Raw genomic sequence first — 144,179 nt, 5'->3', positions numbered from 1 at the left:
GGCAGCCGCGCCCACCCCACCCCCCGCCGTGTGGAAGGACGGAACACCGGGGGCAGAAGGGGGAGATGGGGGCACCGGAGGGCGGCCGACACCCCCGAACCCCAGGCCCAGCGGGGGAAGGCCCCGGTCGTCACCCCAGCGTTCTTTGTGAAAATTAACCCCTGTTACTGAGTCCGCCAGCTCGCGGACTGGCGAACTCTACCCCTAAACCGTGAATGTGACCCCACCCAGTGTATATACAAGTGTGTGTGTGTGGTGCATTAAAATTAGGAGCAGGTGAACCGGAGCCGATGGAAATGATATTCCCACGCTCCGATCCACCCGCCACCCAAGCATGTTGCTGAGTGTATGTGCTCCTTACTCGCGAGTGTATTTTGATTTTTCCACGACAATTTTCTTCATCATGGGCCCAAAAAAAGACAACAGTGCCAGTGGCAGCAAAGAAAAACATGCAGTTCTACGAACCACAATGGAATTAGGAAAGAAGATTATCGCGCAGTTGTAACTACCGTGACTACTTTTGCAAATACTGGCACAAGGACCCCCCTTAGTTAAACAACGCACGCAAGGACCGCTTAGTCGTCTAACAATATGCCCAATGTAAAATACACAAACTCGGCACTGAACTAAAGCAAGCATTAACATAGCATTTATCATCCACTGATGCCATCACACCACAGTAAAAAAGGTAAGGTATTTTTTATTGTTTAAATACTGTACAAGGTGTATATAAAATAAATTAAAATGGGATTTTTTTGTTTTTGGAGCTTGGGAATGGATTAATTGCATATACATTATTTCCTCTATATATATATATATATATATTAGAGTTCTTGGTAATTAATTCAAATGAGTGTGATGACGTATGAGTTTGATGAACCCAGCCGATGTAAAAACAACCCCCCCAAATTTGAACAACCAGTCGGCCTTAGTCAGTGCATATGAAGTACCAAAACTGCCAAAATTCTAAATAAATAAATTACTAAATTAATACACAAATGACTAACAGTGAAAATAAAAATGTATCTAAAAAATAGAATTCAAAAATTAAATCCCCAAAAATAAACATAAATGAAATAAAAATAACTATAACTATATATATATATATATATATATATATATATATATATATAAACACAATTCCCTGGAATGTAAAGATTCAAACCGTTTTGGCATCATGATTTAATTCTGGAATTCACTGTTGGTTTCTTCTGTTATGGAGGACACCAGGGGGCAGTATAATACTGACATACTACAGTATATTTGATTATAAAATGTGGAAAAAGGCAGCGTGGTGGCTGACTGGTTAGTAACGTCTACCTCCCAGTGCAGTCAAGTCGGGGCTTCGGCCTTCCTGGATGGAGTTTGCATGTTCTCCCCGTGCTTGCGTGGGTTTTCTCCAGGTACTCCGGTTTCCTCCCACATTCCAAAGACATGCATGGCAGGTTAATCGAACACTCCAAATTGTCCATAGATGTGATCGTGAGTGTGGATGGATGTTCATCTCTGTGTGCCCTGTGATTGGCTGGCAACCAGTTCAGGGTGTACCCCGCCTACTGCCCGAAGCCAGCTGGGATAGGCTCCAGCACCCCCCCACGAGCCTTGTGAGGAAAAGCGGTTAAGCAAATGGATGGATGGATGGATGTGGAAGAAGCCCATTGCAACTAAGCTGTATTAATATTTGTTTTCCCCAGAGGATAAAGAATATACCTTGAGTGTCCATATACTGTCTTACTTCTCTCAGGTCATTGTCTGCATGTGTTAGGGCACTGGGTTGTTGTATGAAGGTTAAACAACTGTGATATCAATGGTAGTTTCCTTTGCCTGTCTATATGTTATAGGACTAGCAGACTTTCGTAAATTAAAGTGCTTAACTGTTTGGTTAAATACACAGCTTGTAATTTGTAATGCCCTTTGTTTTATGTTTACTTTTACAATTAACTTCAGGTGGGATTGGCAATAAACATCTTAAAGCGAGCACTTGGCATCTTTTTCTGTAGAGTCGTTCATTGTCCGCTGCTTGTTGTGAAGTTCACTGCTACCACAAAGCACTACTAACTCAAATTATACTCTATTATTAATATAATTAATTTAATTATAATTATTCTAACTCAAGACAAAAAAAAAATGGCCAGGTGACAACTTTCATTTTGAAAACCCAGTAAGTCAAGGTACCATGTTTAATACGGACCATCTATTGAACATAGACACATGTAAATATAAACCCTCACTTCATATACATAACATGGCACAACTTAAACAGTCCCTCATCATTCAAGGCAATTACTCAGAGGTGTGTCTAACGAAAATCCCACAGTATTTACTACACTTGTTGTTGGGCATAGACAAACTAGGCGGTCGCCTAGGGCGCCATCTATTGGAGGGGGCGCCAAATTGCAGGGGGGAACAAATAATAATATTTTTCCCCCTCAGGATTTACAAAATAAAATATGCTATACAGCATATATATTTTATATAATAATTATTTTTGGGGTTTGTTTCGGTGTGGTTTATTGAACACATAAAAATACAATACAAAATAAAAGTGAAAGAAAGAAAATCAAAATAATTATTACGTCAAGTCAGAATTGACATGTTCAAAGGGAGTAGGAAGAAGTACAAGAACATATCGAATCCTTCCCCGACTTATATCACGTACAATAAGTTATTATATTTAACAATAAACCATTAAAATAGAAAATAAAGCAAATGAAGAAAAAAAACGAATAATAGAAAATAAACAGAACATGCACTTTTCTTAAATGCACAGATATTGGTGTAAGTTATAAACCATTATCCATTGCTTAGACTAAAAAAATAAAAGATCAAATAAAGCCCTAAATATACAATTAATCTAATCACAATATGATAAATTTCCCAAAATGTATTCTTGCACATAAAGCATAACTTCTATACAACAAAAACTTTTACAATGAAAAGGTCCAAGCCCTCAGGTACTGCATTAAGAAAGGAAGAGGCTAGAATCGACACTTTCGCCTCGGGCACCAAATCACCTATCAATGTTTTTCCCTGCTTGCTACGCTATTGGTTGCATATTATTTGATCACGAGTACCACAGTTCACCATAAAAGTAAGAAGTGTAGGTAGATTAACGCCATGGCAGGCTCACACATTCACACATGCAGCGCTCCATTAATTTTTAATTTGTGTCGTGACGACGCCGACCTGGTACACTCGTACAAACGCGAAATGACTGCAAATGAACCAGGGGACTTATTGGCATATTTGACATGTGGTTATCATTCCTTAAAAATATTCAGTGATTCTTTCCTAGGCATGGCTCTAAAAACCCATTTGCTAAATCCTTCATGCTATATATGCATTTCAAAGGGAGCCTCATTCAAGATACAATCGGAATTACTTAGTGGGGTGCTCTGGCTCCAATGCCTCCGTCTTGCTCAAATTATCATGTAATGTGACAGGTGACATTTTCTAACATTTCTCTATCTGGTGCAGGATTGAACTCCAAGATAATAGAGAGCAAGTGGTAAATGCAATTTACTTTTGACTACCCTCTTAGACCATTAATGTGTTGGTGAGTCAAATGATGCGTTGAAAACGTGACATACTGTAGAATGAATCCACACAGCTGTATGGAAGGTATTCACAATATAAAAGAAAGAAAGAAAGAAAGACAGTATTTGCATTTAAAAACAAGCACATCTCTTAGTGATCGGCATTATAAAAAAATAGTTGATGAATTGATCGCTGACAATTGAGGACAATTTCGTTAATTAATTGCATATTGAAGGATTTGAGGCTATGGAGCAAAATAATTGGCTACAAACAGAATTGCTATTGATTGCATCTCAACTAGTTTGTATCTGTAGCCTGCGTCAACTACAGCCTGCATCCATGCAGACCTCCACAACCACACGGCTCGTAAGGGGCTGTCCTTCAATCAGCTTTTTTTTTTTGTTACAAATCATTTAAAGGAGATCTATTATGCACATGTCTAGGTGTCGTAATAAAATAAAATGCATAAGCTTTGGTGAAAATACCCAAAGGACCAACAACTTCAGCACACTTTTCATCCTGTTTTTATAGCCGTCTTGAAAGCAGTCACTTTTGCTGGCCTGTGACGTTTACATGCAGGCCATAACCCTTTTAAAACATTCGGTTTTGTAAGGTCATGTAAACACGTGCAAAAACCTGAATATGCTCTTATTCGGGTTTTTAAAAACCCGAATAAGAGTCCCGGGTTACTCCTTTCATAACCGGAATTCTTGCTCAAACGCGTTCGGAATATCTCGATCGATCGGGGCAATGTTTTTCGCTGTGTGCATGCTCGCTATTTTCGTCTTTGTCTTCTTTTCTTCTTCTTCTTGGCTTATTTGATTCGCAAGGCATCTTGGTCTATGTAGTCCCGACTTGTATGCGCAACTCCGTCCTACTTGCTAAAAGAGCCTCCCTAGAATACATTGATTTCTCCACTGCGTTTTCACATTATTTTGTGTCTCTACGGCGAAAACGCCACAGTTTGTGCCTATATATACATACAGTAAATACAAGTATATAAGTCCGTGCAACCCACCGGAAATACTCAAGCCGTTGTCAACAAACACGACGCTTGCAGCAAAGAACCACATTTCTGGAGCAAGGAGGAAACCGGACTACTTTATTCAGCGTCGTGAGTGACATAAATATTGAACGTATAGTAAGATAAAAGCTGAAATGGCGTTATTTATATATATATATTTTTTGTGATTGCCATAGGTGGGCATGTCAATGAATTTGGAGCATCGTCCGTCATGCGCCATCGTCAGTCCATCAATATTTCAAGGCAAACCAAAGTGTGATCATCAATCTGTCCACATTATTTTAACCACACTTCCGTGGAATTTACAACAGGAGGACAAAAACATCTAGGCCTGTAGTTACCCAAGCTCTATATCAGGGCCAGCTATCAGTATTGGGACAGAAGAAGTTAGCATACCTGATTTTGATTTAACATTAATATGTGAATATTTTTTCCATGGTCCTCTTTCTATTGTATTTTTTAACAAACACAAGCAATAAATGATCTGTATTACAATAAAATGTCTGATTTACCATACAATATTTAGGGTTTATATATTACACATATGCTAAAATGCAGGCAAATGAATCATGAATTCATGAAAAAGTCAGTTTAACTCCTTCAATTAGCGTTTTTAACTCGCTAAACACAGCTCTTCACATATAACATGAAGTTAACGCCAGCACATACAGAAAGTCCGTGTACGACTAATTAAGCTGACAAGAGAAAGAAAGGTAAAGGTGACAGATGCGTAACATGAGAGTACAAAGAGAGAGGAAGCAGATTTGAGAGTAAGAGCAGGCGAGCTTATGAAAAGTGGCGCTGAACTGCCAAGACACCCTCATTACCACATCATCTCCGAGAGGACGGTAAAAAAAAAAGAGAGACTGAGCTAGAGGGGATCCATTTGCATTGACGAGACGTCGGTGCAGCTCAAGGCCAGTTCTTTAAACCAGGCTTGGGAGGCAGATAAGAGAAGTAAAGCTGTGAGAATAAAACGGGACTCCAGAGTATGGGATGAGAGACAAGAGGGGCAAGTAACGGTGAGACGCAAAAGAAAAGAGGCCAAGAGGTCTCGGAAACAATGGTCATTAGCAGGCAGAACACAAGGCCCAAGAAAGACTTACAAGCACACAAAGAGCTCTCAGTAGGCCGAGCACATCGCCTTGAGAGAGCCTCGTAATTAATATTTCATGGCCCTTCTTGCTGCAGGTGAATGGAAATTAAGACAAAATAGAGGCATGTTGAGGATATATAAAAGCAGCTAAAGGGAGATAAATAAGAAGAGTCTGCATCACAGTTACCTCATATAACCACCACCAACTCGCAACAAAATACTCAGCACACCTGCTTTTTACACCTGCAAATGTGAACGTACACATTTGCGGAGATGATATCAACTCTTCTGGAATGACTTCCGTAATGAACATCGTCCAGTTGCGAATATTTGCAAATCCCATCATGGACAAAAGAGCATTCCTTTAAAAAAAAAAACTGCTGTGAGGTGGGGAACACTTTTTTTTTTAAATCAGAACTTGCCTGTGTCTTCTTGGAGAAGAACTATGAAATGTTATGTATTTGTCATTCTAAAATGTTAACACGATGAAAAACTGTGCATTTGTTTCATGTGTGTGGCATTTTCTCATTTGGCATTATCTTCAGTGTATGTAGAAGAGCAACAGTCGTAAGCTTTGCTTCACTTTCTGTTAATATCAGTCGTGGGTGTATTGATTGAAGCTTGATTATCAAAGCTTTGTCATACGCTAAGTATAGTCTTAAAATATACTAGCATTGATGGTAATGTTGGTCTGACCATTTTCTAAATCCTTCCTTGACAAGGAATTACATTTACATCCTCGTGTATGTGAGACGAGGGAGGAATCCTGACTCAGGTCTTCCGGAAAAGACAAGGGGCTTCTCCTTTGTTCTTCCTTCCTTCAAGCTGGATGCCAGCAGACCGAGCATCTTTACATTTTTTTTCCTTTCTTTACATTTTTTGTGGCGGGAATCCTTAGAACATCACTTATTCCTACTCTCCCTTCTTTTTGTCAAGAACTTTGTGTCTTACTTTTCGTTCTTTTTCTTGGTTGCGTGACCCAACACGCTCCTTCATGGCTACGGCCACCGCCAGCGCACAATGAATAACGGCCTTCTACTACCTGTCAGGCTGTAAAGCTGAAGGCCCGACGACAGTTGTGGCCCAAGTTTTCTCCAAGAGATTTGGCACACGTACCTTCAGAGTTCGACAGCAGACCAGCTCAAACTCCGTGAGATTGCAAAATGCAATCTCGAAGGGCCACAAGGATGATAAGATGATTATATGAATCAATATTTCAAGCCGAACCGTCAATCCGTCTTTCATCGATTGCTCAGCGAAATGAGCGTCCATCAATATTTCCGCCATTGGAAGTGTGCAACCGTCAATCGTCATTTATGGATTGCCAAATTTATTGATGGATTGACGATTACATTGATGGACGAAAAAACCCTTCCGCCAATGCTTAGTTCGTCAATTTTTTCGAAGTTTACCGTCAATCGTCAACAAAATGGCCGTCCGTCATTGATGGACCTTCCGTCAATATTGATGGAATGCCCACCTCTGTTTGCAACGTTTTGCAGTCTTGTACAAAACCTGACAAAATACCAGCAGCACATGTGCAGATCTTCGCAAGCCTGCGCCGCTCAGTGAGGTACTACCTTTAAATGTGGTAAATTTGTGTCTGAAGATTATTGTACACCCCTAAAGACCGAAGAAGTTGGCAACTATCGGGTGAACTTAAAGAGTAATAAATGCCAGATCACCAACAGATGAGTTTATAACCTTGCAAATAAATAAATGATGTTTTTCATATTGTTTGTTGCTAATCCACAAATGCCCCTTTTCTCCATAGCATTCGAGAAACGCAGTAGAAGTAAAATGAATGGCAATGGATCTCTCCTGAGCCTTTTTCATCAAGCATCGTTTGAGAATCCCTCCATGGCAGGAGGAATAGCACGCACAGAAGGAGGGGAAACTTAGATTACCATAGCATTAATAAAACAAACGGTAATCAGGAACAAGAACAAAAACAAAAGGCTGCATCCGTGTTTCCCCTCAGGAAGAGTGTGTGCGTCTGCAAGTCAAACACACGCACACCCACGCACAGTGGAATCCATCCAAGCTTGTAATGGTATTGTTCCTCAGAAAGGTTAAGTCATCCCAGTTCAGTCTGGTGTGGTAGGGAGGAAGCACAAAACAGAGGGGGAGGTAAAAGACAAATGAGAGGAACTACAGGGCGTAAACTTTTGTTAGGAAGATCTCAGAAAAGCTGCTGAAAAATCGCAATGGAAGGTCATAGGATTTCCACAAGGTTGACAGATTTGGACTAAATCAGGTCCCAATTTAAGCAAGCCATTCCCTTCATCCTTCTCATTAAATACACTAGCAAACACACTCGTGTATGCAATCAGTCCATATACAAACAAGACGATGTGTGGCATTTACTTCACTAACTTGGCTGGCTGGTATTTGCATTTATCACGCAGGGGATTGTTGGAAGGCGAGGCAGATGGTGCATCTAATTGTGTGAGCTGGCTTCCATTTCTCTGCTATGTCTGACTGACTTTGGATTGAATGCTGGCACATGTGACAGTCATATGTGGGTTTTGTTCAACGAGACAGGAATGCGACTGGGAGGAAAAGCGATTGCGAGAACATCCTTAGCTTGAGTCACCGTTAGGCCACCATTCGTGTCTTTGTCTACTGCTTTGGAATGGAAATGATGTGCAAATGGGGGCTTTGCGAAGGCAGTTCAACCAAATGGTCCCCCAGCAATCAGCGTCGAACTTCCAATTTTCTTCTCCACTCCTGCACTGCCTAGGTGTGTCTGCGTGAGAAGTGCATCAGTCACATGTGGCTCTGGATACAAAAGCCTGATACGGTGCAAGTAAATAAATAAATAAAATACAAATAACTGGGAAGTAGGCTGCAAATAAAAGAGCAGAAAACTGGCTTTTTCTTGCATGTTCCCACTTGGAACACAAAAGTGGACAGATTAGGGGGGGTGGGGGTGGGGGAGAAAAATGTTTTTGTCGGTGCGGTGACGGCGGAGGCGAGAGATCTCAGGCAGGGGGTGATACTTGGAATAAAGGGGAAATTAATTCCGAAAGGAATGAGGGAGTGAGCTGTCAGAAGTGCCGATAACAGCCTGAGGTTAGATAAATATAGCTTTGGTGTGGAGTGCTTACTTACGGTGGGCACCGTGGACCGCAAGCATATGTGGATGCGTGGTAAACAGTTCTCACACACTCACCCAGATACACACACATACATTTGAATGAGCGTTTTCAGATGAGCAAGCCGTTGCAGTTATCTATATCCATTTTTTTTTTTTTTTTGAGGATCTCCCACCTCTTCCCTTATTTCACACACACGTTGCATCTAGTGATAGGGAAGAGCAATGTAAAAGACAGATCGAACATACGATTTACTTCAGGAACGCTTCCTGTTGCTCTGGAGCTCCCAAGGTCTCCGCAGGAACCTACCTGTCTGCGATGTGGCATGACCGAGTCAGTTGCAAAAGCCTTTAGTCCAAGTATAACAGCAAAAATAAGCATAGCTCGTCAAATAGTCGTCACAACAATGACTGCTTGTTTTTATTTGCAGCGACATCATGATATCAAAGGTTCACACCGCTGACCTCTCACCTTGGGAGGACGGACAGTTCTTCACCCCATTTCTCTCAGTGTTTCTTCACAGGTTTCACTGAGCCCCACATGACAGGTGAGGAGATGCCATCTCGTTTTCCAACCATTGGCCCCGCTGCATGGCGCTGTGTAATGTTGCGTCCCTAATGCCTCCAACCTGTCAAGTTCGCTAATGATGTTGAATCGCCACAGTGGGGCGTCTGCTGCTCACTCTGGGGACGGTGGAGTTGGTGGTGATGATGGGGGCATTTAAGCAGAAATAATGATATGGTAATGACTGCTCGGGCACGGCACCACCATTAACGGGGTTCCACTGGTCAAAGAGAACATATCATCAACGGTGAGTTCTCGCACAGATTCTGTCTCCTTTAAGTAACCCGCAAAAACAATATGGATACAGTGGACAATGTAAAGTATATCAGAATTATATGAGCTGAACTAAAATCTCCTCAACTAAGCCCATGTGATGTTCCTAAAAGGGATTATTGCCTTTTTGGTTAGATTTTTTGATGAATGTATGTCTTGATTTTGGCATTGCTTGATAAAGCTTTAACATGTTTATCCGTTAGCCCCTACTAACTTATTCACTCCCTGCCCTTTTCACTGAAGCAACCCCCTTCGCTTTCGGCTGTTTTACTGGACTTTGACTTATTTTGCAAGGCCCACAGAATATTGTGTTCTATTGCTATAAAAACATGGAACCTACCAAAAGAAAGATTATAGTATTTTCTTTCATCAGGAAAAAAAAAAGTATATTTCTATCTGTTTCTGTTTTGCTGCTGCCACCTGCTGGGCGTTTTTGTAATAACTAATATTGCTTCAAGCATTCTCTTCAGTTCAGAAGCTGCATCAAATCCTTCTGTATCCTCCAGCAGAAAAAAATTATAGATACATCTTTGGGAGCATGGTAATATTTAAAATATAACATATTCATACCAAAAACATACCAAAAGAAAGATTAGAGTCTCTTCTTTCATCAGGAAAAAAAAGTACATGTGGAACTGTTCCCGTTTAGCAGCATATAGCATTAGAATATAGCTAAGTTTCTTCCTTATTCACAAATCTGTTTAAAACTATGGAGAAAACAGCTTTTTTGCAACATGGCCCTGGTTGGTCTCTTAATCTCTGCTGCCACCTGTAATAACTACCATTGCTTAAACCGTTCTTTACAGTTCAGAGGCTGCATCAAAGCCTTCTGCATGCTCTAGCATAAAAAAAAACATGGATTAAAAAAAACAAAGCAAATTAGTTAATGCATCTTATTTGTCTGCCTCTTGTGTTTGTCAAACTGTTTGGTTTGTCTATTCCCTCAAACTCTGCAGCCTTCAGAAATTGCCGTCCCAATTGATAGTGTTACTTTTTCTGTTCTCTCGTCTTGTCTTCTGGTTTCAGGCCATTACCGTCCCTGCTTCCACACTCACATCGTTCCAATTTTATTCCTCTTTTATGAGGAACCATTTGGAAGGCTGGGCAGCCAAAGAAGAACTCTGGCAGCTTTGAAGCATCAAATGGTCTGAGTGCAGAAAGCAATCTATATTCCAAAATCCTACAGCTCAAAGTTGGGACTTTCATGCTAGGTGAATGGAAGGCACCTATTAACTTCAAGGCAGTATAACTGCCATCAAGTTTTTTTTTTCTTTAAACCCACTATTCCCTTTCAAGAAGACAGAAGAAAATATAATGGGCTTTGAAGAAACAGTTTTTATGTAATTCTATGGGTTAAATGGTTTCAAAAATTCTCCACTGTTAATGAGAAAGACATTACTACATACAGGAGGGTGACTTTATATGATTGAAATATTTACGACCCAAAGTTACGTGTACAAAATCTTACATCGTTTTCACTTTGATTTCTCTTATGGGGCACTCCCCCATAACTAGCTCCATGTTTTATGGAGAAACATACATTTATTGTTTGGAGGTTACAGTTTCTAGTTAAATGGGTTGGGATTCCTTTCATACGCTCAGAATCTTTATGCGTTTTTAAAAGTGGCAATTACCCTTTAAAGGTCAAACAGCCAATCAGGACACTGGCACTTTTAATGGCAACTCTATGACACATGTTAATAACCTGTCTGTGGAATGCCTGTGAGATAGAACTTAATGTTGCATGCATGAAATGTTTTTAAATTTGGTGACTCTTAGTTTTTGACAAATGAGCTAGGAATCAAATAGGTTTGTGACAACCACTCTTAGCCAAAGAATGTTCAGTTTGGCTGCTTTTCCCCAAAAAAACTGTCCCTACAATCCTTGGAAGAATAACACCTTCTCTCACCTCCTCTTTACCAGGGTGGCGGAAAAGCACAATGTATAACGGCACAAAAGTGCCCATCAGACTGGTAAACACAAAAGCGCTAGCCTCAAGTCATGTACACAAGAAGGCCATCTCGCTTGAGCAAACATGGAAGGCACACAGTCATTCCAGTGCCAATCACTAGCTAGGCCTGTTAGATTCAAGAAATGACAGCTCTGTAATCAGCAGGTAATGATGGGATCCCCAGAGAAGAGTATAGGAAAGTTCACAAGGCCCTTGAAAGCATCTTGGGGGGTTGCGGGGGGGATCTCAAGTGAGAGCCAGGTGCCAGCTGAATCCCACCCTGCATCCTTTCGCCTCATCTGACGCACTCACACCACCTGGTCCATACCATTTAGCCACAGTGGGGTCTCTGCTTCTCCATTTCACTCATCCTCCACCATGTGGAGGCGCCACAGTTCATCAGGCCCTTTTGCACTTGCGTGTGATGAAGACCTGTCAACGCTGAACTTGGCACTCTGATTGAAGCGAGAGCCCACGCTGAGCGCACTCACAGACCAATATAGATATGCAAAGCCGCCATGTACAATTATGGGCAGGAAATATCAAATGTGGCAATCATAGAATGTGAAGAGACGCTGCAGCTGCCTCACCGCACTCGGATGGAAGAAAAACAAAAAAACTAACTCATGTTAATTGTAGGATTCTTCAATGTATGCAGATGAATCATACCCATTTTGCAAACATAATGTGACTTTACCAAAAATAGTGTGTCAACAACAAGGTTCATTTCATGAATTAAATGATTCAATTAGAGCCTTTGTAAAATGTTGCGTCCTATTATAAACTTTTGAGGTCTGATCGCTATGAGCAGTTATCCATCCAAATAAGGCTAATAACCAACAAGTAAAAATAAGTGTGCAGCATTGAATCCTAATGGACACAGTATAATACAGAAAATGATCTTCGAAAATTATCTGTAGGACCACCACACTTTAGATGTGTTCTGATCATTTAAAGTGGAGGTCAATCCAAAACATTTCTTTACAATATAATTTGTTGTATGCGCCCCCATTAGTCTCAACACAGCATTCTGAGTAATATTGCCTTTGAGGATTTTTTTTTTTTGTGCACTAACACATATGAAACGAACCCACGCCAACCTGCACCAAAGGCAAGTGACGGTAACCCAGGAGGGCAGCCATTTTGCCACTCGCTATCGACTGAAAATGACATCACAGTTGCTCAGGGCTCAAGTAACATTTTCTTTACAATTATATGTCCTATGCAGCGACACGACTCGCCTGTGTCCTGAAGCTGAGCTGTGATTGGTCGGTTACCTGAGCACTGCGATGTCATTTTCAGTCGATACCAAGTGGCAAAATGGCTGACCCCTGTGATGGATTTTGTTTTCCACAAAAAGAATAATAAGCAGGATGACATGTTTAGACTAGTGGTACTGCATAGAACATATTATTGTAAAGAAAAACATTTGGATTGACTTCCTTTCTAATGATAGACATTGCATTCATGTCTTTTGATGGATGAGAGAATCACTCTGAATGTTCTGAACTCCTTTGTTGATACTAATAGTCAACTGTGACATTAAAACACTGGGAGAAGTTGGCTAAAAGGTGATACACTGTAACTGGCAACATAATATTTAGCACGATTGGCTTCACAGATCTTCTTTCTTGTCACAGGTTGCTCCAGTTGTCTGTTTCTTAGCAGCAATTTTTCCCATCCATGTTGCACACAGAACAACATTTTGCAGTCTAAATTTCAAATTTTATTGGGGAGAGGTCAATTTGTTGCTTAGTGACCCAAACCCATTCCCAATTACAGACAAAACGGTGCCTCTTTACTACTTCCTCTAAATTTGCCGACATGTTGTCACCATAGGCCAGGGGCCACCAAAATGATGCCCAATTGACCCCTTGTGATTTTCTAGGAATGTGGTAGAAGGGATCATGAAAATGTCAACCCTGGAAACAAAGTGTTGCATATTGATATTTATCTGTTTCCGAACTGGTGAGAAATCAACATGATCAATGCCTCAGTAGTCAAAAAGGTTGGTGATCCCTGGCGTAGGCTAATTGCTATGGAAGCCTTTTAATATTATAATAATACATATAATAAACGTATAAAATAATAATAAAGAATAAAATCAAAATGTGACCCATTTTTTGGGGGTCAAAGTCTATGTTATGGATATCATCCTGTAATAGTTTCAACAAACTTTGCTAAATTTTTGATGCATATCAAAGTATTTTTGTTGTTGTTACCTTATAGATATAGTTGCTGAACGCACAAAGCACCATTTGTGCATGTGCTTGCACGCGTGTGACATTGATTGTGGCTATACAGGAGGCGGGCAGGCAGCCGTGTGGTGGTGCCCAAGGGGCGGGGCGGTGCTGGGTGAGCAATACTTCACCTGGACCAGACATCTTGCCGCACACATGCACAAATACACACAGCCTGGCCATTAAGATTTACTCCAGTCATACAAGCCATTGATCCGAGCAGGAGCAGAGCGGACTGACCGGGGAAGAGGAAAATAAAACAACAGAGACAGACAGAGAGTCGTTGACGTAAAGATTCACCTTGAAGCAAACAGCATAAATATGACGTGCTGAAGGAGAAAGTCACCTACAGCTCTGTCAAACTCATTGTGCTAAACCAAATCACAATAGTGGTTGTTAAGCCTTGATTCTGTTGCTGCCAACATTCTTTAAAAGGCTTTTTTGGTTTATTGTAAAATCTGTGAAGATTACATTACCGGTATCAATAAGCAAAATGCGCATTTTGTTTGCGCATGCGTGAAAATCAAGTAAAAAAAACAACTTGCTACCTAACGTCATTTGAATGGCGCCGAATAGAGTGCCGAAAGTGTTTGCGTCACTGCACACCTTTAAGCTTGCAAGCATTGTTTAAACGACTTTCAGCCTTAAGTGGCAAAAACGACAGATGCACTTGGTGCCATTCTTAACTCTTTGACCGCCAAAAACGTTTAATAACGTTTAGTAAAATCCAAATGAGCGCCGCCAAAGACGTTAAAAGACGTTCACTATGTTTTTTTTTAAACGGGTGGAGGAAAGCCTTGGCAAGCTGTGCTGAAAGTATCAAGCAGGTCGAGTTAGTATAATGACTATTTTTGGGCACTAGATGGCAGCGATGACTCTCTTTGGACAGGATCGGGTAGGCGTCAGTAGAAGACGTGAGGCGGAGCTAGAGTGTTGAGGGGAGAATGGCTGAGGAGGCGAAAATGGCGACCGGTTGCAAGCAGCTCACGCTTGAGCATTTTTTCCAAAGACGAAAAGCATCGACCAATGCTAAAGAGCACATTGGTGATGACGATAGTGACTCCGAGGTTGACGCCGAAGTTGGAAGTGTTGATGCGGCGGCTTCGATCACGTCGTAAAGCCTCACCGGCTAGCGATGCTAACGGCGGAAAACGTGGTGCACAACCGAGCACTTCTGCACAGGCGGACGTTCAATCGGACGAGGAAGAGTACCCCGAGTCCAATGCATATTCATCGGAGGAGTGGGTACAGTCTGATCACGGAGAAGACTTTGGTTCTGGACTATGAATGGAGTGGATAAGATGGATCAGAACATCTCTTACCACCCGGTATAGGAACTGAAGGACATGAGGAAGCCAGACGTAACACCAGGTCACCGCATCATGATCCTGAGAGTAGACTTGATGACAACTTGGCCAAACACACACTGCAGTATATACCTGCTACTCCCCGGAAAAAAAGGCCGGCAAGAAAGTGCACGCGAAGGGGCAATCGCAGTGAAACTATTTAAAGCACTTAAATAGGCTTAACTGTCGTGTCCTAGCAGAGGCTAGTCAGTAACGACATGCTATTCATGTTTAAAATAGATTCAATAATAAACATTAACTTTCCAACGGTGGAAATGGTCCAAATCAGCGCTTCCCCCGTTTGACTCCATTAGTTTTCAATGACAAGTTGGTAGCAGGCTACCAGCCGGCCTACCCATAATTCACCGCGCTGCCGAGAGGCGCACTTCGCTTATAGTGTGAAGTTACACTAAGCAGGTTACACAGTGAAACTAACCAAATGGACGGGTGCTACTAGCAATGAGCCCTTTGGATGAGAGCGGAAGGATGATGAACATCAAGTCTGAACACTTAAAGATGCTCAGAAATGTTCACGTTAGTGGATTTGTCTTTTATTTAAATAAACTCTTTCCCCAGGCTTTCCAGTCACATTGAATCAATGCTTCTACTTTCGGTTCACCTTTTCAACAATGTTAATTTTGGAATTTAGGAGTGAAGAGCTGCTCCGTCTCAACAGGAGAAATACTGTGAGGACAAAAATCATTTTTGTGGTAAAGGTCACAAGCCCAGCAGCAAGTCAGTGGAGACAGTTAATCTAACTCATCTTTTCACACACCATTTAGTATTCCAGCCAAATGCACAGAGGATTAATTAATAATCCATAAACGTGCTATGGAAGTAACTGAGATACTGGTAATATATAGGATGCATGTGCATTCATTTCGGCATGCAAATAAGAAGGACCCGATTTCACGGAATTGTAAAATTTCAAGAATTTTCTAAATCGGAACATTTCCTTGGAAATTCATGACAGCTTAAGGGAATTAACGAGAATACATCAACAGCTACACTTGCAGGAATTCATGGGAATAACTTGAAAAATATGCGGAAAGTTTACCATAATAAATATGACATGCCTTTGCAACGCTACACTAGGATTTTATCAGCAATATGCTACATGCTATCGCTCTTGCTAATGACTGGTGATCCCAATGAAAAATAAATAAATAAGGGATGTTCTCATTAAAGCTCTGTTTTGAGAGATCAGCTTTCATGCTGTCTGTTTTAATGTATTTCAAATAAAAAATAATGCAGTCTATTAATCTGTTGATATTTATGAAGTGATCTAACTGAAGCACTCACACCACATCACTGAAGCAAGCCCAGGAATTACTTTTTATTTTTATTTTTTTTGGGCCGACACCATTTCTACCTCCGTTCAACTGAACATTAGAACCTCATATGACACAGGAAACTTAGTTTCTAGAAAACTCTTCCCAGCCCGACTTCAGTGTCAGGGGATTGTTTCAATGTCAGAATGATATCATGTTGCTAGAGGTGTCTCTTTCATAGAGCGCTTCCTAGTCAGGGAAACTGTAACTATAAGGTGCCAAAAAGTACATATTTGCATTTTAGGGCATAATACTCATTTCATGAAACCTCAAGGGGAACCTGGTTGTAAAGTGTGTGTGAAGAAAAAGTGAAGAGTGTTCTTTCCTGCCCCGTGGATTGCTTTGGCAAGCTCACACGGTGACAAAAAAACACTCACTGCAATGATAATTACAAGGAACAGAAGCATTGATAGTTATTTATGGAATGTGGCTCCCATTAAAAGTCACATTGATTAGATATAAATGCATCAAGTCTAAATGGTGTACTCAATCTTTTCTTTCTTTTTTCAAAGGCTTATTCCAATTCATAAAGGAGCATAATTCACAGAAAGAGTGCCAGGCAAGAGCATTATATTACAAAGTTGGGCAGTGTTGCCAACATGGCGACTTTCTGGCAACTTTACAAAGCTTCTTGATGACTTTTTTTTAGGTCAAAAGCAAGTGAATCCTCGAGTTACGGTGCACTCGACCTACGGCGTTGCAACTTTACGGCGGACACGCCCAGTCTGCCATTTTGGCCCCGTCAGACATTTTGCATATGCCTATCTTCACCCACATACAAAATAAAAATTAATATAAAAAAAAAAGAGAGCAAAGATGATGACATGTCAAATCGGTAAAATTACCCAATGAACAATACTGAGCTCTCCCGAAAAAAAGAAAAAGAAAAAAAACCTGCCACAATATATCGTCGTCATGTCGTGATATTAAAAGCGGCACATCTGTTTAAAAAAAAAAATCGGATTGATTTCCATCTGGTGGCTACTTTTTAGGTGCAGTTTAATTTTCACAAGGCATGTTTTGGCCCTTCTATGTTTAAAATCCACGCTAATGGTCAGATGAAGACAAACTTAATGCTTGTGAAGAGAGTCAATATGTGTAGGAACTCAATGTCTGCCTGTATATATATATATATAAATATATAAATAAATATATATATATATATATATATATATATATATATATATATATATATATATATTTTTTTAAACACAGTATTTATAATATTTTTTATATTTTTCATTGCTGTAATGTACAACGCAAAATATTGTGTGTGTGTTTTTCTTAGCATGAGCAAAAAATGTTTACAATATTGTGACCTTTTTTTGTATCGCCACCCTCCCCACAATATCGTGATAATTATCGTATTGTGACTGTCATATCGTGATAATATGGTATGGTGATGTTTGGATATCGTTATATCCCTATTAATGACAAAGCTCGTATTTTACAGCATGTGAAGGGTTGTGCAGCTATGAGGGATAGAGTCATCATGAAGCAACATTCAGCGATACTTGCAGAAATGGAAAGGTTACTTACATTATGGAACGAGAATCAGAATCAACGTGGGCTCAATCTCAGCCTCATGCTCATTCAGGAAAAGGCACGTCGTATTTTCCAAACTTTGAAAGAGCAGAAAGTCAAGGACGCTGAAAAGAAGGAATTCATCGCTAGCAAGGGCTGGTTTATGAGGTTCAAATCGCGTGCCAATCTTCACAACCTCCGGGTCCAGGGCGAAGATGCGTCCGCAGATGAGGCGGTTGCGAAAGTTTTTTCGGGTGATCTTGCCAAAATAATCCATGAGGGTGGGTATCTAATAGGGGTGTTAGAAAAAAATCGATTCGGCAATATATCGCGATATTACAGCATGCAATTGTCGAATCGATTCAATATGTGGCCGAATCGATTTTTAAACATAATTTTTTTTATGGGAATATTCAACAAAACGTCTTACTTAGGGTTAGGGTTCACACATTAAGCATGGAAGAATGTTATATTCATGGAACATTAAGCCCTAATATTTTATTTCAAAGACTGCCTAATTGGACCTACATCTCTAAAGAGGAGAAGACTGCCCCGTGCCATTTGTCCCTACGTTGGAGCGGTGCTTTGCGGACAAGGACATCCCGTTCAAGATCTCACTTTTGCTCGACAATGCTCCTGGCCATGATTTCCACCTCGATGTAAAGGTGGTTTACCTTCCACCGAACAGGACATCCCTGCTGCAGTCCATGGAGTTGGACGAGCACGACATGACGGAACTTCTGGATTCACAAGGAGAAGAGCTATCGTCGGAGGACCTGGCGCAAGAAGGACTTAGCTAATGGATTTTCACTTCTAGAACAAGCCATGACATGATTTGAGGCAGATAATCCAAACATGGAACAATTTTCGAAAGTTTCAAAGGACGTGATGTGATCTGGGAGGAGAAAAAGAAGACCAAGGTGGAGAGACGGGTAGAAACAGCCTCCCCCCGTTGCCCTTTTTGCTAACGATTCCCTTATCGGTTTTGTGTGGGACGATGACGTCACCACGCGCGCGACATTTCCGTGCGCGTCGAGCAACAAACATGGCGCCACGCGAGAAAAGTTGGTGACATTTTACAAGAAAAGCCAACAACAATATTTGCTAATATGTATATTTGGTCTAAGGGAGGAAACACTAATGCAAGTGTCCTCTCCTATCAACACTGCAGGTAGAAACTATATTAGCGTTTGCCTTTATCTGAAACGTTCCGTTAGCAACTGCTAATGTTAAAGCCCGTATCTCACTAAACGAAGGTAAACGCCGCGGCCCGCGAGTATTGTGTTGTTTTTTTCCATCAGGGTTCATTCAAGGTTGCAAAACGTGCAAAGACATACAGAACGAACCATGACTTAAAAGCAACTCTCGCTACCTCCACAAACTCTGCTCATAGGCAGCTCACGGGAGTCACACACCAGTCTACTGGCTGCCTCTGTTTTGACTATAGCAACAAGGACGAGTTTTCGAGTGCTCACTAGTTCATATGACTGTTGAAATGTTACTAGAGTGGACATTATGGTCACAAAATAATCTAGGTAGTATTTTGTAAATTTCAGCAGAAGATTGTAGTTATGTTTATTTTTAAATCTTTTTTTTTTCTGGGGACCCCATGACACACCATTGAGGAGTCCTCAAATGTGGACCACTTAAAACTTCACTGTTGGGTTTGTAAGGCCATGTTTCTTTTAAACATGTCTCTTGTTTACAGATCCAACTGAAACATAAAAAAGTGGACGCTTATCTATTTATTCTCCTTTTTACAAAAAAAAAACTCAATAAGAGAGTCGATAAAGAATCAAATCGTTAAGCAGAATCGAAAATGGAATCGGAATTGCAAAAATGTTATCAATTCCCATCCCAAACGCTATAGCCGTTTTAGTTTAGTAAAATATATATATATATATATATGGGTGGTGTGCCTCGAGATTTTGTCAAAGAAAATAGTGTGCCGTGGCTCAAAAAAAGCTGAGAAACACTGCGGTAGGCTATAACCCCTATAGTTTATTATATTGTTATTTTGATGTGTGGGTCCTGTATACTCCTGCATAGTCCCATTCCTAATGAACACCTTAGCACAAATGCAAACATAAATAAAAAATTGCCCATTTATGCAAAAATAAAAAAACCCGCACATCAATATTCTTCTAATCACTTCTAATTCCACTGTACACCAATTCAATGTGTGTCCATGTTGGCGGAAAATACTCCACAAGTGCTGCTTTGTTGCTTTTGTTCGTTCCCCAGGAAGACTTAACGAGCAAGCCCGCTCCTCTCCAATTGTTCTCGCCAAACGCCACACAGCATGATGAACTTCAAAGAACTTGGCGATCGACAGTTATGCACGCGCGGCGGTACAAAACGTCGCGCCTCTCGGGAAACTGCCCGCATGTTGAAACCAACGGTAAACACAAGGAGCCGACGCAGCCTGTGACGATCCTACTAATGAATCAATATGCCGGGCAAGCACCGGCTTTGCAATAAAGCTCGGGGAAAGCTTTTTAATGCGACACTCTTGAAGCATATCCAAAATAAATAAAACCACATTTTCTTCCCGCAAAGGTAAAATATGGGAGAGAATGAAGGAGAGTTAATTACGCAAATTGAAGCTCTCAGGTTGTTGGTGATACTTTTCCAAGATTGACACATACGCAATAACAATCTCATACGGGAACTGAAAGCGAGAAAACAACGTGCACTGATGCAACCACGAGGACATTTCAAGGCCGCGAGGTGCCAGTGAACCCGGGCGAGGAGAGACAAATGGGCCAACAATAGATGCAGATGAGATGCAAGTAAAACATGACATCAGAGGAGGTGACGCAGCTCCATGAGCAGACGTGCTACATTTTATTTCCTTTGTCAGATACTCAATAAAGACATATTGACGTACAGTAGCTTAAAAGCAAATGATCATTTTCACTCATTTTCATGATCAAATTGGAAATTGCGTAACTTATCCCGGTTTACTTCGCTCATTATGCAGATGTGATGATTTCTAATGGAGTGTGCGAACAAGAGTGCAGCCTTCTAATTCCCCTCCATAATCAGGTTCTGTTTCACGACAATACGTGACAAATGTGGAAAAATACATTGGAAGCTAAAGAACACAAAAATAAGGAATAAAGACAAATACAAAATAAAAAAATCTATATTTTTGTAGAGGTGGGCACGTCAATGAATTGAGCACCCATCAGTCAATATTTCAAGCCGAACCACATTGTAATCGGCATTTCATCATTCCTCAGGGAAATGGCAGTCCGTCAATGTTTACGTCGTTAGTTATGAAGTCTCAAGTGCAACGATACATATGGCAGTGGATCAGAAAGACACATCATAATTCCAACACAGAGGCTCCAACATGAAATCACACCTGACGCTTGCAACCTTTGATAGTCTCAAACAAAAAAGGTCACATTGCCCATTGGGGGAAAAAAAAGAAAAAAAGAGACTGTCAGTTACTTCTAAGGGAGATGAAATGATGATGTGTGTGTGTGTCAGTGCATGCCAAAAGACATCTCTCAGAATTGTGTGCGCTCTTGTATTTTCATGAGAAATATTGAGATTAAAATGTGTCTGAAAATAATCATGTCACATATTTTACCCTCACTTGAAGGACACCATTTTTTTTTCAAGGTACCGGTACTAAATCACTAGGTGACTGCTAGATGAATTTGAGTCACGTGGTGAGTTCAACATGCATGGACGGACCTTTTGTCTTTCAAATGGTTTTATTGTATGCCGTGACTCATCTAACCTTAGAAGCAGCGCATTTCAGAATCTGTGGACTGCTATTTGTTTTATGGATTGTTGTTCATCAGCTAGTTGTAAGTTGCATTTTTTTTTAAATATTTTTTTATTTGAGTTTTTACTGCACAATACTTATTGTGACCTTTTTCTATTGTCGCACCCAACAAATACCCCATGTTTAAAAAAAACAACAACCTTATATTATTATTTTAAATTAATACTAAAACTAAAACTAAAAAAGTCTAAAACAAAGCATTTTCAAAAAAGACTAACAAAAACAACGAACTAACAGCAACAAACTAACTCTAAAAACGAATTAAACCTAATGAATTTGAAAAACAAACAGAACAAAAAAAATACAAATAAATAAATGTAAGTTACATTTCAAAAAATATTTTTTTTTTAATAGAGGTGTTACTGCACGATACTTATTGTGACTTTTTTTCTTGTCACACCCAACATATACTGTTTTAAAAAAAGTTAATACTAAAACAAATTTTTACAAATCAAGCTAGAACAAAGCATTTTTGAAATTTAATCAAACAAAAACAACAACTTAACTAAAAAACTAATTAAACCTAATGAATTTGAAAGACAAACAGAACAAAAAAAAATACAAATAAATAAATAAATAAATGTAAGTTACATTTAAATAATAATAATTTTAATAGGTGTTACTGCACGATACTTATTGTGACTTTTTTTTCTGGTCACACCCAACATATACTGTTTAAAAAAAAAGTTAATACTTTTTTACTTATTTTTTTTACATTAAGCTAAAACAAAGCATTTTCGAAAAAATGTTATCTAACAAAAACCACAAACTAACTCTAAAAAACTAATTAAACCTAAATGAATTTGAAAAACAAACTGTAATAAATAAATGATAATGAAAAATTAAAAATAATTGTAACCCTGGAGTCCAGCCATGGAATGAAGAAGCAGCACAGGCTTTTCTTTATCTGTCATTAACATTATTGAAATGACATGAATTTAGTTATTCGTCGCGGATTGGAATTTGTGAACTTGGCCAGAAGAACAGGATGAGGGAGGAAGGAAGAGAGGATTCGAGGTGAAGGCTTGTACATTATTCAGGCAGGTGCGCGCACACGCCTATTTCTTGGGCAAACAAAGGAGGAAGGAGCTATCTGAACAGAAGCATGGCGACAATGTGCGTTGATTGACAGCGGGAGGAGAGGGCTGATGGGAAGGATTCTGTCAGTGACAGATAACAGCTGTCTGCTTCACACATGACACACTCAGAGATAGAGACAGAACCCGAATGAGAGCGACAAAAAACAAAAACCCACTTTAAACGGGTATAAACTTTGCATAAACTTTCAAACAAAGTAGCCGACTGCTGCGCAGGAAAGAGAGACATACAAACGGCATCGTGTACAAACAAGCCCTGTGATCTGTGTGACATTGACACAAAATGCACACAAAGTTGTGAAGCATTCAGCCGAGCGGGGATAATGAATGCGAGTCAACCATGAATTATGGATCATCTTCTAATGGGCTGACTTACCTTGCTCATTACTAGCATGCTAATGTGATTGGGAAACACGAGATTATCAGCCTTAGTGAAGGATTGAAGCGCCCCAAAGGACAAGGGCTTGTCTTCCCCTCAAAGTCACGGGAACCATTGTTATGATGATTGATTGACATGATCAGTTGTTACAAGCAATGTTGAACCGTCGGTGCTTAAAATGGTAAGTATTTTTTTTTTTATATATATATATACTTGAAGTTCACACAGAAAGCCTCTGACTAACAGTCAAGAGGTTCTGGGTTACAATTTTAGCTCACACCCTTCTGTGTGTAGCTAGCATGTTCTCCTCACTGTTGCAGGTTAATTGAAGATTAATTAACAATAGGTGTGAATGTGAGCATGAATATGAATGGTTACGGTATGTGCATTGTGATCGGCTGGCAAGTGGCAACCAATCTAAGATGCTTCCCAGCTCTTGCCCAAAGTTAGCTTGGAGTTATCATGCTTCACTTAGCAATTCAAGCACAACGACACTCTGCTCATGTGTATTCTTCAGTGCGCCAAATACTGTATGTGGTTGTGGAGTGATTTTAAAGATTTACTTTGAAAATTTCTTGGAGAAAACAAAAAGACGCTATTAATACGATGTCCTGGGGTCTACGTACCTTGACATGACATGAAGGCACAGCGATGGACAGAGATCACCGCTATAAACAGTGAAAATGGTAGTTATGGGAATTTCTAAACCGCTCACGTACATCGCCGACTTATTTCAAACAGGGCAATTTCCGAATTCTCCAAAATTCTTGAAAAACTTTTCAATAACAGGTTAGATAAATTCATAAAAAAAACATGAAATACTTCATGATGGTCAGTATGGATTTAGAACAAAACGAGTCAACTGCACCAGTTTTAACAGAACTTACTGAAGACATTTCTGATTCCATAGATAAAACGAAACTTACAAGAGGACTGTTCGTTGATCTACAAAAAGCATTTGATACTATAAACCATGATATATTGATTAGTAAATTGGGGATACAGCCTTGAATTGGATCATAAGTTGTTTACAAGAAAGACAGCAGTTTGTAGAGTTGGGGAATTTAAATCCAAATGTTTGGACATGATATGTGGTGTCCCCCAGGGGTCAGTGTTGGGGCCAAAACTGTTTATATTGTATATTAATGATGTGTACAACGTGTCTCATTTATCGAAGCTTGTGTCATTTGCAGATGACACAATTATTTTAGTTTCTGGAGAGAAAAAATTTAAACAAGACAAAATTAAAAGGGAACTACACAAGATTGCAAATTGAAGGTGTAGATATAGAAAGAGTAAATGAGATTAAATTTCTGGGGGTAATTGTTGATAATAAAATCTGCTGGAAACTGAAAATATATTGGATCCAAACTTTCTAAAAGCATTTTTCCATTCTGACAAACGTCACACATTTTCTCAACCAGAAATCATGACACATTCTGTACTGCTCTCTAGTATTACCATATTTAAATTATTGTTCAGAAATTTGGCAAAACACTTACAAGACATCATTACAACCTCTATTTCAAAAGAGATATAAGAGCAATTCATAATGTAGGATATCTCCACCACACCAATACACTGTTTCTACAATCTAAAACTGTAAACAATTTTGATCTCGTGTAACTCAATACCAACTACAATTGGTGTATAAAGGTAGACATAATTTACTGCTGGGCAATATTGAAAATGTGTTTTCAGAGAGACGAGGAGGTTATGGTTTGAGGGGAATTCATAACTTAAAGACAAAGTATTGAAGAACTACACTGAAGAGTTTTTGTACCTTTGTATGCGGAGTGAAAATTTGGAACAGGCTGAGTACTGATTTACAACAATGTCCAAACATAGACCAGTTCAAAAGGAAATATATAATCAACATTTTTGAAAAGTATGGGGCAGAAGAAGTGCTTTTCGATGAAAAGTAACATCGGTTGATGTTATTATTATTATTGTATTATTAGTAGTATTGTTGCTATTGATAAGGAAAAAATATATATGTATATGTAAAAGTATGACAATATGTGCATAAGGCGCACTGTTCAATATGTTCACTATTAATAATTACTATAATAACCTTTGTTATTAATAATCAAGATTTATTAGTTGTATACAGTTGTATACTAGCAGTTTTTGTTTTGTTTACTATACATACCTACTATTTATTGCGTAACGGATGTTAAAAGGGGTAGGACCTGATAAGTTTATGCTTCTTCCGACAACTTTTCGAACATGTATGTGTAAATGTGTAGCTCTCATTGCTTTAATGTTTTGAATATTTTGTCTTTGCACATGTACTTTTGTAATATACATGCTCGAAATAAAATTGGGAAAAAAATGTGCCAGGTTGGTCCAAAGGAAAAAAAGTGAAATTTTACAATCTTCTGCTATAAAAAATGTTAGCTTAAAATAAAATACATGCGTCTCCTCCATCTCATTATACCGGGGATTTCCGTCATAACTATTTTACCTCAAAATCAGCTGGAAAAGGCATCAGGCCATTTGCTTACTCAGCAAATGAGTATCCAGTGTTAAATAGGGATACATTTGCACCAGGGCGCCAGCATCCTATCCCACAGTGAACGCCACATAAAAAAAAGTAGAGCTCCAGCTCACCCATGACCGGGAAACAAAATGGATGGAATTTCATACTGTATTTGGGGATGGCTTAACTGCACTGCCGCGAGAGTAGCAATTGTATTTATTCTAATTAGTTTGAAATGAAACACATTTTTTTAAACACTTCTATCAACCAGAAGTCTCCTTTCTGGAACAGAGATCCCAAAATGGATTTCCTACCACTATTTCTACAGCAATCTGCGTAAGCCTACATCTCCCATCTGATGTAATACGCAGGAGTGCATGTAAACACACTCTGGGGCATCGATCACAGCAATGGTCAAGGTGGAGACATCTCCTGCAATCCATCTCTCCGCTTATTGGCACCGAAAGACTTTGCCTTTGTGCTTTGCCCACAGATTTATGAGCGACTAAAGGCGCATGCAGGTGCTTATGTGTGCATGTCAATGAGTGCAGATGCATACATTAGCAGCATATGCACGCCTCGCAGTGAGGGCGATCGGACCGATGTGCATGCGCTTATTGACACCTCCCTTCCCTCGCACTTCACTCCCTCTATCCGCCCCAATCCATCACATTTCTTTAAAAGCCTGTTAGGAAAGCCAATGCCATTCATTATCACAAAAAGATTAGCTTTTTAGCTAGCGTGCGTGTTCGGGAGTGTGCAAGGGACAAATCAAAGATGCCTGTACCAGATAGCCACTTCGTTAACCTCAAGAAGAGGAGAGTGTGTTTGAATCTGTAAGATGCTATTCACTTTAATACGCTGTTACCAAGGGGGCCAAGAACAATGGAAACATGGGAATCCTTCAGTAGAGTACAATATGGATGCATCAATTGGGCAAATTTAAAGGAGACATATGCAAAGTTGACATTTCAATACTGTATGTTTTATTGCTTCAAATATTTGAGTCTCTGGAGTGCCTGCCTGAAATTAAACAACCAAGTAAATCTCTTATCCGCCCCACTGTTAAGAAACAGGGGGGGATAATTACTATAGAAACATCCCGCACCGATTGAGCTTAAGATCAGTTCAAGTTCCAGAGTAACAGAACCACTTTGGACAAGGCTAAAATGTAAGCTGAGCTGCAGTGTTGGCAAAGATTAGTGTTACCTAACAATGTTACATCTGTAACAACGCACTCACTAATATTGTTCTTCGGGTGGGGGTGGGGTTAGGGGGCTGATTGTGTTTAATTGTGTTTGTTGTCATCGAGCTACACCGTTATAAGTCCACTACCAGCTGTGCCGTAATCACTTTGCCACAACCATAAAGAAAAGGCACCTATCTTAATTAATCACTACATCTAGCTGCCTTTTTTGTGCTGCACTACATTCATCAGCGAAGGTAAAAATGACAAACCACTTTGCCATACACTCAAATGACTTACTTCGGTTCCGTCAGTGAATCATACTCACTGGCAGCGCAGCAGCTAAATGAACGCATCGCTTTGGAAAAGTGATTAAAAACACCACTCACATCAGAATTTGCATTCAGCAACATCATTTTATAATTTGCATACTTGGATTAAATCACAGGATTGTCAACAATAGCAGTACAACCAAAGTAGCTTTTTTTGCTAGCGCTACAGGTAATTGTAGCTAGTCGGTGGCTAATGCTAATAGTAGCTCGTCAAGTAAACGCAAACATTCGCGTTTATGTCAAATTTAGGCGTTAGACGAAACATAAGCGTGCTGCTACTCATGGCAAATTGAACGTTGCTCTTTGTGGGAGTGATGTTGAATCCACATTCGTGTTGTGAGTTGTTTGTGAAAGTTTGTCGTTGTTGACGACAGGTGGCGAACGGCAGTGTGGCGTTCACTGACGTTATGACGTTGAAAATGTTACACATGCTTTATTTAAAAATAAATAAAAAAAAGTTTCACCTGTCAGGTGCACCATGGTCATGGTCCACCAATTGGTGACATTTCTTTCTTTTCTTTTTTTAAACCTCTAAATCACATAATCCACAAATACTGTACAACTAGAAAAATGGGCCAGTCGAAGCTCTCAACTTTGTTATTAACTCATTCACTGCCATTGACAGCAATAGACGTCAAAAATTAATTTGAACTATTTCTATTAGGTTAAAAAAAAGAATCAATTTTTGTTAACAAGAGTATGAAAGCCTAGATTTTTTTATTGTATTAAAACAGATTCAACTAGTGAAGTCATGAGGTTAATTACGATTACAAATTTTAATCGCCTGATGCCCCTAATTTGTAATAATCTTTTCTTTTAATTTTTTTTCTTTTAATTTTTAATTTTTTTAAGAAAAGATTATTAAAAAATTAGGGGCGTCAGGCAATCTTTTTTTTTTTAATCGTAATTAATCTACTTTTCCCCTAATTTCAGAACAAAAAGCTTTGAAAGTCCTGCACAATGACACCTCGTGTATTAAAGGTGCATTGTGCAGTTCAAAAAGGTAATATTAAAGCTTTTTCTACATCATGCATGCTCCACCGACGCTCAGATGAGTACGAAGAGCCCTGACTGTTTTACTCTGACTGCATCTATCAGCTTTATCTTCCTTTTATAGGAGAGTGTGTGTTCCTTTGGTGAGGGGCGGACCTCATTTGAAGTCATGTCTTCGTTTGTCAACTGTGGCTGTCGCTTTACGATCGTGCACGTACTCGAATGCTCACCATGAACGAGCCTGACACAGATGTTGCAGTTACGCTTTGGGCCAGAGGTGGCAGTCGTGAGTAAAAAATGTGACAAACTGCACAAAGATCCTTTCAAATCAAACCACTGCAACTGGAGATATTCAAATTCAAAGGTGGCAATTATCAGTCGTTTTGGGTAATGCGATCGTAACTAATGGAATTTACATAGCAATAGAAAACCTAGTGACGCCAAAAGGCTTCATAAGAAACCCATGCAACAGCCAATCAGAACCATGAATTGGGGAATGAGGTCTGTCTAAGCCAATCAGAAGCCAACTTGTATCACGTGGTCCATTATTATTATTATTATTATTATTATTATTATTATTATTATTATTATTATTATTATTATTATTATTATTATTATTATTATTATTATTGTTATTATTATTATTATTATTATTATTATTTCCCAGTTTTTTGGGGCATTGACATAGTACTGACACTTTGTCAGAAGATAATATATGAGTTTTAAACAGGGTTGGGAAATCCATGTCCAGAAATCAAAAAAAACCTGCCACAGATTGGCTTTAGCCACAGGTGCGTCTACTCAACTAGCAGATAAAGGAGCTTGTTTCCACCTGCTGAGTCGAACCACCGTTTGGCTAAAGCGGTTTCATGGTTTGTACTTTCTGGACCTGGATTCAACAACCCTGGTTATAAAACATTGAACGTATGATATTTGGAAGTTTTTTTGAGGTACTGTAAGTATGACTTCAAATTGAATTGTTACGTGTAAAAAAAAAAAACTAATCTACAGAATTTCAATAGTTCTAATTGATTTGCTTAGATATTTTACACTTAATTTTATGTGTACATACATTTTATTTCCTGGGGATGCAAAATAGCGCTGATTCGATACATAGAATTTCCCAGCAGCTTTATGTTGTAGCTTAACTAATTTCCGGCCCACTTTTATGCATTAACTGTGCTTTGAATACAAAGAACAACTCCTTGTTACATTCCTTATTACACTTGCATTTTTGATAACAATGACTGCTGGTTAAACTGTACCCCCAAAAAGTGCCTACATGCATAATACATTGTAACAAATGGGACATTGCTTGTGGCAAATTCTCCAAGGGGCAAAAGATTTAATTAAGTCAAAATGAAGTATTGGGTGCTCAAACAAGCACTCATATAGACACACCTCATTAGTGATATTTTTGAGTAATTGGGAGAGACTTGTCATTAGCTAAAACAATAACAATGAATTTCTCCGGGGACTGCAATTACATGTATTTATCTGTCCATACAAACATACCTTAAAAGAGATACACAAAAACAAACACATGAGCAGTTATTTAACCCTCTACATCCCCCGGGATTGGGTCTTTAACAGTAACAAAGCAGTGCCCAATCCGTTACATTCTATTCCCTCATGCCTATTCCCTCCATAGAAAACAATGTGGAAAACAAGAATACACACACACACACACACAAGCACGCACACATGCCTTCACCTAATACCCATCAGCTTTTGGGACAGAGGAAAAATCTATATTTCATCTGCAAAGCTAAGGTTCTGGAGCACACGCTGAGTTTGTTTGTCATTAGGCCTAATCCCTGCGGCTCACCTAATCAGGTTGCTGTGTATGTGCGTGTTTTCCTTTTTTGTGTGTCTGTGTACAGTGCATGAGGGTGAGAGGGGCCGTAGCCAGAATCGTGCAAACACACATTTGAGGCTGAATTAAAGGCATCGATTGGACATGGCGTGCTCTCACACACGGATCAAAGCTTACCTTCGATCAATGACTAATCTATTTGTTTGTGAGTTATAATGCATCTCAATTTCAATCAGTCTGAAATGCTCATACTTTGGAGGTTATGTAACTGAACTAAGATCCAGGAAGTATTGTTAAAAGCCCTATAGGCAACCAGCAAGGCCTGATTAGCATATCTACAGTTAACAATGCAAAAACATAGTCCTTGAAGTTAGGTTGATGACAAAAATGATTATATATATATATATATATATATATATATGATGATGATGACTGATGACTGACAACAAGGCACTCTAAAGGTGCCACACATACCCACAGCACTGATCAACATGCTGGGTGTCAAATCGGCTTTAAAAAAAAATTTTTTTTAAGTATCCTCCCACTCCACTACTGTGCCTTTTTTCTGTGTGAAATGTGTCCACTCATGGCCAACAACAAAGCACTCTCAAGGAAAAATATGAAATATGAAAAAATATGTTTAGGAAGAAGAAGAAAATGCCATGAATATGCGAATATGCAGGGATTGACTGTAGTTTCAAGTTGTAATATCACCAATCACCACTAGATGGCAGACATCTTAGTTGCGTCAAACATGTGGTCTTATATTGCCCTATAATGTATTGTAATGTGAATAAGCCTTATATTTATGGGGCCGATTTGGAATGATATGCTGGACAAACATAGAACCTCAATAATATTAACATTATGAGTTGATTTTTGTGAAAAATTTACAAAATAAGTTCTTGCGCATACAGCAATACATCCTTGAATGGTAATTTTTTAATGCAGGAGAGCCCTTCGCACTGGAGGGGAAAAAATACAGTATGTCGTTATTATCAAATATATATATATATATATATATATATATATATAAGGAGAACATATTGTCGCTGTCCTGTAAAAAACACGTATGCCCATTATTTATTTATTTAAGTTTTTGAGATGTCTGCATTATGTTTCACCTCATAAATGTGAAAAATATAATAATAATAATAATAAAAAGACCCAAATGGACTAAGTGTTTTTCACAGGACAGTAAAATATTTTGCATATATGCAAATATTTAGTCCATATTTAAAATAGCTTTTATGTCAAACATCTGTTTAGTTTAGTGTGTGGTCCTATGTGGCCCCGCCCCGATATAACATATTATCTGAATTCACTCTGCATTGTCTTTAATGTCTTAGTGTGCGTTGAAAATAAAAAATATTTCTACAGTAATTCAAAATGTCTCTAATTGCTATACAAATCACAGAACACAAATCACATATCATGAACAATACCATACGTTTACTCTACAACTTCAGTATTTCTGACCAGTACAATCCATGAACCAACTTAATAGTGTTTCCATAATTTTTAAGTCCTCATTCATTAAAGTGTGGTGATGAAAAAGAAAAGTGTAATGGACAGATTTTAATAGTTAAATAGAGCATTGACTTATTTTTGTAAACACCGCTCTGTGTTTGAGGGGCATGAAGGGAAATCTCTAGATGGTAATAAAGATTCAATAATATGTCAACATTCAAATAGTCCCTGCAGTGGACTTTACTGATAATCTCTCCACTTGTTATGACCAGCCAACCCTCCCCTTCCGATGGGCTAAATTGGACTCAGTTATCAATTTAAATCACAATAATGAGGATCAAACCATGTCTAACCTTTATGCAACATTTAAACAATTGGGAATGAATGTCGCCAAAATCAGCCGCTTTCCTCCACGTTTTTGTTCATCAGGGTAAAACCTTAATCTTAGTCATTTCCCCTCTGTCTACCTTCATTAGCAACTCTTGTGCGTGTAATGAACGCGCTCCGTGGCAACCAATCACAGCCAGACAAAGTGTCGTAGTCTTCTGGAAGCGACAGCGAGCGGTGATGTTTAGTTAGTGTGACTAATTTGCTGCTTTGTTCCCGCAGATATTTCCTTGAAACGATGGAAATTATCCTTTCAGCCCTTTTGACTCACCACAGCATGACAAATATGGGCAGGAACATGCTATTATGCTTTAATCACATAGCTGCCAGGCTTTGAAAGGAAGGTAAATGACTTTGAGGTGAGGCTTTACTTAACTTGAAGTGATCCCCCCCCACCCCTCTCCCCCCTCACATGATTGTCTAGATATTAATTTGAGGAAAAGTTGCAAGCCAGAAACAATATTTTTTTCTCAAGGTCAAAGTCAGAAAGAATGCTCAATGTACTCAGTATATTAAAATTCAAATATCTTCCCTCTATTAGTTTGCAAGCACTAATATACAAATCTATGTCATTGTGCTGACTCCGTACCCGCAGCGCTGTTGTGCCAATTCCATCCCAGCCGTAGATGACGCACCTGCATGATGCACAACTCCCCTGAGCTCATATATCCACAAGCAAAATCAGGATGAGGGAGACATGGGAGCAACTTTCAATTGGATCATCCAAACAGTACGCGTGGCTTGGTAGATAAATAGCTCCATCTACAGGTTCTAAATACTGTCTGTTATATGAATGGTTTGGAAAAAACATTTGTCTTAATTAAGCTTTTATGGGGATCACAAGCACACGTGCTCTGATAAGAGCTAATCTAGTCTTCATTTGGTATTTCGTAATAAAGAAGTAGAGTGTAACTGAAAAAGCATAAAACAGACGTTGCGCTTGCTTGCAGAGTGCCTGGAGGGTGGTCATGTCCTCTATCCACTTCCTGTAGATATCAGTGAGTCCAGCAAGTGGAGAGGGACCTTTGCAGTACAAAGGAGCGGTCTGATAAGGACCACCTTGCTTCGAGCTTTCACAGTGCCTGTCTCAGGCGGTTAGTCAGAATTGTCCCCATCCCTTGACTTGTTCTGTGTGGACGAGAGCCATTAAAAGACACACAGGGAAGGCGCATGTAAGGGCACTCGCACACGGTGGATTTGGCATGTGTAAGGGGTAAGAGGGTTACAGCATTTTGTGGGGTCACTTTGACAAGAAAGGTCACGATTCTACATATTGGCTCTCTTCGTGAGCCACTTGCATGTAATTAACACATCACATACTATAGGATATTTGAAAACTTTTCATTTGCGGTTTCTGAACGGGTTTGGGATCTGTACTGTATATTAACTCATTCACTGCCATTGACGACTATAGACGTCCAAAATTCATTTTAACTTTTTCTATTAGTTTCAAAATTGTTTCCCACTTTTGCTAACAAGAGTATGAAAACCTAGACATTTTTTTAATAATCTTTTTTTTTTGGGGGGGGGGGGTTATTAAAAATTAGGGGCATCAGGTCATTCATTTTTTTAAATTGTAATTAATCGCATGACTTCAACACAAATGTTCTATCTGTTCTAAATGTACAATACATTTTTTCTAGGTTTTCATACTCTTGTTAACAAAAGTGGGAACAAATGTGAAACTAACAGAAATAGTTCAAATTATTATTATTTTTTTCTTTTTTTATAAAGAGCTCAGTATTGTTCATTCGGAAATGTCATCATCAGTTCAAATAAATTTTTGACGTCGATAGCCGTCAATGGCAGCGAATGAGTTAATGTGACTGTGTGCATGCGTGCGTGTGTAAAAGAGCTGGCAGCCATGTTGAGCCATGAGAGACGTGCGTGTCGGTCATTACTGTAATGGCTCCGTTTACTTCATCTACACCTGGGAGCAACGGCTGGTCAGCACCATCTGGACTCGCGCACAAGCACATACGTGGCAATCACTTGACATGGTCGTTTGCATGGCTCCTCAGTCGGTAACCTCGCATGTGTCGTTGGTTGTGCGTTGGTTTGCAACTCGGATCTTTGAGTTCAAAGGTGCATTCCAGTGCACAATTCCTGGTATGAGGTAGGAAAAGTCCATCTTCCCACCTTCCTCAAAAGTACTCGCCATCGAGACAAATGAATCATCTTACTTTGCCACTTGCTAACTTGTATACATTGATTTCTCTGTGGTGTTTTCACATTATTTACTAGGGGTGGGAATCTTTGAATGTCTCACGATTCGATTCGATTCCGATTTTTAGTTGCGCGACTCGATTCAGAATAGATTTTCGATGAGGAGCGATTTTTGATTCAAAACGATTTGATTGACAATGATTTTTGCTTCAATTTATAGATGTTTATGGAACCGTAATGATCTACTCTAGTCTGACTCGCTAATGCTAACTAGTGCTCTACTTGCGGCACAAAGAACGGCTCCACGCTGCAAAATGACAACTTTTATTGGAATAACTTTATCGTGACTTTTTCTTTCTACTCTCTAATGTGGCTACAACTTAACAGTGTATCAGACCGCGTGGAACCACACTGCCCCTAAGTGGCCAAATCGGGTACAGCATGAACAGCGCTCCCAATGAAGGCACACACAAACAAAGGTAAGACAGTATGAAATAATTTAAATAAAATCGATTTTTGGACCTTTAAAATTGATTCTGAATCGTACTAAATGAGAATCGCGATTCTTATGAGAATCGATTTTTGGGCACACCCCTATTATTTACTGTCTCTATGGCAAAAATGCCACCATGTGCGGCGTACGGTTTCACCATTAAGTCTAGTCAAAATGCTAAATATACATTGCATCGCAAAGAATATGATATTTAATGTTCTCTTATGTCTCCGAGTGCCACTCACAGATTCATCTGCATCATGTCAGAAACGTCAACAATGACATGAAAGCAAAGCTCATCTGGACAAAATTTGCTGCTAAATGTAAACCTAACCTCTGTCAGTCACAATTCATGATATTGAAATAATATGACTGGTCGACGCAAGCAGAGAAGTTCGTTCTTTGAGAGGCTCTCATTACTCCATACAGCAATCCCAGCATAAAACACGCACTGATAAGCGTTTTCATTGAAAAAATAAGAATAACAGAAAATGTCAGCAACAAATAGCCCTCTGGCTGATGTGTTCTTCCAAATGTTGTGCTTGAGATTTGGTGAGAATCGGCACCATGATGATCACATAAACAACATGGTTACATAAGACAGGATGGCTCCCTGGTGTTCTATCCCCTTGTCACCATGTTGAAGTGTCCTTGAGCAAGATTGCAAGCCCCCTGTTTGCTCTCGATGCACCAGGTTAATGTGTCAATGTGGAGTGCTTCGAGTGCCTTAATAGGCATTATATAACTTAAAGACCATTTAATCCCAAAAAGTAGTTGAACACATTTACCATTTTTAAAACCCTTGTATAATGTGCACAATTAATTTAAAAACAAAATCGATGTCAAATGTATTCCAATTTGAAGTAATCTGTCATTTTAAATCAAATTGAGAAATGAACTCGGTAAATGCCATTGTACTTGTTTAGGTACTTTCAGAAATCATCTGATGATGCATGACCATGTAGGATTCCACGCTTTCCAACTTTATGAGAATGGGATTTATAAAGTGCATTTGGCAGAAGCTCGAAAATCAAATGTATCTAATGATCAGGTGCAAACACTGTGTGGCTGCCAAATCCCATCAGATACTTACAAAGGATCTAATTACATTGCGTTCCCTTTGATTGAAGTGAAACATCACTTCATTTTACCTCCAATACATATCCATGAATCCATCCATTTTCAGATTCAGGCATTCACAATTATTTAGCACTCAGAGGGTCTGCACTCCATCAATGCTATGAGTTCCTTCTATTTTTCTTCTCTTCATCCATTTCTGATCAGATGCTTTAATCATGGACACGTTTGTAGGCAACAAAGTGAAGATCAGCACTCGGATGAGAAGGTCCTGCAAAGAGACCAAAGGCTCATCTACATCGAGGAGGACGAGGGCGATAAGATGCGAGATGGAGAAGAGGGAAAAGAAGAGCGAACGGGACCAGAGCAATAAGGACTCAAGGGCTCTGATTATGAAGCCGCACATGCATGTCGTCTTGGCAACGGCAAAATGGACAAGGTAAAGATGAGTGGAGGAGGAAAGAAAAAAGGGAGACACTTCAGGTTTGAGAAAAACGACCCCGCTGAAAGATTAAAAAGACTTTAGCGTGTGCTTTGCTATGCCACACTGGAGCAGAATATTGCATTCTCATTTAGGTGATATTTCAGTTACAGTCAAGTGCTGCAAGTTTAAACATCACCTGAAGGCACATTTTTCCCATTTGCGCTTTTCCCGTTTGCATTACTCAGCAATGACCCTGTTGACAAAGTATATACATTTTTCTGGCTGCTGCTCACAACTGCACCTTCATCACTCTTCGCTCATTTGTATTCTTGTGAGCTTGCAAGCCCCTCCTCACGTTCCATCTCAGCTTACAGCCTCTCTTTTTTTTCCTCTTTTGTCTCACCATTGGCTCCCTTTCATGCTCCTCTTGTCCCCCCCTCGTTCTTCAACAATCTCTTTTCCTGGCCCCATCCCTCCATCCCTTTGGAGCAGAACTGACATTGGACTTGAGGTCAAAGAGATTGGGCAGTCATGCTCTTTCTGTCAGTTGGCCCAAATGGGCTTAGATACAGAGGGGAGACACCCAAGGGAAGCCCCTCCGTTGGCCTTGGGTCCTACACAGCTACACACTATTAATTGAAAATAGTTACATTGAAAGAAACAGAACAAAACTAAGACATAAATGCATGACATAAAAGCACATTTACGCGAAAGCTTTACTTGACTCATGCAAGGGTATAAAAGCATGGAATTACTTTTTCTTCTTTTTTTAAACCAAAACCAAATTCCCTTCGAGAACTGCCATGGATTATAGCTTGTACAGTGTATTATGCACAATTGAAATATTTACTGTCGATGAATGCTCAACAATCGTGTCGAAAATAAGCCTACAAAGGTCATCCGTTAAAAAACAAACACAAACTAAACACTTTTAGAAATTGATACAGGAAAATTCTGTTGGTGTGGTTGTAACATTTCTATGATGTTTATGGACATTCATTTAAAAAAAAAATGTTTGAGCAAAAATGATTTGCAGGTCTATAATGTGACACAATGTTTGTAAAAAAAAAAAAAAAAAAAGCTCTAATGACATAAGATTCATCTCTTGCATTTACAACTTATTACATCCATGCATTCAGGACCAATTCAAAATGGTAGTCATTTATGTTGTGTGTACTATAAAATGGAACAAGAGCATGAGTGGACTCAGTGGAGGCGCTACAGTTCAGGCCTAATGTTTGGTACATTGCGCCACACTGGCCCCATGTGGTCACTCACTGTATTGCATAGTCTTTTAACTTTTAAAAATCATTGGTAAGTATTTCATTTTCAACAACGAATGATGTTAAGAACAGGCTAACACAATACTGATTAGAACATATATTTACTGAGTGTCCCCTGGCGTGTGGTGCTTTTGGCATGTACCTGTTGAAGGCTCATGTTACAGGATAAGGTTACATACAGTAGAAGGACTCTCGTCCAGAGCAGGTGTATCACTTTACTTGTCGATTTCCTAGCTGCACGGGGCAATCACAACGAATATTTCCTCCAACTGGGGAAATCTGAACTTCTTCTGCATTTTTGAGTCATTGGTCGTTTTCCTTCATGGCTGAGGCTCTCAGCAACATCACAAGGGTCAACCCGTCCCCGAGTGGAAGGGCTTCGGGCCTGCGGGGCGCGCAGGAGACCTCTCTCAAAGCTGGGGTGGTGCTCTCCGATGAGAGGGTGGACTTCCTCCGGGAGCAGGTGGTCTGCGTGCTCCGCGTTAAGACCGATAAATGGAACCGCTTCATCAGCACGGAGGAGAATCAGCAAATCATTTTGGACTACCTGGACCACATTTGGACCAACAGGCTGCTGCTCTTCACCGGACCTGGAGGGACACTGCATGCTGGGGATGCTCAGGTGAGAAATTATTAATTGAAGCATCCATCTTAAGTTTCCTCATCTTGTAGTACAACAGCATTCATACTTTTTGGTACAGTTGTAAATGCATGTATCATTGAAATAACACAAGGGTTTTTATCTTGTTGTGGTCTCTCTCTCTCTCTCTCTCTCTCTCTCTCTCTCTCTCTCTCTCTCTCTCTCTCTATATATATATATATATATATATATATATATATATATATATATATATATATATATATATATATATATATATATATATATATATATATATATTGAAGCATCATAACATTTTGATTTCATTTATGTCACCAAAAGCATTTGACCTGAGACATAACATCCATGATTTTATTAATAAACTTACTTGTTACAGGCCACACCAAATTACAAATAAACTGTTAATTCACACAAAATTATTAATTCAAATTTCCCACTGCTGTATTATGACCTCATTTAAACAAGGAAATACCACACAACAACAAAATAACCAAACTTTGGCTTTCTTCAAAGTTGAGGCTGATTTCATCTGTTGAGAGGTCAAACTTCCAAAACTTTTAAAGGGTTCAAATCTCGGACGACGGCCTTACCTGCGATTGGAATTGACTTTCCACTGACATTTCAGGTTCATATCTTTTTCCTAAGGTACTGTTTGCTATGGACATTTGAAAGATGCAAGTACCAAAACTTTAAACCCGTTTTTCTCAAAACTAGGGATTTCAACCTTTCAACATTAAAACTGCTGTAACTTTGTCAATTTTTGAGGTACGTCTATGTATTATATATCATTTTAAAGGGAATTAAGTGCAGAATTCGAATATATCAATATCTAATAAAAAAAAATTGGGCACATGAGGACCCTTTTGCCAGAGCCGTATATATATATATATATATATATATATATTTTTTTTTTTTTTTTGAAAATGCAGTCATATATATATATCTGCACAACATCCTTATAAGTGTTTTCTTCCCATTCATGAATCCTTCGGCGTTCCCTGCCATGTTGAAACTTGTTGAAAGGTTTTGTCAACTCGGAAACTCGAGTATCAAAAATAAATTCCCAGTTGTCCAGTGGAAAATACAATATGAGGGGGCGTTCATGTGCAATTTTTTCCTCGATATTTCAATACCACGCGAAGGCAGCTTCAGAATGCTATATTTTTAGACTAAGCAGGGCTCTCTCTAGTGGTAGATGAAAGAATCACTGACACTGAAACATGTCTTTGGTTTTTGAAAAAAAAAATTTAAGGCAATGCATTGCTTGCCTTTTCTTTTTTATACTCAAACTATGTCTAACATACCCATTTGTGAAATAAGTCCCTACTTATTTCTGGTGCTTTCAATGCTGTTGAAAGCATTCCTACTGTTTTTGCATCTGTGAAGACATCACCGCCATGGAAGACCAAAATATTGTGCGTGCTGAAGAAGGGCGTAAAGAGAATCGCTCGCCAAGGATTCCGACACCAACTGCGGCTGGGGGAAGTACCAGGATACCCAATGGAGCACTTACCAAATGTCATCTCACAGGTGGGCTTGTGGACATACAAGTTGATCAATTCCTTCCTTTGAAATGTAGCAGAGTCCACTGTGTGCGTGTAGGTGCTGGTGTGTGTGCTGTCTAACAGTCTGAACAATGAGGAGTGGCCTCAGGTTGTGTCAGAGGACATTCACCGACACCTGGAGAAGCTCAGAAGCATCGTTGTCACTCTGAGAGGACGTGCTGAGGGGCGGACTCTCCTGCCCCTCCCCCTTTGTGTGGAGAAGGCACGATCTCAGGACATTGGACTCGGGTGAGTGCAACATGGCCCCGAAAATTTTAACTCATTCAGTGCCATTGACGGCATTAGACGTCAAATATTCATTTGAACTGGGCTGGCAGGGAATGAGTCAACATGTTGTCTTGGAGTAAGGATTTTTTTTTTCATTCTAAGGCAGCCGTTATGATTCAGTGTTTCTCCACCAGCCCCACAGGTTGGCCACTGGATGGAGGCTTGTTATACTCCATAGAAACGCTGATTGTTCAGTGGTCTGGACAAATATGGGACGTCCTGAAGAAGGACTCTGGAGCTCTGCTGCTCCAGGGTGAACACCCAGGACCCACTGTGGAGCTCCAGTTCTGGACCTTGCAAAGAGAGAATCTCATTGGAATTCAATCACAGGTACAGTCCAATGAGAGAGACAAGTCTACCACAACTTGAACATTTGCCCTCTGAGAGATGAATTAGGATTTTAATAACCGGTCTAAATTGTGGCGCAGGTGGTGAAACGGGAATTTGATCAAGGTGCAGGCAGACCGCTGATATGTGTGGTGGATGTGGGCTTGGCCCCAGTTATTTTGCAGTTCAAAGCTTTAGGCTTTATTTCAGCCTTTATTTTATTCAAGAATATGACAACAACGTGCACTGAACCCTCCGAATTATTGTAGAAGCAATTAATGTGATAACCACGGTTGGTGCTTTCAGATTCAAAGTCAAAAAGTGAATGAGATCATGGAGATCCTGAGAAGAGTGAAGAGCAGTTACTATTCTTCTTTCCAGGACATCTCTGTTAAAGTCAACGATGGTGACTATATGCGAATCAAAACTTATATAGATTCATATTCCGATTCTGCATTTGCCATCGCTATGATTAGAGGAAGGCTTTGCAATGATCTTTTTATGTTAGTGCTTTTGTATCTGGCTGTCACAGCGGTGCTGGAAGCCGAGGACATCGATCTGCATTTGCGCCCTTTGAGGAGGCTCATCAGCAGCCTGGAAGAGAGAAGTTTCCCTCAGGTGGACACTCTGCTGCCTCCTCTCTTCCACACCCTCTGTCTCATCTGGAGTCGATCACAATACTACTGCACTCCACAGCGAATGGTCGTCCTACTGCAGGAGTTCTGCAATCTGATTCTGGAAAAGGTACAGCGATGGATCCTGTACGGAAGTTATGAAGAGAGGGCGGCGATTTAAAAAGTCTTTGCTTCACAGGCGTTTGCCTACCTGATCCCCGAGGAACTGTTTAAGATGGAGCTTGAGGAAGGCCAAGAGAGAGTCCAAGTCACCATCTACATCCTGCGCACCTTCAAGCAGCTGTTTCACACTCACCGCCAGAAGATTCTGAAATATTTCCATCATGGCCTGACCGTCAAGCCATGGGACTTTCCAACATCGCTTGTGTTCCGGCGCTCAGACTGCATTATGGAGAGGCTGCTTATGATTGAGGTAGGATGGGAAAAATGATCTTTCGTCCAATCAGAACTTGCATAAACATTCATATATTAACATATTTAAAAAATTGCTTTGTTTAATTGCTAACATTTCAATACCGTACTTGCCTGTTGTTTTGTGACCATTGAGCTATATTTAAATAATATGGCAAATTTCTGTGATTGTGTTCTGCCTTTTGCCCAAAGTCAGCTGGGATAGGCTCCAGCTCACCCATGATGATGATAAGAGGTATAGAAAATAGAAAAATGGATGAACGGAATTAAAAATGTTATCCCAAGGTTGTAATTGAAATTTGTTGTTATTATGAAAAACGAATCTGAAGATAAAAATGGTCAGTTTTTACACAACTAAGCAGTAGCCTATTTAGAGAAGAGCATAGCATCTAACTTCCTAATCGAATACCATTTCAATTTGTTTAATTTCTTTATTTAGTTAAATAAAGGGGAAGTCAAAGAAGAAAATTAAGGCAGGTTTTTGTTAGATTAAAAAATGAGACAAAGATCAATCATTTCAAAAGTTTTCCCATGAATTATGTGACCTATACCTTGTAACGCAATATATCTTCTTTGTTAGTTTTTTTAATCTCACAAGGAGAAATAAAAAAAAAGAAAAAGGAAAAAAGAACAAATTAGATCATGTGCACCCTCTTAATAACCAGGGATCACTTTTTTTTTCCTTTATCTGATATGTTTGTGCTCGCGCTGCTATTCAGAACTGTTCACTAACTTGGTTTCAAAAAATTTCAAAAACGCTTTTGAAATCTCCCAAATGCATACGAGAAAATGTAATTTAAAAAATTAACTAAAAACAAAGTTGAACATTATGGCCGTAATTTCAAAAGGTATGTTTGTCACAAAGCCAAAATTGCTCATCACCAAAAGTGAAACATGGCGATGGCAGTATCATGCACAGTGCCTTTTTATTTTTTTCAGATGGAACTGGAGCCTCTGTCAAGGTGGAAGGAGCTATGAATTATAAAGAGATCCAAATACTGGCCAGTGTTAGCACTGGACAGGACAAGCATACTAGAACACCCATTTAACATCAGGTTGAATGTGATTGGTTAATTCTGAACACAGTCACATCCTCAGTTATGAGCGTGTGCACACTTTAAAACCATTGTAGGCTTTGTATTTATAACTTTCATTGCCTGTGATTTGATGTGCTATTTTCAAAGCATTTGCACAATGGCTTGAGCTGAAATTGAGATTTTGTCTCTCACTCATAGGAGCTATTTGCCTCAGCGCTGGACTTTTTAAAGCTGGAGAAGGTGGAACTTGGTGGATCCAGAGGCAAAATCCTCAGCGAGATGGTCTTCAGCATGAGTGAGGAGTTTCAAGACCGCTGGCGAGCCCTCAGAGAGAGCAAATACGACCCCTTGGACTACACAAATGATGTGAGGTCTAGTAAGAATGCCGACCTTGCCTTTGTTAGCACTATAGTCACATTGGTTTGAAGGGTTTTATTGTAAGTTAAAATTGGATGTTGTTTTCTGTCCTGGACACTGAAGAGCAACAACACATAAGAACAGCAACAGTGAACATCGCCAAAGTCAAAGAAATTGTATATTAATGTAAAGATGGCTGTTTTGGTCTGCAGGATTTTGTTCATCAACATAAGTGTTTTATGGAACAAAACAAAGACTTTGACCAGAGGCTGGGAACTGTCCTCAATCTGGCCTTTCAACACTCAAGAAACCTCAAATCCACATTTAAGGTTTGTCTCTTCTACTTTGACTCATTTGTGTAAATTGATCATGAATCTCAGGAGTTTTGACCAATGAACCAATGCTAATCGTTTAATTACACTTTCCTATGATCCAAGGCTTCGTATCAATAATATGGTCAAAAATAGGAGTCACAGTCTATGTTTGATTCCTTTTCAGCTGTTGAAAATTTTCGGCAACCTGCTTGAAAGACCCGGGATCCATCAGCTCTTCTCTCCCAACTACGTTGTGTTATTGGACATGTTCAACCAGGAAATCAACCATTGCCAGTTTCTGTTTAATCAACACAAAGATGGGGTGAGATGATATTTTTTCAAGAATTATGATGAATATTATTGATAAATTAATTAATGCAAATTTGAAATATGAAATCATGTGACTGTTTTCAATTAAATGACAATCGTATTTGTAGTGTTACCCCACATATTTGCCATTTTTCTCCCCCCCTAATCATTGTTTATGGTGTGCTCTAGCCAAAGCCATATCTAATTTTAAAAAAATGGCTTTGGTGGCATTTTGGTGCCAAGGAACTCTGTTAAAATGAGGTGGAGACTGGTGAGCTTCATTTTGTCTAGCCTTATGTTTGTATGTGTAGTCTTATTTAAAAAAAAAATAACTGCGATTTGCCGCCATTTTGTATGATTAATGATACAAATTAAAAAAAAAATTCAACTGTTTACCCACAATTTTGGACACAGGGCTCCTTTTCTAAAAATATTGCCACGATTATCCAAACACCGCACTAAATTTGTATAACTCATACACTGTTTGCAAAATGACACACTTCAGTCACAAAATTAGAACAACATTTTTATCTACAAAAATATATGCATGCTTCCACACTACAATGTGTTTATTGGTGTGGTCATTGACAAGCCAGTGCTTTCTAATGACCAGGCAGTAACCTCACAATCCTTATCTGTGTCTAAGGTATGAAAATGTATGTCGTGTGGGCAAATCACTGTGTGTAATGTTTTGCAAAAAGTGTGAAGCTGAGTCTGTGCCTATTGTTGTTCAACTTTGTTGAGTGTTTTGCTCCTTGTGTGTAAACATCGGCAATTGTGTGAAAATTTTCATTTTAGTGGGTAAACAACTGTAAAAAACAAAACAAAAAAAACCAACTGTAATATTCTATGTTTCAGCATGCATCAGGAAATGTGCTTCTAGGGAAAAATATGCCCCTAGTGGCCGGGAGGCTGAAATGGTCACAGGAGCTTCAATCTCGTATTTTGACCAACAGAGGCAACCTTTGCCAGCTTGCTCATATGTAAGAAGGACCAATGACTCTCATACAGCTTGCAACAAATTGACCAGTTGACATTGAAGGAACAACTTGATTGTATTTGCATCTGGCGTCTTTCTGTCGTTACGTTCCAGGCCTTTGGGTGGCACTGAGGCCGATGCAGCCCTCCATAAGTGTGAACGTCTTCTGGAAGCTTTGGAGCAGCAGGACCAGGAGCTTTTCTCACAGTGGACTGAAGGTCTGGAGGAAATCTGTCAAAGACACCTGGAGGACCCCCTGTTGACCCTTGACACCAACACAGGCTTGTTCCAAGTCAACTTCAGTCTAGCCGTAAGCACAAATATACCAATGGCTCACCTTTGTCTGCGGCAGGGCTCTTCATAGGTTGCCAGTCTCAAAATCAGAGGTGGCAAATCCAGGTCCAGAAACTAAGTAAAAAACACTGACATCGTTTTGTTTTAGCCCCTTGTGCTAGCTAGCTAGCTCCCTAGCAGGTAAACTAAACGAGGGACCGGGGAGCTAGCTAGGGAACTCACTAGGTACCAGCTGGTGGTAAAGTCAAACTGTCTGTGGCAGGGTTTATATTTTCTGGACCTGAATTTGCCACCTTTGCTCAAAATAGAGATACACTATAGTGTGTGAGAGCGTGTGCAACAAAAGGTAAAGAAAATCATACTAAAATAACTTTCTGGCTAACGCCTCACCTTACATCCAGCTGAGATCTGTGCTCAAGGAGGTGAAGTATTTGGGAATGCTGAAGAGCCAGAACATTCCCAAAGCAGCTCTTCAGCTCTTCTCTAAACGTGAGCGACTCTGCCTGGTGAGTTTAAACTTGCACTTGTCAGATGTTTAATCAAACTACAAGGCAAGAACCACGCACGCCTGTACTGACAGCCCTGCATTGTGGTCCCGCAGCAAACTCAGACACTGATCTTAGTGACCCAGTGGTACAACCAGATGAAGAGCACTATACTGGATGTGGAACTGGGCTTGGTAAAAGAAGAGATGGAAAGGACCAGGCAACAACTTGATCCGGCCTTGCGAGAGCTGACCTGGGCTCAGGATGACGTGTGGGACTACATTAAGAGCACAAGAGACCTTGTCCAGGTTGACGTTGCTCTAGTAGTACTACAGTATTTTACTGCTAAAGGATATTTGGTGATCATGGGTGAGCTGGAGACTATTCCAGCTGATAATGTGCAAAAGGCAGGGTACACCCTGGACTGGTCGCCAGTCAATCGCAGGGCGCATACAGGCCAACAATTGTTGACACGTTTATGGACATTTTTAAATTTTCAATGAACCTACAATACATGTTTTTGGAATGTGAAGAGAATCCTGAATGCCTTAGATGAACGTCTCAATTGTGTGCTAAACATGCTAGTAACTAGGCAAACTAGTTCCAAGAAAGAAAATGAGATTTATTTATTTTTAAAGTGAAAATGTTTCATTAGAAAAACATGTGAGAATATGAGCTGTGTGCTCCCTCTTACGTGCTCCAGTTATTTGGACCAACATGAGACATTCAATGAAGCGCTGGCTGACTCCACAGTACAATTCAGTCCAGCTGAAATGTATGAAATGAAGGCAAGGAGCTGCTGTGCAAAAAATTAGAAAAAAAATGAACGAGATGTTCTTAACTACTGTGCCCATTTGCCTGTCCAATTTAAAATCAATGTCTTATTTTAAAACCCAAGTTTGACAGGGAGGAATTGACAAGGGCCACAAAGTCCAAACATCAACATTTTGGTTTTCACTTGGATGTTCTTTTCGTATCCCATCTTTTATGTCCTCAATACGTAATAAATTCCTGGTATAAAGAACCTGCAATGGTCAGATTTCATTGCAATCATACAGCTAACTTTTTAATTTTCTCCCATATTGTAATCACTAGAGCCTTTGGAGTCGTGTTCAGAAGAGCAAAGCAAATGTGGAGGCCATGCAGACGCTCATGGGGAAATTCAGCCAACGCGCTTGTGTTACAAGAAAGAGTCGTGACTCGACTCTTCTGTTGTTCTCTGACATTGATGAAAGTGTTGCCAAACAGAACACTCTCATCAGCAGTACGGGCGAGCAGATACACAAACTTCTGCAGGTATAGTTCAAGTGATGTTTAATGGTAGAGACACAGACCTAGACTACTCTTGGGCTTTTGAGAGACATTTCCAGATAAACCTAAAATGCATTAATCCATACAAGACCTTCTCTCAAACCATCTAATCCTGCTTTTTTTTTTTCCTTCAAGGCGAACAAGTCACTCCTGGCTGTGTCTGACTTGAACAGCAGCGAGTGGCAAGCCTACTCAGACTACGTGGACCACATGATCCTGGCAGGCTTCTCTCGTGCCATCCAGTGCTCTTTGCAGTACTTACTGGACAACACTGACCCAGCCCAGCACCTCAATCCGCTCTTTGAGGTCCAGTTGGTGCTGAACGGCAGTGAGATGTGCTTTAACCCCCCGCTAGATTTCAGCAACAGAGGCAACTTCTATGATATTGTGGACAACATGGTTGCCAACATTCTCAACATGGCTTCCTTTATTCCCAGAGTCGCAAAGCACACGCATCGAGATAATTATCAGGTCAATGTTGTAATGGTATAGACTTTTTCCCTATTATCATATGCATACTTCCAGGTAGCAAAATAACTTTACATGGCTTTTGGTCACGGCAAAAGGTTTGAAAAACAGGAGAAATGGAATGTATGTAGTTTGAATGTGTCAAGTGTTTTGGTCATTGTTTTAATTTTTCTGACACCCGGAAGTATCCCGCCACCTATTGTTTACAAACATGATGAAATGTTCTATACACATACAGTAAATGTAACGATTTGACATAGTCTCTCTCTGATTTCCTGCAGAGTAACATAAATGAAATGAAGGATTTGTCAGAAATGTGTTACACTTTGCGCTCTCGAGCACATGCAGCTATCGCCAAGGTGAGGATGAAGTGAGGTGAGATTTTTGGTGCAGCTGAGGCTAACAACTTGAAAAACGTTTTTTTTTTCTCAGGTCAGGGAATATCAAGGATCATTCAACAGCTACCGCTATCTCTGGACTGATGACAGGTCAGACGGTGAAGTGTTAACTTGTCAAGGCGACCATTTGCAGACTGTCTTTTAAACTTGACATTCACAGGTCTGAATTTATGAGTCAGTTCCTGCTCTATGGCCACGTATTAAGTACGGAGGAAGCTGAGCTGTATGCAGACTATGAATTGAAGAAGAACCCACCCACCCTGGAAAACTTTAAAGAGCAGGTTATTTTTTGAGCATTTTTTCAATTATTCCTCAATGGGCAATCTGTTCAAATCGTTCTTCCCGGCAGATCAATCTGTTTGAGTCCCTGCATGAGAGAGTGAGCAAGATGGAGGATGGGAGGGTGTTCTGTAGCTGGTTGCAGCTGGACATCAGACCCTTCAAGCACACGCTGATGAACGTCATCAAGAGATGGAGTTGGATGTTCAAGGAGCACCTGCTCAACCACGTCAACCAAAGGTTACACACATGCATGCACACAAGCTATTTCGGAATTTTTTTAAAGCATCTTTACATGACCAAGAGTTGTTGTTTTTTAAGTTTTTTTTTTTTCCTATTTAAATTTAAAAAAATGACCCCAACACTACAACGGCGTATTAGGGACACGTATAAATATATATATATTTTTTTATTTTTTTATTTAGAGGGCAAGGGCAATATTCCGAGAAAAAAACTTGCAAATTTGCCACTTTATAAACTCGCAAATTTGCCGCTTTATATAGTGGCAGATTTTCGAGAAAAAAACTCTAAAACTTATGAGAAATACACGTAGTGTAGCCATAATCTAATCACGTGAGGATTCGTTGGTGGTTAATGGGAGATAAAATAAAAAGGCAGGATGGAGATGGATTAATTCTCAAATTTAAACTGTACTCGTCATTCACCGCAGTTAGAGCGACAACACTTCCTGATCCCCTATCAGCTGACTAACACTAACCAATCAGATGCTAGCATACTTTAAGTAAATGCTAGTGAATGACGGAGAGCAGCAGATTCGACACATCAACTTACATACTTTAAAAAATAAAAAAATGTATGTTACTATCTTATTTGGAAACATTTGGCACAAACAGTCGAGTAGTATTTTACGTGTAGTTCTCGTAACTTTCTGAGTTTTTTTTCTTGCAAATCTGCCACTTTATTAAGTCACAAATTTGCCACTTTATAAAGTCACAAATTTGCCACTTTATAAAGTCACAAAATTGCCACTTTATAAAGTCCAAATTTGCGAGTTTCTTTCTCGGAATATTGCCCCCGCCCTCTAAAAAAATCTATATTTATACGTGGCCCTAATACATCGTCGTACCAACACAAATCAACATCACACTTGTTTTTGTTTTTTTACAGTACAGTACAGCTTTTTAATTTGAACTCAATTTTATGAATTATTGTGAAATTACTGTATCAATGACTAAAAGATGTGGCCATACTTCTATTAGTTTAGTTTAGTACATTTAGAACAGATATCACATTTGCGATTAATCGTGAGTTAACTATTGAAGTCATGTGACTTAATTCCAATTTTAAAAAAATAATCACCTGACACCACTGCTGTACACTCATCAAAGAATGCATTTTAATCCTCCATCCTTCTCTGTTCCACAGCGTGAGGGAACTGTCCTCTTTTGTCCTCAACACAGCCCAAGGTCTTTCCAACAAGGTGTCTGATGGAGACTATGCTGGCCTGGTGGACATTATGGGACACCTTATGGCCATGAGAGACAGACAAATCAGCAATGAGCAGCACTTTAAACCTCTCAAATCTACAGCGGAGCTCCTCAAGACTTATGGGCAGCAACTCCCTGAGAGTGTCTACACGCAGCTAGAAGTTAGTGCACAAATGCTCACACAATGAACAGCGTGCCCCAAAAGTCACTGTAGACTTTTTTTTTTTCAGTTTCATTTCGGGTATCATTTCAAAAAATCTAAACGTGTAAAGCGGGTTTTGCAGTTTTTGTAGCATTTCATTCATTGCCCAGTGTTCCATTTCAACTTCAAGTCATAATCTTACCCTATAAAGCCTTTGAAGAACCAATAGTGAGTATGGTGTCTTTATCATGCTCTGAAATAGCTGAAAGCTTTTATTGATGCTGAGTTCTAGTGCAGTCCTCCCGATACTGTAGTCCTTCTCTGGCTTTGTGTGAATGCCTGCTCTAAGAGTTTAGTGTTTTCATCAGTTTAGTTAGTAGTAGGCTTTCCACTGTCTGATCCTGTTTTGAGAAACTTGCCATGGATAGCCTAAACCATACTTTGATACTTTGCGTTGGAGCAGCGTGAAAGCTTTAAAGCCTCTCAAACTGGCGCTCAACTGCACTCATGGACAAAAGAACTTGCCAGTCGGCAAATTTTAAAACTCCGCTCCAATGTCAGTTGCTATGCTCAAGGTGATGGCAAGCTTACAAAAATGTTGGCTGATGGCCTTATTTCTGTGCAATTGATACCTGAAACGAAATGTAAAGTGTAAATGGAAGTGTATGGTAACTTTTGGGACAGCCTACAAATATGTACATCTGCTTACTGTGCCTTCTTTAAAACCACAGGAGCTGCCGGAGAGATGGAAGAGTTTGAAGAAAATCGCTTTCACCGTCAAACATGAAGTGGCGCCGCTGCAGTCAAACGAAGTTTCAGTTATCCGCAGGAAATGTGTGCGGTTTGAGGTGAGTTTAAAGTGTGAGCAGCCTCCCCAAAAAAAACCTGAGTCATCTAAACCTTCTCAATTTTATCCATGCAATAAAAATGACTGGCACTACCGCATGCGCTTTACATTATAAATCTGCAGTAACCCTTCCAAATTTTGCCTATTTAATATATGTTTATACTTTTAGGTCAAGCAGTATGAATTCAGGGAGCGGTTCCGTACTGAAGCAATTTTTATGATCAGCGTGGAAGAGCCGTACAAAGAAATTGATAAGGTGAGTAGTGAGGTTTGCGGTTGCTTGCTCAATTATATGTGTTTTGCAAATGTCCTCTATATTTTGGTTAATAGGGGGCATAGTATTTGACCGATCTTGCTTAACTTTTCAAAAATGTCAATTTTCTAAATATTTTACAAAAACATGCAAAGAAAAAACTCCGTTACAAATGTTGTAAATGATTGGTGTATAAAAGTGTTCTTTATATTAGGGGTGTCAGGCCATTAAAAAAAATTAATAATCGCAAATTTTATATATATTCTAAATGTACAATATTTTTCCCCCTAAGTTTTCATACTCTTGTTCATATAAAAGTGGAACAAATGTTAAACAAATAGAAATATGGCCGCATCTTTCAGTCATTGATACAGTAATTTCATATTAATTCATAAAATTTAGTTAAAATTAAAAAGATGTACTGTACTGTAAAAAATCAGTGTGATATTGATTTGTGTTGAGGTCATTTTTCTGCCACTAGATGGCATAATTGCATTTGTAAGACGTTGGTGACAGTTAAGTGCATTTTCCTTTTCATATTAAGAGCTAATCTTTAACATGAAGGAACTTGTGAAATTCTGCACATTTTTTTAAATTGTAAAATACAACTTCATCTCAGTCTCCACAAATATATGCATTATTATGAAATTTATTACAGCAACATTTTGACGTGGACGTGTCTGATGCGTTGAGACTGGAATTCCCAGCACAGGCTTTCGAAGTAAGGGGCGGGGGCGGTCATTAATCGCGCATTAAAAACAATTGTGGCGTTCAATTTGTATTCAATTAAATTATTCAAGTTGTCAATAAAGCACATAATTGAAAATATGTGTACATGTCCTCAGTCTAATGGAGCAGTAGCCGCAATGGAGGCAGAAATGAAGGCACTGCAGGACACTGCCAATCTGTTCGAGGTGAGCTTCCCAGATTACAAGCAACTACGCCAGTGTCGCACTGACATCATCCTCGTCAAAGCAGTGAGGGATATGGTCATCTTTGTCAAGGTATGAAACTCCTAATGCATGCGAGGTCCCCAGCACAAGGCCCTGCAAACTTTTCACTTTCCCTCGAACAGAGCAGCATCGAGGACTGGACCAAGACACCATGGAAAGAGATCAACGTTGAGCAAATGGATATGGATCTTCGACGTTTTGCTAAGGTTCAACTTTTGCGGATGCTGTAAAACATGATGAACAGTTGAGATAGAGCCTCCCATATCACCTTTTGTTTGTTGCACTTCCAAGGAGATGAAGATGCTCGATAAGGATGTGCGTTTGTGGGATGTCTACATGGATCTGGAGTCATCAGTGAAGAACCTGCTGACGTCTCTGAGAGCGGTCAATGAGCTGCAGAACTCTGCTGTCAGGGAGAGACATTGGCAGCAGCTAATGAATGCCACCAAGGTATCCGTGCCTTCATAATGTTTTATTCTTATAGATGGATCAATTGCAACAATGATCATGTTTTAAGATGTATGTGTAAAACAGCATTGATTTCAGAAAGAAAGCAAACCATTATTAAAGGCCAGACACTGTTGAGAGCTATAAATATCTTGGGACAATCTTGGACAGTGAGTTAAACATTACTTGCCACTCAGACCATCTTAAAATTTTTTTTTTAAAAAGGACCAGCAACGACTGTCCTGTCTGAGGAAACTTTTCAAGTTCCACATTAATAAGTCCTTGATGATTTTAAATCATACATTGTATCTGTGTTGACTTTCTCTCTTCTCTGCTGATTTGGCAACCTTAACACCAGATTTAAACAAATGGGCTGAGCAAAATCATTAATACAAGCAGTAACATATTGGGAAGTTCATCAAAGCTCACTTCCAGATTTGTTCAACAGGCAGGTATCGTTCTTTCGGATGACTCCCGTCCTTTATATCTTGAGTTTGAGATGTTACCGTCTGGATCTCGGTTTAAATTTCCGAGGATTAAAAGCAACAGGTACAAGCATTCCTTTGTCCCTTCAGCCATTTCTCTCCGGTCAGGAGAGGAGTTGCACCTGATTGATTGACAGTTTTTATTGTTCTTTATTGAATTGCTTGATTTGTTATGAGTATGCTATTTATACGGAAATTGCTGTTTGCACTGATTGCACTTTCCCCGTCATATATGGGCGTTGCTAAGGTCGTGTTGATTATTCACTGTTTCCTTAAACCTTCTATGCTCTTAGTTCTTTATGTTTTGTTTATCTTCAATGTTGTTCACTGCTTGCCTTGCTGCAAAAATAATTGCCCAATGGGAACACAAATAAATTTAAACTTGAACTTGAACATGTAGCTTACGTCGGGCCAAAACCTTGTACTTTCGAAATCGTCACTTTTCCAGAGTCGCCAAAATTATCATCAAAGGGAGCACGCCATTTTCAACACTTTAGATTGGTCAATAATTTGTAAAAATGACACCCACACGTGTGGACTGTCCAAAAGTATAGATTTTTGGAATTTTTTTTAAAAATTGCCAAATTGTGTGGTTAAGTCAAGCAGGTTGTTCCTTGCCAAATCACGCAATATTCATGTTACTAAAATACGCACCAATCTTCTCACTTCAATTCAATTCATTTAAAAATATATATATATTTCATTCTTTAAAAAAAAAGAAAGGGGACAGAAAGAAGTCAAACTTATATCTGCCCATGATCAACGCAAAAAAAAAAAAGGTCAACTCAAAATAAATGACAGCAAGCAGTCAAGACGCTTTCAATGTAACAGTTAAACAAAATAATTCAATAGCATGACCTTGTGCTTTATATATTTTTCTAGTAATTGTGCTTTTATACATTAAAAAATATACAAATAGACTGAGATGATTTAGTTTTATATTCCAGATGGTTCCACAAACTGACACCTTGAGTTGAAATACATCGTTCTTTTTGTTTTGTTCTGTATTTAGGTTTGGAAAAAATATCTGTTCCTTTTTATTTGTACTCACTCTCCCTTTTTTTAAATTAGATTTGCATGTTAATAGGTAAAACTACATGATGGGCTTTATATATTTATTTTAAACTCCATCAAGTCATTACATTTTAAAGTTTTTAGTTGTATAAATATTGGATTAGTGTGATCTCTGTATCCACATCCGAAAATGACACGATTAGCACACATTCTAAATGATTGCAGATTTGGAATCCTTGTTGAATTCCCATTCTAACAACAACCGTTTTGTGAAGACTGACCCGGTAGTTCCTGAGGAAGAAGAGGTCCAAGGAAGGCGGCCACGCCCCTTTTCCCCGCAAAATGTCAAGTCAAGTTTATCTATATAGCCCTTAATCACAAAAGAGTCTCAAAGGGCTTTACTTGCCCACAGTTGACAAATATTAACGGCACCCCCTGATCTAACCACAACAGGGCAAGAAAGAAAAAAGAAACTCAGGGGAAAAATAAGAAACCTTGAGAAGGGACCGCAAATGTGGAAATCCCCCTTCCAAATGTCCAAATTTGGCGAACCACAGCTCCCAAACTCCAAACTCTGATCAAATTCAAGTCATCTTGAATCCCCCTTTTCTCGCCAGGTCACGTTTGTGATGGGGGAGGACACTACTCTCGGGAACCTGTTGGAATTGCAGCTGCACCGTGTGGAGGACGAGGTCAAAAATATAGTGGACAAGGCCGTGAAAGAAATGGCAATAGAGAAGGTCAGCATTACCACACATCACATACTGTAAACAGTTGAAAGTCAATTCAAGTCATGAGAATTAAGTCCTGAGGTGAAATTGAAATTGTGTTAAAAGTGTCTTCAGATCTCATCCCCGTGCCATGGATACCAAACTTAAAGGGAAAGTCAACCTTCAACGGTTCTTGACAATAATCTTATATGAGATCTCACAGTTTGATTCATATTGTATATTGTCTTCCCCCCCCAAAAAAATAAATAAATAAATAAATAATATAATAATATGATATTGTATTAGTGGAATATGAGTTAAGCAGCAAAATCCAGCCATTTTTATCAATCTCAGGGGGCGGCCATTTTGCCACTTGCTGTGGACTGAAGATGACATCACAGTAACTCAATGCTCAGGCAACGACCAATCACAGCTCACCTGTTTCTGAAGCTGATCTGTGATTGGTTGTTACCTGAGACCTGAGCAACTGTGATGTTATCTTCAGTCGACAGCAAGTGGCAAAATGGCCGCCTTCTGATAATGATAAAAATGGCTGGATTTTGCTGCTTAACTCATATTCCACTAATACAATATTATATTATTATATTATTTATTTATTTATTTATTTTTTGGGGGGGGGGAAGACTTCCCCCTTTCACAGAATATATCATGATTATAAAAAAGCCCAATTATAAACCTGATTCTGGAAAGGGACCAACTCTTATTCACTTCATACCTTGAGGTAAGTCATTAAAAAATAAAAAATCACATCACTTGACACCTCTTTTTGTCAGGTTTTATCAGAGATAAAACAGACGTGGAGTTTTATGTCATTGTCCTATGACACTCACGCCAATACCGGAATCCCTCTCCTCAAGGCAGACGAGAACCTGATAGAAACATTGGAAGACAACCAAGTAAGCCAACTTCATGTTAGATGACTTTATAAGATAACAGTTGTCGAGACAGTTGCACTTTTGACAACCGTGACCACAAAGCAGACCATCATGATGAATTTCTCTTCAGGTGCAGCTGCAAAACATCCTCATGAGCAAGTACGTGGAATATTTTCAGCCGGAAGTGAGCGTATGGCAGAGGAAGCTGATGGTGGCTGACCTGGTCATCTCCCTATGGATGTCCGTGCAGAGGACCTGGGCCCACCTCAGCAGCATCTTCACCAACAGCCGCGACATCCGCTGCCAGCTGGCCAGCGATGCCAAGCGCTTCCAGGGAATTCACGACGACTTTCAGGTACTTGATGCACATTTGCCGACATTCATCTTGTTGTTGCTTTGCTCTTTATTCAATTCTCCTTTGCCTAGAGTTTGATGAGTGAGGCGGTACAGAACAGCAACGTGTTAGAGGTGACCAACCGGCCGTGCTTCCTGGAGAACCTGGAGGCACTGCAGCAGAGACTGTCTGTGTGTGAGAAGGCCCTGGCAGAGTACCTGGAGACCAAGAGGCTCACATTCCCCAGGTTTTACTTCGTGTCTGCCTCCGACCTGCTGGAGATCGTCTCCAAGGGAACGCAACCTAAACAGGCAAGAGATCAAAAGAAATAGTCAATGCAGCTCTGTCCTTCAACTACTGCACATTCAACATAGACTACAAGTGCAATCAATTCAGTCTTGATCATGACAATACAATGGTGCCTTGAGATGGTTGGGACGTCCTGTGTTGTAACCTTTTTAACAACTGATATATTTAATCAAACAGTGGAGCAACATGTTTATAGCAGGACTCCCAAGAATATATTCTTTGTCCTCTGCGAAGAATGGCTAATATTACCATGGCTTACTGAGGATATGAGATCGTCTCTATGTATTGTATGTCTATGTTTTGTTGCCCCCCAGATGGCCAAGGCGTGCACACCAGGAGGAGCAGCACAATGTCAATTGAATCGAAGCAACAAAAAACAAAAAAAGTGGCAAAACTGTTTAACTCATTCAAACCCAAAAATGTATAGATACGTTTTTTAATACTTTGTCCTTCACTCCCCAAAAACGTATTTATGTGAGTTTGAAAAAAAAAAATTATGCTAGAGCATACAGAAGGCTTTGATGCATCTTCTGACCTGAAGTGGATGCTTAAAGCAATGGGAGGTATTACAAAAATGGCCAACAGGTGGCAGCAGAGTATAAGAGATCAGCTAGGGCCATGTTGCAACAAGCTCTTTTTCCCAGTGTTTTAAACAGGTTTGTGAATAATGATTAAACTTAGCTATATTTTAATGTGAATTGCTGCAAAACGGAAACAGATACAAATATAGCCTTTTTTTTGCTCAATGAAAGAAGAGACTTTAATATTTCTTTTGGTGGGTTCCATGTTTTTCAAAAATATTGGTTACACTTTGGAATTATCTGTTATAACAAGTTAATAGATCATTAGTAAACAGTTAATCAATGAATCATTGATGACACGTATAACATTTTAAGGATTTATAATGATGCTTGTAGATAGTTAATATATCATTAATAAACTGTTAAGTAATGAGTTATAGTTAATGATTTATAACTATGCCTACTAAATGAGTAATAGATGATAAACAAGCTATTAGTAAATTACTAGTGACTTATTGAAAAGTTATTGGAACATTATTTTTAAGTTGCAACTATTCCTTATTAACAGTTAGTAAATAACTAATTAATTAACAGTTTACTAATGATCTATTAACTAGTTATAGTGGATAGTTGTTGTTCTTGTTGTTAATGTGGTGGAAGATGAATAGCATTTCTATGTATTCAATGACAAAAGATGATTTGAGGTTTGGAGTTTGGAGTTCCAAGCCTGCTCAAAGAACAAATTAAACTTAAGGCACCACTTTACTGCTAATTTTTGATTGAAACCATGAAAATTGGTATTTGTTTAACAATATATTTATTATTGTGGTTATACTTAAAGTGGATGTCAAACCCCAATTTAAAAAACAAAACAAAAAAACAATATGTTCTACACAGCCCCGCTAGTCTAAATATGGTATTCTGGTTAGTGGAATATGAGTTAAGCAGCAAAATCCAGCAGTTTTTATCAATATCAGAAGGCGGCCATTTTGCCACTCGGTGTCTAGTGAAAATGACATCACAGTTGCTCAGGTCTCAGGTAGCAACCAATCACGGAGCAGCTTCAGAAACAGGTGAGCTGTGATTGGTCGTTGCCTGAGCATTCTGCGATGTCATCTTCAGTCGACCGCAAATGGCAAAATGGCCGCCCCCTGAGATGTATAAAAACTGCAACATTTTGCTTCATAACTCATATTCCACAAATGTAATATTAATCAGAATGTCATGTTTAGACGAGTGAGGTCACGTATAACATATTATTGTCAATAAATGCTTAAGGTTAACTTCCACTTTAACTCAACTTTGGGCAATTGGAATTTCATGAAAACACAGATTGTCACTAATATTCTAGGTTACCTAATGTTGTGTGAGCTCATCTAAGAAATTGCCACTCAAGGCGGGAATGCGGCTGTGTTTTTCAGGTGACCAGACACTTGCTAAAGCTGTTTGACAACATAGCAGATCTTCGCTTCAAGGACTCACACAAAGGTGAAGTAGCAGCGGCAGACGAGGAGGCAGTTGCCGTAGGGATGTACAGCCGGGAGGGAGAATATGTCCAATTCTCCGAGCCGTGCGTCTGTGAAGGACAGGTATTAAATGCTAAATCTGTTTTAAAACAATAAACCAATAAACATCGTAGTCCTACATTCCATCTTATATATTGCATTTGTTCTACGAGGCTGAATGCTGGTTGGGTGCCTTGGAGAGCACCATGCGGCGGACCATTCAGAAGGAGATCCAGGAGGCGGTAGGCGCCTACGAAGACAAACCTCGTGACCAGTGGCTTTTTGATTACCCAGCACAGGTCCCACAAAATCAAATGTTTACAACATCACTTTCAATTGACCTAACAGCTCACTATTTGTTTTAGGTCGGGTTGACTGGCAGTCAGGTGTGGTGGGCCACAGATGTGGGCATTGCATTTGCAAGGGTGGAGGAAGGATTTGATACAGCTCTCAAAGAATATAATAAAAAACAGGTTTGATAAAGATGAGAAGGAACAAAAGGAAGTGGCTTTCCCTCAAAACAAATACTGTGTTTGTTCATTTACCAGATCACACAGCTCAACTCACTCATCCACATGCTGCTCGGAGATTTGACGCCCGGAGACAGACAGAAAATTATGACCGTCTGTACCATTGACGTCCACGCCCGAGATGTAGTGGCCAATCTCATAACTCAAAAGGTTAACGTGGAAGTCAACCTTATAGATTTCTTGACAATATTATGTTATATGTGACCTCAGTAGTCTAAACATGACATTCTGATTAGTATTACATTTGTGTAATATGAGTTATGAAGCAAAATCTAGACGTATTTATCCATCTCAGGGCCATTTTGCCACTTGCTGTCGACTGAAGATGACATCACAGTTGGTCAGGTCTCAGGTAACAACCAATCACAGCTCAGCTTCTGAAAAGATATTGCTTAGGGCTCAGGCATCGGCCAATCACAGCTCACTTTTTTCTGAAGCTGAGCTGTGATTGGTTGTTACCCGTGACCTGAGCAACTGTGATGTCATCTTCAGTCGACAGCAAGTGGTAAAATGGCCGCCCACTGAGAGGGATAAAAACGGCTGGATTTTGCTGCTTAACTCATATTCCATAAATGTAACATTAATCCAAATGTCATGTTTAGACTACTGAGGTCACATATAACATATTATTGTCGATTTTTGGGGGGGGGGGGGGGGGGTGACTTTTAAATGAGATCTACGGAACTGAATAATTTTTGAATGATTTGTTGATCTCATTTTTATTTTTTATTTTTTTTATAAAGCACAGGTGACAACAGGACAAGCATTTGCATGGCTCTCCCAGTTGCGCCATCGTTGGGATGATGAAACGCGACACTGTTACGTTGATATCTGTGACGCCCAATTTCGCTTTAGTTATGAATACTTGGGCAACACCAATAGGCTGGTCATCACTCCTCTTACTGACAGGTACCAATACATAGATTTTGATTTTGATTTTGATTTTGATTTTGATTTTGATTTTGATTTTGATTTCGATTTCGATTTCGATTATTCATTTTTATTTTTATTTTTATTTTTATTTTTATTTTTATTTTTATTTTTATTTTTATTTTTATTTTTATTTTTATTTTTATTTTTATTTTTATTTTTATTTTTATTTTTATTTTTATTAAGAATGTATTTATTTATTCATTTTCTATTTACCACTCAATACTACAATAAAATGAAATAAAATAAAAAATAAAATAAAAATACTACAATGCTACATCTACTATAATAAGTCATGCAAAAAAAATCCTCACCAAGTAACAATTGTTTCAATTCACATTCATGATTTTATGTTCGCATACTTTTTATTGAATCAACCCTTCTCCTGTCAGGTGTTACATAACACTGACCCAGTCCCTCCATCTGACTATGAGTGGCGCCCCCTCTGGGCCAGCTGGAACGGGTAAGACAGAGACTACCAAGGATTTGGGACGCTCCCTGGGCATTATGGTTTATGTGTTCAACTGCTCTGAGCAAATGGACTACAAGGTAGATTGACTTCTGGAGTTCGATGCAGTTGATGTTGATATCATTTGTACTTGCAATATCTCACATAATTGAGTATGTATGTCCTTCAATTTGTGTTTTTTTTATACAGAAATTACACTTTGCTACAATGTGACATGTGGAGGAAAAATGGTTAATTGGGCCCAGTTCAGAAATTTTCACTTGGGAGTGCACTCACTTTTGTTGCACCTGTTTAGATGTTTATATCTCTGTGTAGAGTTAATTTGAGGGTACAATAAATTTGCATACGATGTACACTGATTATGTCACATTGTGGCAAAATGTTATTTACTTGTGTTGTCCCATGAAAATATATGATAAAATATTTACTCATTTTTATGAAATACTGTGTACCTAACACCGTCATTTGCTACTTGCTATGCTGTGCTCCTCCAGTCTATTGGGAACATTTATAAAGGTCTGGCTCAGACTGGCGTGTGGGGCTGTTTTGACGAATTCAACAGGATCTCAGTTGAAGTTCTGTCCGTAGTTGCTGTGCAGGTCAAGACCATACAGGACGCCATACGCAATAAAAAGCACAGGTAAATGTCAACATATCATACTAGGAACTTGTGTTTTATTATTCAATCTAATGCTGTGTATGTAGGTTCCATTTTCTTGGCGAGGAAATTGAGCTGAAGCAAACAGTGGGAATCTTCATCACGTTGAACCCTGGCTATGCAGGCAGGGCCGAGCTCCCAGAAAACCTCAAGGCTCTCTTCAGGTCTGTCACTTGGACAACATTGAAGTCACGTCAAATTTCTAACAAGGTGGTTTTCTCACCGTCCAGGCCTTGCGCCATGGTGATCCCGGACTTTGAGCTCATCTGTGAAATCATGCTGGTGGCGGAGGGGTTCATCGATGCTCGTCTGCTGGCACGCAAGTTCATCAGCCTCTACACGCTTTGTAAAGAACTACTGTCCAAACAAGTACTTCATTTTAATTCAAGTCATTAAGTAATGATAGCCTGCATCTGGCAATAATCCCGATTGTATTACCCCTGGATTAGGATCATTATGATTGGGGTTTAAGAGCCATCAAATCCGTTCTGGTGGTAGCTGGCTCACTGAAGCGAGAGGAGCGTAGCAGACCTGAGGAACAGGTGGGAGACAGAAGAAATGGACTTTGGCATTTTAGTGTCCACTCTTGGTTTTGACTTGGTTTATCTGGTTCTTGTTTGTCGCATCCCTCTTCTTGGTCATTTCCTGTCTGCACTTGAATTCCAACATAACAGGATAAAAATGCTGAGCCTAAATGGCTAACCAATTAAGATAACATCAATCATATAATTTTTCTCCTCAGGTGCTGATGCGAGCGTTAAGGGACTTCAACCTGCCAAAGATAGCGACCAATGACGTGCCCATATTTCTCGGTCTTATTAGTGACCTCTTCCCTCAGTTGGATGTTCCACGTAAGAGAGATCCTGAATTGGAAAATGCTGTACGCCAATCTGTTAGTGAGCTGAGCCTTCAGCCGGAAGAAAACTTCATACTGAAGGTACATGTGTCGTAAATAAAATCTTGGGTGAGCTGGATGACTTTGGGTGAGTGGCAGGGTAATCCCTGGACTGATTGCCAGCCAATCGCAGGGAACATATAAACAAGCAGCCAGCCATACTGAATGTGAGATGGGGAGCTAATTCAAGTACTACTTAATATAATATTAAATAAACCAACAACAAAAAAACTTTTTTTAAATATTTTTTTTATAGCAGGTGTCATTCAATATGAAAATATAATTTGCGTTTCCAGGTAACTCAATTGGAGGAACTGCTGACTGTCAGGCACTCTGTATTTGTCGTGGGTGGACCAGGAACTGGAAAGAGCCAGGTTAATTTATACTTTATAAAGTACACATATTCATGTGTTATTACTGTATTATAACTACTTTATAACAATCACTTATCTATTTTTATATTATTTATTAGCATTTGTTTTTGTTTATATGTAAATTACTGATGCAATTTTCATGATTTATTCTCCAGATCTTGAAGACCCTCCATAAAACTTACGGAAACATGAAGATGAAACCAGTTTGGAATGACATCAACCCAAAAGCTGTGAGCACAGATGAGTTGTTTGGTTATCTGCACCCTGTGACCAGAGAGTGGAAGGACGGTAAGGGAACGTAATATTAGAGCTAACATAATTATTTTAGGAATCATTTGTGGATCCCAAGATCGTTAAATCACTGTCGAATAACCTATGCCAGTGGCAGAGGGTGCGAGGGATTGTCATGCATGAGCACTAAATTCATTCAATTATAGACGGAATGATTTATGTTTGCCAGCTCGTGTGGTTGATATGATACATATATAGGAAGTTATACTTCACTTTTAAAACTAAGCACTGGTTGTATGCTAAGGTGGTATCTCTGCAGCTTTATCTGCTAAATTGTATATAACATAACATTTCATTACATGCACAACATTAGAAGTAGAATTTAGTTTTTTGTTGCTGTTTTTTCTGCTTCAGGCGTGTTCTCAACTACCATGAGAGAACTGACTTCCGTTACCCACGATGGCCCCAAATGGATCGTTCTAGACGGAGACATTGACCCCATGTGGATCGAGTCACTAAACACAGTTATGGACGACAATAAGGTCAGTGTGTCTTGTTTCATAACATCCTAGCCTCCTTTGTTGGATTATTCCTTTCACCCAAAGGCCTAAAATTTGATTGTAGCCTAATCTGATCTCAACAGGCTCTGCTTTCTATCTTGCACCTTGTGTGTTGTCTTTGTTTTTTTTTCTCACTATGTTTCTTTGTGATGGCATCAGAAATTCTTAGAAAGACACAGTTATTCGGGTTGGAACAACTTGATAGCTATATGTGGGTGTATTGGTACAATGACACACAAATGTGTTGTGGTTTTACCCGTTCATTTGCTTCAGCCTGTATCTACAGCTGAATTCTGATGTTTATATGTGACCACACTGACTAGTTTGGCTGTCACCGGCACAAGTCCAAAGTATGTTGGCCTTCAGGGACGGACTGTCCATTGGAAATTTTGGGAGTTTCCTGAATGGCCATTCCCTTTTCGGGCCGGTTGTGCACCCCCAGCTCATCCATCCATCCATCCATCCATCCATCCATCCATCCATCCATCCATCCATACATCCATACATACATACATCCATACATACATCCATACATCTTCTACCGCTTATCCGGGGTCGGGTTGCGGGGGCAGCAGCATTAGCAGTGAAACCCAGACTTCCCTCTCACAAGCCACTTCAGCTCCTCCGACGGGATCCCAGGCCAGCCTCAACGCGGAGGAGCAGCAACTCAACATTGAGCCCCTCCCGGATGACCGAGCTTTTCACCCTATCTCTAAGAGAGAGCACCCGGACACTGCGGTGGAAATTCATTTTGGCCACTTGTATCCGAGATTTTGTTCTTCCGGTCACGGCCTACAGCTCGTGACCCTAGGTGAGGGTAGAAACTTAGATCGACCAGTAAATCGAGAGCTCCGCCTTTCGGCTCAGCTCTTTCTTCACCACAACTGACCGATTCAAAGTCTGCATCACTGCAGACGCTGCACCAATCCGCCTGTCGGTCTCCCGCGCCCTCGCTCGTGAACAAGACCCCAAGATACTTGAACTCCTTAACTTGGGGCAAGATCTCATCCCCAACCCGGAGAGAGCACGCTACCCTTTTCCGACGGAAGACCATGGTCTCGGATTTGGAGGTGTACCACTGCACCCCCAACCCGTCGATAAATATTAGTCGCCGGCTGCAGTGCATGTTCCTATGAATAGTAAACATTGGATGTTGGCCAACTTCACCCCCGTCAATAACTAGGATACACCGCATGTCCGTGGACAATGATTTTTGCTAATGGCATTTTGATCTGTAGTGACAGTAAGAAGCAGGTGCATTAGTACTTTGAGAGGTGGAAGTATGCACCTGAGTATGTTTGTGATTGAAAGGAAGGCCAATGGAAATTAAACTCATTCCATGTCATTGACTGCTGTACTCGTCAAAGGTCCATTTGAACTGGATTGGCAGTGAATGAGTTAAGGTGTGGCCCAGTGGTAGAGTGGTCGTCTCCCAACCACAGAAGTTGTGGGTTCAATCCCATGCCACTGTGACCACATCGAAGTATCCTTGAGCAAGATACTAAGCCCCCAGTTGCTCCTGACGCTGCGTCATCAGTAGGTGAATGAGTTGTCGAATGTAAAGTGCTTTGAGGGTCTTGTAAGGTGGAAAAGCACTATATAAATGAAGTACCATTTACCATCTGAGGATCAGCACAGACTAGAAGGTTTGGAGACAAACTGAGAGAAGCCAGATTGAGATGGCTTGGACATGCAATGAAGGTGCAGAGGATATCGGTAGAAGTGTGCTGGAAATGAAGCCGCCAGGTACGAGACAAAAAGGAGGATGAATTTTATGGATGTGGTGAGGGAAGACAAAAAAGAAGAAGTTGCTAAAATGCCCTTTCCGTTTGTGAAGGTCTTGACTCTGGCCAGTAATGAGAGGATCAGTTTGTCCTCCTCAATGCGTCTCCTCTTTGAGATATCCCACCTGAAAGCTGCTACGCCGGCCACTGTGTCCAGAGCAGGAATCCTCTATGTCAACGCCCAGGACGTGGGTTGGACCTCGTAAGACACGAGCACAGCCTCAGGCACACAATCACACTAACGCCAGTGGTTTGGTCAGCAGCTCAGTGTTTCTTATGTCCTCAGTTTCGTGACAAGCTGGATAGAGACCCGGCAGGTGCAATCAGAACGAGCTAACCTCACTATTCTGTTTGACAAGTATGTTCCCTACTGTCTGGAGCAAGTCCGCTGCAACTTGAAAACTATCACTCCTATTCCAGAAAACAGCACGGTGCAGGTAAGGACACGATGGCGTCTCTTTACTGAATCTTTTATGCAGGTCTGGTACACCATTTTAATGTGGCACTGCACAAAGGTTTAAGATGTCTTTGTTGTGTTTGTGTGTAATCTAAAAATCAGACACTGTGTTCGTTGTTGGACTGTCTGCTGACAGATGACAACGCTCCTCCCGACTCCCCCAGAGAACTTTACGAAATTTACTTTGTCTTCGCCTGTGTGTGGGCATTTGGAGGAGCCCTCTTCCAGGATCATGTAAGTTCCGACTTGTTGCAATTAGAACCTAGTGTATCAAGATTCAAATGCCGCTAACTTTTCGTCCCCAATATCTGGTACAGCTGCATGACTATCGTGCTGAGTTCAGCCGCTGGTGGTCAAAAGAAATGAGAGCTGTCAAGTTCCCCTCCCAAGGAACCGTCTTTGACTACTTTATAGATCCTGAGACCAAAAAATTCACACCCTGGAGCGAGAAGATGGTGCCATTTGAGTTGGAGCCTGATGTGCCTTTGCAAGTATGCACCAATGATGGTTGTGATTGACAAATGTCCTAACATTTAATTTGAGCAAGGCCGTTTCTTATGTGTTTTTCAGACAGTGCTTGTCCACACCCCAGAAACCATCTGTCTGACTTATTTCCTGGATCTACTCCTCCATAGAGGCAAACCCATCATGTTAGTGGGCAACGCAGGAGTAGGGAAAACCATCCTAGTGTCTGATAAAGTCTTCAAACTGAAGGAGGAGTACATGGTAGCTAAAGTCCCATTCAACTACTATACCACCTCAGCGATGCTGCAACGTAAGATTCAGTGATAATGTCCCATTCAATCAGTCTCTGCGTAGATCGAGTGTTCCTCAGCATATTTGTCTTCTTTTTTTTCAACCCAGTCTTCGTTATTTGCAGGAAAACTCGCCTATTTGACATTTTTTGTGCACAGGCCAAAGCCCTGTCTGATATAAAAGTACCAGTAGTATTTTTATTTTAGTTAGAATGACTATATTTTCCAAATTAAAAACCGGGACACCACAAAATCAAATACAGTATGCAATACATTCTTACCAGGAACTATAACAAATTTAAATGCTAGTCAATCTGGTGACTGGCGGTTGTGATATATGCTGCCTTCTTGTGGAATTGAAATTATGGTAAATACCACATGTCAAGTAGAAAATTGCACCTGAACACCCCCTCATGTCGTATTTTCCACTGGATAACTGGGAATTAATTTTGATACCCGAGTTTCCCAGCTGATGGCGGAGAGTGCCGCAGGATTCGTGAATGGCAAGAAATATTAACCCTTATAAGGGCGTTGTCGTCCGCTGGCAGGTTGTTTTAGAATCTACACAATTATGTAGCATACCCAATTCAATGTCCTGTCCTTTACAACTTATTATTTGCCGTAATTGTTCGATTTCATGAGCAAAGACGTCAGCTGCCCTGTATATTTTGTTGCTACTACAAAAGCACATGAACAGAACTCAGTCGTAATTTGGAGTGTCCGATTGGTAAGGTCCATTTTTCCCATAGCACGTGAAGGCAGGGTAAATTCTTTAGCTAATGCTAAATACTATCTTGGTTGACAGTTCAACAGCACTAAATAAGACAATGCACTCACCATTATCCAACTGTTTTTGCTCAGTCCTGGCAGCTAATAAGATGGCTATGCCGTCTACGTTGCCCCGGTTTTGCAACACTGGAAATATGCGGGCAGAAAAGCTCATCTTACATTGGGTCTAACGGTTGGCAGCATTAGGCTAGTAGGACTGCATTTCCCGTGATTCTTCTTACACATGGAAGCAGGAAGTAGATCTAGTCCTGGTATGATGAAAATATTAGTGATGAGACTTATGACTCTTTGATGGGAGCCGTTCAATCAGGAACCGTTCACTTAAAAGAGACGTTCAAAAGACTGGCTCTTTTATGTTAGTTTTTTTAGCATTGTTTTAAATCATAAATGTTGTACTCATTAAATCAACACTGAAGTTAGTGATACATCGCAATTCATGTCATGGTTTAAATGTATATACTTTGAGTGTATAGGAGTTTAAGACATTAAACGTCATGTTGGGAATTGTCCCAAACATTGCTTCATTTTGACTACAAAATAAACATAAAACTTTTTATTCTCTTAGAACATTAGAAAATTTTTGTTACCGTCACATTGCTAGAAAATATACCTGCTAGCGATCAGATGCGGATGAAAATGAGCGCACAAACATGAATGTGAGAATAAATAGAAAGTAATTTGACAGTTAATGCATTTTTAATAGGTTTATTGGATTAATCCTTATGGACAACTGTGTGATACACATAGCCCAAACAATTGGCCTGCTGACTGGACTTGACTAGACTTAAAAACCAAAAAACACCCCAGAATGAGACCTGCGTAAAAGTGAGACAAAACGAGCTGGCGATATCTGTCACGACTTGAGACACAAAAAGACTCGAAAATCAAGATTCTTAAGCTTAAACCTGGACGTCTGGCCATTCTAATTTTGGTGTCATCTTGTGACATCTTGGTGCCAAGGAACTATGTTGAAGTGAGGAGAGGAGCTTCTATTAGACAAAACATATATGCTAATATACTTATTCCATCCTAGACTTGGATTAAATAAGAATATTAGCATATATTTGTTTTATAATCAGCCCAATGCTTAATACAATTCACTTTCTCCCCCCAAACCAAATTCATACCTAACATTTAGGTGGACTAGAGAAACCACTGGAGAAGAAAGCAGGTCGTAAATTTGGACCTCCCACCACAAAGCGACTCATCTACTTCATAGATGACCTCAACATGCCCAAGGTTGACGTGTACGGGACCGTTCAGCCTCACACGCTCATACGTCAGCATCTGGACTATAACCACTGGTGAGACACACACTTGTCTCGAAGCCGTCTTCTCGACATGACAAGACCAACTGACACAATTCGATTCTTTGCAGGTATGACAGACAAAAGCTGGTACTGAAAGAGATCTATAACTGCCAGTACGTCACCTGTATGAACCCAACAGCTGGGAGCTTCTCTATTAACCCTCGACTGCAGGTGCAGACTGTAGGAAAATAAATAAATAAATGAACATCAACAAAAACACGTACAGTATACCAAACCTCCAATGCATGTATTATGACTGCTTATAACTCCTCTGCTTTGTCCATGCAGAGACACTTTGCGGTGTTTTCTGTACATTTCCCCAGTGCTGATGCATTGGCCACCATCTTCTCCAGCATTCTGTCAGCTCACTTCCTGCAGGGCGGATTCAGCTACGGGGTCTCGCGCTCGGTCGGACCCCTCATACAGGTGCGGAGTCAGACTTAGTCACGTATAGTCCCCCACAAAAGTATTGGAACGGCAAGGTCAGCTTTGTTTTATACTCCAGACATTTGGGTTTCAGATGAATATGAGACAAAGGTTCATGGTATTTACATCTAAACAACTCAGGACAGGGCACCTTTTGTTTGATGCCACCTTGACCCCCCCCCCCCCCCCAATTAAGTCATTTGTTGTGTTAGCAGTGTGTTTTGGGCCATTGTCTTGTTGCATGGTGACGCTTCTCCCGATTGATTTGAATACATTTTCCTGTAAACTGCCAGACAAAATGATTTTGAAGATGTCAGAATTTAATCTGCTGTTACCACCATAAATTACATCATCAATAAAGACTAGTGAGCCCATTCCAGAAGCAGCCCTGCTAGCCCGAGCCATGACGTTTCCTCCACAATGCTTCACAGACGATCTTATGTGTTTTGAATCATAAGCAAAACATTTATTTTTCCACACGTTAGCCTTTCCATCACTTTGGTCGAAGTTAACACAATTGCCCCCAAAAACGTATTAATATGTTCTATTTTAAATATTACCATGCCCCCAAAGACATATCTATAAACAATTTTATGCTAGAGTATACAGAAGGCTTTGATGCAGCCTCTGAACTGAAGAGAATGCTTGAAGCAATAGAACACAATATTCTGTGGGCCTTGCAAAATCAGTTAAAATCCAGTAAAACAGCCGGGAGAGAAGGGGGTTGCTTCAGTAAAACTGGCTGGGAGTGAATGAGTTAATCTGGTCTCATCTATCCATAATCCTTTGTTCCAAAATGTTTATTGCTCATCTCTGTACTTCTTTGCAAAATCCAAACCCAAACATCATACAACAGAAACAAAAAAGTTGTCTTTGCCAATCCGTTTCTTTTTCTTTCTTTTTTCTTTTTTGGAGGAGACTGTATGTTAATCACGCGACAAATTCTCTCAATCCATCCAGGCTGCCATCTCTTTGCACCAAAAAATCTGTCAGAACTTTCTGCCCACTGCAATTCGCTTTCATTACATTTTCAACCTGCGGGACTTTGCCAATATCTTCCAGGTAATAAAAATGCATGAAATGAAAATATTTGTTTCAAATGAGCTAGTTTACAATATTTGCTGCATCCGTGCATCTATTCGCACAGGGCATCTTGTTTGCTCAGCCCGAGTGCATCCGATACCCCATGGACCTTGTTCATCTGTGGCTTCACGAGAGCTCCAGGGTGTACTCGGACAAACTGATGGAAGAGAAAGATGTGGAGCTCTTCAACAAAATCCTGCTGGACACTGGCAAGAGATACTTCGAGGTACAAGCCAAGGAATGTCAAATTATTGATAGCCACCCAAATGAACACTGTTTCTGCTGCACCCTGTCAGGGAATAGATGAATCCATTTTCATCCACCAGCCTCTGGTGTACTGTCACTTTGCCCAAGGGGTGGGAGAGCCTCGTTATCACCTGGTAAGGCACACAGCTGTATTCAGGTCAAGGGATCTTTTGCAATCATCCATTTATTGTCTGTCAAGCATGATGCGATTAATTGATTTGGACTTCAATTAATTTATTTTAGAGAAGATTTCAAGCTCTATATTCACAAAGCCTTGATGTACCGAGGCTGCTGTCATATCTAATCAGACTGAATCACTGAGGAAGAATGCGCATTCATTAGCAAACTAATTACCTTTCCGCACGCTTTGATTCTAATTTAATGGACTCTTCGTAAGAAATTTAAAATATTCAAGTATCTGGAAGCAATTACAAAAGTGATGCACTTGTTATGCTCAGGCATCCGACTGGGAGAAACTCCAAAAAATGCTTGTTGATGCTCTGGAGCATTATAATGAGCTGCACGCTGTGATGGACCTGGTGCTGTTTGAAGAAGCTATCCAGCATATGTAAGACCAACACACATACAAATATATGTCATGCATGTGATCCAGAGCGCATTCCCACTGTTGTATGTACATTTTCGCGCGCAGATGTCGAATCAGCCGCATCCTGGAAGCTCCCTACGGTAATGCCCTGCTGGTGGGGGTTGGCGGCAGTGGGAAGCAAAGTCTCTGTCGGCTGGCTGCCTTTCTCAGCATGCTGGAAGTCTTCCAGATTACGCTACGTAAAGGCTACGGCTTCAATGACCTCAAAGTAAAACAAACATACACATTGTATTGATAAAAAAAACTTTCGATAATTGGGTTAATCAATTAAGGGTTTCTTTATTTCTTTTAAAGTGGAAGTCTACCCCCCATCCCCCCCCCCAAAAAAAAAATTTGGGGGACAATATGTTCTAGGTATTTGTGGTTAATATTGCATTAGTGTAATATGAGTTAAGCAGCTAAATCCAGCAGTTTTCATCAATATCAGAAGGCGGCCATTTTGTCACTTGCAGTCGCACGAAAAGAAAACGCTAACAACCAATCACAGCTCAACTTCACAAAGCAGGTGAGCTGTGATTGGTCGTGTCCTGAGCCCTGAGCAACTGTGAATGTCATCTTCCGTTGACAGCAAGTGGCAAAATGGCCGCCCCCAGAGATGGATAAAAATTGCTGGATTTTGCTTCATAACTCATATTCCACAAATGTAATATTAATCAGAATGTCATGTTTAAACTAGTGAGGTCACATATAACATATTATTGTCAAGATACGTTTAAGGTTGACTTCCCCTTTAAGAGTTTCTCTTAAATAAATTAACAAATGTTTTCTCGACGGCCACAACCATGCAGTACTAATAAAGCATATAGAGTAGAGTACACATTGTATCCATATATTTTTACCATAATACTTCACTGTTTTTATAATTTCATATGGACCGTGGATAACATGAAGTGAAGTGAAGCGTGGAGAGTCTCAGTACAGTCACTGAACGGAGCAATCAGCTTCCTCCTTGACAATGGCATTCAATAGCACACCTTGAAATGTTTACCAATTAAAATGGATGAAGTATCCAATGTTTGTAGCTGTAAGCCTCTTGTGTAGACTTAGACAAAAGTTGATGCAACACTATTTTCATTTTATTTATTTATTTATTTATTTATTTTTTCCCTTAACACTACAACACTATTTTCAGTTCCCTGTAATCAAAACAAGGACCATAAAGTCATGTTTGGATAGGTTTAGTGTGCAGGAATTGGAGAGCCTTGACCTCAAGCACACAAACATTCCTACAGACACATTCCACCATCTTGTATAAAATCTTCCCAGAAGAGTGGGAGCTGGAAAGTGGTCTGTGTGAGACTCAAGCATACCGGATGTGTGGATTAAATAGCTAAAAAAAAAAATGTTGCCTTGTGAACGGAACTATGGAAGGAAAACGGCCCGGTTGACATTGAACAGATTTTTGTATTCTACGTATAATGTATAAAATGTCATCCCACTGAGTCATCATTATAAGGAAGCATTTTGGATTTTCAAAAAACGCCCTTCTTTTCTCCACTTATCCAGAGTGACATAGCAGCGTTGTATATGAAGGTCGGAGTGAAGAACATTGGCACAGTGTTTCTTCATACGGATGCCCAGATTCCTGATGAAAGCTTCCTGGTGCTCATCAATGACATGCTGGCTTCAGGTTTGTCTTTTGCTTTTGGTCAAATGTATCAATATTAGAGAAGGCGCAAAAGACAAGTTGCACTCAGGTTGGATAATTGTTTGAAATAGCTCTTGTACTAAAAAAAAGCTCGTATGGGTATACCTAATAAAGTACCCAGTGGCTCTAACTCTAAGCCTCTATGGTAACATCACAGAAAGAGACTGAAATAAGAATAACAGAAGAGTAAAAGAAAAAAAGACATGATTTTGAATATAAATTAATTTCAGGGGACATCCCAGACCTGTTCAGTGATGAAGAAGTGGACACAATCATGACATCAATGCGAATGGAGCTGCGAGGTTTAGGACTTCTCGATTCCAGAGACAACTGCTGGAGTTTCTTTATTGAGAGAATACGCAGGCATCTCAAGGTCTGCGATACAGTATTTCATATGAATAGTACCGTGTTCCACCAGTCACCGGTTAGCTGTTTTTGTGCTCAGGTCAAAGCGCTGCCTGATATAAAAGTATTGCTTTGGCGCCATCTTCTAGGTGGTGTTGTGTTTTTCCCCTGTGGGTTTCACGCTGCGAACACGGGCACGGAAGTTTCCAGCTCTGGTGAACTGCACGGCCATTGATTGGTTCCACCCTTGGCCTCAGCTCGCTTTGCAGTCTGTCAGCAGCACTTTCATAGAGAAGATACCTGGACTGGAGGTCTTTATGTTGTCAATGTTCTTTTTTTATGTGGCATATTTTAAGCATACTGTACGTTATTTATGATAGTCATTCCAGCTAATTGTTAACTCATTCACTGCCATTGACGGCTATAGACGTCAAAAATTCATTTGAACTATTTCTAGTTTAACATTTTTTCCTACTTTTGTTAACAAAAGTATGAAAACCTAGATAATTTTTTTGTATTAGAACAGATATAAAATGTGTGATTAATCGTGAGTTAACGAGTGAAGTCATGCGATTAATTACTTTTAAAAATTGTAATCGCCCGACGCCCCTAATTTTTAATAATGTTTTCTTTCAAAAATATATATATTAAAAATTAAAAATATATATTTTTTAAAAATTTAAGAAAAGGTTATTAAAAATTAGGAGCATCAGGGGATTAAAAATTTTAATCGTAATCGCATGACTTCACTAGTTAACTCATGATTAACAAAATGTTATATCTGTTCTAAATGTACAAAGAAAAATCTAGGTTTGCATACTCTTGTTAACAAAAATGGGAAAAAAAGTTAAACTAATAAAAATAGTTAAAATAAATTGTTGACATCTTTAGCTGTCAATGGCAGTGAATGAGTTAATAACAACATTTATACTCTGTAGCCCAATGTGAGAACACCCATCAGTGAGTTCATCTCCCACGCTCACACCAGTGTCAATGAGGTAAGATCTGGCAAGGCACCATGGGAGATCTTCACTCTCGACGCTGATTTGCCGTCTCCTCTTGTCTCGCCGCATCACAGGTGAGTGCCAAGTACCAGCAAAGTGAGAAGCACTTCAACTACACCACGCCAAAGAGTTTCCTGGAATTCATGAAGCTTTACGGCAACCTGTTGGGGAAGAAACGAACAGAACTCAGTCAGAAGACGGAGAGACTAGAGAACGGCCTGCAGAAGCTGCAGAGCACCGCCTCCCAGGTCAGCGATTGTATTTGTGAGCTGATGTTTGCCGTCAATTATCATTGGCGGGGTACTCGAGTCACATGACTTGACTCAAGTGAGGCCGTTTTTTGTTGTTGTTTGATTGAACTCAACCTGAGTGTAAAACATTGCATTTAAACTTAGTTCCTTCTCTTGCTTTCCAGGTGGAAGATCTTAAAGCCAAGCTAGCAGCGCAAGAAGTAGAGCTGTGTCAGAGGAACACAGACATTGAGGCTCTCATCGCAAAAATAGGACAACAGACAGACAAACTCAACCAAGAGAGGGCTGTGGCTGATGCTGAAGAGCGAAAAGTAAAGAGATATTTGTGAAATTTATTTTACCATCCTAATCAATGCCAATATGCATGTCCTCGATTATTTTACGCAATTTTAATTAGTGGTTCACGCTTATAGTACTTCCTCCCAGTTCAATGAAGACCCTAAATCAGTAATTTTACCACTGGGGACAACAGACACTCTTTTTGGCCACGCACTTTGCGTTAATGAAACATGCTAAATTCAATTCAATATGCGCTAGGTCAGCATATCGTCGCTGCTATGTGAAAAACACATATGTTTTTGGGATGAAACTGAATAAAGACATCCCATGCGTAGAATACAAAATTCTGTCAAATGTCAACCCTGCCGTTTTGGGAATAAAACTCAACGCAGACATCCCAAAAATGTAAATAAAATAAAATAAAATAACTGGACATAAAACATATTTAACAAAATAAATAGTCTAAAAGACAGTTTTGTGTTATTGGTTTAAAAGCAAAACGTTATTATTTTGGGCTATCTAAAAATGTTTAATCAAAAGAAAGAAGTGATATTTTGCAAATGGTATGTAACGTAGTAGAAGTCATGCATGTTTTTCTCTATGTGCCCGCAATCGGCTGGAATCAGACCAGCGTGTTCCCCGCTTCTCATCCAAAGTCAAGCTCCAGAACACCCTAACTAGGATAAGCACTGTAGAAAATGAATTTGATGATTTATTGTTTCCTAAGGCTGGTGAAATCCAACATGTGTCTTTAGGTGGAGGCAATTCAAGCGGAGGTGAGCAAACAGCAGCAAGAGACAGAACAGGACCTGGCCAAGGCTGAACCTGCCCTCCAGGCTGCCAATGCAGCCCTCAATACACTCAACAGGGTACATGAAGTAAAAAAATAATAATAATCAGTAAACCCTCTTCCATCTTGGGGGTTACGTTCCAGACCACCCCCGCATTTATGTGATTTAGAAATACATGATTTAAATACTCTATATCAAATATGCAGTGAACCTGAAACATGTGATGGTTTACTGGTCACATCTTATGTTTTCTGTCATATTTTATCTCCTTGATGTTCTTTGTATAAACGTGGTTGTTAGGGTGTCCTAAAAAGATATACATACTTTTCACTGGAACACGGTGAAATTTTCTTTTAAATTGTCTTCTAAATGATCTTTTCCTTGACAGTATTTAGTGTTATTTGTGCCCAAAACAAACATACAGTATTTAAAGTATTCCTCATGTACACGTTCCAGTTGAATGTGACTGAGCTGAGGACGTTCCCTAACCCTCCGGTGATCGTCACCAACGTCACAGCAGCGGTCCTCGTTCTGCTCGCTCCACAGGGCAAGATCCCCAAAGATCGTAGCTGGAAGGCTTCCAAGGTGGTCATGAGCAAGGTGATCCTTCCGAACAGACGTTTTTGCATGCTGATCACTGGAAGGAATCACGGTGCTTTTATATGGTGAAGTCAAAGGTCAACAACACAAATCATTCGACCAGGGCTCTCATAGGCTGCATCTTTATTGTAATATACACTATATACCATATGGTGTACACAATTTTCCCTGCATTTGACTCTTTTTTTTTTTTTTTTTTTTAATCCTTTGAATGTGAAATGAAGAAGTCATAGAAAATTGTGGCATGCAAATATTTTAGAATAGCCCTATATCGATCGATCGATCTGTCTGTCTGTCTGTCTGTCTGTCTGTCCGTCCGTCTATCTATCTATCTATCTCCATCCATCTATCTATCTATCTATCTATCTATCTATCTCTCCATCCATCCATCCATCTATCTATCTCTCCATCCATCTATCTATCTATCTCTCCATCCATCCATCTATCTATCTATCTCTCCATCCATCCATCCATCTATATATCTATCTCTCCATCCATCTATCTATCTATCTCTCCATCCATCTATATATCTATCTCTCCATCCATCTATCTATCTATCTCTCCATCCATCCATCCATCTATCTCTCCATCCATCCATCCATCTATCTATCTCTCCATCTATCCATCCATCCATCTATCTATCTCTCCATCCATCCATCCATCTCTTCATCCATCCATCCATTTATCTATCTATCTCTCCATCTCGTCATCTCGCCATCTCTCCATCTCTGCATCCATCTATCCATCCATCCATCCATCCATCCATCCATCCATCCATCTATCCATCTATCTATCTATCTATCTATCTATCCATCCATCCATCCATCTATCTATCTCTCCATCCATCTATCTATCTATCTCTCCATCCATCCATCTATCTATCTATCTCTCCATCCATCCATCCATCTATATATCTATCTCTCCATCCATCTATCTATCTATCTCTCCATCCATCTATATATCTATCTCTCCATCCATCTATCTATCTATCTCTCCATCCATCCATCCATCTATCTATCTCTCCATCCATCCATCCATCTATCTATCTCTCCATCTATCCATCCATCCATCTATCTATCTCTCCATCCATCCATCCATCTCTCCATCCATCTCTCCATCCATCCATCCATCTCTCCATCCATCCATCCATTTATCTATCTATCTCTCCATCTCGTCATCTCGCCATCTCTCCATCTCTGCATCCATCTATCCATCCATCCATCCATCCATCCATCTATCCATCTATCTATCTATCTATCTATCCATCCATCCATCCATTTTATTCTAGCTATCTTATTCCAGCTAGTTTATTCCAGCTAGCGTATTCCAGCTATCTTATTCCAGCTACTTTATTCCAGCTAGTTTATTCTAGCTAGCTTATTCCAGCTAGCTTTTTGTCAAGCTTAGGCTGGCTGTTTAAAAATAAAAATGTACTTGAAATGTGATTTTAAAAAACAATTGTTAAGTAACCAGACAATTTAAGTAGTTATGTTCACTTTCAACTCATCTGCAAATAAGCAAGCAAAATAATTGTCAACAAGACACATCCAAGGAAATTCCTCAAAATCATCAACAAATAAGAGACATTTTTATGTGCCATATATACATTAACTTCACAACTAATACACCAGAGTGCTTTCCATGTAGCGTTGAAGAAATTCCACTATAAAATCACTCAACCTCTCTTTTATATTTCACCTTTAATTAGACATATTCCACAAGAGAAGTAAATCTAATGAAGTGTCTTCTCTCCTTGTTTGTTCAGGTGGACGATTTCCTGCAGGCTCTGGTGAACTTTGATAAGGAGCACATCCCCGAGGCCACAGTGAAGGTTGTGAGGGACGACTACCTTAGTGACCCCGAGTTCAACTCTGAATTTGTGCATCACAAATCTTCCGCCGCTGCTGGGCTCTGTGCCTGGGTGATCAATATGATCCGCTTCCATGAGGTATGTTTGTTGGCAGCAGAACTCAGCCAATTACACTTTATGGACAAAAGGCCCGGGGCGACACTTGGTAATTTTTTTAACGAATCAGTCAGGGGTCTTTTTAGAACTGTGGAGGGGTATTTTCTGTTCTGGCAAAAAAAGGAGAACCTCAGTGGCCTGGAATTATTTCAATGATGTCTATTATACTGTACACGGATACTTGGTCCTTATCCTCCGTGAATAGTGAGAGTCCACTGTAATGACATTTCCATGAATTTTAATGTGAAATATTTTCCTTCCTCCAATTCTCATGCTGCTTTGCATAGATTTTTGTGAGTACATCTTAAATCTTTATTCAATACAACCAATGCTTTATTTAGATGCAGCAAAGGAATGAAGAACATTTTGTCCTCAGGTATTCTGTGAGGTAGAGATGAAGAGGAAATGTCTGTCGCAAGCCAACGCCGACCTCGCCGAGGCTGCAGAGAAGCTCCAGGTCATCAGGAAGAAACTGGCTGTGCGTCTCACTGAACATTTGACTCATGCAAGCCTTGCTCCGAATTGAAAAACTTGCTATCTTATTGACCGTTTTCAGGAGTTAGATGGCAGCCTGGACGCTCTGACCAGCGAATACGAGAAAGCCACGTCGGAGAAACTGCGTTTTCAGGAAGAAGTTAACAGCACCAACAAGACAATCGAGCTAGCCAATCGGCTAGTCAAAGGGTTGCAGGTGGCCTCAAATGATTATTTATGAGTCTGGTTATATTGTATGTAAAAATAGCCTTTGTGCTTCGCTGTGTCTTTCATTTGAGAGCTGTGTATTTTTTGTCAGAGTGAAAATGTGCGATGGGCCCACTCAGTGGATCAATACCATAAGCAGGAGGCCACACTTTGTGGAGATGTCCTCCTCACTGCGGCCTTCATCTCTTACGCCGGCTCCTTCTCCAAGAAGTACCGCAGGGAGCTAGTGGACAACCTCTGGTGGCCTTTTCTACGCAGCCAGAAGGTCTCAATGTTGAAAAATTATTATTCTTAACTTATGTAGCCATATGAAACAAGGGTTTGTTTTGCCTCTGAGCTGGATTCCCCCTGAAGCAGTTTCCAGTTCTGGACTAGCCACATCGAAAAAAATTAATATTAGGGGTGTCAGGCGATTACATTTTTTAATCGTTATTAATCGCATGGCTTCAATAGTTAACTCACGATTAATCGCAAATATTATATCTGTTCTAAATGTACAATAAAATGTTTTTTTGTAAGTTTTCATACTCCTGTAAACATAAAATGTTAAACTAATGGAAATACGGCTGCATCTTTTAGTCATTGATACAGTAATCAATGTCATAATAATTCATAAATTGGAGTTAAAATGAAAAAAGATGTACTGCACTGTAAAAAAACGAGTGTGATATTGATTTGTGTTGAGATAATTTTTCTGCCACTAGATGGCATAATTGCATTTGTAAGACGTTGGTGACAGGTCAGTGCATTTTTATTTTCATATTAAGAGCTATCTAATCTTTGACATGAAGTAACTTGTGAAATTCTTCACATTTTTTAAATTGTAAAATACAACTCCACAAAATATATCTTCTTCTTATTTTCCTTTTAGTTTTTCCCTTCAGGGGTCGCAACTGCGAATCATATGCATTATTAAATGTATTACTGCTAAATTTTTTACTTGGATATGTCTGCTGCGTTGTGACTGGAATTCCCCCAGTGCAGGTATTAACGCACCCCTAATATTGATCATCTTCCACCTACGAAGGATTCATCATTGATGCTGATTCCTTCTCCACAAGGTATCCATTCCCATGACAGCAGACTTGGATCCTGTGTGCATGCTGACTGACGATGCCATGGTGGCCCAGTGGAACAATGAAGGCTTGCCAGGAGACGAAATGTCCACCCAGAATGCCACCATCCACACTAATTGTGAGTGATGATGCATAAAGATTCACTTCACAGTTACCACAGTCACCAATGCAACTATAGGAATCTATTCATTTGCTATTTTTGGCTCTACAAATGTCCATGAGGGACACAATAAAGTCAAAAAGATGTTCCATGTCTTCTTCTTACCAATAGTGTCAAAAATAAAAAATACTAATCGAATAAAATCTGTGGCTAATAAATGAATGTGTTGTGTGTTTTACTTGAGGTGAACGCTGGCCTCTCCTCATCGACCCTCAGCTGCAGGGCATCAAGTGGATCAAGAGTCGCTATGGCAACAGCCTCAAGGTGGTCAGTCTGAGTCAAAAGGGGTATGTTTGATTAAACCCACTTCTTTGCAGGACCTACAGCAAATCCTGCAATAGTTTGACATCACGACACACAGTGCGAGTGCACTATTAGATTGCTCAAACCTCTTGCACTTGTTGCTTCAGTTATGTGGACGTGATCGAGCAAGCTGTTGTGGCTGGAAATACCGTGCTCATCGAGAACATAGAGGAGACAATTGACCCGGTTCTTGACCCGCTTTTGGGTCGACACACAATCAAAAAGGGCAGGTAAGAAATCACATGGTTGTTGTGACTTTGCAGTTTTTTAAAAAAGAAAATAAATCAGTCCAATATCTACAATTTGCCATTTTGAACTTGTATTGCAGTTGTATCAAGGTGGGCGACAAGGAGTGCTTCTTTCATCCTGGTTTCAGACTCATCCTTCATACCAAATTGGCCAACCCTCACTATAAGCCAGAGATTCAGGCCCAGACCACCCTTATTAATTTTACTGTGACCAGGGACGGACTAGAGGACCAGCTCCTTGCTCAGGTTGTCAACCAGGAGAGGCCTGATCTTGAGCATCTCAAGGTACCTTGTGTTGAGTCAAAATCCCCCATTGGTGCTGCTACAGAAAGTTTTTTTTTTTCACTTCTAACAGAGCGAACTGACAAAGCATCAGAACATGTTTAAGATTGAGCTGAAACTCCTGGAGGACGAGCTGCTGACGAGGTTGTCTGCAGCGGAGAGCAACTTTCTGGGCGACAATTTGCTGGTGGAGAAGCTAGAGAGCACTAAGCACACTGCTGCTGAGATTGAGATGAAGGTATTTATTGGGAAATTTTCCATAGCGCTTGCTCTCATTCAGGTTACTGGTAAACTGGACCGATCCTTTGAGTGAGATAAAGATGAAATTCTCAATTGTGCTTCAGTTAATCGGAATCGCGTTAGTGTTGACATCAAATTAGAATCATCTTTAATTGGCCAAGTATGTTAAAACACACAAGAAATGTGCCTTTGGTAGTTGGACACACTCTAGTACGGCAGCAAAAAAGCGCGGGTGCGTCGTCATTTTCATGCCGGGGTAAGTAAGTCTAGTTTAGTGTATTTGGGACCAGGCCGACAAAGATGTTGTATCTGGCAATTTGGTGACAAAAAGTACATTGGATTTTAGACTCACAAAAAACAAGTCTAACTTGTGTCCCTTTACTATTATACAAATAGCCGATTGACAATGTTAAAGGGGAAGTCAACCTTATATATTTATTGACAATAATATTGTATGTGACCTCACTAGTGTAAACATGACATTCTGATTAATATTACTTTTGTGGATTATTAGTTTTGCAGCAAAATCAAGCTGTTTTTATCCTTCTCAGGGAGTGGCCATTTTGCCACTTGTCGACTGAAGCTGACATCACAGTTGCTCAGGGCTCAGGTAACGATCACAGCTCAGCTGTTTTCTGAAGCTGAGCTGTGATTGGTTGTTAGCTGAGACCTGAGCAACTGTGATGTCATTTTCATGGGACTGCAAGTGACAAAATGGCCGCCTTATGATATTGATAAAAACGTCTGGATTTTGCTGCCTAACTCATATTCCACTAACTCAATATTAACCAGAATACTGTATTTAGACTAGCGGGGATAGAACATAGAACAGATTATTGTCAATAAAAAAAGATTTAACGATTTAAAGATTTAACTCATTCACTACCTTTGACAGCTATCGACGTCAAAAATTAATTTAAACTATTTCTATTAGCTTAACATTTTTTTCCACTTTTGTTAACAAGAGTGTGAAAACCTCAATTTTGTTTATTGTACATTTAGAACAGATGTAAAATTTGTGATTAATCGTGAGTTAACTAGTGAAGTCATGCAATTAATTACAATGATGCCCCGAATTTTTAATAATCTTTTTTTAATCGCGTCAGGCGATTATTTTTTTAATTGTAATTAATCACATGACTTCAATAATTAACTCACGATTAATCACAAATTTTATATCTGTTCTAAATGTATAATATTTTTTGTTTTTTGTTTTTTACACTGTTAATAAAAGTGGAAAAAAGTGGAAAGCTAATAAAAATAGTTCAAATTAATTGTTTATGTCTATAGCCGTTACTACTTCACCTTTATATTTTTATGCAGAATCGTGAGTGGTCGGCGGCAACAATGAATACACAGAGACTTGATATACTTTTGCTAGAATAATTGTGTCATTTATTCCCCGCATATAGCAATCAACATTTATACTGTGCTAGGATAATCGTACGTTTTATCCCCCGCAAACAGTAATCAACACCTGCGCTGTGCTAGAATGATTATACCTTTCATTCCCCGCAAACAGCAACAATCACAACTTTATTTGCTAGAATGGTTATACCTTTCATTCCCCGCAAACAGTCGATTTGTTAGAATGATTATATCTTTCATTCCCCGCAAACAGCAACAATCACGACTCGATTTGCTAGAATAATTATACATTTTATTCCCCGCAAACAGCAATCAATACTCTACAACATTAAGCAGCATAATATGATCATCATCAGCGCTTACCTTGACACTAGACTGGGGAGCCTACGGTCCGGGTGAAGCGAGCTGCAACAACGGCTGGGCAATCGTACGTGTGCCACAGCTGACTCCGTCCGGATCGCGTGCCGCTCCGTTTTTTATTCGTTAGCAAAAAGCTGTGAGTGTGAGAAACTGGGCTGTCCAAGCCCTCTCCCAGACACTCTCGAAAACATGTTTGCGAAGCAGCGAAGGCTGTAGTATAAACAAGGAAGAGTTCCCAGGCTGATCCCGCCCTTTATTTACAAATTGTTGGGCACCTGGATTCGTACAACAGTTCAGGACAACAACATATCCTTATATAAGAGGTTTCATGAGGACATATCAAACCATGGTTATTTTTCCCTTCAGCCGTCAATGGCAGTGAATGAGTTAAGTATACAGGGGGAAAAAATCATCAAACTCTGCTCACTAAAAATCCAAATCAAACAACATCCTTCCTAGGTGGTGGAAGCGAAAGTCAACGAGGTGAAGATAAACGAAGCAAGAGAGCATTATCGTCCGGTTGCTGTCAGAGCTTCACTGCTCTACTTTATCATGAACGACCTCAACAAGATCAACCCCATGTACCAGTTCAGCCTGAAGGTAACCCGAGATGCCGCATCACGCGCTCGGTCACCGCCAACAGCAAACCTTCCTACGTTTCTCAGGCATTCAACGTGGTCTTCCACAAAGCGGTGGACATGGCGGAGGCCTGCGAGGACGTGAGCAGCAGAGTGAAAACGCTTATAGATTGTGTCACCTACTCCGCCTTCAACTTCATCAGCATGGGGCTGTTTGAGAGAGACAAGCTCACCTTCACTGCACAACTGGCCTTCCAGGTATGTGCGCGCTTGTGTCTGAAGATTTGTCATTGGTGACGATAATCTCCCTCGCCGCAGTTGCTCCTGATGAGTAAGAAGATAGATGTGCGCGAGCTTGACTTTCTGTTGCGCTTCAACATCGACCACTCTTACGTCAGCCCTCTGGACTTCCTCTCCAATGCTGCATGGAGCGCCATCAAGGTACGGAGACGACCTCGCAGAAGTGGCTGCAGGTCGATACAAGTTTCCTTAAATCAATGTACGAATGTATACGTTTGCTTGTTATTGTCTATTAGTGTTTTTTTGTACTTTTTGTCAAACACTCTAAGATGCCACAACATGCCAACAAAACTTTGTCTTAATAGAAATTGGTGTCAAGGAAGTATGTTGAAGTGATACTTTTTTAGCCAGGTGGGTGGGGAGCTGCTTCAATTACTCACACCTTTCAGCTATTTGGAGCAGGGTTCAGTACCGTTTCTGATTGTAACAGTATCCGGGTCACTGCACCAATTGAAAAGCATAGGGAGGATGTTTGCTGGTTGTTTATCTTTAATGCTTGCCTAGATTAACATTGACTACCAGAAGACTGCATATTGTCAGTTGAACTATTTAATGGATGCCAAAAAGATCAACAGATGGCCATGGAGATTTTTTCTGCCAGATGCAGAAGGTCCAACGCCCTGTCAAATGATTGCTGTTCTTATTATACTCTCTTGGCCACCTCAACACAGGCTTAGGGTTCCCTAACCCTAAACCAAGAGTGCCGCATCGATAAAGAAGGCCAAGTAAAAGCAAGAGAAAGGTCACAGTAATTTCACGACCTAGCTTGAGTTACCAATTGCTAGCAATTGTGAGAGACAGTTGTTCACATTTAAGAGCTGAAAATTCTCCCTACGCCACTTGGAGAGTGAATGGACCTTGTAAAAAATGGGATTAGCAATTAATTGAATTCAAGCTGCAAATGTCGATGGAGTAGTATTAGTAGTAGACTAGTTGACCCTCTACTGCAGGGTTCACCAATTCTGGTCCTCGAGGTCCAGAGTCATGCTCGCCTGGCAAGCCACACCCACTTTTTTGAAAAAGAAAGTGGGTCTGGACAGGGGCCCATAGACACTGGCTCCGGACGAAAACAGGCCGGCGAAACAAATTCGTCTATTTGCGTGATGTCGTCTTTGTGAGCAATGTCACTCTTCACCAGGGTTATTTTTGTTAACGAAAACTAACGAAAAAACTAAAATAAAATAAAACAATTTCGTTAACGACATAAAATAAAAACTAAAATGCTTTTTTTTTTTTTACTAAAACTAACTAAAACTACATTTTATGTTTACAAAGCTAACTAAAACCAACTATAATTATAGCATAAAGTGACGTAATCTAGCAACAGCCAATAGAAAAGTACCTTCAGATGATGTCGCTCCTAGGCTACAACGAAATGAAACACTAGGTAAGAAATTAGTTTCGTCTCTCATTTTACCATGGTGTTTATTAAATATTGCGCACAAGCATATGTGGCCAGGTGCTAGCTAGCTAGCTAGGGCCCTGGCTAGCTCCCATGGTGCTTGTTTACCTGCTAGGGAGATAGCTAGCTCAATGGCTAAAGCCAAACTGTGGCAGGGTTTACTTTCTGGACCTGGATTTGCCACTTCTGCTTACAAGTAATACATATTTAAAAAATAAAAAAAATAATGCAGAAACGAACTAAAACTAAATATTTTTGAAATAACGAAAACTAATAAAAATGAACAGAACCACCCTGAAAATTAATTAAAACTAACTAACTAAAAAATAAACGAAATAAAAACGACACGTCACGTCCGCTCTTCGCTCATTGGTTCATTCCACTGTCTGTTAGCTTAGGTTTGCGCCGCCTCAGAAATGCGACTGATAGGGCGGTTGACCAGACTTTTCCACCCATTAGCAGACCTGATTCATATAATCAGCTCAGCATGCCTGATAACGATCCTGATCTTTAGTATCACTTGGCATCATTAAACATTTAATTAGAATGACTTTTTGTAATGCTTTTATTTATTTATTTGCTAACTACTGTTAATTTCATTAACAAAAACTAAATAAAAATATTTTTGTCAACAACACGCATTTCTCACATCCAGATGAAAACTAGACTAAACTAGACAAAAAAATTATAATAATAATAAACAATAATTGGACTAAATCAGTATGCATTTCCGTCGACTGATAAAGACGAGACGAAAATGTAGTTGACTTAACGACTGTATGGACTCAAATCTATGAACATTTTAGTTCAAGACAAAAAATATGATATTCTAAAATGTCTCATCTAATCTGTCATTAACACACAGTGACACACCCCCTTCCAAATCGGCAGCTTGCGAGTGCAACGTGCACAAACACATGGGACAGACAAGAGGTGGATTCACAGTGAAAACTAAAACAAAAATGAAGGCAAAAAAGAGAAGATGTGATATATGGACACATTATCGCTACAATGAAGTGGAGAAAACCCCAATGCTTGACAAGGTAGCTGGAAAAGAACACAACAAACCTGAAGAGACACCTCACAGTTAACTCACCACAAAGTAATTGTGGTAAATTAATAAAAAGTTTGGTAGTGGTTGTTTATAATGTGACATTAATTCAACAGCTATAATGTTCCAACAGTGTTAATCCGACCGCTAACTAATTTATTAGTTTGTAGCATGGAGTCAGAATAGCCACTTGTTGATATACTGTAATTGTATGTGAAGTTGAAAAAAATTATATATATATAAATAAAATAAATATAAAAAATAAAAAATAAATAAAATGAGAGGAAATTTTATGCGAAGTAGTTTTAGATCTGAAATGTTCAACATAATCTGATGACAAAAACATATCGAGGGGTAAAATGATTGTCCTGACTAAAACTAGACTAAAATGTTGACAGTTTTTGTTGACTAAAAATAGACAAATAAAATTTGGTTTTCTTGGACTAAAATGCTCGACTTATAGTTGACTAAAAGGTGACTAAATAAGAATGGGATGAGGTTGACTAACTATGATAAAAAAATAAAAATAAAAAACGAACACGTATGATTGAAACTGGACTAAAACTGAGACTAAACATTAAAATGGCTGATCAAATTAACAGTATTGCTAACACTAGGCTAGAAAAGGCCATTTTAATTTTAGATCCATAAACTCAACCTTTGTTTTGCATAGGTGATGAGTTTCACTGATGAGTTTCGGGGTCTGGACCGAGATATTGAAGGCTCTCCTAAGCGCTGGAAGAAGTTGGTGGAGTCCGAGTGTCCCGAGAAGGAGACGTTCCCTCAAGAGTGGAAAGGGAAAAGCTCGCTGCAGAAACTTATCATGATGAGAGCTCTGAGACCTGACCGCATGACATATGTTGTCAAGTGAGGATCTTGTCTATGTAATACAGAACATTATCCAGTTTGGTTCCCTCTTGGTACTCCCTGGTCTTATCCAATGCAATTTTCTGATTCCATTGTAGGAATTTCGTTGAGGAGAAGCTTGGGGTGAAATATACAGAAGGTCGTAAAACAGAATTTGCAAAGTCTTTCGGAGAAAGTGGTCCAGCCTCTCCCATGTTCTTCATCCTCTCTCCAGGAGTGGACCCACTTAAAGATGTGGAGTCGCTTGGTAGCACACATGAAGTGCCTATACGTACCGTAAACAGGTGTAAAACAGACATGCACTTATTTCTGTACTTCTTTTGCTCGTTAGGGAGAAAGTTGAGCTTCACCATCGACCTTGGCAAGCTTCACAATGTGTCCTTGGGACAGGGGCAAGAAGCGGTGGCTGAGGTTGCCATGGAAACCGCGGCAAAGGAGGGTCACTGGGTGATATTGCAGGTCCACTTTCTGGACTAACATATGATTATCAATACATACACAGCACTTTTGTTTTGAATCCCACTTTCTCACAACTAATTGAATGTAACCTATTTTAGTTGATCTTAGCTTAACATAACATAATGTCATGTTTTTAGCTGTGAACAATTATCCATCTTTGTGCAGAACATTCATCTGGTTGCTCGCTGGCTGGGCTCGCTGGAGAAGCTTTTGGAGCGCTACTGTGAAGGCAGTCATCCTGACTACAGGGTGTTTATGAGCGCTGAACCTGCGCCAACCATCCAGGAACACATCATCCCGCAGGTACGTGCAGCAAGTGTCACATCATTAGGTACATGATCCAATATCATTAATATGTGTGTCACAATATCATTATGAAACGTGCTTGCTAAGGATTTTTTGTGTAGGTTGTCAGTCATCAAGGTCATTGTAATCCGCAACGGTTGAATCTCGAGGGCTCTTCTTGTTTGGTTTTCTTGCTTTCCAAAAAGCAATTTATACAAAGATAACAATGCTTTTGTTCGACTGACATTGTGAGAGTGCTATTAATTTAACTGTGTTCTAATGTTGTTGTTTTTTTGACAGGGCATTCTCGAAAATGCTATCAAGGTCACCAACGAGCCACCAACAGGAATGCATGCTAACTTGCATGCAGCGCTGGATAACTTTGACCAGGTCAGTGCCTGCCATGCTTTCGAATAAATTAGGGCTGAATGATTTAGAAGAATAATCAAAACCCCCTCAATATAGCAATTGGGATTCAGTTTTTGTCAAGGTCCTCCAAAGTAAAAAAAAGAAAGAAAAAGAAAAAGTATCTGTATTTCTATCAAGGTTAAAACTAACTATATTACGGAAGTGTATTGCAGTTTTTCTGAATATTTTTTTCTGTTAAAAAAATGTTCAGAAAAACAGGCTGAAAAAAATTATTCCGAAAAACAGGAGGAAAAATTACTCGGAAAAACATGGATGGGGTCGGGGGATTATTAAAAAAGTATTCAAAAAAACAGAAAAAAAAATATTCAGTAAAACAGAAAAAAAAAATATTTAGAAAAACTGAAAAAAAATATTCCGAAAAACAGAGCTGGTGTTCTGTTTTTCTGAGTTTTTTTTTTTTTTTACCTCTGAACTCCAAGTGACTTGTTGCAGACTTGCTAATAGCGGAAGCTGACACTTTCCCGCATACCTCCATATGCAATAAGATTACTTACTGGCTCTCAATAAAGGAATGAATGTGTATTCTGTATTGTGGTTTGTTCTCTAATTTCTAAGGGAAAACAATTCCGAAAAACTGAAGAAAATAATAATAATTCAGAAAAACTGGAGAAAAAAAATATTCATAACAGAGGAAAATATATTTTTAAACAGAACAAAATACTTTAAAAAAACAGGGAAAAAATATTCTATAAAAGTGAAAAAAAAATACCAAAAAAAACTAAGCTCCCCCCAAAAATTAGTCAGAAAAACAGGACTTTTTTTTCCAACTGAATGCAATATGCTTCCGTACTAAACTAAAACAAAAATTAAAAAAACATTTTCATTAACGAAATAAAACGCTTTAAAAATGCTTTTAAAAAAACAAAAACTAACTGGAACTATATTTTCATGAAACAATGATATGTAAACATTGGGGACTACACTTCTTAAGCACTGAACTTATCTAGACAATAAATAAATAAGTAAATAAAATGTAGTTATATCTATAAAATTAAAGTCTACCAACTAACCAAAATGAATGAGGGTCCTAAAAATTGCAGCTTTTTTTTTCTCCTTTGTGTTGTGAGCCAGAGTTTGAATTTGAGCAGGCTTCGGAATATCCAACAAGCTTGATCATAGAATGAATTAAAACTCATAAGTCAAGGTGAACCCTACTAGCCAAATGATGCCATTTATTTAGTGTGTCATTTCTTGTCCAGGGCATCCTGGACCAATGTAGCCGCGAGCAGGAGTTTAAGACCATCCTATTCTCTCTGTGCTACTTCCACGCTTGCGTGGCCGAGCGGAGGAAGTTCGGACCCCAGGGATGGAACAGGAAGTACCCTTTCAATACTGGAGACCTCACCATATCAGTGAATGTCCTCTACAACTATCTGGAGGCGAATGCACAGGTGTCGCTTCTGTACGTCTCAGAGATGCTAATGAGGAGTTAGCGATTAACATGTGATGATTGTGTTCATGATGAAGGTGCCATGGGAGGACCTGCGCTATCTTTTTGGTGAGATCATGTATGGGGGACACATCACTGATGACTGGGACAGAAGACTCTGCAGAACATACCTGGAAGAATACATGCAGACCAACCAGGTTGGCTTTTAAACCTTACTCACAACTAGGCAGAGTAACAACTCTGATATCAAAGCAAGCACTGTTTTGTTTTGTTTTTTATCTGCAGTTTGACCGGAAGCTAGCATTAGCTCCAGGATTTTTGGTTCCGTCCAATCTGGACTACAAGGTAAGCTGTTCAGGAAACGGTGTTGAATATCCATCGGCAGCAGCTGAAGTGGGGAAGCCCAGACTTATCGGATTTATCAGTCTTACCAGGCATATTGTCTCGTTGCCGTGGAGACAGCCTCGATCGTTACTGAGGAAGGATGGTGGAAATAAGGAAGCTCATCATCAAGCCGTAGTTCTTCATCCAGGGGAAATGTCCTGATAATGAAATAGCTTCAATTAGCCCCTTTAGGACCGCTATATACTGCACGATGTCAGTCAAAGAACACACAAGTTGCTACAGAAAAAAAGGTCTAAAATAAAGACAAAAACGGGGATAAATTGAAAGACGGGACTCGCTCTCATTCACTTGAATGGACCCATTCCAAGGAGGCGTCCTAATCTGGCTCCTCTCAATGTGGAGGAGCAGCGGCTCGACTCGGACTTCTGCCCGGATGACTGATCTTGCCGCCCTATCTGTAAAGGCGCGCCAGGACACCTTGTGGAGAAAACTCATTTCAGCCACTTGTACCCAGCATCTTGTTCTTTTGGTCACGACTCACAGCTCCTGACCACAGCTGTGGGCGGGAACATAAATCGACCGGTAAATTGAAGCTTTTTCACTACATTGAGTGATGCAGAGTCCGCATCACTGCTGACTCAGCAACGACCCGCATCTCATGCTCCAATATTTGACTTCACTCACGAACATGTCCACAACAACTCCTCCATCTTATCCTCCATCCTTTCTCAATTTAGGATCATGGCCTCAGATTAAGAGATGCCGATTTTCTCTGTCCTTGTAAATGTTCCCCATCAAACTGTATTGGGTTGTCTTCCAGGGTTACCACAAGTTCGTAGATGAGATGCTGCCCCACGAGAGTCCTGTCCATTACGGGCTGCACCCCAACGCAGAAATTGACTTCCTGACCGTGACGTCAGATAATCTTTTCCACACGCTGCTGGAGTTGCAGTCTCCTGATGCTGTCATGGGTGAGGGGGCCTCTGGGACCCTGGAGGAGAAGGTAATGACACCAAGTATGGTACGATTGTTTTCTTTTTTATTTATTTTTTATTTTTTATTTAATATATGTATCTTTATATATATATATATATATATATATATTAGGGCAGTTTTTTTTTTTTTTTTTTTTTTTTTTTAGGGTTTAGGGTTCCATTTATATTTTATTTGTATTTATTTTTACCACAACTTCAGGTGAAAACAGTGTTGGATGAAGTTCTGGAAAAGCTTCCAGAGCAGTACAACATGACAGACATCACCGCCAAGACAGCTGAACGGTCTCCTTACATCCTGGTTTGCTTCCAGGAGTGTGAGCGCATGAACATGCTCATCGCCGAAATACGGCGCTCGCTCAAGGAGCTTGACCTGGGGCTGAGAGTAAGCTGAAACCTCACTCACGGCTTGGTGCTAGTTTCGTTCTGTGTAATCGCCATGTTTTTTTTTTGTCAAGGGTGAGCTTGCAATCTCCCCCGAGATGGAGAAGCTCCAGGCGGCTTTGTTTCTTGACAACGTCCCTGACGTTTGGACCAAGCTGGCCTACCCGTCCACCTACGGCCTCGCCATATGGTAAGCCTTGAGATAGAGGTGACTCGATTTATAATGAATTAATTATGATGCACAAACAGTTTGCATTCTATTACTTAATGTTTTTTTTCATATAAAGTATGTATTGAATATGGAGTGCTGTTAATACAATATTTTTGGTGAGTGGGCTGAAATGGATTAATAGCATTTCCATTCATTTCAATAGGGAAAGATGATTTGGATACACGTTTCGAGTAACGGAATGGGTTAAACTTGTATCTCAAGGCATCACTGAATGGTCAAATTGTGTTAAAATCAATTTCAGTAATCAACAAGATATTGGAAAGCAGTTCCTTGCCTTCCTTTGCGACTTTAATGAATAACAATGAAGCAGATTACTGTATGCATGGCACATTTCATGTCTCACAAAACAGTAGATAGCAGATCCTTCCACAATTAGCAAAATAATCTCCAATTTGTTTTATTATTGCCTATAGCTGTGACAAAAATGATGCCAAAGCATTACTTTTACATTAGGCAGAACTTGCCGCCGTCTTGTGGCAAATTTAGGTAATTTCAGAAAGAGCACAAACGCAGCCACAAAATATTCACAAATAAAAAGAACACTGTACAGAGGGTCTGTCAGGTTCAGTCAACCTAGAACATTTAATAAACAACACACATGGAAGGAAGACAAGAGACTTTTTGCTCGTGAGGAGAACGGACAGAGATGTGCACAGTTATCTCCTACCGCTCTGAAGAACATTCTCCCGAGCCTTCTCTTTTTATTTTTTTACGGGGCGTTCCCTAGTTACACAGCTGTTGCTGCTCTAAAGGGGAGCACAGCAGCAACAATAAAACCATCACGGATACGAGTCATTGTGCTGATTTTCTTCGGTTTTAACAGTCAAAGTTCGGCAGTTCAACCTCAAAATGTTCTAGTCGCTCTCTTGTGTTAAGGGCACAATTCTTGTATTTGAAGCTGCAAGAGCATGAGTCATGCTTTGCGATACTGTAAGAGTAAATATGGGATAACTTATGTACATTTATTCTATTAGTGTCAATATAAGATATATACAATATATAAAATACAGTCATCCTAAAATTAAAAAATACATGCATTTGGGATGACAGCATTTCTGATTATTTTTATTTTTGATATTTATTATTTCATGGGATCCAAATGGGTGTGTACATTGTATTTAATGTATATCGTGTGCATCACCGCTCAGAGATTGCAATACCGTGGACGTTTTTTTTTTGTGTGCGCGCCTGTGTGTGTCAGGTACAATGACGTGTTACAGCGTTGTAAAGAGTTAGACAGCTGGACTCAGGATCTGTCACTACCCACTGTCGTGTGGCTTAGTGGACTCTTCAACCCACAGTCCTTCCTCACTGGTAATGCACATTCATACCGTGCGCAAACCTGCATTTAATATTTTATTTAAAAAATGTGATTTTTTTTTTCTCTTGATCTTTAGCCGTGATGCAGAGCTTGGCCCGTAAGAACGAGTGGCCCCTGGATAAAGTCAACCTGACTGTGGACGTGACCAAAAAGTTCAAGGAAGAGTTCAACCAGCCTGCAAGAGAGGGGGCTTATGTTTATGGACTTTACATGGAAGGTAGTTGCCGACAACATGGATCATCTTCCTTTAATGGCCTTCGCTAATTGGATGATCATTTTCTGATGATTTTGTAGGGGCCAGGTGGGATACTCAGGCCGGGGTGATCACAGAAGCACGTTTAAAGGAGCTGACCCCGGCCATGCCCGTCATCTCTGTCCGGGCTGTTCCCAACGACCGCCAGGAGACCAGGAACATCTACGAGTGTCCTCTCTATAAGACCAAGATCAGAGGGCCCACCTATGTTTGGACTCTGAGCCTGAAAACAAGGGAACGGCCTGCCAAATGGGTCCTGGCCGGAGTGGCTTTGCTGCTTAGCGTGTGACTCAACTGGGGTCATTTCTATATATATATATATATATGGTTTTCCATCTGTGTTTGTGTAAAATGCCCATTTATGTCTCCTCATTCATTTATAACAAAAAGCAGTAATATATACAAAGGCTCGAATCGTATAAGTCTTCTTTTTTTTTATTGAAAAATGAAAATGGCAAAAATTCACACACACAAGATTACAGTTACATCTGATCAAAATCTACTCAAATCTACATACTAAGCAGAAAACACACACATACAGTATGTTATGCAGTACAGTAAATTACACAGGTGAAGCCTTTAACATTGACAGTAATCATCACTTTGTTTCTTTTCTCTTCACAGTACATACACAAAGGTTGACTTTATTGCTTTTGATAAAAAAGGAACATTTGAACAAATAAAAGTTTTGTAACTAAACACGCACACCGTTTGTGTTTTGGTGGCGTGTCTTCTAATCGCTGTCGGACCAGTCGAGCTCCATCATGTCCATGGCGGCGGTGGCCATGTTGATTTTGGATCCGTGTCGCACGCTGCAGCTCTTCACAGAGTTCTGATTGGATGAGGCCCGCATGCTCACCTGCACCCCCGAGTGACCCCTGACCCCCATCTCACCCCTAACCTTCACCACCCCCATGTCCCCCATGTTCACGTCCATGTCGCCTAGCCTGTCCATCTCCCCCATGCCGTCCAAGGACAGCATGTCCTCCAAACCCCCTAAACTGCCACTGAGACCTTTAAACATGGCGGGAAGCCTCCCTCCTTCAAGCCCTCCCTCGTCCACTTTTTCAGACTCCCACCCGCCGTCTTTCTCACCCTCGGCCTCTCCGAAGCCGCCCGAGTAGCCTCGGACGATGGTGGTCACCCTGCTCCTCTGCATACCCCCTCTCTCCACGTCCCCCTCCTCCCACGTCCTCTCCTCCCGCTCCAATCTCCCCCCTGGGAAGCTTCTGAGCGTCACCTGCACCCTCCCTCCCTCCATGCTGCCGCCTTCATCCCTCTGGCCCCAAGCCTTCTCCTCCAGGGTGCCCTCCTCTTCCTTGTCCTCCTCTTCGAACCTCCCCTGCAGGCCTCGGAGCATGACGTGCAGCCGCCCGCTGTCCAGAGAGCCCACCCCCCGTTCCAGAACGGCACAGCCCCCCTTCTCGCTGTCGCCGTTGCTCAGAGTGCGGAGGAGGCAGCTGACGCCCGCGCTGCTGACGCCCGCGCTGCTCAGCCCCGCGCTGCTCAGCCCCGCGCTGCTCAGCCCCGCGCTGTTGGAGTCTTGAGAGTGCGAGCGGAAGAAGGAGCCAGTGGAACCGATGGACATTGGTGCGAAGAACTGACAGGAGGGGAGAGAGAGACGAGTGTCAACATTTGAATGATTTTGAAAGAGTGTACTTTAAAAACAGTTGGGCAAAAAATACCTCAAATTGGGTGAAGAACGGACCGACCCAACTTTTTGAATTATTAAACCAAAAAGTTAAGTCAAATTAATAACTGAAAAGCAACCCAAAATTGGTTATTATAAATGGGTTATTACTAAAAAAAAAAAAAATGTTGGGTCAAATTCAATTAATAATCCAGTTGCTTGGTTCGTTATTAATTTGACCCAACTTTTTGAATTGATTAAATAATTGGGTCAAAAATGAGGCAACCCAACTTTTTGGGTTTTATAACTCAAAAACTTGGGTCAAATTAAATTAATAACCCACAAATCGACTCAAACATTTTTTAGGTTGTTTGTGGGTTATTCATTTCCCAACTTTTTGGATGAATTGAATAACCCAATTCCATTTAACCAAAAATTATTTGAACCAACTTTTTGAGCTATTTAACCCAAAAGGTTGGGTCAAATTAAATTAATAACCCACAAAGCGAGCCAAAGCAATGTTATTTCTTTTTTTTTTTGGTGGGGGGGTATTTGACCCAACTTTTTGGGTTATTTAAATAACGGTCCTTTTTGACCCATTTTGGGTTATTTTTGACCCAACTGGTTTTGTCAACGTGCGTTACAACCTGTAGCCAACGCTTCTTCACTAGCAGCCAGTTTAGAACATTTTGACATTTTCAAGACCCAAAAACTGAATCTATCAAATGATAGAGAAAATGTACAGTAATCGACATGTCAACTTTTCATTAACAAATATACTTGTCAATGGCAGTGAATTAGTTAAAATAAGATGTTCGATATAACTTTTTTTCAGATCAATACCAGTGTGAGTCCTCTTAAGTAGGCATCGATACCAAGTACCGATACCACAAGTACATTTTGATACATCAAATTTCCCAACCAAAAAAATGACGATCATTTTAAAGAAAGACCAGCATTGGTACTTAACATTGCATAAAATTAAATTGATTTTCTATTATTCTCATTTCTAATCTAATTGCAAAACAGCCACAAAAACTCAGACAATACTGTTATCGGATGCCTTCACAATTACGATACTACGGGCGCTCGCCCATCCTTAATATCTTTTTGCACGCATATTGCTGTCAGGCGAACATGTCAAAGTCCAAATATGGTTAATTTAATATTTATTCACAAATCAATAGCACATTGTGTGTTGTTTATACAAATTATTAACCAATTTAAACAGCTTGAGAACAAATCTATTACCTCGCTCAAACGTTTGAGCTGTTTGCCTCGTCCCTCACTCTGCGGGAGCCGTGCGCGTTGTACCGCCTCAAGAATGAAAGTTTGGATATATTTTAGATAATAACGAGTGTCAATCTGATACATTTGAGTTAATCAGTTTTGTTAAAAATGAATTGCTGTAATGCTTCGGTGCAGAAAGAACCAGTCCCCCATTAAGGTAATTTTGTGCGCAAGTTCATTTCCACCTATTTCGCTGCTTAGTCAGCTCATCGGTTCATGTAAATATGTATCAAGGCCCTAAGACATTTTAAAAAGAGTTTGAGGAGATGATATAGAAACATTTGATTGCTTTTATGAAGCTTTTGATTGGTTGTGGGGGGTGAATTGCAGCAATCAATAAAGCGTGAATAATCCTTTTTAGTTCCCAATGAGATGAAGTTTGGACACGACTTGACCACGCGACTCACTGGCGACATGTTGGAGCGATCCATGAGTAAGGAGGTGGGGCTGGGAGTCATGTTGGATCTTTCCATCAGCCGCTCCTCCCACAGCCGAAGCCGCCTCTCCCGCTCCTCCAGCTCCTTCTCCTTGGAGTACAGCTCCCTCTCCAGCTTCCGAAGGCGCTCCAGGGTCGACTCAATTTCACACCTGGAAGATGTGCATGCTACATGTCATTTTTACAGGCATGCAAATCTGTCAACATGGAAAATTTTAATATCATTTCATTTGGAAAATGCGGATCGTAATTAAAATGGTATGTGTTCATTTCAGGCCAACTCTGAGAGATAAGTGCCTCTAATGTGAGAAAAATGAATTTTGGAACCCAAACCGTGACTCAATATTGCATCCATAAAGTGCCAACTGACTCTTAGCTGTAGCATCATCTAAGACCACAAGAGGCCGCTAGAGCCCCAGTGATCAAATCCTGCATTCCAAATCACTTGATCTAATATTCTCAGGGCCACCAAGAGAAATTAATGGTGTTGCCATTCTTTCCTGAGTGTGCTTTCATGCTTCATTCATCCCACAACAAAAGGCAATGCTGTAAATATGCGCAGAATCTCACACCTTCCTTCCTCTTCCTCACCCCTTATCTATATCACAATTGCTGCCAAGTGCCCTCATCCCCCCCCCCCCTCCCCCCTCGCTCACATGCGGCCTACACTTTCTGGCTGTTTCCCGTCACGCCTGTGTGTTTGTCTCCGTTGGAGCCTCAACAGCAAGGGAGCAGAGGAATCTTTACCGTGAACACTTAGCACGGGGGCTTATTTTAGATTGCAGCAGTACAGGGGCAGTGATACGCAGTTCAGTAACCCATACAACTCGATATCTATCATGAGGTTCTGAAAAAGGCAACAAATAACATTTGCCTCTCTCTCACACACACACGCACAAAACTCTCATACTCACCACAACACCACTCACACGACACTTTACAGAAATGGAACTTATTGTCATGGCAAGGCCAATCAATATTCAACATTTAAGATGCTTTCATTTTCGAGCTTCCTTTCAAACACACAATTTTTCACTTCCACAAAAAGGGTCACAGAAAAAAATATTATTTTTTTTCCCTTGAGAATGGGGGAACAATGAGGGGGAATAAGAGAGCTTTTTTGATGTATGAGAGTGTTTTTTTGTGAGTGAGTGAGAGTGAGAGTGAGAACAACCAGTGTTATTGGTGTGAACATTTTATTTCATACGTGTGAATGCTTGGTCAGTGCATAAATGAGATTTTTTTGGTTAGCGAGAGTTTCTTGTTGCGAGCGTGAGTTTTTTGGGGGTGAGTGTAGGACTTTTTTGGGCATAAGAGAGATTATTCTTGTGTGCGTGCGTGCATGTGAGAGTGAGAGAGAGAGAGAGAGAGAGTAGTTTTTTTTGGTATGTGTTTGTGAGTGTAAGAGGTGCTTCCAGTGAGCATGAGAGACATTTTTAATGCATGTGATACTTTATTGGGGGAGACTGTGAATGTTTTTGTGTATTTCATAGTTTTGGCGTAAGAGGTTTTTGGAATGTGTGACTTTCTTTTTTCTGCTTGTGAGATTTTTTTCTGGACTGTGTGAGAGGTTTTTTTGGTGCAGTAAGACTTTTTTTTGTACTTGAGTATTTTTAGATAGCGTGAGAGAGTGTTTTAGTGTGTGTGTGCGTGTGTGCACCTCCACTGGTCCTTGTTGTGCAGAAAGGAGTTGCACTGGTCAGGTAGCCTGCTATCATTCGCCATCGTCTCCAAGGTTACCAGCACCTGTTTGAACTGCGGCCGCTCCTGTCAACACAAATGCGATGAAATAAATAAATATGTCTTGTGTGATAGATTCCATCATATGACATTATTTATGAGATTGAGATATGATTGAGCAAATGATGCCTGACGCACGAGTTCACCTTTGGCTCGGCTTGCCAGCACTTCCTCATCAGTTCTGCGAAACTTGCCGGGCAGCTGGTGGGGATGGTCAGCCTCTACGCAAATTCACACAAAAAAAAGAAGAAAGGATACACTGACTGATTACAGGAAGTTATTGAAACGTTTAAAAACTTGATGTCTTTGCATATATACTTAAATATTTTTGCTCTTACTAAAAAGGTGCGTTTTTAAATTAAAAGTTGTTCCCACAAGTTACCTTCTGGGTTGTCTCTCTTCTTTACTGATCAGGCCTCATTTGGTCCATTTTAGTCCATATTTTATGTTAATATTAGGGCTGTCAGGTGATTAATTTGTTTTAATCCTAATTATTCACATGACTTCAATAATTAATTGCACATTTTAAAGTTTTCATACACTTGTTAACATAAAAGTGAAAAAATTATTCATAATAATTCATAAAATTGAGTAAAAAAAAAAAGTGCTGTACTGTAAAAAAAAACAAAAAAAAAACAAGTGTGATATTGATTTGGGTCGAGGTAATTTTTCTGCTACTAGATGGCATAATTGAATTTTAAGACATTAACAGCTCAGTGCATTTTCTTTTCATATTAAGAACGATCTAATCTTTAACATGAAGTAATTTAAGAAATTCTGCATTTTTAAAATTGTCAAATACAACTTGACAAGCGTCTCCACAAATATATGCATTATTATTAAATTGATTACTGCTCATTTTTGACGTGGATATGTCTGCTGCGTTGCGACTTGACTTCCGCCAATACAGGCTTTCCAAGTAAGTGGCGGTCATTAATTGCGCGTTTAAAAAATTCTGGCATTAAAGAAACTTTAAATTAACTTAAAATGAACGCACTCATTTTGACACCCCTAGTTAAAAAAATTATATCCCTTGTTTTATTTGTTTACGACTTGTATTATGAGCAGGCATGTTATGTGTTTTAAATAGGACCTGTCACTGGCTGCCAGTGTAGGATGGCTCATATAAAATGTATATTCTGTTTTAGAATGACATTTGTTGATACAGAGATAATGTAACCTTCTATTCTTATACATTGTCCCTGTTTAATAAATCAATAAATGCCTGTGTACTTCATGCTAAAAAAATTGTTACTTGATCAAGTAACAACTTCAAATCCAATGACTTCTTACCTTAATGGAAAAATGAGCTAAAATCTACAAAGGAAAGAAATGTTTACACTCAACACAAATGTTAACATAATTAAATTTTAATAATGGGTAATATTAGTTTAAAAAAAATTATTTACTGCAGTAGAGTAGTACTGAACTTGTGCCCTCTGGTGGTATGTGATAAAAACACAGAATTTTTTTTTTTTTATAGATATTATTTTTTTTCGTTATTTAGAACAGTTCAGATATATTTAAGGCTAATTTAAATTGGATCATTATTTTACTACAGTGAATATTTTTGTTATATTTTTGTTATATTTAAATGTTAATACTGTACATATTGTTAGTGGATGTAAATAATATTAATAAAAGTAATAAAAATCTGTCACATTTTTTTTGTGCTTACTATACTTTTTTTTACAATGATGTTAAACCGTATGAACCAATAGATGAATGCCACCCCCACCCCCCAAAAAAAAACTGTTTCGCTGCCAGGTCTGAATGAGTCCAGACAGCTCCATCGTACCGTTCAGTAAATGGAAACTGTTTTCTCTGGGGATTAATCCTAAAATATCAGCCACTCGGCACGGAGAGAGCGAGATCAAGTAGGAGGGTCAGGAGGGGAGAGGTGGTGAAGCAACATGGTGGGGGCGGAGGGGGACAGAGAGACACTGGGAAAGAGGAGGTGGGGGGGGGGTTATTTAGGGAGAGAATTTGGAGATCCGCCAACATCTACAAGGAATCATGTTCTCTGGGTTGTTTGTTGGCCTCCGCCGCGCGCGTGTGCGTGTCTTAGCGCTTGTATGGTAGTCAACTAAAACGCACAAGTCGTATAAACATCATCCCCAATAAACGTCTTGAATCGCCTTTCTTCTTCTTTTTCTCCTCAAGCTGTAAAAGTAGCAAAAGTGCAGCGAGCGGCCGAGCTCCACCGCTTGCGTATCCAGCAGACCTTACAAGAGCACGCCTCTGACATCAGGACTAAAAATACACGCCGGCTTCGGCAGCTCACAGTGGAAACCATGAGAGCATCGCATTGTTTGTGCGGCCTCCTCAAATGTTGTCGATACAACTCCACATGTTCATAGTGTGTCCGCGCCGTGTGCGTGTGTGTGTGTGCGTACCTCTTGTTTCTCCACCACCAGCCACGCCACCTGCAGCCCCTCAAAGCCCTTGAAAGGTACTTCACGAGTCAGCATCTCCCACAATACCTGCCCACAGAGCACAACACGGCAACAACAACAAAAATGCTTAACTGACATAAAAGAATGAGACCAACTTAAGAGAAAGCTTTTTCCATCATTAATGTCACCTATATAACATGTACAACTCAATTGAAACAAAAAAATTGAGAGGGAAAGTGAAAAGTTGCAGAAGTGTTCACACCCTCCTATATATAGGGGATGTGGCTGTGTTCCGAATAAACCAGTCAATTTAAACGTTGTGTTAAATCGTAGTCAGCACACACCTGCCGCCATTTAAAGTGCCTCTAATTAAACCCAACTAAAGTTCAGATGTTCTAGTAGGCTTTTCCTGACTTTTTTTTTGTGCTTCCGTTGCTCTCATTACCTAGTAGATAGTCAGTTAGATACAGTTACTTAGTCACATAGTTGAAGGTACATAGTTTGTTAATTAATTAGTTACAGTTACGTAGCAGGTAAGGGCACTTAGGCACAGCTAAAGTTAAAGTGTTACATTTACATTTTCACAGATACTTAGTTACAAGCCCAGGATGTGGCCGTGTGCACAGTTTACCAGTCACTTGTAAAATCATGTTAATTGGCAGCACACACCTGTCACTATTCAAAGTGACTCAAATAAAGTTCAGATTTTACTGGATTATGGAACTGGAATTTGCAACTGCTCATAAATCCCTGAGGCTGCGTGTCTAGCTGAAGAAAAGCAGTGCTAAAGCATGATCCTGGCAGCCAACAGCCAAAGTGATAATCATTAGTGAAAATAGGAACAGATTTAAGGACTTAATTTTAAATAAAACATCAGCACCTTCATTGATTTCTTTTTAGGAAAGTGAAACATTAATATTTTCTATTCTGCTTAAGAAATTAACGACAAAGTGACCGTTGAATTATTATGCTATAAAATTACACAAATAATAGCATTTGTTATAGACAAGCTCTATAAATTCTGCTGGAATTTGTCAATACCACTCTAGACATAAATTAACGGATTAGGCAAGAGGTATAGTTGCACTTCTTGTCCGTACCTAATAAATTATTTCTAGTAATTACCCCATTATATTAAATACGCGTCCCTAATCATGAATTTTATCATGCATTTTTTTTCTCTTTGACACAGGTATGCTGCCCAACTAAAAATGGAAAAACTGACATTTTCGTTGCCGTATAAAAGTTCGATCATATAATTGCTCCATGTCTCGACGCTGAAAACCTTCCAAATGGAGGACATGCTCCGCGTTGACACATTGATGAATAACAGAACACAGCACTGCCCTTGTTGCATGTCCAGGGCTCTACAACCCTTCTCCAGCAAATTTATCGTGACCAGCGGAGACACATTACTCACATACCTCACATTCTCAACCTAAATAGATTTATCAGAAATATGTCTCAAGACAAGTGCATGCGGACAGTTGCACTAAATCGGCAGTTTTTGAAATCACTTTCTGGCTTAAATTAGGACTCCGTCATCAAATTTTGAAAACCTTTGGTCTGTAGCTATGATAAATGAGTGAGTAAGTGTTTGACATGTTTCAGAAATATAAGTCATCATATATAACAAAGCGCCTGGGGAACCGTATTCTCAGTTGATATAATAAATATGAAGTCTCATAAAGAAGTATCTCACCACGCCATATGAGTACGTGTCACAAGTCTCCGAGACAGGCAGACTCTGAATGACCTCAGGAGCCATCCAGGGAAAGGTGCCCACCACAGTCATGTGAGTGGTGTGGGACAAGAACTTGGATGCACCAAAGTCACAAATCTGCATTTAAAAAACAAAAACATTTATTTCACAACATGCATTGACGGAAAGGGTTTAGCATTTCAGTAAGATTTTTTTTTTTTTTAATTCACCTTAAGCACTTTGTCTGCTGTCATGACCACTGAAATGAACAACACAGGATTAGAATAATAAAATAAAAAATTCAAAGCCACATTGTCAGCATGTGGAAATGGAAGAGGAGATGATTACCATTCCGTGACTTGAGGTCTCTGTGGATGACTTTGATGGGAGCCTCTGCATGGAGGTAATGCATTCCTAATAACAATTACAATTGATAACATCATCAAGAACACATCATTGCACTTTTATGAGAGTTAAATAAATTTACTTGATTGAAAGTGACAATATTAACTTTTTAAAGTTACTAATTGCCCTGGCTGCTGTGACTACATTATCAAAAAGTAATAATAAAAAGACAAGAAAGGGGTGAGAAATAAAGAAGAATGTGTGGACTGGAGACTTTGCGCGGGGACTCTCCATGTTTTACTTGTCCAGCTGCAGGTACATATAAAACTACACATATTAACATCTGTGTTTGAAAGGTGAGTTTATCACCACTTTTCGATTTTCAATTGACTGTATATTCTAAAAAAAATTATTTCAACCAAATAAGTATAACGCTAGATGCTACCAACATAGCATGTGGCTAACATTGTTTACAGTGCCTGCTAGCACTGCACTGCATTTGGTTGAAGCTGTATATGCGGTCGCTTCTCTATTATTTTTTTATTACGACTACGCACTTTGGGATTCACAATAGTGGATGTTAGAGGCGTGACTTGGTCAAATATTCTTGTTTGGGGGAGTCGGGGGTGGCGGGAGATTAGTGAAGTCTGGCTAACTTTGAGGCTAAGATTAGCTACTGTATCTGTAATGAAATGTTTGAATAGTGTCACGTGAGTGCATCAAATACCTTTAGCCATCTGTATGGCCCACATCATGATCTGCTCCATGTCCATCTCCTCACTCTGCTCACTGGACAGGTACTCATAAAGAGACCCTCCACTGGCATATTCTGTACACAGAACACATGCAGTCATAGTAGCGTTTCTTTACATGGATATTAGCCCTCCCCATTCAACTCCCACAATATGACGTAAGGTCTGACAGTTTTCAGTATCACTGGGTCTGACTAGATGGTGACTAATAAAGCAGCTCTTGACCAATGCAAGTCATGCTTCATCATTACAACATGCGGGTATCAGTTTCAAATGTCCTGCCAGAAAAAGCAGCAATAACTCAAGAGTCAAATTGTACATCTCGTAGTGGACAAATTACTGCGGCGTGACTTGTTTGTTTTCACGAGAGATGCTTAGGTCTTCGAGTGTAAACTTAAACAGTCAGGACAAAAACACAATGTAAGGCTTGTGAGATTTAGCTTGGATAAAGTGTAGTAATAACAAGGCAGATTTCTGTTTCAGGCATACTTATTATTTAGGGTTGAATCTAACTACCGTTTGTCCTTATTTTCTCACATTTGTGCTCAATGTGTCGCTACAATACTCTATCTGAAATTGAATCCTTCGCTTTCTTCAAAAAATAATAGATAGAAAAACATGGCTCAGTAATAATTAAAATGTTTTCAAGTGAAAAAAATAATACAGTAATAAAAAGGGACAGAGTGAGCTAATAATACCAAAAGCCCATATGCATACTGTATTCCTCGAATATTCAGATAAAATCTAACTTTAAGGTTGTTTTGGAGTTTAGGGTTCTTCATGTGAATTTCTGACCCCAAAAATGTTTGAGGATGAACCGTTAGTGACAAATAATAGCAAGTGAAAACTTCCTTCTTAATCCAAAAAAAGCAAACTTTCAAAGCATTTTCCAGCAATGACTTTTTCCATTAACACTGTAGAGTGGTGCCTTGAGATACAAGTTAAATACGTTCTGTGCTGGAATAATATTCATAGCTTTAAATATTTGAATCAAAAAATCGTCTTTCACCAGTGAAACAAATACAAATGTTACTGATATGTTCCAGCCAGTGGGTTCGTCAAGGACAACAAATATACATATACCTGTGATTATAAACAGTTCTGAACATTTGGGCATTTCTGATATTTTCGCAATGCAACGCACCTTACGCGGTGAAAACAAACGGTGTATTGCTTTTGCCTGTGACTAGCATACATACCAGGCAGATTGTTATAGTAGTCAAACGACATTTCATCACATTTTGAATTTAAAATAATCCTCACGAATCAAATTACAATGATTTTCAATTAGCAAAAAGATTGCTTTCACCAAGTTAATGCCGCATTCAAAGAAGGTAGGAAGTCGGATTGATCCCATTCGAATTGTCCCACTTCCGAGGTAAACAACAAAGTGTGGCTGATTCCGATAAATTGTTTGTTGTTCTGGTTAAAGCCGTGTTCAAATACTGTTGTGTTGTTATAACGCAGCAAAACTGTTGATATGCGATAGCGCGTCCATTGCGTTTTAAATCATGTGTTAGCATTAAGCTAGCTGACGTTCCTAAGATAAACTTACATGGTTGTTACCAAACACATTTGTTATACGTTTGGTTTGACAGCTGCTTTACTAAAGACTCTCTTTTGGGGAAAGAATTGTTTACTGCTTGCTGTGAAGTCAGATGATTTGAGTTCGCTGCCACCATCTAGCACTTGATAATAAAAAAAATTGTATGTCAAAAGTTGGTTGAGTGATGGCTCGCTTCTCGAAAAACTCGCAAGTCGGGTCACTCGTATCTCAAGGCTACTAATAATTGTCCGTCTGAATAAATCTTGGCTAGGATTCAAGTTCTGGAGTTATCTTAGTAGAAGACACCAAATGACAGGATGGACACACAGACACACTCACACCGAAAGAGTCAGACCTGTGACGATGCCATAGTTGGGAGATTCCAGCACGGCTCCATAAAACTGAATGATGTTCTTATGACTCAGGACACTGAGAATCTCAGCCTGCATGAGAAGACGAGCCAAGACAGAGAGAGACATAATTAACCTCCTCCTCTCCCGTCACTTCAGTGAAGAAACTTGATCTTTGAGATAATCACGTATAAATCATCAGCTATCTATGCCAGCAACCTTTCGCGAAGTTTTGTTGTTGTTGTTGTTGTTTTTGCTATACTGCATCTACTTTTTTTTTGTAATAGGCAGTTTGTGGAGTTAACAAAAAATAATAATGACTATTACAGTAGTCAAGATGTGACCAAATAGATATACAATCAATACATACACCATCAGCAATACATAATGATCATAAATTAGAAAGAAAAATTATCACCATATGGCGCCTAGAAGACTTTCTTTCCCACATCACTAAAAAGTTTTTTTTTAATAAAGTAATTGCAAGCAGAGAATGTACATGCAAACAGCAAAATGTATGACCTTGCTGACAGGGTGGACATTTTTGACTAATGTTAGCATTAGCAACAAGCACATATTGGACCTTGACTTACAAACAAGATCTTTAGAAAGCTGAATGTCTACTGTTTAACAAACGTATTTCAAACGTATGAAAGGTTTTTACATCAACTGTTATGTCACTACGACAGAATGGACACGTTGAGCTTGACAGCAACCAACTCCAATCATAGCGTAATGAAAAAGATGAAATATAAGAGTCAGCATTTATTCTGCAGCTAACCGTTTTTTCAACCCCCAATGAATAAAGACAAAATGTTGTCAGTTATGTCACTGCAAACATCTGTGAGCAATTCCCCATAACGACAGGGTGGACAGCAATTTCAGTGACACATTCACAATGTTCAAGATATGATGTTAAAAATAGAATTTGCATGATGAAAATGGCTTATTTTTGGTATCATTTAACCTTATTACACACACTGTAATAAGCAAGAAGTATGTGAGTCATGTAATAAATGGTATCAAATGAAGGACACGCATTTGAAGAGATGTGTGCAGATGTTTAGCCATTCATTATTACATTACATTACATGATGGCGGCATGATTGTCTTGAGGACACCATAAGTACTTTATAGTGATATAAACCTTACAATACACAAACTAAGATGTTAAACTGAGATTTTTTTTTTCTCCTAATGTCAAATATGTAGCTTGGCCCAATAAAGGCTGGGAAATGCTGCCTTAAATGAAGCAGCCTCTGCAAATGTCAAATAAGAGTCTGTTGCCCGGCAACGGAACAACGACTCATCCGTTCTGCTCAATTGCGCCAAAAACATGCATCTCACGCCTGCCTTTTTGTCTTGAACGCGTTCATATGCCGAATGACTTCTCTGCACCGCAGCTCATGTGCAGCAGCCGTCCTTTTGCAAATCCGAACGTACTTTGGAGCTCCACAACCCGAGTTAAAACGAAGCACCCGTTTACATTAAGCGTCGCAGGAATGTGTTTGAAGGATTCCTTCCATTAGCCCGCACCGACGGTTGACCTCGATGCACACGTTTTTCCATATCTGCCCACTGAGAAAGAAACAAGCCTGACAATGAATCAGCTCTTTGTTTTACCTCCATCATCAAACGTACTTTACACCACATTGTTTTCTTGCGCTGCCGCAACAATACCGACATGCGCCTTCGCACACAGGTCAGCCAACTTCCTGCCACGGAGGTTAACAACGCCTGTACTATTTTGATATTAATAGCACGGCTGGAAATTGTGAGTGGATTCCGCACCAGAGTCTGACGTCAGCACGTCCGCACATTTTGCCCAAATGTACAATCGGAGGAACCTGGCATAAGTCATGTCTTCTTCCATTAAGTGCTGGGAGGGCGGGGAACACACACAGAGGTATGTTTTAGATAAACACATGGCTGAGAACAGGAGAGGAGGGGGCTCTCTGGGAATCTAGGAAAGGATTCTTGCTCTGGTTTGAAGCCTCAGAGGAAGCTTTTGATTATTTTATGGTTTCAGTATCGCCAATGTTTGCTATTAACAGTGAGTGTCTGTGTATGTCCTACCTCTTTGTCAATCTTCAGAAGCTTCTTTACTGCCACTTCCTTGTCTTGGGATATCCACAGGGCCCGGTAGACGCTCCCGAAGCTGCCTCCTCCGCAGTTCTCATAGTAGAGCAGGTCCTCGTGCTTTATCTGCACAAACGACGAGCCGGGGGACGACATGGCATACTGGCTCTCACACGCAAGCGCACACGCACACTCACATACATACGCACACACACACACACACACAGGTGCGCAACACACTCTCGCCCAGTGTGTGCACGCTCGACCCGCACCGTGACCTCAGGACGCAGAAGATGAGGACTGAGAATGAGCGTTGTCAGTCAGTAAGTTAGCAGGGGCGATAGTCACTGAGAAGAAACCAGAAAGTGCTGGAAAGGGCGAGGGGAGGGCTGGTGGACGGGGGTTTGGGGACTGTAAAAAGTCTGCAGGAGGCATGGCCTGGCTTTTTAGTGCAAGGTGTTATATTGCCGAGTAGTGGAGGGTGGTGGAATTACAATGCAGAGCACACACTAAATGCAATGATGAAAGGATAGTGAGTGAGTGTGTCTCAAATACAAATACTTTAATACTGGACTTAAGATGTTTGTAATTAGAATCAGATTTATTGGCTAAGTATGTAAAAACACGCAAGGAAATTTTGTCCTAAAAAAACAAACAAAAATAACAATGAGGAAGACAGAACAGGAAGCCTGGTGGTTCGTTAGTTAGCGCCCCTAGTTTCTAAAATTGGGTGTGGGGGGGGGGGGGCACATGAGAAAAGGATGGATACACTGTGTCTTCTGACAGATTAACATCTTGCATTCAAGGATTCTCCATCTATTTTTTACAGTAATCATTAGCTGCGTTTTCAAGCCAAAGCTAGCTAATTCTTGATTTAAAAAAAACATGTGACATGCACAGGTGGATAGAGTAACCAATAATTGTACTCTAGTACTGTTATGTTAGAATATGACACTAAAAGAATATGACTAACTAAAAGTGAAAAGTAGTCCTCCAAATAAAACAAATAATAAAAATATATAATAAAATTTAATGGGGGGGGCTCAAATAGTGAGTACCTGGCAAGTAACGTCTGATTTATTTTCATTATCATCAAATGGACAAAAATATAAAATAGGAATGTGAAACTACAAATATCCCTCAATGATACCAATGTAAAGACACAAAAAAGCTACTCAACGCAGAAAATTCCACTTTGAATTGCTACTGCCAAAAAATTTAACTGCACACACTATTTTTCACACACGACATCACAGCCGCAGACAAAGGGCAGGAAATTCAAACCCGAATCCAGTCTAAAAATTATTCGCCAGAGGCTTGCTAAGGTGTTAATCTACTAATTAGAAGATGTTTCAATCATAAGTGGTCAAATAAAAAGGATTTTGTTAAGATATTTTGGGGCAAATTGTTACAAAAAGCAGCTTTAATAAAAGAACAAAAACTAAGGTAAATTCAGTCACAAGAAATGATCTTACATTAATACAGAAGGATCAGCTCAATAGGCTCACAATAGGGTTAGATTATAGTCATAAGCCCGTGAAAGACGAAAATCCATATATGATCGACGGCCGTTGAAATGGAATGGAATGGGTGGGGAAAAAATGTAAGCACCCCCAACAAAATTCTTAAAATAACAGTGATACATTTCTAATATGCATTTTCAACGAAAAAATATTATTTAAAAATATTGACAAACACTGACAAAATATGCATACACTGTGGATTCAACAAAGTGCAATTTGTATTCTTGGCCAGCTGGTTTGATTCCACAGAATCAAGTTCCAAGTGAAGTTCTTGCAGGCTGAAATGCTGACATTTAGACAAAAGTATGAACTATGCACACTTAGGTAAAAGTAGTAGGTAGAAGATTGTTTTTTTGTCAACTTATCAAAACTGTTATTGTATATTACTGACAGTACTACTTTCTTTTACCTGTACTTCCATACAGGAGCTTGCTCAGTACTTTTAATTTCTTTTTTTGAAGACGACGTTGTGTACTTGTACGCAAGTACAGAGTGTGACTACTTCTGCCACCTCGGTGTCTCAGTTACGGTTTGCTGCGTGCACTCTGCAGCACACTCGCTGTTCAAATATGGTCAGTGGCATCCAGGGCATTCCTTTTTCCTGGATGAGTGTGGCTATATAAAGCTCTCTCTACACTGCCTGAGTGCACACTCAAACACGCACACACACACACACACACATACGCACGGACACACACTCCCAGACCATAACGTGACAGTAAATCAGTTAGCAACAAGCATGGCTACCACAAATTGTGCATCCGCATGGAAGTGTGCGTTACTCATCCCAACAGGAATGAGCCCCGTGACATCAGCAGGCAGGAAAGCCGTTTGACATGACTGGGGGGGTGGGGGTGGGATCAGCTGTTTGGACTTCTCAGTGGTATACATTAATTGAGCACTACAAGGGGGCCTCTTAATTAAGGATTTAACCAGAACAAGAATTGTAAGAGGCAAATAACAAAACAACAAATATACAGTTAAGTTCTAAAGTCATTTTCAAACAGGATTTTTAACATCAACACTGTAATATGTCATGTCTATTTAAAGACATACTGTACGTAGTAGTATATTCTTATCTTAGGTTTACTGGATGAGTCCCACGATATATAACTACATTTGCATCATGTAGGGCAGATTCACCACACAATACAAATTATCTAAATGATGTTGGGAAGAAAAATAAAATAGAAATATTTTCATTACCAAAATAAAATAAAAATAAAACGAGATATTTTACATTTATAAAACAAAATATAATTACAGCACAAATGTCATCCGTCTTCATCTTTGTTAATTATTATCATACATGAGCTTTTGGGGTTTATTTTGAATATATTTATTTCGGGATTTACTGCACAGCCGTACAGAAGAAGGAAGGTCAAATTGTAATTTGGGAATTGTACAGTAGTTTGCTTTATGACATAATACATAATGACTTTTTTTTTTCGACAAATTCTCCATCCATCCATACATCCTTCATCCCTCCCTCCATCCATCATCCGAACCGCTTTTCCTCCATATATGATTTTTTTGGAACCAAAAACTAAAACTAATATTAAAATTAATTAAACTTAAGTCAGACAAAGGATCTTCAAAAAATAAAATAAAAAAAAGTAATTTGACAAATACTCCATATATATATATATATAAAGAAAAACTAACACCAATGAAACTAAAGTATCAAAGTATCTTCCCAAATTTTTTTAGCTAACAAATATTAACAAGCCCGCTCTTAAATCTCATTCAAAGTAACTCAATTTAAAAAATCTAAACAAAAAATGTATTTAAGTGCTTTGTGACAGCTGCAGCTGTTTGAAAGCACGATGACTTGACTAGAGTCAGAAATTCTGACACAGCTTTTGCATTGGTTCGAATTTGTACACACTTTCTGTATTAAGGGATTTCTTGAAAAATGTCATTTAGTCACGATGTCTGTTAAATGATGTGTTTTTATTAACACGTACAGCACATATACCAGCTGCTCATGATGGAAGCAAGCCACTGGGCAGTTCTCGATACACACCATTACATTTAAAGCTCCTGAGTTCAAATGAAAATCAATCACAGTTGTCAATATCACACCCAAAACCTACGCACACCTAAAAAAACAAAAAATCATAATAAAAAACAAATGGACAGAACACAACTGCAAGAGTTTGCGAGATTTCTCCTGAAATGAAAATCTTTTTGAAAACTTGACCCAGCCAAACGACAACTGACTTTAGAAGAGATCCTAACAAGCAACATCACCAAGGGGGGAGCAGGAGTTTTACTCCGAGGCAAAAATGAAATGTCGTCGTACCACCGTGACATATTCAATCACTGTTTGAACACCATTAGGGCTCGAAATAATACTTTAGAAGCGCTAGATTCGATTGGGTTCCGTTCAGTGGGATTTAGTGAGACCAAAAGAGTATGAAGCAAAACTTTTCTTGTCATTTTACAATATGAATGAGCATGTCAGTACACACATCTTTTAAATCAAAACTTGTTTTCCTATTCAAATCAGTTTTTGTCAATTGTGTTTCTTTAGATGGAATACAGCATTTTTACAAAATACAGTGGTGCCTTAACTTACAAGTTTATTTCATTCTGTTACGCGGGTAACTCAAAATACGCTCAAATCATATTTAGTGAATGGAAAGGTTATTCATTTGTTCCAGCCGCACATTGTACTCCTTATAGTGTGCATGGCTTGGCCACCAGGGGGCAGTCTAATAGGGACATACAGGAAGCTAAGTGACTCAGTAAACTTCAGTAATATTTGGCATATAAATATTATATATTATTTGAAACATACACTATGAAATCCTGTATTTTTGTGTGTTTAAGTATTTGTTGTGTAAAGGGTAATAACTACCGCAACATCAATGCTAGTTTTGTTAGCCTATCAATGACGTCTTACATTGTGTGCTAGCATTAAGCTAGAAAACGTTCATCTTGTTGGCCTCTTTTTTGAAGTAGTTGACTAGCTGTTGCTTTTTGTGAAATTTGCTACCACGATGTATGCTCATAACTCAAAGTCGAGTCACTCGAAGTCCAGGTACCACTATATAGGCAAGTGAATATAGAGTGTGTGTTAAAGTAGCAGTTGTTTGAAGGTTTATAAAAATTATAACATCAATTCTGATTTCATTGTACAAAGAATTATACGTTAGCATTACACTAGGGAATTTACGTTAGATTAAATGATATGGTTAGGTTGAACCTTTCGGAGTTTAAATATACAATGCTTAATTCTCTTTTGTTGAACGTGTCAATTTTACATTAAAGTGTGTGGGAGGGGCAAAACGATAAATTAAAAATGTTTTCAATAGGGTCCCTCTATATCAAGATAAATGGGGATTCACTGTATGACGTATAGCGATTTAGAACTATAGATTATGCTTCACTTTGGAGCATTTGGAGGATAAAAAGGAGCTTGTTGGGTAGCACAACATTGCAGGGCACTCTGATAGAAATCCACTGTATAGAACACCAAGCCTATGAAGTTCAGTCATGCGGGATATTGATTCAAGTTCTATACATGACGGTTCTATCTAACAGGTCCCAAAACAGCAACGACTACTACGGTATTAAGCCTCCTTCTTGCTTGAGGCTAAGACACGGTGATAGGAAGAGGCCTTTCATGGCACAGTATTTGTCTTAAGAGTTTTCAAAGTCACTGACTGTTGTGTTTTGCTACTTAACGCGCAGTTGGCGACGCGTCGGCTTCGTGCGAAGTCACAAGGAAGGCGAGGTGGTGAACGATTCGGATCTCATGTCCGCCGAGGTTCCAGCCTGTAGGAGAGCTGCGTCAGCGCCCTCTGGTTGTCGATCACGCAGAGCTTCCTGACGTAGCCTCTGATCTCCGCCTGATTCTTGTTGGGTTGGCAGATGTCAGGATCTGAATTGGACACACAAATTGTTATTTATATGGAAACTGCTTGTAAAGCAAAGAACACGTGTAAAGAATGGGAAGACTTACTGAAAGGCTGGCTTCTACAGTGCCTCACTTGTCGAATTGTGTTTGCTATCATACGCTGATGAAGAGAGAACCCAAATATTATTGCAGCTTTCAACCAATTACACTACTCGTCAATAGTTAATTATAGGGTGGTGCCTTGAGATACTTAGCGAGCTGACATGAAAATGTTTCTGTCATTATGGCAAGTTAATTACAGTAGTAATAATAATAGCTAAATGTTTCTTTATTTATGTCTGCATGACACAAATGAATATTATTAGATTTGAATTATAATTTTATAATTATATAATTCCTAATTATAATAAAATTAATTATAATATAATAATTTATAATTACATAATTATAATTAGGGGTGTCAGGCCCCTGTACGACCGATGTCAGAGTTTGGTCCGCATTGCCGGCAGTAAGTCGAATTTGTTTCCTGTGAGGGTTGGACTCCGCCAAGGTTGCCCTTTGTCACAGATTCTGTTCATAACTTTTATGGACAGAATTTCTAGGCGCAGCCGGAGTGTTGAGGGGGTCCGGTTTGGTGGCCTCAACATTGCATCTCTGCTTTTTGCAGATGATGTGGTGCTGTTGGCTTCCTCAAGCCGTGATCTCCAGCTGTCACTGGAGCGGTTCGTAGCCGAGTGTGAAGCGGTTGGGATGAAGATCAGCACCTCCAAATCCGAGACCATGGTCCTCAGTCGGAAAAGGGTGGAGTGCCCTCTCCGGGTCGGGGATGAGGTCCTGCCCCAAGTGGAGGAGTTCAAGTATCTTGGGGTCTTGTTCACGAGTGAGGGCAGAATGGAGCGGGAGATCGACAGGCGGATCGGTGCAGCCTCTGCAGTGATGCGGACGCTGTATCGGTCCGTTGTGGTGAAGAAGGAGCTGAGCCGAAAGGCAAAGCTCTCGATTTACCGGTCGATCTACGTTCCTGTCCTCACCTATGGTCACGAGCTGTGGGTCGTGACCGAAAGAACAAGATCCCGGATACAAGTGAGTTTCCTCTGCAGGGGGGCCGGGCTCTCCCTTAGAGATAGGGTGAGAAGCTCGGTCATCCGGGAAGGACTCAGCGTCGAGTCGCTACTCCTCCACGTTGAGAGGAACCAGTTGAGGTGGCTCGGGCATCTGGTTCGGATGCCTCCAGGGCGCCTCCCTGGGGAGGTGTTCCGGGCATGTCCTACCGGCGGGAGGCCCCGGGGACGACCCAGGACACACTTGAGTTTTTACTACTATATATGCTTTTAAAAAGAACAATAAAAATAGAATTATTTTATCCTTATTGGAAGAAAAAAAATCATTCCACTGTATTTGGCATTTGGGTAAAGTTTCATCTCTTCAATGTTAATTTTTGAGAGTAGTGCAGATGACAAAATTTAGTATGTCAATAAAAATGATGCCTTACCATTTTCTCAAAATTGACCATGCTGTCAATGAATGTCTTGTTGCCGTCATGCGTAAAAGTCATATCTGCAATGACATTTGACGTTATGAGTGTGATGTGATCCAAAAACGAAACAGTGCGTGCTCTCCACGAATGCTACCTTTGAGTAGGAGGGGCATAAAAGGGATGATTGGCGGCTCAAGTTTGGTAACAGTTAGTCGGTAGGATCGATGGTTTCTGGATGGGTCCTGAACATAAAACGTAACGTCAATTCCTCATCTCAACGTGAATATTCATATTCACTTTTAATCTGCGACTCACCATCATGCTCTCAAACTCAGCATAGAACTTCTTAAACTTGGTAGGCAGCTTCTGATGAGGGACGGCATTATACAATTGAACATTGCTGTGTGTTGAAAACGGTCCGTTTGAAGTAGGAAATGATGCTTACCTCCCAGGTCTGACTCAGCCTGCTTACAGCGGGGTTGCTCATGCCCATGATGATGGCAAAGAATGAATTCAGGTTCTTAAACTCCCGACAGCTGTGAACCAACAGAAAATCGTAAACAAAGAGCAAACTTTTGACTCCTCTTTCACGAAGGTGTCCGTCCCACTCACTGCGCAGCTATCTTGATGAACTTCTTGAGGAGCTGGACCCGCTTACTGAGCTGTGCGCAGAGACACACCTCGGTGACCACCCACAGCTGAACCTGGTTGAACCTTCGCAGGAAAAGGTCCAGGTTGGCCGTGGTTCTTCGGAAGCTTTGGCGGCCAAACGTGCGATAGAGCAGTTCGTGCTGAGGGGTTGGGTTGACATGGCGTTAGCAAGCTTTTCAAATCGCAACGCAACTTTTAAGTTAGCTCATATTTGCATAGTTAGTCCTATAGAATGCTTCATTTATGATTAGCTGAACATTTACTACTTTCCTATTTAGACAGGAGCTTGTGTGCCATCTTTCACAATGAGCACGATAACCGCCAATAGGTGAGTTTGCAACTAGTGAACCGCAAAAAGTGCAGAGAACGGCTGTGTATTTATGCGCGTGTGTGTTTGTGTCATGTGCTACCTCGTGCACACAGCTGAAGAGCTCCCAGTCAAACATTGTCATTTGATAGGCCAGATCCTTGGAACTCATCAGCTCAAAGGTCGACATTGAACCTGCTGAGGGTCCCTCCTGGTCTGGAAGAGGAGTCTGATACACAGATGGCAGAATCGGCAAAAATCAATACATACATTAATTAGCATCAAACTCAAATACATGGTCACAAAAAAGATCATTACTAAGGATGCATACAATTTATTTTGTGGTTTTCACAGTCGTACAACCACAAAGAAATACATCATACTTAAAATAGTTATGCACTGGTCTACTCTGTGATTAAACCTGCATCATCTAATTTGATGTAGTGCATAAGCTTGATATTGTCTACTTTGGCTGGGCAATAAATCGAACTAATTCGGTTAATCGTCATTGCAAAAATTGAATCGTTGAAAATTTGCTAAATTGTGAAATCTGGATTATCAAAATGTTACATCCAAATGTTATTGTGAGTTGTAATTTTGCACAAGTGGCAGAATGCTGGATGGGTGGTGTACAAGACGATGATGTTTACAATAGCTACCAACTATTACATTTCTTCATTTAAGCACAAACTATGAATGTTAAGTTTTTGATAAAACTAAATTAAGAATCAGTATGTTGTTGTTGTCTGAACATTTTGCATAGGAATCATTGAAACCTTATATAATATAATATAATATAATTAAATATTTTAATAAAAGTTTGAGGTTCTGTCATACGAGAAATATTTATAACTAAAAAGTGGAAGATAAGAGAAAGGATCATTATAAGTTTGAGTACCACCTTTGTATAACTTTTGTTGTAATTGTTTTGTTTTTTTAACTTGATCTTACTCAAAAGTACACGGTGAAAATAATGATTAAAATAGTAATCGTTGTGAATGAATGAGATTTTATTTCTTAGCTCTCCCAGCCCTATTTCAAAGATATCTACTGTATTATATTTTATATCATATTTTTTTTTTTAAATGTTATAACTCCATGCCGTGCCGCAAATAGCGAAAATCTGTGAGTAATTAATTGACGCCTCAAACAGCAGACAGCACATGATGGCGCCAAAGCAGTAGTTATGCCCAAATTAGGCTCCTAAACTAACAAGATAGAGGCAAAGCACTACTTTTATCAAAATAAAGATACTCAACTCCCTTCAAAATAATTCCTAGACCAAGATGCCACAAGATGCTAGCAAAGCACTACTCTTGTCCAAACAACTCACTTCAACTAAATTCCTTGGCACTAAGATGTCACAAGATGGTGCCAAAGCAATACTTTTGTCTAAATGAAGCTCCTCAACTCACTTCAACATAGTTTCTTGACAACAAGATGGCAGCAAACCACTAGATTAGTCTAAAATGAAGCTCCTTAACGTACTTCAACATAGTTCCTTGGGACCAAGATGCCACAAAATGGAGCAAATCACAAATTTTGTTGAAAATGAAGATCACCTGACTTACAATCGTCATTTAAATGACGATCCTAAACTCAAACAACATCGTTCCTTGGAATAAAATGGCCCCAATGGAACACAGGTTAGATTGTGCAGGTGCGTACCGAATATTTTGTCCGCTGAGTTAAAACCCCCATACAAAGCAAATCCATCACGACTTACCAGACTGCCGAGTTGCTCTCGTGCACAAGCAAATAATCGCCCGTTGATGCCCAGAGTAGAAAACACGGACACGTCATTGGGCTTCAGGATTTGTTTCTCTGTAAAGCAAATGGGCATCAAATCACTGGCGAGATAAGCGAGCGCTTTGCGTTGTGCCAGGCTTTCCTCTTACCGCCAGCGCAGCTGAGGTGAACCAGCACGAGCTCGTCACTGGAACCCAGTTTGTCGGCCACGGCGCTTATCACTTCTCTGCCCGTCGCTGCCACGGCAACTCGGATGGTGGTGTACGTGTGGTCGCTGCAGTACACCTTCAATAGGACTTGTACATAACACACGTTGGAATGAACTTTGATTGTACTCGTGAGCAATTAGGCACAGCTGCACGGTCTAGTAAGATCCTCCACAAGAGTTGCGACAACATTTTTGACAGCGCTCAAGTTTCACTGACACCGTCAAAGGTTCGTCACGATTTGCTGTATTTGTGTGCGGGTATACACAAATTGCTTCAGCATATTGTGTCGTCTTTTAAGGAACGTTGTTAGTTAGTTGAGGAGTTTTATTTTGACAGAAATTGTGTTTTACACCATCTTGGGGTCAAGAAAGTATGCTGAGGTGAGATAGGAAGTTTTATTTTGACAAACTTTGGCATCATCTTGTATTGATATTTGTTGAGTTTATTTTTTTATTTTTATTTTTTTTAACTGTGCTTTGCTGTCATCTTATGGCATCTTTGTGATCCCCTTTAAAGGAGCACAGATTGGGCCTTATCCCCCCCCCCCCCTCCTGTTCCCCTTTTCCCATCTAAGAAAAATGGGACACTAACTAGCGAACCAACAAACTTCTCGTCCTGTTTCATTGTTTTTACATACTTGGCCAATAAATCTGATTCTTAACTATGTAAAAGTAACTTGAGGAGATTTATTTACAAAAGTATGACTTTGGCGCCATTTTAATTGTATTGTTGTCTAGGATGTATGTTGAAGTAAGTTGAGGGGCTTCATTTACACAAATAGAATACTATGCCAGTATCTTTTGGCATTTCTTAAAGAACTGTGAGTTGAGGAGTCTCATTTAGACAAAAAGAGTTGTTTTGCAGCCATTTTGTGGCATCTATAGGCAATGATAAATCTTTTGGAGGGTGCATCATTTACTCTGAGATTGAACCCCCACAAAGAGCCAAGAGCTTCAGAGTAACTAGCATCTGTAGAACTTTAAAGTGGAAGTCAACCTTAAACATTCCTTGACAATAATATCTTATATGTGACATCACAAGTCTAAACATGACATTCTGATTAATATTACATTTGTGGAATATGAGTTGTGAAGCAAAATCCAGCTATTTTAATCCATCTCTAGTGGCGGCCATTTTGCCACTTGCTGTCGACTGAAGATGACATCAATGTTGCTCAAGGCTCAGGCGACAACCAATCACAGCTCGGCCCTGTTTTCTGAAGCTGCGCTGTGATTGGTGGTTACCTGAGACCTGAGCAACAAGTGACAAAATGGCCGCCCCCTGAGATGGATTAAAATAGCTGGATTTTGCTACTTAACTCATAGTCCACTAACGCAATATTAACAAGAATACCATATTTTAGACCAGTGGGGCTGCATAGAACATATTGTCAGAATACATTTTTGGGTTGACTTCCCCTTTAATGCAATGCAGTGAAGGTAAGCTTTTTTGATATTTGGGTCTTGTGACGGTAGGAGGCGCATTATTGGTTGAGACGGCTCTTATGTGTACAGTAAAAACACAATGGTCGCATGACAAATAAACATCTTGAATGAACAAGCGCTATCTCTACAAATAAATAAAAACAAAAGCGACCGTGAGATAAGCAAAAATGAACTACTGCAACATGAAGAAATCTTGAAAAAAAAAATGTCATGATACCGAGGGCGATAGAGACACTGTTTTAAATCCCATCTCACAGACACTTACTGTCATCGTGATTTCTAATGGCCTGCTTCTTCTGCAGCCTCTCCTCACCATTGCTGAACTGTCGTATTAAAGTCTTCTGTTGAATGAAAAGACAGTCAACAAATACAGCACCATGAATGCACCAGTGATCATGTCTTGGATATAGACTTGCCTTTTTTGTGGCCTTGGCTTCCTCCGAACTACAAAAAAAAGACGATCATAACAGAATAAATCAGAGTTGCGGCACACAATATAAAGCATGTGTGGTCAGTTTATGATACACGAGTGGAAACGTACTGTAGTTTGACAACTTTCTCTAGGTCAGGAAGCAAATCTTTCAATGCTCTGAGCATCCGTGAGTCATTTGATACGCTTCCAAACAACTCCTAAAGAGAAAAGAAGAAAAACCATGCAACATTTACTGGGTCAATATGTATCAATTCAAACGTAATCACAGAGCGTTCGGATTTAGAAAGCATGCTGCCGCTACCTCAAGGAAGGAAATTGCAGCAGGCTCTTCCTCGAGAAGAAATGTGTGTGTGTTAGCCCAACGCAGGGCCAGAATGAGAGCCCTCCTCTTACAGTTGAGCGCATGCTCCAACCTCTCCTGCTCGGAGCCGGGTGGGGAGGCCGCATGGTAGGTGCGCACCTTGTTAAAGATAAAAACACATGCACTGATACCATTTCCCCCCAAAACCGAGTATGAGTACAAGTACTTACATTTGAGTACCTGCTGACACTATTGATACTTGATAATGCCATTACGTCTTGCAATTTTGATGAAAATGTGTTTTATGAACACAAAACAAACTTCTTGAACATGGCATAGGTTTCACTCAAATATAAAACGTATTAAAGTAACAACTAATCATGACTGGCCTGTAACACAAGGCACTTCGGTTTTGCGACGTCTCAGTCTGAACACTAGGGGCATTATGTAAAAGAAGTTTAAGATACGAAGAAGAACGTAGTCTGTCGGACACACTAGTACGGTCCTGTAATATTATGTTGTTGTTGTTTTTGCCTGAAATTGGCTAATTAAAAAAAAAATCATTACATTTTATATGTTAAATCCATTTTTATTAACTAACTGGATGTTCGAAACATTTTAGAATAAATATTAGTGACACAAATAGATGTACATTAAACAATTTTCATAAATAATTGATTGGTCATAATGAAAAGTCACTCACTGTGAAGGCATGCGTTATGTAAAAAAAAATAAAAATGGATAATTAAATTAACCATAACTATTACAATAAAAAAAGATAATGAATTATTTAAACTAGTCAAATAAAATATTTTACCTATTTTAACTACCTCAAGTACCTTTGTACAAATGGCCAGTCCCATCTGCCGGTTAAAAATAATAATAATACGTGGGCTATATCGTAAATATTATTAATACATATGGGAGCATATTCAGGCAACAATTTTCAAGCGTGATAGTATACAGAGACGGACAAAGGGTAGAGAGGTGAAAGCCGAAAAGGATATTGCGCCATGAGTAGCGGGCACAGCTGGCTGTTGGGCATGAAGACACAGTGCATGAGGACAAAATCGTCCACTGCTGGGTCTGAGAGAAGAAGAAATACACAGCAAAAAAAGAGGAAGAATTAGAGGAAAGCCAATCAATACGTTTGTGTTTGTGTTTTGTTGGGCAACCTGGTTCACTGTGATGTATGTCCATTCTCATGGTCTCCAAAAAGTGCTCAAGAATCTTGTCTGGAGTGCCTGAGATCACAGTGTACCTGACAAAAGGTTGAGGATGACAATAAATGACAACTCCTTTGCTCGAACAAAAGGTGATATTGTGTTGTTTTTATGTATACTTGATGCTTCCCAGGGTTGAGGCTCGAGGACTCTTTTCTAAGACCAGCACCGCTTGTTCGTGCTCTTTCAAACGTACCGTGTTGGCCTCCACATCCTGCAATCAAGGCAAGACACAATCCAAATGGATGACTACTGTATGCCACAAGGGGGAGACAAACATCAGTGTAACATGATGCCCGAGTTCAGACAATCGAGGTCGGGGAAGGTTGCGGTTGCACATGATCAGTCTGGTACCTTACCCAGGTGACCTTAGAGCAAGAAACAAAATCGATAGCTGTGTCTCCCACTCCCACTATGACAAATCTAATTTCAGCACATTTCCTGGGTTAAGAGCCGAAAATAATGTACTCAAGTGGGTTAAATAGAACCTAGATAACAACAAGACCGTTTTCCGTATTCCCCCATCAATGATCTCGATCCAGTTCGGATCCCCGTACCCTGAGAATCCTGTTGAAATCCTCCTTGTCTACACGAAGGAAGTGGCAGTTGTCCTCTCTTAGGACAATGGAGGCAGCGCGAGGTGAATCGGTAACAAGGGCCAACTTTCCAAAGTCGTCACCCTCGTGGAGCGTACACACCACCCCCTGGCACACACACAGATGAACACCATATTTAAATATTCCGGAAGCCTGAAGAAAGGTGCTGGAACACTCGCAAGTGGAATGAATCATCAAAACAAGTGTGCACGTGTGCTTGCCAAGTGAAATTTGCCTTTCAGACATTTCCCAGCGATGTCATGATTGAACTTAGAGGAACTCTGCTGGTGTCCTTCAGCCTCCACGTGCCAAATTTGTCTACAGGGCTGGACTGCCCATCTGGCATACAGGGCAGATGCCCAGTGGGCCGGCGTCTTTTGGGGCCGATGCAGTGCTTTTCAATTATTTTCCTGCATTTTACCTCAAGAGACTGGCCCACAATTTAGAGGGACTAGTCCATTAATCATATAAGTCAACATCAGTGGCAGAATTATGTGTTAGGCGAGGTGTTCAGGAAATCGGCCGGGCCAGGATGGCAGGTTTAAGTTAAAATACCAGGACCGATTTTTTTTGTGCCAGTCCAGCCCTGCTTGTCTGCTATACAGTGATATTAATTTCATTAATGAAAACCAAACAAAAATAAATTTTCACCGGACTAAAACTAGACTAGACTAAAACCCTCATTAATAAACAATAACTGGGACTTAATCAGTATGCATTTTCGTCAACTAATGAAGACAAGACGAAAATGTACTTCACTTAATAAAAAGTGGACTAAAATCTATGGACATTCTAGTTCATGAACAAAAACGAGACAGAAATTATATGATTTTGTCAAATCTTTTTTCATGCACAATCACATCGGACAGACAGGAAGTTGATTCAAAGTGAAAGAAAAAAAAAAGAGTAAATTATAGTTCCAACATAAAGGCTATAACGTTCCAACAATAATGTTAATCTGACTGCTAACTAATGCTGGCTAATTTACTAGCTCGTAGCATGGAGCCCTAGTGGCCACTTGTTGATATACTGTAATTGTTGCGTCTAGTTGTTTTTCATCAAAAAGATGAGAGAACGTTTTATGTGAAATAGTTTTAGATCTGAAATGTTCAACATAATCTGATGACCAATAAAATTATGTTTTCTTGGACAAAAATAAAGCCTAAAATGCTAGATTTATAGTCAAATAAAAATGGACTAAATAAAAATTGGAATGAGGTTGACTCGGTTAAAAACTAACAAGCGTGATTGAAACTGGACAAAAACTGAGACTACATTTTCAAATGTCGGATAAAATCAGTTGATGCACTGTAAAAAACAAAACAAAAAAAACAGACAGTATTTAACCCACCTTGCCATAGATAACCACATTAACGGAGCCCTTCTGGATGATGTACCATGAGGTGCCCTCTTCTCCTTGGTTGAACACTGGAAGATGCAACGACACAAACCCCACATTCATTTTTTTTTAACACATTAAACAAAAAGAAGCAGAAATTTGAGTCGACAGCAAATTGTAGACCTACACACAGTTCCAGCTTTAGCGTGCGACTCGAAGATAACAACACTCGCCAGTTCCCTCTTCACCTACCAGTGAGAACACATCGACGCATTGTTCAGCAGACAGGAAGCATTTAAGAAAAAAAATACAATTTGTTTTACTTGATTACATGTGTAAAGTAAGAAAAAATGTCAAAAGTAGGAACGTTGGCCGCAGTGAAAACAGACCATCGCTTTAAAATGCATGTATCCATTCAGTTTGTATTTGAATGAAGCAGAGTGGTTGACTCACAGTGTTGGAGAGGTGAGCTAAGGCCTTGATGTGAAGCAACTCGTCGTAGATGATCTCCAGGTCATCGCCTGTCCTCTGACCAGGCCTGCGCACACAGTCAGAGGGTAGTCACACTTAACTCACCATGATGATGTCATGCATGCTGTCACCTCTTATACAGCTGTGAAGGAAGGAAGCAGCTCTTCAGCAACTTTTCATGTGCAATGTCAAAGAAATGCTTACTTGACAAACTGGCTAATAGCATACAAAAGGTGTTTCTTGCAGGTTTGTTATATAACCAATTGGGAATGTGTTGCATCGTCGGCTATAAGCAACAATGTGTTGCTCCTTACGACTTCCTGAGGATCATGCGCAGCAGTGCGTCTGGTCCAATCTGAGCGAGGAAGAGGATGGTCTCCGGCAGTTCCTCTTCACTCTCCCGCTTCTCTTCCTCACTAGGCAACGGCGCGTCCTCTTCCTCGTCATCGAGAAAGCGGTAGAACAGGTACTTGTCCTGGAAGCCCAGCTCCTGGTCCACTGCAGAGGGAACGAGACCGCAAAGTCACTCTTTTAAACCCAAAAGCAAGCCTTGTCATATTTATTTAAGCGTCTTTGACTTAAGTCAGGGGTGTCCAAACTCCAAACTTTTTCCTTTGAAGACCTCGTACCAAAAAAAGTGTGCAAGGGTCACTTTGACATTGTCCGACTTTATTAAACGCATTAAAACCAATCAATCAAGCAATTGCATTATATTTAGTGTTTTGTTTTTAAGAATGTTCGAACTCAACTTTTGAATAGTCACTGATAATTTTTTTTTTGCTAATGCTCACGACCACTAGAAAATGGACAGCGGGCCGAAGATGGCCCCGGAGCCATTGTTTGGACACCACTGACTTATGTGAAACAAATACCACTGATCTGTATATATGACTGGATAGCCGATAGGCCAATACTTTTGAAGCCGCGAGGCCGCCATATTACCACTCCCACGAAACGTTTCTCGGTATGCGATCCTATACATTAAACAGTATGGAAAAAAAACTTGCCTTAAATACATGTACAAGTTATATGCTTAATGATGTTTACAGGAGGAAATGTGAATTTATTTATTTTTTATTAAAGAATCATACCTGTAATTCAACAGAAGCCAAATCTAATTTTGGGGTCTAAGGAACTGAGCGGTAAAAGAAAAAGGGGAATGTTGAAATCAGCACCTCCCACCCCTGTTCCCCCGGCCCATACTAAGAGCCTACGAGCTGTAAATGTCTAATCTGTACATATACGTATAGTTTCTACAGTAGTCTGCTCGTGAGACGGGAGGGGTAAGATGGCCGCCCTGTGGCTTCAACAGCTTGCACGGGCGTGTATGGGCTATCGGCTATTCAGTACCATATACAGATCAGTGTGCAAATACAAAGTGCCTTGTTAGTTGAAAACCAAACACATAAGTAAGTAACAGAGAATGAGAAAATAAATGTTGTCTACCGTGATTCAGCACCTGATCTTCTAGCAGCGCCTGCCACATGCCAACAGCGTGAGAACGAGTAAGAACACATGCACTCTGCAGCACAAGCCAGTCCACCAGTTCTGTGCCGACACAGCATTGTCTGCGAAACAAACGTTAACACAGTGTGAGTATCCAGCAAGGAGAGATGACACATTTTGCTCAGAATCACCTGTATGTCTTGAGGTGGTATTTCCTGTCTCGGATCATGTGGGGGGCTCTGGACAGGATGGCGTTGCGGAGAACCTTACCCGCTCGCTGGAGCTTCTCTGTGGGAATCTACACAACACCGGGAACTGAATGAAGCAATTTCAATGTAATATGGAAAATCACATCACGACTCTCATTTTCCTTCTATTATGGATGAAGATTTGCCTGCTTTTAAGTGTATGAAAATCTTGAGCGATAGTAGCTGTTCATTCATTAATATCACAGGTGTTGAATGTTTTAAGCCTTAATGGAGGTCTGTGCTATGCATGCGTGGTAGATGCAAAAAAAAAAAGGTGCATAGTTCACACCTGCATCTAAAGAGGCAGATGTGCGTACGCTCACGCCGCCACGCTTCAAAGCAACAAAGGAAGGCGCACTAATTGGCCCGATAGGATCTTTCTTCCATCTGCATGCATTAACTAGTGTTAGCATATGGTAACTAGAGAGGATCACAGTGGTGAGTCATCAGAACACACACACACACACACACACACACGTCTATTCGGGCATCCGAGTTTATTCACGGACAAACACAAGATTTCTATTTTCCCATTCGACCCAGTAAAACATCCATCTATAATCCTTTTGACACAAACAATGATGCAAGATAAATGGCAAACAGCATATTTGCCCTTGGGCAAGTCAGCATTTCTCTGAATCCGTTTATTTATAGATCAGGTGGTCCTCACAGCCTTTAAGCTTGAAACATAGTTACCTTATTGTGAGTTTTGTTTGCAGAGTCTGAGTTCATGTTGTCTTTGTCTGCATGTCCTGAAGAGAAAACCATATTTAAGCTGTGTGAGTTAGATGATTTTACGGGAAGAAGACACTCTCATATGCAAATATTTGCTGAAAATTAAGGTGCATTAAAGCTACAGTGCATGCAAATGAACAAAAAGTGGTGCCTTGAGTTACAAGCCATCACATGGACAATTTTTTGCTCCGACTGACTGGCATTGAATTCAAGTCACTCACTTCACAAGTGGCAGTTAGAAAGATAGTCAACAAAAAGAGGCTGCAAGCTGTTTATTGCCACTTCCAGTTTAAGTTTATTGTCAAACTAAATATTCAACGAAGATAATTACGGGTGTATTTAAAACAAAGCACATCACTTTGTGCACACATAGTATGGATAGCATTGGTGTCAGACATTTATAAACATATTCAGCAACGGATATATGAACACAAAAGTTGGGCCAATACAGGTAGATGCATAATAACAATACTTAGAGGTCTATATTACTTATCCTCTGCGAAGAACCACTAATATTACTGCCGTTTACAAAGGAATGACTTGTGACTCATCGTGTATGTGCGTAAAGGAATGTTTTTTTCTAGAAGTGGGAATAGTATGGGTAGATTTTACATGATAGTTAGATTTTATTTCGATTAAACTTTTTTTCAATTCAGTTAATTTTATTTAATTTTAAAAACAAGTTTGTTGCAGTTTTAGTTACGTAAATATATAGAGTATTTGTTGTGTGCAAGATTAAAAAAAAGTCACACTAAGTATTTTGTGATAAACTACAATTCTCAAACAAGTGACCTTTTCTGCTGTAGCTACGGATGTACAGCAGTGCTAAAAAATCAATACATTTAAAATGAACCCTGAAAGCTCACGTTTGATATTAATTGACATAAAATGAAAACAAAGGACATTTTCGCTATAGTTATAGTTAGTTTTAGTTAATTTTATAAATGTAAGACGTAGTTTCAGTTTTCCGTTTTTGACACCATTGTCATTTTTATTTTATTTTGCGAACAAATAATGTTTTTTCAACTTTAGATTTTGTTATTTTAAATTTAGTTATGGATATGTCTTTAGTTTTTGTCAAATAATAACCTTGAGAGATAGCACAATGTCCATTGAATTGAAGCAAAATTTGTAGTAAAATGTGTTCAGTTTCTTTACATTCTATTAAATAGCTCATTAATCAATTGTTTTTTAAATATATATAATATGAAGGGATTTTTAAAAACACATTCCAAACTTCTTTTCTTTTTTTTTGTAGGAAAGGGGACCTGGAACATATTAACGGCATTTACATTCATCTTAGTAGGGAAAGATGATTTGAGATGCAAGAGTTTTAGATTACGAGCATCGTCCGTAAACAAATCAAACTTGTATCTCAAGGCACTCCTCTATTACAGCCAGTACAACATCGTGTCCAGAAAGATCTGCAAGTTGACTCACTGTCATTGTTGGATCCGCTCTCCATTGCGCCATAAGGAGGGGCCAACAGTCCAGCCAGGCTCTGACGATGCTTCTGCACGTTCAAACACACACAAATGCTAAATGGACTGCATTTATATAGCGCTTTAACTACACCGTATGGTGCCCAAAGCGCTTTACAATTAAGCCTCACATTCACCCATTCATACACCAGTGGTTGACTGCTGCCACGCAAGGCACTGCCAGGTCTGCTGGGAGCAAATCGGGGTTCATCGAACCCACAACCTTACGGATGGGAGACAACCACTGAGCCGCGCCACCCCACGAGTGCACGTCAACACATTTAGCTTCCCAACAAATAAGAAATTCGGTTCCTCCTCTGGACCGAGATTTGCAAACACATGTATTTCCATAACATCAACATTGACATATAAAGTAAATAAATGACGACGGTGATGATAAATGCAACAGAAGACCCAATGAAACTGAAATGCAACATGTTATGAATACTAACACGTTTGGGAATGTATCCTCTGCTATGCATCATCGTCCATTCAATCAGTCTCATTCACACACTTGTCAAAACAGACACACACAGACACCACTATGTCAAAACAAAGCCCTTTGTATAGCAGCGATCGTTTCGATGCACAACTGCTCGCATACAGTTTAATTCAGGTTGAATGGCTAGATGCTCTTTTTTCCCAAATCCTCCAATTGTGTTTGCACGTCTAATTGTGAAACAAAAGCATCAGGTAAGTGAGCCTGAATATGACTCCATTCACAAGGTCATTAGGAAGCAGCAACCCATGGATTGTGAGCCATACACACACATACACATGTGCAGAAAAGAAACAGTGAAACAATAAAAAGTGCAAAACACAATTTTTTGAGAAGCATAAACAAAATGACAAAAACGACAGCTCCAAGCGATAATTCAGACTCACCTGAGTAATCAACCTAATTTCATCTAAAAGTGGAAAAAGAGACCCCCGAGAGCTGCCCTTTGCTCCTTTACGGATCACACACGCCGCCCGATTGATTGCATCGTACACTACACAAGCAGCTCTCCTCCTCTCTCTTTCTCTCTCTCTCTAGCTCTCTCTCTCTCTCTCTCCCACTCTCCTGCTGCAACCGAGCCAAGAACCCGACCACTCATCTCTCCCAGGTTACCACAGTGATCCGTGTCCTTCTATTTCCGAGCTACTCTAGAGGCTGAAGGGGAAAGAAAAGGGGGTAATGAGGGTGAGGCGGATGGAGCCAGAGGCAACGAGAAAAGACAACATGGCCAACACAAGGGAAAGGAAGTGAGGGAGATAGACGTAAATAAAGAAAGGTCTGAATGGCTCCTTGTAAAAAAACATGCATTCGAGTCAAATCCGATATAAACGACAAAGCGCTCTACGTTTACACATCTTGCTTGTTCTTGTCATTTTGGCTGAGCGAGAATGGTGCGTCAGTGTTGCTTTCTTTTATTTCGTCTTCAAACAAACACATGACTGCCGTCGCCCTGTTTGTGAAACACACACAGGGAACACAAAGAGCCTTTTGCAACGATGTGAATAAGATTGAAACGAACACAACCTCGGGCTGCGAGTCTTGCTGTATGGCCTAAAATAGGCGGCACAGGAGGGGGGGGGGGACTGAGTAAGTGCATTTAGATGATAAACACTAGCGATACAAGCTCAGTAATAACTACACGCGTTCTCATATCACAGAGTGATAGCATCATCATGCAGTAGAGCTACCTTGCACTGTGGTGATAATAACACCAAAGAAGGAAAAAAAAAACACCAACTTACAACATGAGAGAGTATTATATGGACAAATGTTAGCAAATTGCATCCTTTGCAGTATGATACGGGTGTCAAACAAGAGGCCTGGTGGGTGATGCAGCCACCACATGCCTTCAATTTTAATCTTTTGAGATATTGAAAGCATTTCTTTGTATGTAAAAAAAAAATGACGAGAATTTTGTTTCCGTTCCAGTCATAAAGGCCCTGTGTGGGAAACCATAACTACAATGCGGCCTGGGGTGAAAATGAGTTTGACAAACCTGATTTAGATGGTGCAAAATCACAACAAAAACAGCAGGATGGCCACTCGCGGCCTCTTGGATCGTGAAAGTGAATTTATAGTGAGAGAGCAGCTGCTCTGCCAAGGACAAGCAACATTGTGAATGGAGAAGCCTTAGGGAGGCCCACAGGGACCCTGCTACTACCGTGTGGAGGGGCTGTAGCAAAGAACACATAAATGTGCAGTGTCGTATTTTAGTCCACCTTTTGTTTAAAGTCCTAATAACGTGAAAATAAATATGTTTCGTAAATTTCGCACACCACACAAAATTTGAAGGATTAAAAAAAACTTTAAAAGCATGAAAAAGCAAGCATTTGACTGAAACTGCTGAAAAACGGATGCTACTTCGTCTAGTAACTTTCTTAAACATCCCTTGAGCCGCAAAAAAATATATAATAATATATATATATATATATCTGTCCATCCATTTTCTTAACCGCTTTTCCTCACAAGGGTCGCGGGGTGCTGGAGCCTATCCCAGCTGGTTTCGGGCAGTAGGCGGGGTGCACCCTGAACTGGTTTCCAGCCAATCACAGGGCACACAGAGACGAACAACCATCCACACTCACACCTATGGACAATTTGGAGTGTTCGATTAACCTGCCATGCATGTCTTTGGAATGTGGGAGGAAATCGGAGTACCCGGAAGAAACCCACACGAGCGCGGGGAGAACATGCAAACTCCACCCAGGAAGGCCGAAGCCCGGACTTGATCTCACGTCCTCTGCATTGGGAGGCGAACGTGCTAACCAGTCATCCACCGTGCCGCCTCTTTATTTATATATATATATATATATATATATATATATATATATATATATATATATATATATATATATATATATATATATATATATATATATATATATATATATATATATATATATATATATATATATATATATATATATATATATATATATATATAGAAAATTATTATTATTTATTTTATTTTTATTTTATTAATTTTTTGCGGCTCAAGGGATGTATATATATATATATATTGTAGTATGTTCTCAATTTAATTTTAATTTAATAATAATGCATATATTTGTGGAGACTGGGGACAAGTTGCATTTTACAATTTTACAAATGTGCAGAATTTCAAGTTACTTTATGTTAAATATTATACAGCGCTTAATAGGAAAATAAAAATGCACTGGACTGTCACCGTCTTACAAATGCAATCTAGTGGCAGACAAATGACCTCAACACAAATCAATGTCACATTTGTTTGTTTTTTACAGAACAGTAAATTGATTTTAACTCAATTTTATGAATTATTATGAAATGACTGTATCAATGACTAAAAGATGCAGCCATATTTCTATTAGTTTAACTTTTTTTCACTTTTATGTTTACAAGAGTATGAAAGCTTATTATTACAATATTTTACTGTACATTTTATTGAACATTTAGAACAGATATAAAATCTGTGATTAATTGTGGGTTAACTATTGAAATCATGCGATTAATTCCGATGACAAATTTTAATCACCTGACACCCCTAATTTATTGTAATTTTTTGTGTGACTTGTATTGTGTACATGTCAATGTTAAGACAATTGATTGGTACAGTCGTTCTCAAAAAATGACCTTTTTCTTTATGTGGTCTTTAGTGACTAGGTGTATCTAATAGCAAGGGGTGAGTATTTACAAAGGTCTATAATGCAAGGCAGACTCGAATTTGTGATTGTTGGAAGAGTTCTGGAATCTGCTGAATGCCATTCTAAAAGTAAGATGTCATTGAATGCGTGCATCCATCAGCACCGGAAGCACCAAAACGGTTTTGATGGACAGCCCTCTTGTGGTTAAAGAGACAACCGCAGTACAAGCTTGTCTGAACATCTCCTGTCTAAAGAAATGCTTCCGCAAGCATTTCGGCCACATCCGGTCTTGCATCACCCCCCCCCCCCCCAAACTCACCTCCCAGAGGGTCTTAAACTCCCTCTGTTCAATTCGGAGCAGCTCGCTGGTCTCTCTGCTGATGATGGTAGCGTGACGCGGCGTGTTGTCCAGGATGGACTCCCCAAAGGCTGTCCCGATCCCCAGGGTACAGATGGTGACTGCATCCTACAGACAAGAAATCATAACATTGATTTATTTGACATGTAGACCATTAAAGACTTTATGTGAATTTTGGGATGCAACACCACAGTAAAAGGATGTTTTCATCACAAAATTGCATATGCAATCAGACAAATTATTAAGAGGTAATTCATGTAAATGCATTCACACATGAGGAACAGAAAATATGATTTTCCCCGTAAATATCTCTAGGTGCTGGACATAATTGAAAGGCCGAGAGGTACTCATTTTGTATTCTGAAATGATCCTGAATGCTATAGAAAGACGTCCAAACTGACATTTCAAATATAGTCACTGAATCTAGGCCACCAAGTGGGCTGCATTCATGAAAACGGCCATTCAAAATGGATGGCTTTGTTATCTTAGCCTTTTACTGGAACAAATCCTCTTACTCTCCCCTCATGTGTCAGTCCTCTATACCCGTACAGTGCATCCAGAAAATATTCTGTTGTGACAGACTTATTTAAAAAAAAAAATGTTTTTTAATAATCCTCCCAATTTCACACTGACGGTCATAATGACAAAATTCAAATAAAAATTCTCAGAACATTTAATAAAACTGAAAAAATCTAATCAATCACATGTACATAATGTACATTCAATATCATTGCTGTGAATAATTTCCAGATGCAAAGATATATAAAATATGCACACTTTTCCCTGCTTTACTTCTCCACATTTAAAAACAAAACATGAGTTCAAGCAAGTAGAAGAGCAACCACAAAAATAATAAAAGGAGGTTCCATTGTGTCGTTTCAATATGTGTGAGATCGTACCTGGTGGTTCGCGGTTTCTGACACCTTGACATCCAGAGAGCCAGACAGAACCGCATACCAGCTGGTGCCAATGTCTCCCTGTCGAAACACTGTAAACAACCACAATGTGTGATGCTGTATGAGTACATTCTGATTTCATTGAATGAGAAGTCGTTAAACTTACTTTTGACATATAGCGTATATGTGACATAAAAGTTGATCAACAGAAATATCAGGTTTGAATAATATGGCCAGTCTAAACGAATCAGAATCTATGTGAAAAGAAATGTCTGACCTTTACCTGTATATATGTGTTTACCTATCTATGCCAGCATCACGATTGATTTTTTGACTGTTTACGTACATGTAATGCCTTTCTCCAGACATTCATAGAAGGCACAGGTGCAGATCTGCACCAAGAGAGGAGGCGGGAACTTGGTGAAGGCTTTAACCTCTTTCAGTCTGGTCAGAATAATATCCACATCCTCTCCTGAGCGCTCCGAGGGCCTGGGCAGAGAAAGGCAAGTGATTAAATGTTAAAACCACATTAGGCGATCTTCATGCAGCACGAGCACTCGGCTGCATGTCACGGCGTAACCTGTTAAATGTGCAAGACATACACATTCCTGTGCAAAGAGCTGAACAACAATGCTGAGTAATAAAAGCAAAACAAACACTGGTGTTGCACTACACTCTTAAAACTGCTGGGTCAAAAGTAACCCAAAATGGGCGAAATAGCTAACCCAGCGTTAGGTCAAATAGGGACTGAGCCGATGCTGGGTTGAGGATTTCACTCATGTTGGGTAAAGATTTTGATCCATCAATGGGTAACAACTGTTCATACTGATGATGAGTTCAAGCTACCAACAAATAAATGGGTTGCATTGCTCCCTCGCTTTTAAAGGGTGATATGTTCCTTGAACCCCCGTGATAAGTGTGTTTCCACAAATAGAGGTCGACTTTTTTACGGGAGCCATTACGAACCCCCACCCGCACGGTTGCCACCCATCTAAACAGTTGTAACTTGTTACGCTTATTAATAAATGAGACTTTTAAAACTCAAAAATGAAGAATAAATATTGGTGGTGTAATCCTTGTACCTTCGAGGTTTGACAAAGACGAAGAAGGTTTCCACCCTTCTAAACACTGTCACACTTAATACATTCAAATTTTAAAAACCTTTTAAATGAAGACTAAATAGCGATGCCATAAATCGTACTTCTGGCGGAAGTTTGACCAAGATGAAGAAAAAGGGACAAAGAAGGAGGCGAAGAAGAAGAAGCGCATCTTTGCTACAATGCAACTCTAGTTAAGGTAAGCTATTTTAAAGTAAAAAGAATAACTTTAACATTCTGTGAGTTTTCTTGCTATTTTTCTTCCTTCTAAGTGAGACAAGTGAAAAAAGTCTCTCCTTTTTTTTGAAAATTTGTTTGACAAAAACCGAGAGCATAAACATTAGAGCACCAAATCCCCGTTCCCTCATGGGTGCGTTTGGAAATACGCTCTGAGCCCACTACTTCAATCCAGAATGTTCAAATGTGCCGTTTGGATATTCACAGTGCCCCAAAAGACCGAATAACCCAATTCATGTCAAAACCTCATAGACGGATGTCATCTTGCGGCTCTCAGCCATTTTCAAAGTATGCGGTGGGATCGGTGGAGTTACAACAATGAATGGCTGAGTCTGAAGCTCACCGCTACAAACTCGATGTGCGCATGCGCAGCTAGGAATGAGCACGCACAACTTTGTTATGTCAGATTGATAGACAGGATCGAGTACCCATCGTTTAGATGATCCACAAGGACGACGCAGCGACAAAAGATTCTTGAATAAACCTTCAAAATCCACTACATAGGTCGATATGACCCAATTTTTGGGGTTGTTTTGTACAAAACCTGGTCAATTTGATGGTTGTTTTGTCTAAAATGAGTCACATTATTGTTTTGTTTTTGTAAATAACAACACAGAAAATGGGTCAAATTGACTCAAATAGTGGTTCAGTCCATTTTTGTTATTGTGTTATTTTTGACCCAGCTGTTTTTAGAGCGTAGACTGCATGGGTGAACTGTCCACCCTGACTGAGATTCGAACCCCAATCTTTGCGTCTAAAGTCAGCAGTGTTCCCCGGTGAGCCAAAAACATTGTCTATGAACGTTGTGTTTGTGCACAAACCACAAATGTCCGCCTGTTCAAATCCAATCTTTAAACCAATTTGGGTCCAAATAATTAACCCAATCTTGGGTAAAAGTAACCCAATCCGTTAGGAAAACAACCCAGCATTTTTTTGTGAGTAGCTTTAATGTTTTAGTCTTACTCTGTCTTTATTGTCTGAGCTGAAACAGTAGGGAGCTGCGGGCGTCGCTTCTCATCTCAGACCTCCCACGGGGTGCTGATGTAAGATCTCATTTGGTCCTGCTTCCATTTCTAATGCTCTTAATTCAGAGCGCAAGACAGTTTGATCAACATTCTGCAAAACAATGTGCCGTCGACACAACACAGAGCCAAAGCCACTCTGAGTAACACACAAGCTCCGTCATCCATTCCCTTTTTTTTTTTTCTTGCTAGTGACTCATCCATGCATGTTTGCGCTCATACAAGTAGCACGATGGGATTTCTTGCTTTGCCTCCAAAAACTCCCTCTCCTTCCACTAAATAGCCCGCTAATCTCCACTCTTCTTTTACCACAAATCAAGCACAATGTAAAAAGCGACAGGCACTTTTTTTTTTCACCCCTCAATCTCTCCATTTTCTCCTTATTCAATTTTGCCTCCATCCATTTTACTACCCACCACGGACGCAACCTCACACACTTTCCCTCCATTAATGTCTGCTATGCAAGCTCCCGGGGCACACTGATAATTTTCCCATTTCACACATGCACACACACACAACACGTTTGCGTCCCCAAGCAGTTGTCTGTCCTCTGTCCTCAAGGGAGGTACTTGCAGATCAGATCACGCCAAAAGGGGCTGAGGCGCACAGCAGACCCTCCGGTCCTGCAACATCTGCCATGAGCTGAGGGACGTTACAGTCATGTCTTTTTTTTGATCCGTGACTCAGCCTCGCACCACCCTCCCTGATGCCTGCAGATTGTGTCCTCAGTGCACAGACAGAGCAACGCGTCTCAGCTGGGACTGGGGTTAATGGGTTTGGACAGGTGGAGACGGTAAGGAGATGGGTCGCTTGACTTCTCGGGGTCGGGGGGGGCTCGTACCAGCATCGGCCCTTCACCTATCCACCAGGATTCCAAATGTCATCATCCGTCAGTGAGTATTGTCTAGTTAACAGTACATGTCGTTTGACCGCTTGTCCTTTTGAGGTCAACGTCGCGTTCTTCTGCACTCCCCGTGACCTGTCCAAAGCAATCTGCCGCCCCCTTTAGTGTGAGATGGATGTGACCTGAGAACTCGACAATTCATCTCCGGACATCTCTCCTATCAGTATACTTCGCATGAAAGCAGTAATTTCCTTCTCTTTTTTTTTTAGCACAAATCAGAAGTTATTTTGCTCTCAAAGGAAACATCAACTTGAATGATTCATTCAATGCAGACACCGAAACAAATTTTCACCTTGTTCTGATGACAACCTTATTACTCTTCATCTCTCCTGCTCCATGTACTAATAAAACAGATAAAATGTGTTTTATAATGATGGTATTTTGAAGGACTACATCTGTCTGTTCACTGCGAGAACTGTCCTTCAAACACAAAATATTTTACTTAAGACCAAGGTTATTTTAGTTAACGAAAACTAACAAAATAAATTAAAACTAAAATTAAAATAAAAAAAACCACACGTTTTTGTTAACAAAATAAAATAAAAATTTAAATGCTTTTAAAAAACTAAAACTAATTGAAACTTACAAAACTTAGTAAAACTAACTATAATTATAGCAAAAAAGTCAATCGTTTTAGTCTTTGGTAATTAATTCAATACATGAGCCTTTGGGGATGATTTTAAATGTGATTTTAAGTATATTTATTTTTCGATATTAACCGGAATAAGGTCGTTTGAATCCCGCAGAAGTGATGTCATCTAGCAGCAGCCAATCAAAAAGCACCTTCAGATGATGTCGCTCCTGGGCAACAATTTTGCATGCTTGACTTTAAGCTACAATGTCTCGGCTCGCCTGATTATTCATTTAACCGAAATGCAAATGCTTGGTATATAATGTGTTACTTTTTTTCATTTTACCATGGTGTTAATTAAATATTGCACAATTTTTTTTTTTTAACTAATACTGAAACTAACTAAAACTAAGCATGTTTTTAAAAATAAATAAATAAATAATCAGAACCTCCCTCAAAACTAATCAAAACAGATCAAATTTGAAAAACAAAACTCAAAATGAAATACAAACAAACAAAAATGAAAATTCCAAAACTATAATAACCCTGCTTCCGACCAAACTTCCTCCATTGATGTTTCTTTGAAAACGGAAAAATGAGCTAATAATGCAATACGCTCTAATCAACAAAATTGACAACAACCTTGAATAAGGAATGTAATTTTTTGATCAGACGCTTAACAAAAGAGAGACATTTTCTGTGAATTGGAATTCATCCAGATCAAAATTGGACCAATAATAGGGATGGCATGACATAAACATGATATTTTGTCAACATTGGCTCATTCATGTCGGTCAAGCCCACTATTCAAAAATTACACATACATTTTACAGTGAAAAAGAGTTAAGAAGATTGGTTAATCCACACCACACATCCAACAACAAACTTTCGCAGCATGTTTTTCTTCCCCCACAACTTTGCTGTAAAACATTGCCAGGCAGAATGGCAAACACTTGAAACACAAACACAGACTGATATGCGACGGTAGTAGGGACTTACTCACTCATTCACTCACTCACTTTTCCCAACAACCATCTGCGCCACCACAAACCTGTGAAACAGCAAACAACACTGAATACTAATTAGGATAAATACAGTTGTAAAAAAAAAAAAAGATACACATACACTATTTGGTCACGTGACAAGTGAATTCCAAAAAGCGATATTAGGCAGTGTTGTTGCGCTGAACTTAATGCAACCCTGCCACAGAAAGGAGAACCCCAATTAGCATTTGGGCAGAGCCTCCCTGAAGCTTGACGCCACAAAACTAATCAGATCTCATCTCGTATTTCACACTCAGCTGCAATAAATATCTGTGGACAGATATACGGGAGAAGGTCACATTTTCAACTCTAGAATCTTGTCACTGTCTTCCTCCATCATTACTGTTCACAAGAGCACTTCAACAGTTAGGCATAGATGAAATGCTTTCAAATGTACGCTGCTGGATTGTGATTGAATAAGAGGTGAATGAGTGAGGAGCGCAATGAGATCCTGTCCAATCTAATCTCATGGCTGTCTATCGGTTAGTGTCAGGAAGACTGCTTCTGCTGCTGGACACAAGATTCCAGAGAGGTGGGAGTAAGTCATTGTTTTGCATGTCACAAGTCTTGAGTCTCTGCCCTCAAGGCCCAAGTCAAGACTGACAAGTCTCAAGCGGTTCACAAGTCCTACACTTTGAGTTTAAAGTCCTTTCGAGTCATTTTAACAACATCGTAGATTATATTATTTCGGGTGACCATCAAAGTAGGAGTCAGGGAGTGAACCCAGAGTGGTGCAACAGATTACCGTGTTTGCAATGTGTTACCAGTAAGTTTACAGTCTCATTAAGTACGCAGCTAGCAACAATAATTAGCCGAGAAACAACTGACATTAGCTTACTTACCGTTCTTTGTGCAACTTCAGATATTGAACAAAGATCTAATCTTGGACATACTGCAATTAATTTTTTTGTTGACCACCTCATGGTTTTTGTACCCAAACAACTAGGGGTGGTGGATGGGATTGTTTTTTAGATTAAAAAAAAAAATGAAATCAGATAAATAGAGCTTTGTCTTCATTAATTTTATAAAATGATTTTGCCCATTAAATTATATATATATATATATATATATATATATAGATATATATGGCAATATATCGCAATATTACAGCACACAATTCTCGTTTCGATTCATATGCAGCCGAATCGATTTTTAAAGATCAATTTTTGATGGAAATATTCAACAAAATGTCTTACTTTAAGTATGGAAGACTGTTATATTAATGGAACATTAAACCTTAATATTTTATTTCAATGGTGTCCAAACATGAAACAGATTCCAACCTGTTTGTTAAATACAGTGGTTCACTGTTATAAGCCTGAAGTACATTTTCATACAAATATTACAGTGTACATGTACAAGTTTACTGACTAGTATTTTCAAAATTTGTGTTTAAAAAAAATCGCAATAATTGACTTATCGATTTGTATCAAGATTAATCGTATCGAATCGTAAACCTATGAATCGTGATAAAGATCGAATCACAAGGTTCTAGGCAGTTCACACCCCTATTTTATATATATAAATAATGAAAAATACCTTTCAGTGCAATTTAAGGCACATTAACTTTGTTTAAACATGGAGAGTGAATTACAAAGTAGCATAGGTCCACAATATTGAAAACAAAATAAAGAAAAGCAAGCAAGCCAAGCAACAGCTGTCAAACTACTGTTGCAACTCAACATCCAGGCACCCGATGCTAACGTTAACAGCTAGCTGTTAGCCACGAACGCCAAAGACTTGTCATACAATGATGGTGTAATTAACTTAAGGTTTCTTCGCGTCCCAAATGAGCTTTTAAATATACTTTGAGGGTGGCATTATGATAATGGTTGTAAAAAAAAAGAAGTAATTTCAATAAATGTTATTTCAATAAAAACGTCGATAATGCGAGCCAAAATGTCAAAGAGAAGTCAAGCTGGCCTTCACTCCACCTTGCAGGCCGACTTCAAAGTAAAATCCCACCAAGTCTGTTGCATTGGTGTCAATGTATTATTTGGTCAGCTTTATTTTGAAGTTTGTCTTAGCGTAGGCGGCGTGTGTTTGCAGCTTCTCTGACATATCTGAATGACGGTGCTGTGCCAGTACAGCTCGCACACATACACACGCACGCACGAGTACACACCGAGACGGAAAGTAATCGTTAGCATACATTTTAATCTTTTTATTTTGGTAGAAGAAGCAAGTATTTTCAAGTCAAAGGGCTCAAGTCCAAGTGAAGCCACAAGTCATTGTTTTTAAAGTCCAAGTCGAGTTGCAAGATTTTTAACATTTTGTCAAGTCGAGTCTAAAGTCGTCAAATTCGAAACTTGAGTCTGACTCCAGTCCAAGTCAAATGAGTCGAATCCACATCTCTGCAAGATTCCATCGTCAAATCCACGATGAAATACATTGATTTGACATGCTATGTAATGTACACACAGTTAAATTGGGAGTTGTCATTAAAAAACACTTATTGTCATATTTGCAAAAACATTCTATAAGAAAAAAAAACCAGCCTTCTCTGGCCCTATCTTGTGCCTCGAAACCACAACCAATCAGAGGCTGAAGGCGTGACCAGCGAGGTGTCAATCATTTGTCACACACATCGCCACCGGCCCTAATTTTGTGCCTAGCATGGGTGGAGTTCTTTCTTTTGGTATTTTCTAAGACTTTTCACAGGTAGAAGTGGGCAGTTGCATCGTTGTGGGAAAGAACAATCAAAGTGGCTGTCCTCCTTCCTATTAAATTCAGGGTGGTGGAAAGGAATCGCACGCAGCCCTTGACATTCGCTAGGGTCCGTGCAAGAGATTGACGCAAAGCGCATTAATACAGGTAAACTGCAAGATCTCACCTTGCGGATGATGTTGTTGGCCGCGCATGTAACGTGGGAAAATGAAGACCGCCTACCCCCAATCATGCATCTGTTGTGCCGTGAAGTCAGGGGGGGTGCTATTTTTATGATGATAGTGATAATTCTTTCAATTAATTGATTTCTACAATGATTCTGAGGGATTGCCACATGCGGTTATAATATTTATGAATGAAATAAGATGACATGCACATCCACGGACCAAAATCGTATTACCGCCTGTGCCACAAGTTTGACCTGGTTCTTGCGAGTCTAAAATCGAGTCTATTTTTTGTCACTAAATTCCCAGATGTGCCGGGGGGGGGGGGGGGGGGGGGACAGCTGCGTCCGCCTGCACGTTCAGCGAGGCGTAGTGCATCTACCAAATTCACAAACTCCTAAACTAGACTTGCCCTGGTACAAAAACAACAGTGTGCTCATTTTTACGCAGAGCGCATGAGCATGACAGTTGAGCCCTTAGCCTTTTCTTAGCCTTCCAAGTACTGTATTCCAGCTTTCGCCTCGCACATTCATAAAACATACATGTTATTCTAAGTTGTCTATAAGAATGTCAGTGGGACTGCTTATATGTCTACATGTGCCCTGCGATTGGCTGACGACCAGTGCAGGTTTGTGGCGGGTAAGCGGTCCCCACAGTCAGCTGGGATAGAATCCAGCTCAACTGTGACCCTACAAAGGATAAGTGCTATAGATAATGCACGAATGAATGACCCCCCCACCCCCCACCACACACACACACACACACACACACACACACACACACCCCTCATCACAGCTGGATCACCTTCTACACAAGTGATGGTTAAAAAAAAAAAATGGTTGGCTCACGTTGCTAACGGTAACGTGGGGATGTGTCATCATGAGGTGTGTCGTGTATGTGTGGGAGAGCTGTGGGGTCCATGCCTTCTTTTTCATTATTGTTTCAGGTATGGACATCCTCCAGTGATTAGTGCTCAGCAGTCCTTTCCACTTGTGTTTTTTACGCCAATTAAGCATCCTCAATTGGAAACTATAACCGGCGTTTTGGTCATTGTTTTAAAAGTGTCAGCAAAAGCTCGATCATCTCAAATAAGACAAAGAATAGATTGCTGATAATAGAAAAACAGGAATCCGTATTTTTTAGGAAACCCTGCATGCCTACGTGCTAAAATGATCCTAAACGTGCATCCCTGTTAGATTTTTGTCTCCCATAAAACCATGTGCATCGTGCAGCAGCATGTGCAGTGCAGTAAGCTCCCCGAAGCCGCCGCCGCCTCTCCGTAGACGCATTACTAAAACAGAAAATCTAGAAAACATGTGGAGTGTGCATCCGGCTTTACTATGACTGACTGACAACGCGTTTGACATGGATTCGAGTCGCAATTAAAGCCGCAAAGCAAGTCGCATTTGATAGCACAAATATACACCAATCGGGTGTTCTGATCAATCACGCCGATTCGGTTCAATGAATCAGGCCCCAAAGGGTGGTGGAGGTAACCGGGCAGACCGAGACGTAATCGTCCCCCCCCTTGGTGATTGACGCGTGGTGTAGGAAGGTGCACCAACCTCTTGTCCAGACAGCAGATCCACTCGGGCGACGGAGACAGATTGGGGGAGGCTTGCACCGCGACCATCCTTGTCCTTCCTTCCGCTGTGATGCTCGGCGGAGCCTGCGATGCTACCCGGTTGTCGGTTAATATATGCGAGCTGGGGCTTCGGCCCCTCCCGCTTTGCTGGCGTGGAGCCGCCTCACTCACACAGCTGCACGACGCTGTTGCTGCTGCATTCAGAGCAGCAGCATCATATGCACATGACTTGTGTCAGTCCGACTGGAGTGAGCAGCTGGAGGGCGTAAAAGATGCAACAATAACATATGCAGTGAGTACAAATGAAGGAAAAACTCACTAGATGCTAGCAGATGAAATAAACACGTGCCACAATATTACACGTACTGTAATGGCAATTTGAGTGAAGAAAATTATATCTTGTTATATTCTTGCTAATTTAACAATGCTGTATTTGTCATTGTGGTAGTAAAGTGTAACTGTTCTGCATTTCAATTTAGTTACCCTATTGAGCAGTGATGTTCAGAAAGTGTTGAAAGTCTTGTTATTGTACGGAGACCGGGGCTAGTTGTATCACTTTTGTATAGTTCTTGGAATCAATACAGCCTATAAACAAAATGTGTGCCAGATGAAAGCTCAAAGTCATAGGGATATTTTTTGTGTTCATGTCATTTTCATATTTTGTCTCAGTGCAGAGTTATAAGCTATCAAATAGAGGGAATGAATATGTGACATGTTCCCCCACCAACGGGTAAGTAGTCACACTATATGGGGTAAGATGTCACACTGGATTTTGCAACTAATAAAACAATTACATAATATAATTATCCTTAATTGTACTCCTGTTGTTTTTTACCACCAGAGAAATGGTTTATTATTGATGTTGAAAGTCCTTAGGAACTGCTGGTATGTACAGTTGTGCTTGAAAGTTTACATAGCTAGGGGTCTGTCAACTTATGAGCGCACTGTGAGTGAGACAAAGGCTTAATGCCCATACAATCCTAAATACTGTGGCAATTGTTTGGATATTTTTAAGTTGCCATGCATAGAGATTTGCTTTTTGAGATTGGTGACAATTCATAGTATTTTGGTGGCATTAAGCGACATTTAGCTTTTGTACATTTATGTTACACCATGGTGCGGTTTGTCTGTGTTTGTTTTCGTTAGTGTGGTCATTTCTTGTTTTATTTTGAACTCTGACTCCCATCTCATTTTAGGTTACTTGCCTTTCCTTGTGTGTTGTCGGTCCCCGCCCTCTGTTCACTGATTGTTCCCACCTGTGCCTCATTATCCTCATCTGTTAAATAGTCTTTGTCTCCCCTGTCTTGTGCTGATGTGTTACCCTCGTGTCCACAGCCTTGTTCTCTTGAGTGTTTTGCCTTGTCACGCGAGTGGTTTTTGGGTCCCCTTTTCACCTCCCTTATTGGAGTGCCTTTTGTTGTTTATCTCTTGAGGTGATTTTTTTTTTTTGTTGTTGAAAATAATCCTGCTCTGCATCTGCTTCCTTGGCCTCGTGTCAGAACACATCGGCCAGTATGGACCCAGCAGAGAAGGATCAGTTGACCAACAAGCTCCAGCAAGCCCGTCTCGACCATCAAGAGGAGTTCCAAGCCGCCATGGCTTCCCAGCTGAACCAGATCACGGGACAAGTAAGGGACTTGCTCACACACCTGCGTCACACCATCGGAACCCCACTGGGTCAGAGCCTTCTACCCATGCCTCACCTCCTACCGTAGGACCGGGATTGAGACTGGCACCCTCAGAGCGGTTCTCGGGAGAACCAGGACTATGTAAAGCTTTTCTTATAGATTGCGACATGCACTTTGAACACTCGCCCCAAGCCTTCCCCACAGACCGTTCACGTGTCTCCTTCATAATCTCCCACCTCACCGGAAGAGCCCAAGCCTGGGCCACAGCTGAGTGGGCGCGCAACTCTCCATTCTGTAACTCCTTACCTGAATTTCGAGCAGCGCTTGACAGTTTTTGATCTCGCTAGCTCGGACCGAGAGAAGGCACGTGAGCTGAGCCAACAAGGCAAAGACTCTGAGTGATTACGTCATTCGGTTCCGCACCCTAGCAGCAGAGAGCGTTTGGAACACTACACCTTCAAAGGCCTAGGTCCTCCCATTCAGGAGCGGCTGGTTCCAGTGGACCTGCCCATCGATCTGGACTCCCTCATCGTTCTCGCCATTTAGACTGACCACCGGGCGCGGAAGATTTCCCTGGCCGGCGAGCGTGAGCCCAAGAGGATCGAGGGATATCCCCGAAATCAAGCACCTAGTGTGGTTGTCTCTCCTACTCCACAGTGGGGCCCGCTTCAGCAGCCCTCGGCGTCACGTGAAGAGGAACCCATGCAACGCTGTAACGCCCGACTTACCATGGAGTGGGCCAGTTCAATTGCTGCTCCACTGCATGGGTTACCTTTTCCCAGGTGCGGTTCTGCTGGACCCCTGAGGCAGAGAAAGCTTTTAAGACACTTTTCGTCACTGCCCCCATCCTCACCATGCCGGATCCGCACCGGCAGTTCATTGTGGAAGTGGATCCCTCAAATACTGGAGTCGGGGCGATCCTTTCCCAGCGGTTGGCAAGGTCCACCTGTGTGCCTTCTTGTCAAGACTTCTGTCTAAAGCTGAACAGAACTATGATGTGGGAGACGGCACTCCTGGCCATCAAAATCGCCCTGCAGGAATGGAGACACTGGACTGTCAAGGTAAAACCACTATCCTCACTGTGGTCGATCGATTCTCAAATGGTCAGGTTCATAGCTCAGCCGAGATTGATACACCTTTTTTCCGTATCCATGGAGTCCTGAGAGACATTCTGTCTGACCGAGGCCCACAATTCGTGTCCCGCTTTTGGAAGGAGTTCTGTCATTTCATCGGGGCTAAGGCCAGCTTGACATCAGGATACCATCCCAAGGCTACTGGCCAGACAGAACGCATGAACCAACAGCTGGAGACCGGTCTTTGATGTCTGGTATCACAAAACCCTTCAACTTGGAACCAATATCTGGTCGGGGTGGAGCTTGTCCACAACGCCCTACCTACCGCAGGCTTCTCGCCCTTCAAATGCGTTTTTGGTTATGACCCACCCTTTTTCGCCAATGTAGAATCCGAATCCACTGTCTCGTCGGGGTCATGGGTATGGGTATTTTATACCATGGTGTGGTTAGTCTGTGCCCCGTCCTGCTTTCATCTTGTTTTAGGTTACTTGCCTTTCCTTGTGTGTTGTCGGAACCGATCCCTGATTGTTGCCACCTGTGCCTCGTCATCCTCATCTGTTAAATAGTCTGTCTCCCCTGTCTTGTGCTGATGTTACCCTTGTGTCCACTGACGTGTTTTCACAGCCTTGTTCTCTTGATTGTTTTGCCTTGTCACGTGAGTGTTTTTTTTGGTTCCCCTTTTTACCTCTCTAATTGGCGCGCTTTTGGTTTATCTCTGCCAGTGCCTTTTTGTTTGTTTTTTTTATAAATAAAACTCTAGCCATAGTTTGGCTTGTCCTCGGCCTTGTGTCAATTTAGTTGTGCTCAAAAGTTTATTAAGTACAACTATAGGTCAAAGTTAACAGCCTCGAACAACTGTCTTGTTTCCCTTAATCTGGAAATTTGAGATTAAATTGAATGAAATATATATTAATTAAGCATTTCAGTTAATGGATGGATGGTTCCTCATTAAACTTAAACCAGCCCTGAAATGTGGACATACTGTAGTTCCAACAACTGGAAACTCCATTCTAAACATGGCAAACTAATTTCCTTGCTCTTCAGACTCATCATCTGAAGGCCAATTATGGCATACATAAACCGAGTTGCCAGAGGTACATTTTTCATTGGCCCATTCTTTGCATATGTGACAACAAACACCAAAATAACTCAGACATGTTTACCAAACTACCATGTTAACTTAAAACAGAGCAGTGACTGAGGCATATCAAGATGCCTGAATCTCTCTAACGAATCCACAAGATTTGCTGCTAGAATATGTCTATGTACGACGCCTGCTTCAAAATAAGAGGATTAAACAGTTCAGAAAATGGAGAGATGGATGAAGTTGAAATATTTTGCATTGGGTTGTGCAAAACATAATTGGCACTCCCCTCCAATTTTCTCAGACAGGACACAACCCCTGACCATTTATAGTATGAAGAAAACCTCCACCTTTTAGTTGCGCCCTTTGGTGGGAGAAGAAAATTGCAATGTGACAACTACCCGTGACACAACTAGCACCGGTCTGCCCCTTCTTTTGTAGAATTTTCAGGTGCTCTAGAGACACTTCAATATGTATTGTTCTGACAACTTTGCCTCCCTACATTTAAAAACAAGCACATCTAAACTTTCTACTCATTCCTTTCTTAAAATAGGGTCCTTTTTTCTTTTACTTTTCTATATCTGCAGATGACGGCAGCAATATATTGGGAGAAGCAAGATATTCCAAATGTTCCACATCACTTTGAATCGCCAGAATAAAACGCTTTTGCACTCAATCTCCGTTCACTTCGAAATGGATGATGACAATATAAAAAAAAAAAAAAACATTTTTGAGAAGAAAATATGCATAGGATGAAACTGAAACAACACCAGTTCTGTCAGCAATTACAGCAAAGGGGGCAAAAGATCACTCAGGACATCTGCTTGTTTCCACACAAAAGTTCAGTCGGGTTGCAAAAATGCATCAGTGCACACTCGAGAAAAATGAAGTGACTTTGCATGGAACGTTGTGAAAACCAGACTGGTGCAGTGAAGCAAATAGATCAAGATGTTTGAAATGGTACATAATATTCTGCAATCTAAAAAAGGGTATAAAGCCTTCTGTATGGAGGTTGTATCACAGTATAGCAATAAGATCCATCCAATTAGCTGTAGAAGGGCCCATGGAACATGAGGAAACAGAAAATGAAGAGCTTTAGGGAGGTATTGTTGCAAGGGGGTCGTAGAAATCAGAACAGTATTATCTCTAAATTAGGCTT

General features: G+C 40.0%; 3 protein-coding genes across 4 annotated transcripts; 1 reads left to right on the top strand and 2 right to left on the bottom strand.

The window, feature by feature from the left end:
- Positions 1-49,747: 49,747 nt before the first annotated feature.
- Positions 49,748-91,968, top strand: dnah9l (dynein, axonemal, heavy polypeptide 9 like). Its single transcript, XM_086075597.1, has 70 exons — positions 49,748-49,864; positions 50,033-50,123; positions 50,978-51,120; positions 51,192-51,275; positions 51,361-51,519; positions 53,633-53,755; positions 54,520-54,642; positions 54,752-54,976; positions 55,048-55,266; positions 57,207-57,374; positions 57,464-57,589; positions 57,677-57,763; positions 57,839-57,970; positions 58,569-58,729; positions 59,143-59,299; positions 59,714-59,859; positions 59,925-60,041; positions 60,108-60,246; positions 60,327-60,419; positions 60,620-60,814; positions 61,069-61,146; positions 61,302-61,434; positions 61,792-61,919; positions 63,775-63,923; positions 64,008-64,158; positions 64,281-64,412; positions 64,496-64,669; positions 64,749-64,953; positions 66,861-67,026; positions 67,101-67,203; positions 67,321-67,458; positions 68,419-68,520; positions 68,606-68,767; positions 68,838-68,936; positions 69,261-69,355; positions 69,440-69,602; positions 70,901-71,024; positions 71,273-71,415; positions 71,537-71,698; positions 72,326-72,385; positions 72,466-72,639; positions 72,807-72,953; positions 73,677-73,790; positions 74,169-74,312; positions 76,078-76,260; positions 76,655-76,756; positions 76,835-76,969; positions 77,072-77,245; positions 78,042-78,174; positions 78,401-78,503; positions 78,627-78,749; positions 78,848-79,052; positions 79,123-79,287; positions 81,477-81,617; positions 81,683-81,853; positions 81,914-82,036; positions 85,022-85,215; positions 85,314-85,462; positions 85,547-85,679; positions 85,824-85,977; positions 86,260-86,349; positions 87,588-87,779; positions 87,856-87,975; positions 88,064-88,123; positions 88,944-89,126; positions 89,318-89,500; positions 89,574-89,689; positions 90,933-91,045; positions 91,129-91,269; positions 91,347-91,968. The coding sequence occupies exons 2-70, from the start codon at positions 50,081-50,083 to the stop codon at positions 91,592-91,594; spliced, it is 9,720 nt and encodes a 3,239-aa protein (XP_085931723.1). The 5' UTR covers positions 49,748-49,864; positions 50,033-50,080; the 3' UTR covers positions 91,595-91,968.
- On the bottom strand, positions 91,720-108,901 carry map3k20b (mitogen-activated protein kinase kinase kinase 20b). Its single transcript, XM_086075636.1, has 11 exons — positions 105,569-108,901; positions 103,498-103,585; positions 101,572-101,673; positions 100,848-100,913; positions 100,730-100,758; positions 100,500-100,637; positions 98,798-98,884; positions 96,548-96,622; positions 96,322-96,428; positions 94,633-94,813; positions 91,720-92,905 (listed from the first exon to the last, which is right to left on the bottom strand). The coding sequence occupies exons 1-11, from the start codon at positions 105,725-105,727 to the stop codon at positions 92,039-92,041; spliced, it is 1,899 nt and encodes a 632-aa protein (XP_085931762.1). The 5' UTR covers positions 105,728-108,901; the 3' UTR covers positions 91,720-92,038.
- Positions 108,902-109,028: 127 nt separating this feature from the next.
- On the bottom strand, positions 109,029-139,485 carry LOC147180965 (rap guanine nucleotide exchange factor 4-like). Of its 2 annotated transcripts, XM_086075613.1 has the most exons (30): positions 139,216-139,485; positions 130,292-130,434; positions 129,949-130,037; positions 129,011-129,157; positions 125,030-125,102; positions 123,551-123,606; positions 122,798-122,904; positions 122,607-122,728; positions 121,475-121,658; positions 121,143-121,227; positions 120,877-120,937; positions 120,702-120,778; positions 119,312-119,458; positions 118,874-118,968; positions 118,707-118,792; positions 118,539-118,617; positions 117,532-117,682; positions 117,339-117,427; positions 117,214-117,241; positions 117,063-117,138; positions 115,293-115,439; positions 115,121-115,218; positions 113,498-113,623; positions 113,049-113,227; positions 112,882-112,972; positions 112,752-112,802; positions 112,591-112,678; positions 112,452-112,516; positions 111,065-111,119; positions 109,029-110,983 (listed from the first exon to the last, which is right to left on the bottom strand). In XM_086075613.1, exons 1-30 carry the CDS (start codon positions 139,281-139,283, stop codon positions 110,856-110,858), a joined length of 2,991 nt encoding a protein of 996 aa, XP_085931739.1. In that variant the 5' UTR covers positions 139,284-139,485; the 3' UTR covers positions 109,029-110,855. The 2 variants fall into 2 exon arrangements, with proteins under 2 accessions (XP_085931739.1, XP_085931749.1); XM_086075623.1 differs by lacking the exons at positions 129,011-129,157; positions 129,949-130,037; positions 130,292-130,434; positions 139,216-139,485 and adding an exon at positions 125,956-127,803.
- Between the last annotated feature and the right edge of the window lie 4,694 nt (positions 139,486-144,179).

The sequence above is a fragment of the Leptonotus elevatus genome, chromosome 1, assembly GCF_054856555.1.
Source record: "Leptonotus elevatus isolate MCC_2025b chromosome 1, RoL_Lele_1.0, whole genome shotgun sequence".
In the NCBI taxonomy this organism is placed as follows: domain Eukaryota; kingdom Metazoa; phylum Chordata; class Actinopteri; order Syngnathiformes; family Syngnathidae; genus Leptonotus; species Leptonotus elevatus.
The sequence above is the reverse complement of the archived record's forward strand: the minus strand, read 5'-3'. Positions and strand labels throughout refer to the sequence as shown.

Excerpts from the sequence above, each read along its gene's own strand:
- map3k20b (XM_086075636.1), bottom strand. The coding sequence starts at position 105,727 with ATGTCGTCCCCCGGCTCGTCGTTTGTGCAGATAAAGCACGAGGACCTG. Across the intron at positions 100,638-100,729 it reads CAGCAGACAAAGTGCTTAAG|ATTTGTGACTTTGGTGCATC; the intron begins GTGAATTAAAAA and ends TTTTAAATGCAG. Across the intron at positions 94,814-96,321 it reads CACAACAAGGACCAGTGGAG|GTGTGAAATTGAGTCGACCC; the intron begins GTGCACACACGC and ends CACATCTTCCAG.
- LOC147180965 (XM_086075613.1), bottom strand. The coding sequence starts at position 139,283 with ATGGTCGCGGTGCAAGCCTCCCCCAATCTGTCTCCGTCGCCCGAGTGG. Across the intron at positions 125,103-129,010 it reads AGTTTAAGACCCTCTGGGAG|AAGCATCGTCAGAGCCTGGC; the intron begins GTGAGTTTGGGG and ends TTGAACGTGCAG. Across the intron at positions 118,618-118,706 it reads CATACATCACAGTGAACCAG|ACCCAGCAGTGGACGATTTT; the intron begins GTTGCCCAACAA and ends TTCTTCTCTCAG.
- dnah9l (XM_086075597.1), top strand. The coding sequence starts at position 50,081 with ATGATCAGCGTGGAAGAGCCGTACAAAGAAATTGATAAGGTGA. Across the intron at positions 68,937-69,260 it reads ACCTGGTAAGGCACACAGCT|AAACTCCAAAAAATGCTTGT; the intron begins GTATTCAGGTCA and ends TCCGACTGGGAG. Across the intron at positions 71,699-72,325 it reads AGAAGATACCTGGACTGGAG|CCCAATGTGAGAACACCCAT; the intron begins GTCTTTATGTTG and ends TATACTCTGTAG.